Here is a 144179-nt window from a genome sequence, read left to right as displayed (position 1 = left end):
CCCGATAGGCAGGTTGAGAATCCTCCAAGTAGGCTATCAGCTCAGCGGAAGATGTTGGTGCGCTCCATTTGCTCCGGAGTTGCTTATGTGGTCAGTATGATTAGGACATGTATTGATTAGTATGGCGGGGCCCTGTCCTGACCTTTATGATATTTATGTACTCTTAGAGGCTTGTAGACATATGTCGTGTACGTGAAAGATTGTACGGCCTTATCGGCCTATGTTTAGTGTAATTTTGGTCTTATAGGACAATATATCATATGTGTAAGTTTGCACTCCCTCATGCTTTACTTCGGTTCATGTACCTATGATAGAATGATATGAAAGATACGTTACATTGGTACTCGGTTGAGTAAGGTACCGAGTGCTCATCGCGACCCATCGGTTTTGGTCGTGACAATGGACATGGTTCATACATGTGTTCCTTTTTCAATCATCAAAACAAAAATCACTTAGGCCAAAAGAAGATCAAGAAGAGTTGTAAAGATTCGAAGAATGAGCTGCATTCTAAGGATTCGAAGACAAAGACAAAGTTCCATGATCAAACTTCAAGCCCTTGGATCAAAATACATAAAATTCAAGAGCAAGCTTAAAGAACCTTGAATTTATTTTATTTTTTGTTGAAAAGAAGAATCAGAGGATTCATAGAGATTGTAAAACTCAGATATTTTTAAATAAAATACTAAGATTGTTATAATATTTTCTAGTCCCTATTATTGTTTTAATACAAATTTATTGTCTACAAATTTTGGCACGTCCGGTGGGATAATCTCTACCTCTCATCTCATCTTTTCGATCATCAAAGTTCAATAACATCGAAATGGATTCAAAGAAGATAAACTCCAAATCGTCGTCCTCTAAGGCTGCTATTCCAAGTTCTATGCTGATGTGGACAACATCCTTGAAGTTACCTTTGGAAGCTTTGAACAAGTTAGAAGGAGGAAAGCAAGCTTTCTAGGATAACAAGCACTCCAACTGTCGTTAGCATCAACTCCTATTTTCATATCTTCATACTCAAAAGGAATAAGAAATTTTACCAATGCATCTGAAGGTGGAAGTATTTATGCTAAAAATATTAAGGATACTCTAGCTTTTCTTAGCCTATCTGGATCCAAAACCTCTACTATGAAGGAAGATGATATACTTCAAGGGACAAATCCTCCCAGTTACACCGCATGACGTGATCCAACCAAGGATCAATATATGTGATAATATATGCTATTCTCTATTTTCCACAATAATCAATGCAAAGAAATAATGGGGACTCTATGGAGGAGCATCTATCAACTTGATAGAGGCAATTGTTGGCTTGACCAAGTGTATGCAAAATAAAGATGCTCAAATTGATAAGTTAAAGGATTGTAATGACTCAACCAGTCATTTTGAGCCTTGGAGCGTTGTTCGGTGGTATGAGTCTTGAGTAGTTTCACTTTATGTATTATGACTTGCATTCATGGTTGGTTACTATTTTCGAGAAGTTCGGAGCTGATTTAAAAGAATAATTCTCAATTCAAAAGTTTTAAGTTGAAAGAGTTGACCAAGGTTTGACTTTTGAGTAAACGACATTGGAATTAGGATTTGAAGGTCCAATAGGTTAGTATGATGATTTTGGACGTGGGCGTATGTTCAGGTTGAGTATCAGATAGTCCGGGAGCGTTTCAACGCTTAATGTGAAAAGTTTGCATTTTGAAAAGTTTAGAATTTCCCAAGTTTGATATGAAGTGGACTTTGTGTTATTGATGTACGCTTGGGATCCCGAGCCTTGGGATAGGTTTGTATTGTGATTTGTGACTTGTACATAAAATTTGGCATCATTCTGGAATGTTTAAGTATGATTCGGACGCGTTCGACGAAGCTTGAATGTTTGAAAGTTAAAAGAAGGATTATAATCATCGATTCATGATTTTGATGTTATTCATGCCATTTCGAGCCTTTGTGTAGGTTTGGATAAGTTATTGGGACTTGTTGGTGTGCTTGGACGAGGTCCCGAGGGCCTCAGGTGTGTTTCGAACAAAGTTTGAATGATTTGTTGTTGCTGGTTGCTTGTCCTGGTTTTGTTCTTCGCGAAAGCCGAGGGAAAATCGCGTTCGTGAAGAAGGATTGGAGCTGGAGGCCTTTTGTTTATCATGTTCGCGATAGGAAATTCACGTTCGTGAAGGTCTGGGCAGTGGTGCTCCATGTTAAGAGAAGATGGGTTTGGGAGTCATGGCCTCCAAGTTCGCGGAGGACGGGTCGCGTTCACGATGGTCAGGCCTGGTAAGGCATCGCATTCGCGAGCTTGTCCTCACGATCGCGTAGAAGGATTTTGATTGGTGCTGATTTTGTGCTTCGTGAATGCAAAAAAGGATTCCTGGGCAGATTATAAGTTTGCAAGGTCGGGATTTTCTCTTTTTCAACTCATTTCTCTCTTGCTTGGGCGATTTTGGGCGATTTGGAGGATCTAATTTCATCACATATCTTGAGGTAAGTAACTTCTACACATTGTGAGCTAAATACATGGATTATTTATGGAAATAAACATGAAATTTTATAGAAATAGAATTTGATCTTTTTGGATTTTGACCACGAAATTGGACATAGAATTAGGAAAAAATCATATATTTGAGTTCGTGGTATTATGGATAATATTTATCTTGAAAATTTCCGAAATTCGGGCACGTGGGCCCGAAGGGTTGACTTTGTTGACTTTTTGAGCGGAGTTGGGTATTATTATAAATTGTTAAATTACGAGTATTGGAGTATATTTTGATTGGTTTGCACGTTTTTTGACTAGTTTCGGATTATTTGGCATCGGTTTGAGGAGTTAGAGAGGCGTTGGAGCCGGTTATCGGGTTACGGAGCGAGGTAAGTCTCCTGTCTATCCTTGTGAGGGGGAATTTACCCCGTAGGCATTATATTTGCTAAGTGCTATGTGTCGTGGGGGCTACTCACGTATGAGGTGACGAGTGTCCATGCGTATGCTAGAATTCATGATTAGGTTCGGGTAGACTTAGACTCACCCCATGCTTTAATTGTAATACTTGAGTTATTCATGCCTATTTAATTTGTTTAATATACATTTTTCCTGAGACCAGACTTGCATAAAGTAACGGACTTACGATATGTGATATATGGTGAGTTACTTGATTAGTAGTAGAGGTTTCACTTTCTTTTATGGATTTCTCCCGTGTTGTACGTATTTGTCCGAAAGTTTCTTGAATTTCACAGCTCACATGTATATTCGTGAGTTGTGCCAGTGACCCGTCAAGTCTTCACTATTCTTATGGGATCGGGCTGATCATCTCAGCAGTATCATTATGGGATCGTGCCATTCTCCTCGGCAATATATTTGAGATGCATCCATGGATCGGTCCGTACGACCTCGGCAGTGTATGTACACGATTATTATGGGATCCAGCCATACGCCATGACAAGAATTCATGCCTTTACTCTTATGAGATCGGGCCGCTAGACTCGGCAGAATCGTGCAAAATACTTGATAAAGAGTCCACGTACTCATGAGTTTTCCTGACTTGAGATTTGACCATTGACTTGGTGTTGACCATTACGTATTCCATTTGAGGAGGTATCCGGTATTTGAGGACTTTGTGTTTACTGTCCAGTTGTAGACCATTTTATTTTCCTATATTTGTTCTTACTGTTTACTTACCATATTTCATACTTGTCTACCTGTCTACCTTATTATATTTGATTCATTGGACCACTAGTAAGTGACAATTTCGACTCCTCATCACTACCTCTTCGGAGTTAGGCTAGATACTTATTGTTTACGCGTTGATTTACGTACTCACGCTACACTTCTGCACTAAATGTGCAGGTACTGAGGCATGTACATTAGGTGGTCGTCTTGGCTCATTGGCGCATCTACTAAGGGGAGCTTATGGTGATCTGCATTCCATGCTACGATCCGCAGCACACTAAGTCTCCATCATGTTCATTTATTTTATTCTATCTATTTTATATTTCAGATAAATGTTGTAGTAGTGTTGTATTGTTCTAGTAAATGCTCATGCACTTGTGACATCGGGTCTCGTGGGTTCCTAGCGGATGTTCATTATTGTATTTCATGTTATTATTATCACTTCACTTCATAATTTATTTATATTCGAAAATTTGGTAAAGAGAAGCACAAGTTTCTATGATTGCTAGATCTTATTCTATTTATTTAATGAAATTCTTAATTTAAGAAAAAATAATTAAAATGGATAATTTAGTGGAGGTGCACGCGTTGGCTTGCCTAGCTACATAGTTGGGCGCCATCACGACCTATTATGGAATTTGGATCGTGACAACTTGGTATCAGAGCGCTAGGTTCACTTAGGTCTCACGAGTCATAAGCAAGTCTAGTAGAGTCTTGCGGATCGGTACGGAAACGTCTGTACTTATCTTCGAGAGGCTACAGTGTTGTTAGGAGAACTTCCCTTTCTTGATTTCTTGTCGTGCGATTTGATTTCGTTGAAGCTTATGTCTTCATTTCTTTCATACTCATTCTTATACGATGTTGAGCGCTTGTTATCAATTGGGCATTGAGGAGTTATATCGATGCTGCAGATGTGGTGCAAGATGTTTTTCCCTACGTATTCGAGCGGACTATTATCGTCGCTTTATGGAAGGGGGTTCTGTCATTTTAGCCTAGTGTTAGTGTTGCCTGCGGTTTTGGAGCGAGGTAAGTTTTTCTTCTAACCTTGTGAGGGGAAATTTACCTCGTAGGAGTTATATTTGCTATGTGCTACGTGTTGTGGGGGCTACGCACGTATGAGGTGACGAGTGTCCGTGCTTATGCTAGAATTCATGATTAGGTTCAGGTAGACTTAGACTCACGCCATGCTGTAATTATAATATTTGAGTTATTTATTCTTGTTTAATTGCTTTAATATACATTTTGCTTGAGATTAGGCTTGCATAAAGTAACAAACTTACAATTTGTGATATATGGTGACCTACTTGATTAGTACTCTAGGATTTATTTTGACATCGAATGGGATAGGGTACCGTCCTACCCATAAACATGTAGCAAAACTCTGACACAATGACTTATAGACTCGGCTGCACTTCGAATAAAGTGGAGTCTTACCGATCCTCCGCTGAATGCTAACCTCGTCTACTATGAGGGCTCGTCAAACTGGTTACCTAAACCTACATGCATGAATGCATCGTCCACAACAAAAGGACGTCAGTACGATTAACGTACCGAGTATGTAAGGTAGAACTCAAACATAACATTAAGTCAACATTAATGAGAGAGATATATGAATCAACCTGACCCTCTGAAGTGCCACCGTATATGCATACTAATTATACTTATATATATAATTCCTCTTTTTGGGACTATTATCCATGTCATAATATGACTGCCCAACTGATCAACGGTAACTGCCTGACCGGCCATAGCTCGGTGGTAAATATATAACTGCCCAACTAGTGGTAAATGCATGACTGCCTGACCGGCCGTAGCTCGATGGTAAATGCATGACAGCCCGACCGGCTGTAGCACGGTGGTAAATGAAGATGCATATATCATTGCATTATGAACATTAACTTTGTTATCTTATGCCTCAATAGTGACTTAGAAACATACTTAGACATGCTTTGAGTATCATTTTGTAGGAATGAATAACGTATATATTTTTAACTTCTAAGAGTAGAACCATTTAAGAAATAACATTATGTTTATGTATCGTTGCTTGGATCATGCCAAAAGAAGGAAGGATTAGCTTTAACATACCTTACTTTACTACGAAGTGATATCTGACTTACTAAGATCCTAAGAAAATGTCCCTGAGAAAATCGACGTTATAGTTGCGAATTTGTCAGAAACAATCATGATTGATCCCAGAGACAACCTCACCTTGAATATTTTTGTAGTAACTTTTAGTGTCATAAAATTTGTTCAAAGATAAGAGCATTGTGAGAAGCTATTGATTCTTGTTATTTCTCCATTACAAAATGATAGAAAAGGTCATATAATAACCAAGAGTTATTCTCTTATATCGGACCCATTTAAAGATAAGAGTTCATATTATGAGAAGACCAAAAACACGTGGAAGTAAGGCATACATAGTGGTAATTACTACGTATCATGCTGCAATATTTATTTACAATTCCTAAACACATGACCCATAGCTCCCACCTCTAATTATATTACACTACTATTATAACCAAGTGTTGTATAAAAATTTTACATTAAGAAACATTTGAACCAAACATATAGCCTTTTACCCACTACTCTTAATAAATCATGGGTATTTCATAAAATTAGGACATATACTAATACTTCAAAAATTATATTTTATCAAATTCTAATTTTTCACACTTAATATATAGGGTGCATATTTTTGAACTATTGATTCTCAAAGCGGTAAAAAGATAACTTTCTTATAAAATGATAATTTCTATTCTTATAATAAAGAAAATCCCATTTATAAACTTTCTCATATTATATCTATAATTTAAAGTATATCCAGATGTAGTAATATTAATAACTATTTAAAATCATATTTTTCAAACTTTTTACGAAAATGTTCCAGTCAAAAGAAATACCATATCAAAATGTATCTAACGGTATCAAGGTTGTCAAACTTACGGGGTCTTACAATAATATTGTCACAAATCTTCTATAACCTCATGAATGACCTTAATCCCTTTAAGCTTATATGGATTACTACGACTCATCCTAATACTAATGTACGTGATGTTATACTACTAACATTAGAGACTCCCTTTTCATTTTGCATGTGTAATCCTCTAGGTCCACACCTAATGACTCATCACCAAAATTTACATCTCATGTATATAAGTGTCACTTTCTGCTCATATATATATGGTCCATATGGAATAATAGTCATCCAACAATTCTGAAAAATTTACATGCATCCACTATAATTTCACACTTAATTAAATACACACATAATTAATTTATGGATTTCATTTCACTTAAATACTGATCGCTTTTAACATTCTTCGTATACCTTACTATCACAGTCATGTGGCAGCACTAGTACATTAATATAGGGTATTATAGCTTGGACCATATTTTATCGCAAAATATCAAACTTCGACCAAACTCCATTTCATTGATTTGTTTATCCTCTAACCATCATAACACTTACTTATCACTTGTTATAAATAGCATAAATACTTATAACCTCAAAAATAATCTTGTTATTGAACTTATGTCCATTATCTTACGACAAATCCAACGTACAAAAGTACGGGATATAATATCCTTCCCCCCTTTAGAAACATTCGTCCTCGAATGTTAACTCTTAAAGACTTACGAAAATCTAAAGAGGCTCTTCTGTAAACTAAACTAAAACCCAACCTTTATCTGAAGTCTGGAATATTCACAACCTTCTGCAATTGAGTATCTCGTATCTTCTTCATCTTTACCTTACTTACCTTTCAATCTCGCATCGCATCTTCTATCGCTTTCATAACCTACCTTCCACACAGGTGAAAATTACATCCACGCCTTAAAGCTCTACTGTGATACCTGCACCTCTGGTGCATACAAAATTCGGTGGAAGCTTTATGCTGATTTTTTACGACTCAGCTCTATGGCACGATCTGGAAATAAAAGAAGGGTAACATTTCGTAAATGCCCTATAGCCTCTCAATTATAAATGTGGCGCGCAACACACCTATAGGAGAGACTCTACTAGGAATGACATTGTAGACATCCTAGGACACGACCTGCTCTGATACAATTTTGTCACGTCCTGGCACCCGGTGCCGTACTGGCCCAAGAGAACCACTCTATAACTCATGATCGTTCGACAAAAACTAGAACATACATAGGCCGACTTGGATAAACTCATTCTTTCTATAACTATCATGGGCTAACAGGGCCACAACTCGTAATGTATAATTGTAAGTGGGCTAACGCTGTATCAGCGATCAATCATATTTAAAACATGAATGCACACAGGTCGTTAAGGCCTCTAACATACAATACAAAATGAACTTGTGTCTACAAAGCCTCTAAGAGTATATGACATCAAATAGGACAGGGCCCCGGCCTACCCATAAGTCTGTAGCAAAACTCTGACATAATGACTTATAGACTCGGCCGCACTCCGAATAAAGTGGAGTCTTACCGATCCTCCACTGAATGCTAACCTCGTCTACTATGAGGGTTCGTCAAATTGGTTATCTAAACCTGCATACATGAATGCAGCGCCCACAACAAAATGACGTCAGTACGATTAATGTACCGAGTATGTAAGGTAGAACTCAAACATAACATTAAATCAACATTAATGAGAGAGATATATGAATCAACCTGACCCTCTGAAGTGCCACCGTATATGCATACTAATTATACTTATATATATAATTCCTCTTTTTGGGACTATTATCCATGTCATAATATGACTGCCCAACTGATCAACGGTAACTGCCTGACCGGCCGTAGCTCGATGGTAAATGTATAACTACCCAACTGGTGATAAATGCATGACTGCCCGACCGGCCATAGCTCGGTGGTAAATGCATGAATGCCCGACCGACCGTAGCACGGTGGTAAATGCGTAATAGTCCAACCGGCATTAGCTCGGTGGTAAATGCATGACTGCCCGACCGGCCGTAGCTCGGTGGTAAATGCATGACTGCCCGACCAGTCGTAGCACGGTGATAAATGAAGATGCATATATTATTACATTATGAACATTAACTTCATTATCGTATGTCTCAATAGGGACTTAGAAACATACTTAGAGATTCTTTGAGTATTATTTTATAGGAATGAATAACGTAGACATCCTTAACTTCTAAGAGTAGAACCATTTATGGAATAACATTATGTTTACGTATCGTTACTTAGATCATGTCAAAAGAAGGAAGGATTAGCCTTAACATACCTTAGTTTACTACGAAGCGATATCCGACTTGCTAAGATCCTAAGAAAATGTCCCTGAGAAAATTGATGTTATAGTCGCGAATTTGTCGGAAACAATCATGATTGATCCCTGAGTCAACCTCACCTTGAATATTCTCGTAGTAACTTTTGGTGTCATAATATTTGTTCAAAGCTAAGAGCGTTGTGAGAAGCTACTGATTCTTGTAAGTTCTCCATGAAAAAGTGATAGAAAAGGTCATATAATAACCAAGAGTTATTCTCTTATATTGGACCCACTTAAAGATAAGTGTTCATATTATGATAAGACCAAAAACACGTGGAAGTAAGGCATACATAGTGGTAATTACTATGTATCGTGCTGCAAAATTTGTTTATGATTCCGAAATACATGACACATATCCCCCACCTCTAATTACATTACACTATATTATAACCAAGTGTTGTACAAAAATTTTACATTTAGAAACATTTGAACCAAACGTATAGCCTTTTACCCACTACTATTAATAAATCATGGGTATTTTATAAAATTAGGACATATACTAATACTTCAAAAATTATATTTTATCGAATTCTAATTTTTCCAAATTAATATATAAGGTGCATATTTTTGAACTATTGATTCTCAAAGCGGTAAAAAGATGACTTTCTTATGAAATGATAATTTCTATTCTTATAATAAAGAAAATTTCATTTATAAACTTTCTCATATCATGTGTATAATTTAAAGTATATCCGGAAGTAGTAATATTAATAGCTATATAAAATCATATTTTTCAAACCTTTTACGAAAATATTCCAGTCAAAAGAAATACCATATCAAAATTTATCTAACGGTATCAAGGTTGTCAAACTTACGAGGTCTTACAATAATATTATTACAAATCCTCTATAACCTCATGAATGACCTTAATCCCTTCAAGCTTATATGGATTACTACGACTCATCCTAATACTAATGTACGGGATGTTATACTATTAACATTAGAGACCCCCTTTTCATTCTAGACGTGTAATCCTCTAGGTCCATGCCTAATGACTCATCACCAAAATTTACATCTCATGTATATAAGTGTCACTTTCTGCTCATATATATATGGTCCATGTGGAATAATAGTTATCCAACAATTTTGAAAAATTTACGTGCATCCGCTATACTTTCCCATTTAATTAATTACACACATAATTAATTTATAGATCTCATTTCACTTAAATACTAAACACTTTTAACATACTTCATATACCTTACTATCACAGTCATGTGGTATAGCACTAGTCTATAAATACATGGTATTATGGCTTGGACCGTATTTTATCCCAAAATATCAAACTTCGACCAAACACCATTTCTTTGATTTGTTTATGTGACGACCCGGCCGGTCGTCTTGAGAGTTATAGCCCCGATCCCCTATTTAACTACTTTTCCCATATCTTTTTCTGCTATTGTGACTTGCCGGGAGGTTTCATTTTAGTTTTTGGAAGTGTTTGGGACACTTAATCCCTAAATGGAGGTTTAAGACTTAGGATTGGCACCGTAGTTGGAACTGTGTGAAGACAACTCCGGAATGGAGTTCTGTCGGTTCCTTTAGCTCCGTTAGGTGATTTTGGACTTAGGGACGTGCCCAGATTGTATTTTGGAGGTCCGTAGCTTACTTAGGCTTGAATTGGCGAAAGTCGAATTTTTGGAGTTTTGGACCGGTAGTGAAAATTTTGATATCGGGGTCGGAATCCGACTCCTGAAGTTGGAGTAGGTCCATAATGTTAAATATGACTTGTGTGCAAAATTTGGGGTCAATCGGACGTGGTTTGGTTGGTTTTGGCGTCGGTTGTCGAATTTTGAAGTTTCAAGTTCTTTAAGTTTGAATTGGAGGGTGATTCTTGATTTTTTCATTGTTTGATGTGGTTTGATGGCTTGACTAAGTTCGTATGGTGTTTTAGGATTGTTTGATATGTTTGGTTTAGGTCCCGGGGGCCTCGGGTGAGTTTCGGACGCCCAACAGATTGATTTTTGGACTTAGGAGGTTGCTGATATTTTCTGGTGTTTGAGTTCTGGTTTACTTATACGCGATCGCGTGGGGTGATCCGCGATCGCGTGGGGTGATCCGCGATCGCGTAGGCTTAGCTGGGCAGAGGATGGAATTGTTCTTCACATTCGCGAACATAGGCATGCGAACGCGTAGTGAAGTGAGGTGGTTCTTCGTGAACGCAAGAGACAAGGTCTCGTTCGCGTAGGGTTAAGTGGAACAAAGCTGGGCCTCTCACTTTGCTCATCGCGAACACGTGAGGACGTTCGCGATCGAGTGAGTATGGGAGCCAGAGCATCGTGTTCACGTGGTGGTTTACGCGATCGCGTAGAGTTAATTTCTGGGGCAGCAAAGTTGTTCTTCGCGATCACGATTAAGGAATCACTGGGCAATTTTTGAGTTCATATCACAAAATTGAATTGGGAGCTCGGTAAAAGACGAAATTTCGAGAGATTTTCAGAGGATGTCATTGGGTAATGATTCCTAACTCCTTTATGGTTATATTCCACTAATCTATCATAAATTTTATCATTTAATTTTAGATTTGAGGTGAAAATTTGGGAAAGATTGAGAAAAGTTCTTAGGCCAAATTTTGGGGTTTTGATCAAGATTTTGGTATCATATTTGAGTAATTTTGGTACGAGTGAACGCGTGAGTGAATAGGTGATTGTATTTTGTGACTTTTACCCGATTCCGAGACGTGCGCCCGGGGAGGCTTCTTGAGCGATTTTTCAATTTCTTGCGTTAGCCTTGATTTCATTAGCTAGATTAGTTTCTTGTAGTTATATTTATGCTATGTAATTGATTTTGGCTAGATTTGGGCTACTTGGAGCCGGATATTCATGGGAAAGGCATTGTGACCGATTGATTGAGCTTGTTCGAGGTAAGTGGCTTGCCTAACATTGTGTGGGGGAAACTCCCCTTAGGATTTGGTACTGTTTGTATGTGAGCGCCGTGTACGTGAGGTGACGAGTACGTACACGGGCTATTTGTTGTAAAACTCAGTTTTTTCACTAAGTCATAACTTGTTTTCTCCTTATTTGAAACACACTAGCATATGTAGCTATCCCGTTTAGACTAGAATAGCATGCCTACTTGTTTAACTGCCTATTTGAACTCTATCCAGCATGTTTAGTGGAATTTACCTTCTTTCCTTGACTTGAACTTAGTCTAAACTGTAGGATTTCTTGCGGTAATTGTTACTTCGGTTGGTTGCGCTGCATGTTTACTTTGGGACTACGGAACAGTATTCTGGGAGATCCCCCTGTACTGCATATTTACTTTGGGACTATAGAACGGTATTTCGGGAGATCCCCCTGTTTTGCATATTTATTTTGGGATTACGAAACAGTATTCCGGGAGATCCCCCTACACATTTACGTTTGGGACTACGAGATGGTACCTCGGGAGATCCCTTGTTGTTATCACTGTGTTCTGAGCTGTTGTCTTTCATTGTTTCTATTCCTGTTAGATTTTCGTATTTATTTTACTGCGATATTTCATTCTGTCTTATTTCATTATATTTATACCAGTAGGTCCCTGATCTGATCTCGTCACTATTCGACCGAGGTTAGGCTTGGCACTTACTGGGTACCGTTGTGGTGTACTCACGCCCTTTCCTGCACATGTTATTCATGTGTAGATCCAGGTCCATCTTACCATCCTCATCACTAGTTGCAGTCACTGCTGCTTATTGGAGACTTCAAGGTACATCTGCTCGGGCCCGCAGATCCTCGAAGTCCCCCTCTATCCCCTATGTTCATTTTTCCTTCTTTCTGTAGAAATGATGTATAAAACGGTTAAGACTTCTTAGTAGCTTGTGACTTAGTATTTTGGGTTTTGGGAAATTGTTTTGTACATTTTCAGAGGTCTTAATTGTATATGCCGAGTGACATTCAGTTGCTTATTAGATATTTGTTTCTGTTAGTAGTTAATGTTCATGCTTTAGTTTCACTTCCGCAAAAGTGTTAGGCTTACCTAGTCGTAGAGCCTAGGTACCGTCATGACGGTTCACGGAGGGAGAAAATGGGTCGTGATAAGTTGGTATCAGAGCTCTAGGTTCATGGGAGTTGTGAGTCACAAGCCGGTTTATTAGAGTCTCGCGGATCGGTACGGAGACGTCTATACTTATCTTCGGGGGGCTATGGAACTGTTAGGAACGAACATACTTCTTTGATTCCTTATCGTGCGAGTTATTGGCATCAAATTCTAAATATTCTCTATTCTATTCTTTTTCGCAGATGGTGAGGACCCGTACCGGAGGATCTGACGACCATGCACCCATGCCCCTTGTTAGAGCTGCTAGAGGCCGGGGCCGGGGTAGAGTACGGCCACGCGGTGCAGCCAGAGCACCCGCGCGAGCTAAGACAAAGGAGCCCCTAACAGTTCCAGCTGGAGGCTAGGCACCTTGCAAGCTGAGCCCAAGGTTTATTGTCCCCTCTGAGGTGTTGCAGCGAGTTGGGGAGGTTGCTTATGAGCTTGCCTTACCTCCCGGCCTAGCAGGAGTTCATCCGATATTTCATGTTTCGATGCTCCGAAGGTATCACGGCGATCCGTCTCATGTGTTGGATTTTAGTTCAGTTCAGTTGGACAAGGATCTATCCTACATTGAGGAGCCCGTGGCTATTTTGGACAGGCAGGTTCGGAAGCTGATATCAAAGAACATTGCATCAGTAAAGATTCAGTGGCGGGGCCAGCCGGTCGAGGAGGAAACTTAGGAGGCCGAGTAGGATATGCGCAACCGTTATCCTCATCTTTTCACAGCTTCAGGTATGTCTCTATACTCGTTCGAGGATGAATGATTGTTTTAAGAGAGGGAGGATGTGACGACCCGACCGGTCGTCTTGAGAGTTATAGCCCCGATCCCCTATTTAACTGATTCCCCCATATATTTTTCGGCTATTGTGATTTGCCGGGTTGTTTCATTTTGGTTTTTGGAAGTGTTTGGGACACTTAGTCCCTAAATGGAGGTTTAAGCCTTAGGATTGGGACCGTAGTCGGAACTATGTGAAGATGACTCCGGAATGGAGTTTCGTTGGTTCCATTAGCTACATTAGGTGATTTTGTACTTAGGAGCGTGTCCGGATTGTGTTTTTGAGGTCCGTATCTTATTAGGCTTGAATTGGCGAAAGTCGAATTTTTGGAGTTATGGACCGGTAGTGAAAATTTTGATATCGGGGTCGGAATTCGATTTCAAAAGTTGGAGTAGGTCCGTAATGTTGAATATGACTTGTGTGCAAAATTTGGGGTCAATCGGACGTGATTTGGTTGGTTTTGGCGTTAGTTGTTGAATTTTGAAGTTTCAAGTTCTTTAAGTTTAAATTGGAGGGTGATTCTTGATTTTTGCATTTTTTGATGTGGTTTGAGGGCTCGACTAAGTTTGTATGGTGTTTTAGGATTGGTTGGTATATTTGGTTGAGGTCCCGGGGGCCTCGGGTGAGTTTCAAACCCCCAACGGATCGATATTTGGACTTAGGAGGTTGCTGAAGTTTTCTGGTGTCTGAGTTCTGGTTTCCTTATATGCGATCGCATGGGGTGATCCGCGATCGCGTAGGCTTAGCTGGGTAGAGTATGGAATTGTTCTTCGCATTTGCGTACATGGTCATGCGAACGCGTAGTGATGTGAGGTGGTGCTTCGCGAAAGCAAAGACAAGGTCGCTTTCGCGTAGGGTTAAGTGGAGCAAAGCTGGGCCACACGCTTTGTTCATCGCAAACGCGTGAGGACATTCGTGATCGCGTGAGTATGGGAGCCAGAGCATCGCGTTCGCGTGGTGGTTTACGCAATCGCGTAGAGTTAATTTCTGGGGCAGCAAAGTTGTTCTTCGCGGAAACGAGGCTATTTCTGCGATCGCGATTAAGGAATCATTGGGCAGTAGTATAGTTCAAAAACGAGGGTTTTGAGTTCATATCACAAAATTGATTTGGGAGCTCGGTAGAAGACAAAATTTCGAGAGATTTTTAGAGAAACTCATTGGGTAATGATTACTAACTCCTTTATGATTATATAGCGCTAATCTATCATTAATTTTATCATTTAATTTCAGATTTGCGGTGAAATTTTGGGAAACATTGAGAAAAGTTCTTAGGCCGAATTTTGGGGTTTTGATCGAGATTTTGGTATCGGATTTGAGTAATTTTGGTACGAGTGAACTCGTGAGTGAATGGGTGATTGTATTTTATGACTTTTACCCAATTCCAACACGTGGGCCATGGGAGGCGTTTTGAGTGATTTTTCAATTTCTCGCATTAGCTTTGATTTCATTAGCTAGATTAGTTTCTTGTAGTTATATTTATGGTATGTAATTTATTTTGGCTAGATTTGGGCCACTCGTAGTCGGATATTCATGGGAAAGGCATTGTGACTGATTGATTGAGCTTGGTTCGAGGTAAGTGGCTTGCCTAACCTTATGTGGGGAAAACTCCCCTCAGGATTTGGTACTATTGATATGTGAGCGTCGTGTACGTGAGGTGACGAGTACGTACACGAGCTATTTGTTGTAAAACTACATTTTTCACTAAGTCATAACTTATTTTCTCCTTATTTGAACCACACTAGCATATGTAACTATCCTGTTTAGACTAGAATAGCATGCCTACTTGTTTAACTGCCTATTTGAACTCTGTGCAGCATGTTTAGTGAAATTTACCTACTTTCCTTGACTTGAACTTAATCTAAACTGTAGGATTTCTTGCTGTAATTGTTATTTCGGTTGGTTGCGCTTCATATTTACTTTGGGACTACGGAACGGTATTCCGGGAGATCCCCCTGTATTGCATATTTACTTTGAGACTACAGAACGGTATTTCGGAAGATTCCCCTATTTTGCATATTTATTTTGGGACTACGGAACGGTATTTCGGGAGATCCCCCTGGACATTTACGTTTGGGACTACGAGACGGTACCTCGGGAGATCCCCTGTTGTTATCACTGTGTTCTGAGCTGTTGTCTTTCAATGATTCTATTTCTGTTAGATTTCCGTATTTATTTTACTGTGATATTTTATTCTGTCTTATTTCATTATATTTATACCAGTAGGGCCCTGATTTGATCTCGTCACTATTCGACCGAGGTTAGGCTTGGCACTTACTGGGTACCGTTGTAGTGTACTCACCTCCTTTCCTGCACATGTTTTTCGCGTGTAGATCCAGGTTCATCTTACCAGCCTCATCACTAGTTGCAGTCGCTGCTGCTTATTGGATACTTCAAGGTACATTTGCTCGTGCCCGCAGATCCTCGGAGTCCCCCTCTATCGCCTTATGTTCATTTTTCCTTCTTTATGTAGAAATGATGTATAGAATGGTTAAGACTTCTTAGTAGCTTGTGACTTACGGTATTCCGGGTTTTGGGAAATTATTTTGTACATTTTCAAAGGTGTTAATTGTATATGCCGAGTTGCATTCAATTGCTTATTAGATATTTGTTACTATTAGTAGTTAATGTTCATGCTTTAGTTTCACTTCTGCAAAAGTGCTAGGCTTACCTAGTCGTAAAGACTAGGTGCCGTCACGACGGTTCACAAAGGGAGAAATTGGGTTGTGACAGTTTACCCTCTGACCATCACAACACTTACTTATCACTTGTTATAAATAGCATAAATACTTATTACCTCAAAAATAATCTTGTAACATCCAACGTACAACAGTACAAGATGTAACATCTGTCCCTCCTTTAGAAATATTCGTCCTCGAATGTTAACTCTTAGAGACTTACGAAAATTTTAAAGAGGCTCTTCTGTAAACTAAACTAAAACCCAATATTTATTTGAAGTATGGACTATTCACAACCTTCTGCACTTGAGTATCTCGTATCTTCTTCATATTTACCTTACTTACCTTTCAATCTCGCATCGTATCTTCTATCGCTTTCATAACCTCCCTTCCACACAGGTGGAAATTACATCCACGCCTTAAATCTCTATTGTGATACCTGCAACTCAGGTGCATACAAACTCCGGTGGAAGCTTCATACTGATTTCTTACGACTCAGCTCTATGGTATGATCTTGAAACAAAAGAAGGGTAACATTTCCTAAATGCCCTATAGCCTCTCAATTATAAATGTGGCGTACAACACACCCATAAGTGAGATTCTACTAGGCATGACTTTGTAGACTCCCTAGGGCACAACCTGCTCTGATAAAGCCGTACTGGCCCAAGCGAACCACTCTATAACTCATGATCGTTTGACAAAAACTAGAACATACATAAGCCGACTTGGCTAAACTCATTCTTTCTATAACTATCATGGGCCAACATGGACACAACTCGTAATGTATAATTATAAGTGGGTAAACGCTGTATCAGCGATCCATAGTATTTAAAACTTGAATACACATGGGCCATCAAGGCCTCTAACATACTATACAAAGTGAACTTGTGTCTACAAAGCCTCTAAGAGTATTCGACATCAAATGGGACAGGGCCCCGACCTACCCATAAGTCTATAGCAAAACTCTGACACGATGACTTATAGACTCGGCCGCACTCCGAATAAAGTGGAGTCTTACCAATCCTCCACTGAATGCTAACCTTGTCTACTATGAGGGCTTGTCAAACTGGTTACCTAAACCTGCATGCATGAATGCAACATCCACAACAAAAGAACGTCAGTACGATTAATGTACCGAGTATGTAAGGTAGAATTGAAACATAACATTAAGTCAACATTAGTGAGAGAGATATATGAATCACCCTGACCCTCTGAAGTGCCACCGTATATGTATACTAATTATACTTATATATATAATTTCCCTTTTTGGGACTATTATCCATATCATAACATGACAGCCTAACTGATCAGTGGTAACTGCCCGACTGGTCGTAGCTCGGTGGTTAATACATAACTGCCCGACTGACCGTAGCTCGGTGGTAAATGCATGAATGCCCGACCAGCCGTAGCATGGTGGTAAATGCGTAACAGCCCAACCGGCAGTAGCTCGGTAATAAATGCATGACTACCCGACCGGCCATAGCTCGGTGGTAAATGCATGACTGCCCGACCAGTCGTAGCACGGTGATAAATGAAGATGCATATATCATTACATTATGAACATTAACTTCGTTATCGTATGCCTCAATAGGGACTTAGAAACATACTTAGACATGCTTTGAGTATCATTTTATAGGAATGGATAACGTAGACATCCTTAACTTCTAAGAGTAGAACCATTTATGGAATAACATTATGTTTACGTATCGTTACTTGGATCATGCCAAAAGAAGGAAGGATTAGCCTTAACATACCTTACTTTACTGCGAAGTGATATCCGACTTGCTAAGATCTTGAGAAAATATCCGTGAGGAAATCATCGTTATAGTCGCGAATTTGTCGGAAACAATCATGATTGATCCCTGAGTCAACCTCACCTTGAATATTCTCGTAGTAACTTTTGGTGTCATAAAATTTGTTCAAAGCTAAGAGCACTGTGAGAAGCTACTGATTCTTGTTATTTCTCCATTACAAAATGATAGAAAAGGTCATATAATAACCAAGAGTTATTCTCTTATATTGGACCCATTTAAAGATAAAAGTTCATATTATGATAAGACTAAAAATACATGGAAGTAAGGTATACATAGTGGTAATTACTACGTATCATGCTGCAACATTTGTTTACAATTCCTAAACACATGACACGTAGCCCCCACCTCTTATTACATTACACTACTATTATAACCAAGTGTTGTACAAAAATTTAACATGTAGAAATATTTGAACCAAACATATAGCCTTTACCCACTACTATTAATAAATCATGGGTATTTTATAAAATTAAGACATATACTAATGCTTCAAAAATTATATTTTATCAAATTCTAATTTTTCCAACTTAATATATAGGGTGCATATTTTTGAACTATTGATTGTCAAAGCGGTAAAAAGATAACTTTCTTATGAAATGATAATTTCTATTCTTATGATAAAGAAAATTTTATTTATAAACTTTCTTATATTATGTGTATAATTTAAAGTATATCCGGAAGTAGTAATACTAATAACTATATAAAATCATATTTTTCAAACTTTTTACGAAAATGTTCCAGTAAAAAAAAATACCATATCAAAATGTATCTAACGGTATCAAGGTTGTCAAACTTACGGGGTCTTACAATAATATTATTACAAATCCTCTATAACCTCATGAATGACCTTAATCCCTTCAAGCTTATATGGATTACTACGACTCATCCTAATACTAATGTACGGGATGTTATACTATTAACATTAGAGACCCCCTTTTCATTCTACACGTGTAATCCTCTAGGTCCACACCTAATGACTCATCACCAAAATTTATACCTCATGTATATAAGTGTCACTTTCTGCTCATATATATATGGTCCATGTGGATATATATGGTCCATGTGGAATAATAGTTATCCAACAATTCTGAATAATTTACGTGCGTCCACTATACTTTCCCACTTAATTAATTACACACATAATTAATTTATGGATCTCATTTCACTTAAATACTAATTACTTTTAACATACTTCATATAACTTACTATTACGGTCATGTGGTATAGCACTAGTCCATAACTATAGGGTATTATAGCTTGGACCGTATTTCATCCCAAAATACCAAACTTCGCCCAAACTCCATTTCTTTGATTTGTTTACCCTCTGACCATCACAACACTTACTTATCACTTATTATAAATAGCATAAATACTTATAACCTCAAAAATAATCTTGTTATTGAACTTATGTCAATTATCTTACGACAAATCCAACGTACAAAAGTACGAGATGTAATATACTGGGTACTCGTTGATTTACGTACTCACGCTACACTTCTGCACTGAATATGCATGTCACGACTCAAAATCCATTAAAGATCATGATGGCGCCGGACCCCGCTCTTAGGCAAGTCAAAAATAATTACTTAATTTGGTTCTCATTTTAATAATTTTGAAATCATATTTTCTTCAATTAAATAGTAAAAGGTGGAATTTATAGTGTAAATAATAATATTTTACAATAATTTCAACACAGGACAACCCAAATCACTCCAAGACCCGGTCACAAGTGCATGAGCCTAAACTAGGAATGTAAAATAAAATACAACATCTATCCGGAATACAAATTCGGTTAGGAGAAAGATAAATACTCTGAAGGAGACTCTGCTGGTTGCAGACTCGTAACGTGGAATGTAGCTCACCTAAATCCCCGCAATAACCGTGCCTCTGCCCCCACAAGGCCACTAGACATATATGCACCTGCACAAAAATATGCAGCAAGTGTAGTATGAGAACGTAAATCAACGCGTACCTAATAAGTATCCCGCCTAACCTCGAAGAAGTAGTGACGAGGGGTCAACTTCGACACTTACTATGGGCTATAAATAAAATATCAATGATATAACTAAGTATGGATTACGTAGAATGGCTGTAAGCTCAATATCATGAAAGAAATAAATAATTCTTTGTTAATAAGAAATTTCCAAATTTATTTTTCATCGTTTATCAATTTGTATCTCAGGCCAATGAAGCAATATCGATTATCATAAATTTCAAAGTAACCAATTCAATCATGTGCAAATCATGCCGAGGTCGTACGGTCCCGTCCAACATAATATTTAAACTGTGCACTGTCGAGGGTCGAACGACACGAACCATAGATGCATCTATTTAACATGCCGAGGCGTTCGGCCCGCTCCACAAAAGAGAAAATACGTTAAACAACCAATTCAACATTTATTAAGGGGAAATTATTCCAAAATTTCAAATTCTCATTTAACGGTCAAGTAAATGAAGTTTAACCTTTTTAAAGTTCCTTTACCAAGTTTCGATATGATTTAAGCAATTTAAATTAACAAGTAGGATGCAAGCATCACAATTATAACATGATCTAGGTCCTAGACTACCCGGACATAAACATATTAGTAGCTACGCACGGACTCTCGTCACCTCATGCATACGTATCCCTCACAAACAGAAGCACATATTGATTTATTTCACCTATGGGGTTAATTCCCTCTTACAAGGTTAGAAAGGAGACTCACTTCGCTCCGAAATTTCATAACCGGCTCCCAAGCCCTTCCAACAACTCAAACCGATGCCCAACACTCCAAAACTAGTCAATAAATGTGTAAATCCATAAATATATACTCTAATACTCATTATAATTCAATTTACAACAATTCCTAACTTCGCTTGAAAAGTCGATAAAAAACACCCTCGGGCCCGAATTCTGAAAATTTTCGAAGATAAATTTTACCCATGACACCATGAACTCAAATATATAATTTATTCCAAATTCAATGTCTAATTTCGTGGTCAAAATCTAAAAATATCCATTTATAGGTTTTCTACCAAAATCCCAAATTTTTACAAATTTTCAAGTTGAAATCCATATATAATCCAAGTATTTAACATGCAATAGGGCGATTTTCGTCATCTATGTCAAGGCAAGTAATTCCCACCTATTGCAAGTTAAATACTTGGATTATATATGGATTTAGACTTGAAAATTTGTAGAAATTTAGGATTTTGGTAGAAAACCTAGAAGTGGATATTTTTAGATTTTGATCACGAAATTGGACATGAAATTTAGAATAAATTATATATTTGAGTTCATGGTGTCATGGGTAAAGTTTATCTTCAAACAATTTCAGAATCCAGGCTCGAGGGTGTTTTTTATCGACTTTTCAAGCGGAGTTAGGAATTATTGTAAATTAAATTATAATGAGTATTAGAGTATATATTTATGGGTTTACACATTTATTGACTAGTTTTGGAGCTCTCATATGATGCCATCATGTGCCAACAATCCACAAACTCGCATGTGATACATAAGGAAAAATGAATTCTGAAAAGAACTACTCAACCCACGTAACTAATTAAACAACCGAAAGGATGTTATGAACCTTCCTCAGGAAATGAGAAGCAAAACACGCAATAATAGATATGGGAAACTATACTCAATCACACACTGTTGCGGCGTGCAACCCGATCCACACATGATACCATTGCGGCGTGCAACCCAATTCAACCATGATACCTGTGGCGGCGTGCCACCCGATCCAAACAACGTACCCGTGGCGGCATGCCACCCGATCCACACATAATAATCCAAAGAAAACACACCTCAAGCCATAACGCTCATACTCACAAAATGCCCGAATATCAACCCTAAGCAGGCCAAGTGCATAGCACAAATCCTGGAGAGACGAGTAGCGTCATACGCTATAAAACTCAAGCACAACTAAGGTGCAATACATGATCTGCATCTCGAGAGCCATCCTGCTCACATAACACCACCGCTACGCGGGACCTTAACAGATTGAACAAATAATCAAGCCGTCTCACTATCCACACGACACAATAGAGTATTACATGAAGTAGCTGATGAGGAAAATAACATCCAACACCCGAATACTTCTCCATAAGGAATGCTATGCTGAATGAACACACCCAGGCTGGTGTAAAGTACACATCCACATCTGGACCTATCAACGAACCCCAAACCGATTCTGATCATAAAATGCTTGGGCAAATACCCTCTCAAGGATCCACAATGACCTTTTTCCCATGACACACAAGAACAGCCGTCGAATCCAGAACAAACTTCCACAATTTACAACCAACTGAATAAAGCGCCTTTCAGACCTAAACTCTCACATTAGCAATAGTACCAAATATCCATACTTGGTTTCAATCTTTAATCAATCAAGTGACTACATGTCACACCTATACAATCTTCCCGTGGGATACGCTCCCACGACCTTTCGCACCAGGTAACAAGTCTGCACATCCATACCACCGGCCACACTAATGCTGTAAAGCAAATCAAGAAACCGCAAATCAGTACACAAAGCCTCTTACACATGACACCGATCTCAGGTGACGCTAACGACAATACCAGCTGATTCCAACCACCTGAATTCTTTCCTGATCATCCGAGCTCGTGACATTCTTGTCAACACCGACCCGCAACCTTGATCCTCAGCTTCAAATTCCCCATGCCGCTCACTGCACCTAACATGCCAATACGTGAGAGTACCAGAATTTCCATAATAACCCCTGATCCACTAATAGGATAAACACTTCATCATATAGAAATCTTTTACTTAGCTCATTTAAGAAGAACCAATGCAACACGCAACTAAATTCCCAAACCGCAGAAAATACAACCTCATGTCGTAATCTAAACTGCCATAACTCTTCCGGAAATCCCTTTACATAACAAAGCCATACGAATCGAATACCTCCCAAATCAACCAAGTTGTGGTGGCGCTCAAGCCCAAGTGTACAACCACAAACTACATGTATAACTTCACGCTGGAGAAACTAGTCACTGCCATAGCCGTGCTGATTCAACCATTACCAACCAAGCCACTTCTTCTAATTTACTTCGGACTTGCCTTCAAAATAATAATAGCTCCATTCAAAACATCATGAACCCAAATCCGCACTCATCCCGAGTGACTTTATTTCACGAGACCACGTTGTCTCCAAAACCCACGAACCATCTCATACCCTCCTTATATGCATATTCACATCTTCAACCGGTATACCCATTCTGAAAATCCCTCTATGAATCCAAAGTTATTTTCTCCCATTCCTTCAATGACACACCGCAGACCGAAGATAACATAGAACACTCCAAGCCACTTATCATAATCCACTGCAAAAGCTCAATACTTAACCATACTATTGTCTCGAAATCCTTAGGCACCGCACTTTGAACCCACTAGAACCATTGTTGAGAGTCACCCACTCTGACTTGTTACCAATTATGATCAAAGTCCAAGGCCCTGCTGGCACATGAACACCCTCTCAAAGAAGCACCCGACTGAATCACGTTCCTTATAACTCACCTATACACGAAGCATAAATCTTGAGTCTTCCCAAATCCTGAACATGAATCGATACGGCCAATTATAGTGTACATTCCTCAAATCCTTTGCTCAAATTGCCACTGATATTTTCTTTCCTTAGTCTTAATAACCTATCAATATGCTGCTAACCAGAACCCTCACAAGTAGATAACCATGAAATCAAATTGTAGGCGGTGGGGCTCTCCCAATTAAGCTTGAAGCTACCATTACATGATCCTAGAACCTACCAAGATTCCTTCTTCCTTACTGACATGACCTTGCACAATCGACCCGCCAAATTCCTCGAAATCCTTATGTTAACCATTTCATGAACGCTCTGAATCACTAGCCACATTTACATATTCTACCTCTTACTGGATTGATAGTAAAATCCTTCGTAGAGGCTTCATCAACACCATACGACCGTTAACCTGCTCACAGGAGATAACCCACATGTGAAAATTACATGCCGACTTCTTCCAACAGCGAGTACAATTGCTACGAAATCAATAAACCACCCTGAGCCCGTGCTCATTCACTAGCTGTACAAGTCCGTTCACTCCCTATGGATATCAACTAAAGGTGCGACAATAAATTCCAATCCAAAGTCATGTTGTATCCTTCTTCATATCATGCAACTCCTTTCCGTTGTATCCAACCCTTCTCCGTATAGCAGCCAATATTTCAAATTAAGTTCGTAGACTTAGTCACTGTCCACCATGAGTTCCAAATCACTCAAAACTTTCCTCAACACATGTAGTTATCCTACCACATAACCCATCTGCTACTCTGCCACTCTCTCACTTTGGTCAAACCCTCTCCTTTAGGCAACTACCCGACTTCTGTATCTCACACTTGGCCTTCTAGAAATTTAACCACCGCAAGACACCTCCCACATGTTCTTCCTCATCCTTCGCTGCCTAGTTGTTGCCTTAAATCAAAATCTACCTCTATAGCACTTGAACCAATCGATCGCTACCAACTTTAAACCTTTTCGAAGATCATCTTCCTTGAGCCCTCAATACCCGGACCACCGATTAACTCCTGAACCACCGCACACTGCTCTATCTGACAGCCGCTTCCCCGACACTATTTCACACTACCCTGCCCTGAAGGTAATTGATGAAGACCATAACATCGGCGAAATTAACACATTCAATCCAGGGCAACGACACCACATCACAGATGAAAATTCCACTATGCTCGAAATACCAAGTCTCGTTACTCCGTCAACCCAAACCTGAACATTCATAGTCCGATTGCCTTTCCTTCACCGGAAATAAAATACTGGATCTCTGAATCATGTACTGAGTAAACCTCCTTCCAAGTCATTCACTTCTTCTATGCATAGACAAGCATCCTACCATTACACAAACACGGTGGGATAGCAATGCACGAACAGTCATAACAATCAATGCCAAGCCTCAAAACCTTAAGTAATACTGATACTGAGCTGCAACGACAGAACGACCTTCCGCAAGGCAACGACAATAGCCCAATCAAATATGCAGGGAGAAACACCCTGCACCACATCTGTAGTACCATTAAAATTCCTCGATTTCCAATTTATAACAAGCGCTTCACGTCGCATAAGACTGAATAGGAAGGGAATGAAGGCATAAGCCTCAAAGGAATCGAATCGCATGATGAGGAATCAAGAAGGGAAGTGCTCCTAACAGTCCTGTAGCCTCTCGAAGATAAGTACAGACGTCTCCGTACCGATCCGCAAGATTCTACTAGACTCGCTCATGACTCGTGAGACCCAAGTGAGCCTAGTGCTCTGATACTATGTTATCACGACCCAAAATCTATTAAAGATGGTGATGGCGCTGGACCCCGCTGTTAGGCGAGCTAAAAATAATTACTTAATTTGGTTCTCATTTTAATAATTTTGAAATCATATTTCCTTCAATTAAATAGTAAAAGGTGGAATTTACAGTGTAAATAATAATATTTTACAATAATTTCAATACAGGACAACCCAAATCACCCCAAGACCCGGTGTCACAAGTGCATGAGCATAAACTAGGAATGTAAAATAAAATACAACATTTGTCCGGAATACAAATTCGGTCAGGAGAAAGATAAATACTCTGAAGGAGACTGCTAGTTGCAGACTCGTAACGTGGAATGTAGCTCACCTAAATCCCCGTAATAACCGTGACTCTGCGCCCACAAGGCCACTAGACATATATGCACCTGCACAAAAATGTGCAGCAAGTGTAGTATGAGTACGTAAATTAACGTATACCCAGTAAGTATCCCGCCTAACCTCGAAGAAGTAGGAGTCGACTTCGACACTTATTATGGGCTATAAATAAAATATCAATGATATAACTAAGTATGGATTACGTAGAATGGCTGTAAGCTCAATATCATGAAAGAAGTGAATAATTCTTTGTTAATAAGAAATTTCCAAATTTATTTTTCATCGTTTATCAATTTGTATCTCAGGCCAATGAAGCAATATCAATTATCATAAATTTCAAAGCAACCAATTCAATCATGCGCAAATCATGCTGAGGTCGTACGACCCCATCCAACATAATATTTAAGCTGTGCACTGTCGAGGGTCGAATGACACGAACCATAGATGCATCTATTTAACATGCCGAGGTGTTCGGCCAGCTCCACAAAAGAGAAAACACGTTAAACAACAATTTCAACATTTATTAAGGGGAAATTATTCCAAAATTTCAAATTCTTATTTATTGGTCAAGTAAATGAAGTTTAACCTTTTTAAAGTTCCTTTACCAAGTTTTGATATGATTTAAGCAATTTAAATTAACAAGTAGGATGCAAGCATCACAATTATAACATGATCTAGGTCCTAGACTACCCAGACATAAACATATTAGTAGCTACGCACGGACTCTCGTCACCTCGTGCGTATGTATCCCCCACAAATAGAAGCACATATTGAATTATTTCCCCTATGGGGTTAATTCCCTCTTACAAGGTTAGAAAGGAGACTTACTTCGCTTCGAAGTTTCATAACCGGCTCCCAAGCCCTTCCAACAACTCAAACCGATGCCCAACACTCCAAAACTAGTCAATAAATGTGTAAATCCATAAATATATACTCTAATACTCATTATAATTCAATTTACAACAATTCCTAACTTCTCTTGAAAAGTCGATAAAAATCACCCTCGGGCCCCGATTCTAAAAATTTTCGAAGATAAATTTTACCCATGACACCATGAACTCAAATATATAATTTATTCTAAATTCCATGTCCAATTTCGTGGTCAAAATCTAAAAATATCCATTTCTAGGTTTTCTACCAAAATCCCAAATTTCTATAAATTTTCAAGTCTAAATCCATATATAATCCAAGTATTTAACTTGCAATAGGTGGGAATCACTTACCTTGACATAGATGACGAAAATCGCCCAACCAAATGAAAAGTGGAGAAAAATGGCCAAATCCCGTCTTTTAAAAACGTCACTGCCCAGGCGATTTTTGCATCTGCGGTACCTTTGCCGCATCTACGGTCCCGCACCTGCGACAAAACCCTCGCAGGTGCGCATTTCCCTTACCTGGTCAACCTCCACATCTGCAGACAAAAAGGTGTCGCTTCTGCGAGCCCATCCGCTTCTGCGACTACTGCTCTCGCACCTGCGGTCACGTAGGTGTGCCAAAACTTCCGCACCTGTGGTGGCTGGCCTGCCCTCACTCTATCGCTTCTACGGCTCATAGCTCGCACCTGCAGCTGGCCAAGTGCTGGTGTGATTATGACAACAACTGGGAGCTTCAACTGCTGCTCTCAATTTCCAACTTGGTCCGAGCCTCGTCCGATTACCACTCGGGGCCCCCCGGGGCCCGCCCGAATATACCAACAAGTTTAGAATCATAAAACGGACTCGCTCGAACCCTCAAACCACGCCAAACAACATCAAAATCACGAATCGCACCCCAATTCATGCTTAATGAATTTTGAAACTTCAAACTTCTACAATCGATGCCTAAACTTATCAAATCACGTCCGATTGACCTCAAAATTTGCACACAAGTCACATTCGACATTACAGACCTATTACAACTTCCGGAATCGAAATTCGACCCCGATATCAAAGGTCCACTCCCGGTCAACCTACGAACCTCCAAATCCACTTCCATACGTGCTCCTAAGATCGGAATCATCATACAGAGCTATTACCATACTCGGAATCCCAAACGGACGTCGATATCATTGAAATGCACTTCAACTCAAATTTATGAAATTCTTCCAAAATGCCAACTTCCACAATAGGCGCTGAAATGCTCCCGGGTCATCCAAAACCCGATCCGGACATACGCCCAAGTCCAAAATCACCATATGAACCCGTAGGAACCTTCAAATCTCGATTCCAAAATTAGAATTTTCTTTCCAAATCAACTCTGAACTTCCTGAAATTCAATTCCGATCATACGTCCAAGTCATAATACCTGAAGTGAGGTTGCTCAGGGTCTCAAACCGCTGAATGACACGCTAGAGCTCAAAATAACCGATTGGGTCATTACAGTGCAAGTACTGAGGCATGTACATTAGGTGGTCTTCTTAGCGCATTGGCGCAACTGCTGAGGGTATCTTATGGTGAGCTACATTCCATGCTACGATCTGCAACACACAAAGTCTCAATCATATTCATTGATTTTATCCTGTCTATTTTATATTCCAAACAGATGTTGTAGTAGTGTTGTATTATTCTAGTATATGCTTATGTACTTGTGACACCGGACTTTGGGGGTTCCTAATGGATCTTCATTTCACGTTATTATTATCACTTCACTTCGTGATTTATTTATATTCGAAAATTTGGTAAAGGAAAGCATAGGTTTCTATGAGTTCTAGATCTTATTCTATTTAGTTAGTGAAATTCTTGATTTAAAAAATATTAAAATGGATAATTTAGTGGAGGTGCATGTGTTGGCTTGCCTAGCAACACAGTTGGGCTCCATCATGACCTGTTATGGAATTTGGATCATGACACAGATAGAATAGAAATACTAATGGAAAGAGAATCCAGTAATACACCTGAAAAGCATCCAGAAGTTCAAGAGGTTGATCCTCCCCCAAGAGTCAAGACTAGTACTAGGAAATCTTAGTCTCCTCTAAAGGGATGATTCCAGTCAATCGACTAAAGGAGTTTATTGTAGGGAATATCAAAAACAAGTATGAAGTTTCTGCCAAGTCCTCATTTACATACGTAAAGCCATACACTCTAAGGATCGATAGCTTGAAGATGTCTGTAGGCTATTAACCTCCTAAATTTTAGCAGTTCGATGGAAAAGAAAATTCAAAGCAACATGTGGCACACTTTGTTGAGACATGCTGTCACGACCCAAATCCCACCAAAGGGATCGTGATGGCTCCTAACCTTCAAGACTAGGTAAGTCAATCAGATCAACAATATTAAATCGTCAAAACATGATATAGTAAGACTGAATTTAACATAACGGTGGAAATAGTGATAACATAAGCCAGAAAATGGAAACACACAACACCACCCCCAAAACTAAGTAGCACAAAGTCATGTGCTCTAAACCGAATACATAAAGAAATCATAATAAGTACAATACTATTTGAAAATAAAACAACAATATGGAAAGTAAGGAATGGGACTCTAAGGGTCTGCGACGTCCAAGCAGTACTACCTTGAATCCTCTCGAACAGTCACAAGATCATTCACGAGGTCCGCTACCTGGAGCACCTCAATCTTCACAAAAATATTAGAAGTGTAGTATGTGTACACCACAATCGGTACCTAGTAAGTATCAAGACTAACCTCAGTAAAGTAGTGACGAGGTTCAAGTCGTGTGATACTCATTAGTGAAAGAACATGTGCAATATAACAATAACTGGCAACAAGAATATATAACAGAGTACAATACCGACAATCTCGTTAATGCATATGATAACAACTAAATGTAAGAAAATCTATTTTTGACAAATAAATCATCAAATAGAAACAGAGGCATATGATAGCATGTAAAATATGACTTAAAAACATGCTGTAATACCCGATGAGGTATCAAGAATATACGTGCATGATAATAAATTCCACCCTTATTTTCCACATTTATTCACAATAACAATATCCACCCTTATTCTCCATACCCCGATACAATAACAATATCCATCTTTATGCTCCATACCCGACACAATAAAAATATCCACCCTTATGATCCATGCCCTGACATAATAACAATATCACTCACAATTGCATGGCAAAAACCTCGTGCCAACACCTAAGCAATCCGCACAAAATGTCCACATGTGCCGTAATAATAACAATGTGATATGCCAAATTATCATCATAAAGACATACGCTCATAAATTGGTCAACAAAGAGCACAAGGACATGATAATAATAATATGCGGATGGGGGTTCAACATATAAAATATGACAACGGCTAAATCAATTTAGCAATGATTCCACAAATGCCCAACTTGTCCAACTAGAAAATTATAATCCTAAAACATGATCTCTAGCATGAAAAGGTAAGCTCACGTAGTCATACAGGAATTACACATGTATCATAGAGAGCACACAATCAAATTAAGGCATAGTAGAATCCTAAAGTCTAATCCAGTCATTTTTCGTACATAGCACCTGGATATACGCTCTTCACTTCACATATACGTCACATCACATACATTACAATTAGAAAAATAAGGTCCAAGCCTAAGGGTTAATCCCCACATAAGATTACATAATATACTTACCTCAATAAGCCCAAATCAATCCTCTAAAATAGCCTTTTCTCTAAAAATCACCTATGTTAGGCTCAAATCTACCCAAAAATAATTCAATAATATCAAATAATGCTATAGAAATCAATTCCAAATAATAAAGAATCTTTATCCAATTTTTAAAAAGTCAACAAAAGTTAACCCGGGCCTACATTGTAAAAACTCGAGTCAAGGGGTAGATCCGGACTACCCATAACCTCGCGAGTCCAAATATGTGATTAGATTCCAAAACAGAGTCTAAATTGACTCTCAAATTCTAAATTTTTATTTTTAAAACATAGTCAAAACCCCCCAAAACATCTCTTCCAAATTCCATGATTTAGGTGTAAACATCCACGGAAATCAAGATATAATATCAAAATCAAGTGAAAATCACTTACCTACTTGCCTTGTGTGAAAATCCTTTTTAAAAGTTGCCCCTTTCCAAGTCTAGGGTTCAAACTATGAGAAAATGAGTCTAAGTCCCTAAATGGTTCTAATAATATCATCTGCAGATGTCGCATTTATGACGGGATACGCAAATGCGACCCTTGCAAATGCGAAGAAGGGCTCGCAAAAGTGAACATGTCCCCTGAGCTGCAATATTTGCAAATGCGATGTCCCCTTCGCAATTGCGGATGTCATTATTGCGACACCACCTTCGCAATTACAAAGCTGGCCTTCTAAGCCAATCATCACAAATGTGATTAGGAGTCCACAAATGCGAGTAGACAAATGCAAATGCAAGGTATCCAGCACTAGAAAAACTGAAGCTCTGCAAAAATCGTTACAAACATGTTCGAAACTCACCCGAGCCCCTTGGGCCTCACACCAAACATTCACATAAGTATATAAACTCCATACGAACTTGCTCACATGATCACATTATCAAAATAACATCCATAACTACAAATTGTACACCAAAACACATGATACAAACCTTAAAATTCAAGAACTTCAATATTCACAACCAAGCATCCGATTCCTACCAAACCAACTAGGAGTGAGACCAAACTTTGCACACAAGTTTTAAATGACATAACAGACCAATTCCAAGCCTTGGAGCAACAATCCGAACCCGATAGCCTCAATGTCAATCCATGGTCAAACTTATGAAATTTCTAAATCTTCAGATTGCCAACATTTGAAAAAAGATCCAAATCATCCCAGGAACCTCAAAATCCAAATACGGGTATACGTCTAAGTCAAAAATAACCATACTAATCCGAGATCGTTAACACAAAATTCAAACCTTGATCATTCTTATAACTTAAACTTCCAACAATAGAACTAAGTGTTCCAATTCACTTCAAAAGCTTCCCGGAACCGGCCCAACCACCCCCCTAAGTCAAAAAATAATAACTAAGCACACGGGAAGCATAAAATAGGGGAAAGGGCTCAAATACACAAAACAACCGTCCGTGTCGTTACATTCTTCCCCTCTTAAACAAATATTCATCCTCAAATGGGTTTAGAGTCATACCTGAAGTGCCAAAGATGAGGATATATGCTCTGCATATCATGATCGATTTCCCAAGTCGCCTCCTTTCTGGTTGACCTCTCCACTGCACCTTCACCGATGCAATATCTTTAGACATGAGCTTCCGAACCTGCTGACCCAAAATGTCCATCGGCTCCTCCTCAAAAGCCAGATCCCATCCAACTGCACTATGTTGAAGTCCAAAACATGGGACTTATCCTCATGATAATTCCAAAGCAGAGAAACATAGAATACCAGATGAACTCCTGAAAGACTAAAAGGTAAAACAAGTCTATAAGAGACCTCGCCAACTCTCTCCAACACCTCAAAAGGACCAATAAACCTCGAGCTCAACTTGACCCTCTTTCCAAACCATATCACACCCTTCATGGGTGAAACTCTAAGAAGAACCTTCTAGCCCTCCATGAAAGCCACGTCACGTACCTTCCTATCTGCATAACTCTTCTTCCTGGACTGAACTATGCTATGCCTCTCCTAAATCAACTTCACCTTCTCCAAAGCATCATGGACCAAGTATGTGCCTAATAACCTAGCCTTGCTGGACTCGAACCAACCAACCAGAGAACGACACCATCTCCCATATAAGGCCTTATACAGAGCTAGCTGGATACGAGATTGATAGCTGCTATTGTAGGAAAACTCTGCTAGAGGTAGAAACTGGTCCCACTGGCCTCAAAATCAATAGTGCATGCCCTCAACATATCCTCCAATATCTCAATGGTTCGCTCGGGTTTCCCGTCCGTTTGAGGGTGAAATGCAGTACTCAACTCAACCTGCGTGCTCAGTTCATGCTGTACCAACCTCCAAAAATGCGAAGTAATCTGAGTGCCGTTGTCTGAAATGATAGAAACAGGTACACTATGCAGGCAAACAATCTCTTTGATATAGATACTATCCAACTGCTCCGAAATATAGGGAGTCATGACCATAATGAAATGGGCCGATTTGGGCAACCGATCCACAATGACCCAGATAGCATAAAACTTTCTTAAGGTCTGTGGCAACCCTACCATATAGTCCATAGTAATGTGCTCCCACTTCCACTCCGGTATATCAATCTTCTGAAGCAAACCACTTGGTTTCTGATGCTCATACTTGACCTGTTAGCAATTCAGTCACCTAGAAACATGTCCAACAATGTCCTTCTTCATCTTCCTCTACCAATAATGCTGCTTTAATTCACGATACATCTTTGTGGTATCTGGATGAATAGAATTCCGTGAACTCTGAGCCTCCTCAAGAATCAACTCTCTCAAGCTATCAACATTAGGAACCCATACTCGACCCTAAAACCATATGAGGTGTACTGAAGGATGACTTCTCGGTGCGAGTGCTTTGAAATCCATGTCTAGCTGGAGCACTACATGAAACCTGAAGTGCAGACTGAACTGGTCGACTGATAAAGCCTCTACCATGATGGGCCTTGGCCGTAGAGTAGAAGCCACTAAATCCTTTATAACCATAAGGTTTCTTAGCTTTCCTATCCTCCTTCTCCTGCCCGCGGATATGCTCTAACCTCCTAGCAATCTCCACTACCTGATGAAATGCAGTCTCAGTCTCCATTTCCCGTGCCATCCTAAATATGAGGCTGTAGGTGAGTCCCTCAACAAATCAACAGGCCCCCTCTCTCTTAGTATAAACCAATGGATCTGCATGGCAGGATAACTATGTAAATCTCATAGTATACTCAGACACAATTATACCCCCATGGCACAAATGTTCAAACTCACTGTGCAACTCATCCCTGCGGGCCTGTGGAATAACCTTCCCTAAGAAAAGATCGAAGAACTGGACCACATAAGTGGTGCTGCGCTAGCTCGCCTACTCGCCTCATAAGTCTGCCACCACCTGTATGCTGGCCCTGTTAACTGAAAGGTGGTAAAGTCGACCCTGTTCGACTCCACCAAGCCCAAAGTACCCAAAATCCGATGACACTGATCCAAGAAACCCTGCCTCAGAATCCCCTTCATTGAATTGGGGAGGAAGATGTCTCTAAAACCTCTCTTACCTCAGGCTATACAAAAACTACTACACCAGCATAACATTCGGTGCTTGATAAACATAAGCTAGCTATTCTGGTGTACGGGAATCGAGAGTCTGGGCTCCTCCCTCAGTCTGTAAAGTAGCTGGTGCAATCGAAATCAATCCTTCCTAGGCCAAGCTCTCAAAACATACTCATAAAATAAGCCAAGGTCTCCTAAAGTCCACGGGTAGCAATAAGCCCGAGTGGGTCCCATATGCTTAACCTGATCAGGCTCCTGCTTCTCAACTGGAGTTACTGGTGGCTCCACCACTACTGCTCTACCAGGGTCTCTATCTGCGACGCACGCCCTACCTCAGCCTCTACTTCAGCCCCGACCTTTTGCGACTCTAACAGGGGGACTAGTTCATGCTCAGCTGATCCCGAAGAACATGTCCTTACTATTTATGAGAGAATAGAAGAGTGAAGATTCAAACTTTGGAATAACAAATCCACACGATAAATAATGAAAGATAGTGAAGCACAGACGTCACCGTATCGATCCACAAAACTCTACTAAACTTGTTCATGACTTGTAGAACCTATGAACCTAAGGCTCTGATACCAACCTGTCATGACCCAAATCCCACCAAAGGGGTCGTGATGGCACCAACTTTCAAGACTAGGTTAGCCTGTGACGACCTGGCTGGTTGTCTTGAGAGTTATAACCCTAATTCCCTATTAACTGCTTCTCCCAAATCTATTTCTGCTATTGTGACTTTCCGGGATGTTTTGTTTTGGATTTTTGGAGTGTTTTGGGACACTTAGTCCCTAAATAGAGGTTTAAGCCTTAGGATTGGTACCGTAGTCAGAACTTTGTGAAGACGACTCCGGAATATAATTACATCGATTCCGTTAGCTTCGTTGTATGATTTTGGATTTAGGGGCATGTCCGAATTATGTTTTAGAGACCCGTAGCTCATTTAGACTTGAAATGGCGAAAGTCGAATTTTTGAAATTTTGGGCTGGTAGTGGAATTTTGATATCGGGGTCGGATTCCAATTCAGGAAGTTTGAGTAGGTCCGTAGTGTTGAATATGAATTGTGTGCAAACTTTGAGGTCAATCGGACGTGGTTTGGTTGGTTTCGGCATCAGTTGTCGAATTTAAAAGTTTCAAGTTCTTTAAGTTTGAATTAGAGGGTGATTCGTGATTTTAGCATTGTTTGATGTGATTTGAGGGCTCAACTAAGTTCGTATGGTGTTTTAGGATTGGTTGGTATGTTTGGTTAAGGTCCCGGGGTTTTCGGCTGTGTTTCGGATGCTTAACAGATGAATTTTGGACTTAGGGAAGTTGCTGAGGTTTTGCTGGTTCAGGTGTTTCGCACCTGCGGCGGCGGCGGGGGGAGGGGACCGCAGGTGCGGGCTCACACATGTGGAGGAACAGGCGTATATGCTAAATTCGAAGGCTTGACCAGGGGTCGTAGGTGCGAGGAATTTCGGCATTTGTGATGCCCGCAGATGCGCCCAAGGATTCGAAGGCGCAGAGGATGACCATAGAGGCGGACAGTGTTCCGCAGCCGTGCATGCGCAGGTGCGGCCCCTACTGCCGTAGATGCGGACCCAGCCATCTTAAGTGATTTTTGCACCTGCGAGGGATTTTTTGCAGATGCAACGTCGCAGGTGCGACCCATGGCCCGCAAGTGCGAAGATCGCTGGGTAGAAAATGGGCAGAATCGAGGGTTTAGGTTCATATTCACAAATTTGATTTTGAGCTCGGGAGAAGGCAATTTCTTGAGGGATTTTTAGAGAAAGCTTTGGGATAACGATTCTTAACTTGTTTTTGGTTGTATTTCATTAATCTATGGTCGTTTTCTCCATTTAATTAAGGAATTTGAGTCAGAAAGTTTGGCGAATGGGGGAAAAATTCCCCAACCAAATTTCTGAGTGTTGAGTGGGATTTAGACGAAGCTGCTCAAACTGCTTGCGCAGCTCCTCTCTACGGGACTGAGGTACGAACTTCTCCAGGAATAGTCCAGAGAACTGCTGCCAAGTAATGGGTGCTGCACCGACCGGCCTACACCTCTCGTAAGACTCCCACAATCTGAAGGCAGCCCCAGAAAACTGAAAAGTAGTGAATGAGACCCCAGTGGCCTCCAGAATACCCACTGTCTGAAGCATCTGCTGACACTTATCCAGAAAACCCTGGGCATCCTCTAACTCAGCACTGCTAAATGATGGAGGTCGAAGCCTCTCAAATCTCTCAAGTCTCATCTGCTCATCATCTGCCATAACAGGAACTACCGGGGCTTGAGCAGCTGTAACCGGCTGGGCTAGTAATGCCCCTAGTATCTGAAGTCCCTGTACTACCTGGTCTGGAGTACGGGCAATGGGGGTATGAGTACCTCCCCCGGCCTGAGAAGCGGCAGGTGCGGCTTGAGCTGAAACCACCTGAGCCAGACCAGTGCAAGCTGCCAATATCTGGGCCAAAGTCTCCTGAAGGCCTGGAATCTTAATGGGCACCACTGGTGCCTGAGCTGATCCTGTCGGCTCAGCTATATCTGGAATCTGCTCCTAAGCTGGAGCAACTGGTGGTACTACGGGTGCTGGTCAAACTATGGTACGAGCTACACCTCGACCTCTACCTCGATCCCGGCCTCTCACGGCCCTAACTGGTGGCACTGGTGGTTGACCGTCCGATCCGGTAGTACGTGTCCTCACCATCTGTGAGAGAATAAAATAACAAAAATTTAGTTTCCGGAATCAACAAATTCGCATGACGGAATACAAGAAAGTGAAGTTTTCCTACGGTTTCTGTAGCCTCTCGAAGATACGTACCGACATCTCTGTACTGATCCGCAAGACTCTACTAAACCTGCTCATGACTAGTGAGACCTATGTAACCTAGGCTTTGATGCCAACTTGTCATGACCCAAAACTCCTAACCTGTCGTGATGGTGCCTATCTCAGTACTAGGCAAGCTGACAACATCAATAACCCACAATTTCCTTTAAATTTAAAAACATAACGTTTAATACAATACCAAAAATCTAGCAATTTCCGATACAACACTCCCAAAACCTGGTGTCACTGAGTACATGAGCATCTAATATGAGTATAAGTCTGGAAAATACGGTCTATAATAGTCTGAGACAAAATACAGTAAACAAGGAGATAGAGAAGGAGAGACAAGGTCTGCGGAACACGGCAGCTACCTCAAAATCTCCTGAAAGTCAACTGCGCGAAATGATCAACACCCGCTATGTTCAGGAACACCTGGATCTGCACACGAAGTGCAGGGTGTAGTATGAGTACAACCAACTCAGCAAGTAACAATAATAACTAAGGAACTGAAGATAATGATGAGCTACACAGTCATAGTTCACTTTCAGTAGTTCCAGCAAAGAATAGACATGCTTTCAAATCCGATAGTTTAAGTCAAATCAATTTATACAGTTCAATTTCAAGTAATCCGGATACAAATTCTTTCAGTCGGACTCCATTCCTTGCGCCCGAACTAATGCACACATCCATGTGGACAACTTCTTCTCGGCCTTTTTTGGGTACACCCCACACTTATCTTTCTTGCTCACCGCAACCTTCTCTTTCGATCCCTTTAACTTCCACTCAACACTCATAGCTGGTTTGTCTTTTTGTGCCCCTTTGCAACATCCATCTTAAAAGTCATAGTTTCCTCACTAACTCTAAGCATGAGTTTTCTTTCGTGTATATCTAATATAGCTCTACCCTTTGCTAAGAATGGTCTTCCTAGGATGAGAGGGACTTCCTTATTTTCCTTCGTATTCACCACTATAAAATACACAGAAAATATAAACTTATCCACCCGAACTAACACATATCCCCTCGGGTGTTATAGTCGTTTGGTCTACCAGCTGCAAAGATATGGGTGCAGACCTTATCTCTCCAATCTCCTTCTACAGTTTCCTATAGATAGATAGAGGCATTAAATTAATTGAAGCACCTGAATCACATAAGGATTTATCAAAATTAATAGTTCCTAAAGAGCAAGGTATAGTAAAACTTCCTGGATCTCCGACCCGACTAGTTGATCAGAGAAGTTTCTTTTACCTTATATTTTTTTATAAGGTGCCATGGGGACATGCCACAACTTAAAGTGTGGGGTGGGGGATATTTTTATGTATGCATATATGTATGTATGTATATATATATGTATGTGTGTATATTAGTTTTCCTTTTTGTTAGTTGTAAGAGTTAGAGATAGAAAAGTTGAATTGTTTTTTTAAGTTTTTGATTTTTCATCGACGGGTTTCTTGAGGGATTAAAGTCGAAGGAAAAAGAACAAAAAGATTTTCTTTTGGTTTGTTTTATTTTTTTCCGTAGGTAGTGTAATAATTCCCCCTTGGTTTATCTTTATGCCGCGTTTCTTTTTCAAGGGTTTTGCTTGAACTGGGTGTAGTTATTCTTTCTTTTATTAGGAGTAGTGTAGTCTTGTGCTATGTGTTGAATGTAGATGACTTTCCTTGACTTTGTTGTGTCTTGAGAAAAGAGTGCCTTATTTGTGACGCCGAGGCTCAGTTCTTGACTCCTAAATAAGCACCTTAAATTGTGTGATTGTAACTTTGCTTAACTGTTTTGACTAGAGAGTCGGGATAGATCCAATCCTAAGTGAGTTATGTGCCAATGTATGAGTGAGGTTTTTGTTGAAATTTTGCGCATTTCAGTGATGTCTAGAAGTTGCCCCGTATGTTTGCAAAGCGAAATAGTAGTCTTGTTCAGTCTAGGAAGTGATATAGACATTTCTTTGTTGAGACAATTATATGTCTGTGACCCACCTAATTGTTGTGTATCCTAGTTAACCCCGTTGAGCTCGTGATCCTATTTCTTTGGCAACCACACTGCAAGCCTGATCCACTTTGTTTGAATTAACTATATGTTTGAACTTTTTATCTCTCTTGGGCACTTAATATATTTATGAGCTTGTTAAAATCTAAGTGGATGTATGGTTGGGGTTTTGAGTAGAACTACAGAGAAGGAAAAAGGTGCACTATTTGAAAAAAAATGTTGTGAGAGCCACTTGTAGGGAATTGAAAAAATAAGAAGACAAAATCAGAATCTAGAAAAAGAAAAAGAAAATGTTGGTGTGTATATATTATAAAGAAAATTATTCCTTGCTAGTGATAAATCTTGCTTTGTCTGTGCTTAAAGAAATTGGGAGCTTGGTGCTATTATGAATGAAGGTTCGGGTTTGTTTCAACATAGGTGTGGGGTTTGAATTGTTAATTTATATGTATTTAGGGAGGTGTAGGCATTATATCTAAATGTATCCTACCCATCCCGCAGCCTACATTACAACCAAATAAAGTCCTACTTGATCCTTGACTGAATGAGCTCAATTAGTAGAGTATTACACTACGGGCAAGCCTATGGTACGTCTCTTGTGGCATATGTGTCACACCCCCTTTTACCCCGAAAAGATATGTGTTTTATGGATTACAGGTTAAAGAGTTTTTCCAATTAAAGTGACAAACTTGAGTATGGATTATTTTATTTAAAGAGTCGCCACTTGAAATTGATTTTTTTCTGGTGTTCCAAGTCACCTTTTATTTGAATTCCTAATCAAAGGAAGGTTTGACTCTATTATATCGGTCTACGAAACCAACATTCGGGTAAGTAATTTTGTTGACTGGGGAGAAGGTGTAAGGCATTCCCCGAGCCCTGTGGGTAACATTTACCCTATTCCAAGACGTGGGCCCGGGGAGGCGTTTTGAGCGATTTTTCAATTTCTTGTGTTAGCTTTGATTTCATTAGCTAGATTAGTTTCTTGTAGTTATATTTATGCTATGTAATTGACTTTGGATAGATTTGGGCCACTCGGAGCTAGATATTCGTGGAAAAGGCATTGTGACTGATTGATTGAGCTTGGTTCGAAGTAAGTGGCTTGCCTAACTTTGTGTGGGGGAACTCCCCTTAGGATTTGGTACTGTTTGATATGTGAGCACCGTGTACGTAAGGTGACGAGTACGTACACCGGCTATTTGTTGTAAAACTCCGTTTTTCACTAAGTCATAACTTGTTTTCTCCTTATTTGAAACACACTAGCATATGTAACTATCCTGCTTAGACTAGAATAGCATGCCTACTTGTTTAACTACCTATTTGAACTCTGTGCAGCATGTTTAATGAAATTTCCTGCTTTCTTTGACTTGAACTTAGTCTAAACTGTAGGATTTCTTGCTGTAATTGTTATTTCGGTTGGTTGCGCTACATATTTACTTTGGGACTATAGAACGGCATTCAGGGAGATCCCCCTACGCTGCATATTTACTTTGGGACTACGGAACGGTATTCTGGGAGATCCTCGTGTTTTGCATATTTATTTTGGGACTACGAAACGGTATTCTGGGAGATCCCCCTGCACATTTATGTTCGGGACTACGAGACGGTATCTCAGGAGATCCCCTGTTGTTATCACTGTGTTCTGAGCTGTTGTCTTTCATTGATTCTATTCCTGTTAGATTTCCGTAGTTATTTTACTGCGATATATCATTTTGTCTTATTTTATTATATTTATACCAGTAGGGCCCTGATCTGATCTCGTCACTACTCGACCGAGGTTAGGGTTGGCACTTACTGGGTACCGTTGTGGTGTACTCATGCCCTTTCCTGCACATGTGTTTTGCGTGCAGATCCAGGTTTATCTTACCAGCCTCATCACTAGTTGCAGTCGTTGCTACTTATTGGAGACTTCAAGGTACATCTACTTACACTCGCAGATCCTCGGAGTCCCCCTCTATACCCCTATGTTCATTTTTCCCTCTTTCTATAGAAATGATGTATAGAACGGTTAAGACTTCTTTGTAGCTTGTGACTTACGGTATTCCGGGTTTTGGGAAATTGTTTTGTACATTTTCAGAGGTGTTAATTGTATATGCCGAGTGGCATTCAGTTGCTTATTAGATATTTGTTACTGTTAGTAGTTAATGTTCATGCTTTAGTTTCACTTCCGCAAAAGTGTTAGGCTTACCTAGTCGTAGAGACTAGGTGCTGTCACGACGGTTCACGGAGGAAGAAATTGGGTTGTGACAAGTAGGTATCAGAGCTCTAGGTTCATAGGAGTCGTGAGTCACAAGCCAATTTATTAGAGTCTCGCAGATCGGTACGAAGACGTCTGTACTTATCTTTGGGGGGCTATAGAACTGTTAGGAACAAACATACTTCTTTGATTCCTTGTCGTGCGAGTTGTTGGCATCAAATTCTAAAAATTCTCTATTATATTCTTTCTCACAGATGGTGAGGACTTGTACCGGAGGATATGACGGCCAGGCACCCGTGCCCCCTGCTAGAGCCGCCAGAGGCCGGGGCCAGGATAGAGTACGACCACACGGTGCAGCCAGAGCACCTGCGCGAGCTGCGACAGAGGAGCCCCCAGTAGTTCCAGCTGGAGGGCAGGTACCAGAGGTTCCTATTGCTGCACCTGCCCTCCAGGAGACTCTAGCCCAGTTCATGAGCATGTTCAGCACCTTAGCTCAGGGTGGATTGATTCTGTTAGCTCCCGCCACATCTCAGGCCGGGGAGGGGCACAGACTCCCGCAGCCCACACTCCTGAGCAGAGGGTCCAGGTTGATCACAGTACAGAGTTCATTACTATGTCGCCGGTAGTCCCGGTTCAGCATGAGACTAGGACAACCGCTTCTGAGGCAGAGCAGCTCAGACTTGAGAGGTACCAGAAGTGCCACCCACCTACCTTTAGCGGATTGGCTGCAGATGATGCTCAGAGTTTTCTAGAGGGGTGTCATCGTATTCTTCGTACTATGGGCATAGCAGATACGAGTGGGGTTTATTTTACCACTTTCCAGCTTAGAGGTGCTGCCTATCAGTGGTGGCGTGCTTATGATTTGAGTATTCCAGATGAGGTAGCTTCACTTATATGGACTCAGTTCTCGGATATGTTTTTGAGAAAGTATGTCCCTCAGAGCCTCAGGGACTCATGGCGCGTGAAGTTTGAGCAGCTGCGCCAGGGTGCTATGACTATGTCAGAGTATGCAGTCCGCTTCAGTGATTTAGCCCGACATTCACCGGCCTTAGTTTCCACAGTTCGAGAGAGGGTTCGACGATTTATTGAGGGACTCCACCCTAGTATCAGGATTAGTATGGTCAGGGAGCCGGAGATGGATATTCCTTACCAGCAGGTTGTGAGTATTGCTAGGAGATTGGAGGGCATGCTTGCTCGGGACTGAGAGGAGAGAGAGGCCAAGGGGTCTCGAGAGACTGGTTCTTATTCTAGAGCTCGTGCCCCAGCAGCCCGCCATGGTAGGGGTTCTGTGGGTCGCCCCGTTTATTCAACTCTTCCAGCTGCCAGTGGTGTTCCAGCCCCTTCTAGGCCCCAGGAGCCTTATTATGCACCGCCAGTATCTAGTGTGCCTCATGCTCAGGGTGCTTTTAGCAGCCAGTCCAGCAGACCTGGCCCGAGTCAGTCGCAGCAGCCATGCCCTCCAAGGGGCTATTTTGAGTGTGGAGACACCCGCCATATGGTGAGGGATTGCCATAGACTTAGGAGGGTTGCACCTCCACAGACTTCTCAGCCACCACGTGCTCCACCGGGTCCTCAGGCCATGATTCCAGCACCAGCTACCGCCCCACCTGCTCAGCCAGCTCGAGGTGGAGGTTGGGGAGGTCGAGATCGCCCTGGAGAGGGAGGCCAGGCCAGGTATTATGCTCTACCGGCTCGTATAGAGGCTGTTGCTTCCGATTTTGTCATTACAGGTATTGTTCCAGTCTATCGTAGAGATGCGTCGGTATTATTTAACCCAGGCTCTACGTATTCATATGTGTCCTCTTATTTTGCCCCATATTTGGGCGTATCTCGGGATTCTTTGAGTTCCCCTGTTTATATGTCTACTCCTGTGGGAGATTCTCTTATTGTGGACCACATGTATCAGTCGTGTTTGATTGCTCTTAGTGGTTTTGAGACCAAAGCCAATTTTTTATTGCTCAGCATGGTAGATTTTGATGTTATCTTGGGTATGGACTGGTTGTCGCCCCTTTATGCTAATCTTGATTGTCACGCTAAGACTGTGGCGCTGGCTATGTCAGGATTACTGCGATTAGAGTGGAGAGGTACCTTAGAGTATACTCCCAACCGAGTTATTTCATTTCTTAAAGCTCAATGAATGGTTGAGAATGGGCGTGACGCGTATCTAGCTTATGTGAGAGATGTTAGTATTGATACCCCTACAGTTGAGTCAGTTCCAGTAGTGAGGGACTATCCAGATGTGTTCCCAGCTGATCTTCCGGGCATGCCGCCCGACAGATATATTGATTTCGGCATTGATTTGTTGCCGAGCACTCAGACCATCTCTATTCCTCCATACTGTATGGCTCCTCCTGAGTTGAAGGAGTAGTTTCAGGAGTTGCTTGATAAGGGCTTCATTCGGTCCAGTGTGTCACCTTGGGGTGCTCCTGTCTTGTTTGTGAAGAAAAAGGATGGTTCTATGCGTATATGTATTGATTATCGCCAGTTGAACAAAGTCACAGTGAAGAACAAGTATCCTTTGCCTCGTATTGATGACCTATTTGATCAGTTACAGGGTGCCAAAGTATTTTCCAAGATTGACTTGCGTTCAGGCTATCATCAGTTGAAGATTCGGGAGCCAGATATCCCGAAAACTGCTTTCAGGACTAGATATGGTCACTATGAGTTTTTTGTTATGTCTTTTGGGCTGACCAATGCCCCAACAGCTTTTATGCACTTGATGCACAATGTTTTCCGGCCCTATATTGATTCTTTCATCATCGTATTCATTAATGACATTCTAGTGTATTCCCGGACTCGGGAGGATCATGAGCAGCACCTGAGGACAGTGCTTCAGATTTTGAGAGAAAAGAAGTTGTATGCAAAGTTCTCAAAATGTGTGTTCTGGTTAGACTCCATGGCATTTTTGGGTCATATTGTGTCGAGTGAGGGAATCAAGGTAGATGCGAAGAAGGTGGAAGCAGTACAGAGTTGGCCCAGACCATCCTCAACTACAGAGATCCGGAGTTTTCTTGGGTTGGCTGGGTATTACCATCGGTTTGTTGAGGGATTTTATTCTATTGCAGCATCTATGACCAGGCTGACTTAGAAGGGTGCTCCGTTCAAGTGGACAGAGGAGTGTGAGGAGAGATTTTAGAAGCTCAAGACAGCTTTGACCACAGCTCCAGTATTGGTATTGCCTTCAGGTTCGGGGTCTTATATAGTTTATTGTGATGCGTCGTGAGTTGGCCTCCGCGCGGTGTTGATGCAGGACCGTAGGGTTATTGCCTACGCGTCCAGACAGTTGAAGGTGCATGAAAAAACCTATCCTGTCCACGACCTTGAGCTAGCAGCTATTGTTCATGCCTTGAAGATTTGGAGGCACTATTTGTACGGCACTCCTTGTGAGATTTACACTGATCACCGGAGTTTGCAGCATCTGTTCAAGCAGAAGGATCTTAATTTGCGTCAGAGAAGGTGGTTAGAGCTGCTTAAGGATTATGACATCACCATTTTGTACCACCCGGGGAAGGCCAATGTGGTGGCCAATGCTTTGAGTCGCCGAGTAGAGAGTTTGTGGAGTTTAGCTAATCTACCAGCAGCAGAGAGGCCCATGGCGTTGGATGTTCAGGCCTTAGCCAGCCAGTTTGTGAGATTGGATATTTCTGAGCCGAGTCGAGTTTTGTCTTGTCTGGTCTATCGATCTTCCCTTTATAATCGTATCAGGGAGCGTCAGTATGATGACCCCTATCTGCTTGTCCTTAAGGACACGGTCCAGCACGGTGATGCTAAGGAGGTCACTATTGGGGAGGATGGTGCATTGAGGATGCAGGGCAGGTTATGTGTGCCCAATGTGGACAGTTTGCGTGAGTTGATTCTCTAGGAGGCTCACAGCTCGCGGTACTCCATTCATCCGGGTGCCACGAAGATGTATCAGGACCTGAGGCAGAATTATTGGTGGAGGAGGATAAAGAAGGACATAGTAGAGTATATGGCTAGATGTCTAAATTGCCAGCAGGTGAAGTATGAGCATCATCGATCAGGTGGGTTGCTTCAGAAGATAGAGATTCCGGAGTAGAAATGGGAGCGGATCAGTATGGACTTTGTTGTTGAACTCCCACGGGCTCAGCGAAAGTTTGATGCAGTTTGGGTGATTGTGGACAGGCTGACCAAGTCAGCTCATTTCATTCATGTGATGACTATCTATTCTTCTGAGCAGCTGGCTCGAGTTTATATCCGAGAGATTGTCAGACTTCATAGAGTGCCGGTATATATCATCTCTGACCGGGGCACGCAGTTTGCATCGCGGTTCTGGAGAGTCGTACAGCAGGAGTTGGGTAGTCGGGTGGAGTTGAGCATAACTTTTCACCCTCAGACGGACGGGCAGCCCGAGCGCACTATTCAGATTCTTAAGGATATGCTTTGTGCGTGTGTGATGGAGTTTGGAGGTTCTTGGGATCAGTTCTTGCCACTTGCGGAGTTTTCCTACAATAATAGTTATCAGTCCAGCATTCAGATGGTACCATATGAGGCTCTGTATGGTAGGCGGTGTCGGTCCCTAGTGGGTTGGTTCGAGCCGGGCGAGGCCAGATTATTGGGTACGGACGTGGTTCAGGATGCCTTGGAGAAGGTGAAGGTGATTCAGAACAGATTTCACATAGCCCAGTCCAGACAGAAGAGCTATGCAGACCGAAAGGTAGGCGATGTTGCATTCATGATTGGAGAGCGGGTCCTGCTTCGGGTGTCGCCTATGAAGGGCATTATGAGGTTCGAAAAGAGGGGCAAGCTGAGCCCAAGGTTTATTGGCCCCTTTGAGGTGTTGCGGCGAGTTGGGGAGGTTGCTTATGAGCTTGCCTTACCTCCCAACCTAGAAGGAGTTCATCCGGTATTTCATGTTTCGATGCTCCGGAGGTATCACGGCGATCCATCTCATGTGTTGGATTTCATCTCAGTACAGTTGGACAAGGATCTATCCTACGTTGAGAAGCCAATGGCTGTTTTGGACAGGCAGGTTCGGAAGATGAGGTCAAAGAACAATGCATCAGTAAAGGTTCAATGGCAGGGCCAGCCGGTCGAGGAGGCGACTTGGGAGATCAAGCAGGATACGCACAGCCGTTATCCTGATCTTTTCACCACTTTAGGTATGTCTCTATACTCGTTCGAGGACGAATGATTATTTTAAGAGAGGGAGGATATGATGAACCGGCCAGTCGTCTTGAGAGTTATAGCCCCGATCCCCTATTAACTACTTTTTCCATATCTATTTCTGCTATTGAGACTTGACGGGAGGTTTTGTTTTTGGGTTTTTGGAGTGTTTTGGGACATTTAGTCCCTAAATAGAGGTTTAAGCTTTAGGATTGGCACTGTAGTTGGAACTGTGTGAAGACGACTACGGAATGGAATTTCGTCGATTCCGTTAGCTTCGTTGTGTGATTTTGGGCTTGGGGGCGTATCCGGATTGTGTTTTGGAGGTCCGTAGCTCATTTAGGCTTGAAATGGCAAAAGTCGAATTTTTGGAGTTTTGGGCCGGTAGTGGAATTTTGATATCGGGGTCGGATTCCGATTCCGGAAGTTGGAGTAGGTCCGTAGTATTGAATATGACTTGTGTGAAAAATTTGAGGTCAATCAGACGTGGTTTGGTTGGTTTCGGCATCGGTTGTTGAATTTGGAAGTTTCAAGTTCTTTAAGTTTGAATTGGAGGGTGATTCATGATTTTAGCATTATTTGATATGATTTGAGGGCTCGACTAAGTTCGTATGGTGGTTTAGGATTGGTTGGTATATTTGGTTAAGGTCCCGGGGATCTCGGGTGTGTTTCGGATGCTTAACGGATGCATTTTGGACTTAGGGAAGTTGTTGAGTTTTTGCTGGTTCTAGTGTTTCGCACCTGCGGGGGGGAGACCGCAGGTGTGGGCTCGCATGTACGAAGGAACAGGCGCAGATGCGAAATTCGTAGGCTTGACCAGGGGTCGCAGGTGTGAGGAATTTCCGCATCTGCGATGCCCACAGATGCGCCCAAGGATTCGCAGGCGTGGAGGAAGACCGCAGAAGCGGATAGTGTTCCGCAGGCACGCACACGTAGATGCAGCCCCCACTGCCGCAGATGCGGACCCAACCATCTTAAGTGATTTCCACACATGCAAGGGATTTTTTGCAGATGCGGCATCGCAGGTGCGACCCATGGCCCGCAAGTGCGAAGATCGTTGGGCTGAATCGAGGGTTGAGGTTAATATTCACAAATTTGATTTTGAGCTCGGGAGAAGGCGATTTCTTGAGGAATTTTCAGAAAAAGCTTTGGGGTAACAATTCCTAACTTGTTTTTGGTTGTATTTCATTAATCTATGGTCATTTTCTCCATTTAATTAAGGAATTTGAGTGAGAAAGTTGGGAGAATGGGGGAAACATTCCCCAACTGAATTTCTGAGTGTTGAGTGGGATTTAGACATCAGATTTGGATAATTTTGGTACGAGTAATCTCGTGAGCAAATGTGTGTTCTTAATTGGTAACTTTTACCCGATTCCGAGACGTGAGCCCGGGGAGGCTTTTTGAGCCATTTTTTTTTGCGTTAGCTTTGATTTCATTAGCTAGATTAGTTTTTTGTAGTTATATTTATGCTATGTAATTTATTTTGGCTAGATTTGGGCCACTCAGAGCCGGATATTTGTGGGAAAGGTATTGTGACTGATTGATTGAGGTTTGTTCGAGGTAAGTGGCTTGCCTAACCTTGTGGGGGGAACTCCTCTTAGGATTTAGTACTATTTGATATGTGAGCACCGTGTACGTGAGGTGACGAGTACGTACACGGGCTATTTGTTGTAAAACTCCGTTTTTCACTAAGTCATAACTTGTTTTCTCCTTATTTGAAACACACTAGCATATATAACTATCCTGCTTAGACTACAATAGCATGCCTACTTGTTTAACTGTCTATTTGAACTATGTGCAGCATGTGTAGTGAAATTTCTTGCGTTCCTTGACTTGAACTTAGTCTAAACTGTAGGATTTCTTGCTATAATTGTTATTTTGGTTGGTTGTGCTGCATATTTACTTTGGGACTATGGAATGGTATTCCGAGAGATCCCCCCGTGCATCATATTTACTTTGGGACTACGGAACGATATTCCAGGAGATCCCCCTGTTTTGCATATTTATTTTGGGACTACGGAATGGTATTCCGGGAGACCCCCCTGCATATTTACGTTTGGGACTACGAGACGGTATCTCGGGAGATCCCATGTTGTTATCACTGTGTTCTGAGTTGTTGTCTTTTATTGATTCTATTCCTGTTAGATTTCCGTATTTATTTTACTGCGATATTTCATTCTATCTTATTTTATTATATTTATACCAGTAGGGACCTGATCTGATCTCGTCATTACTCGACCGAGGTTAGGCTTGACACTTACTGGGTACCGTTGTGGTGTACTCACGCTCTTTCCTGCACATGTTTTTCTTGTGCAGATCCAGGTTCATCTTACCAGCCTCATCACTAGTTGCAGTCGCTGCTGCTTATTGGAGACTTCAAGGTACATCTGCTCGCTCCCGCAGATCCTCGGAGTCCCCCTCTATCCCTCTATGTTAATTTTTCCTTCTTTCTGTAGAAATGATGTATAGAACGGTTAAGACTTCTTAGTAGCTTGTGACTTACGGTATTCCGGATTTTGAGAAATTATTTTGTACATTTTCAGAGGTGTTAATTGTATATGTCTAGTGGCATTCATTTGCTTATTAGATATTTGTTACTGTTAGTAGTTAATGTTCATGCTTTAGTTTCACTTCCGCAAAAGTGTTAGGCTTACCTAGTCATAGAGATTAGGTACCGTCACGATAGTTCACGGAGGGAGAAATTGGGTCGTGACACAGCCAATCACATCAACAACATTAAATCATTAAAACATGATATAGTAAGACTGAATTTAACATAACAACGGAAATCGTGATAACATAAGCCAGAAATGGAAACACTTAATACAACTCCCCAAAACTAGGTAGTATAGAGTCATGAGCTCTAAACTGAATACATAAAGAAGTCACAATAAGTACAATACTATTTGGAAATAAAACAACAGTATAGAAAGTAAGGAAGGGGACTCCAAGGGTCTGCGACGTCCATATAGCATGCCTTGAATCCTCTCGAATAGTCACAACCTCACTCACGAGATCCGTTACCTCTAGCACCCGGATCTACACAAAATATACAGAAGTATAGTATGAGTACACCAAAATTAATTCCCATTAAGTATCAAGACTAACCTCGGTAAAGTAGTGACGAGGTTCAAGTCGTGTAATACTCACTAGTCAAAGAACCCATTCAATATAACAATAACTGGCAACAAGGATATATAACAAAGTTCAATATCGACAATCTTGTTAAAGTATGAGATAACAACTCAACGTAAGAAAATTTATTTTTGACAAACAAATCAACAAATAGAAATAGAGGCATATGATATCATGTAAAATACGGCTTAAAAATATACTGGAATATATAACGAGGTTTCAAAATACATGTGCATGATCATAAATGCCACCCTTATGTTCCACATTTATTGACAATAACAATATCCACCCTTATTCTCCATACCCCGATATAATAACAATATCCATCCTTATACTCCATACTCGACACAATAATAATATCCACCCTTTTGATCCATGCCCCGACATAATAACAATAATACTCACAATCGCACGGCAAAAACCTCGTGCCAACACCCAAGCAATCGGCACAAAATGTCCACATGTGCCGTAATCATAACAATGTGATATGCCAAATTATCATCAGAAAGACAAATGCTCATAAATTTGTCAACAAATAGCACAAGGATATGATAATAATAATATGCAGATGGGGGTTCAACATATAAAGCTTGACTACGACTAAATCAATTTAGCAATGATTCTACCAATGCCAACTTGGCCAATTAGGAAATTATAATCCTAAAACATGATCTTTAGCATGAAAAGTTAAGCTCGCGTAGTCATACAAGAATTACACATGTATCATAGAGAGAGCACAATCAAATCAAAACATAGTAGAAGCCTAGAGTCTAATCTGATTATTTGTCATATATAGCACCCGCATATACGCTCGTCACCTCGCATATACGTCGCATCGTATATATTACAATTAGGCAAATAAGCTTCAAGCCTAAGGATTATTCTCCTACACAAGATTAGACATGATACTTACCTCAATAAGCCTAAATCAATCTTCTAAAATAGCCTTTCCTCTATAAATAACCTCAGACCTGCTTAAATCTAGCAAAAAATAACTCAATAACATCAAACAATGCTATAGGAATCAATTCCAAATAATAACGTCTCAATCCTTACCCAATTCTCAAAAAGTCAACAAAATTCAACTCCGGGCCTACATTGTCAAAAATCGAGTCAAGGGGTTGATCCAGAATACCCATAACCCCACGAGTCCAAATATGTAATTAGATACCAAAAGTGAGTCCAAATTGACTTTCAAATCCCAAATTTTTATTTTTTAAAACGTAGTAAAAGAAATCCCAAAATTCTATTCAACATTTTATGATTTAGGTGTAAACATCCATGAGAAATTAAGATATAATATCAAAATCAAGTGAAAATCATTTACCTACATGTCTTGTGTGAAAATCCTCTTCAAAAATTGCCCTTCTCCAAGTCTAGGGTTCAAAATATGAGAAACTGAGTCTATGTCCCGAAATAGCTATTATAATATCACATGTGGATGTCACATTTGTGACTTGGGGTTCACAAATACGACCCTATTAAATGAAAAGAAGGGCGTACAAATGCAAACATAGCCCCTGAGCTGCAGTCATCGCAAACGCGACCAGGGATCTAGCAAATGCGACCAAGCGTCGCAAATGCAATGCCCCCTTCATAATTGCAGATATCGCAATTGCGACACCAGCTTCACAAATGTGAAGTTGGCCTTCTGAGCCAATCATCGCAAATGCGATCAAGAGTCCGCAAATGTGGACCTTCGCAAATGCGAGGTCTGCAGCACCATAAAAACTGAAGCTCCCCAAGAATCATTCCAAATTCGTCAGAAACTCGCCCGAGCTCCTCGTGCCCCATACCAAATATCCACACGAGTATATAAAAATTATACAAACTCGCTCGCAAGCTCAAATTGTCAAAATAATATTCATAACCACTAATCAAATACCAAAATGCACCATGCAAACCTTAAAATTAAAGAACTTTAATATTCACATCCAAGCGTCCGATTCCTACCAAATCAACTCGGAATGAGACCAAACTTTGCACACAAGTTCTAATTGAAAAAAAAAACCTATTCTAAGTCACAGAGAAACAATTTGAACCCGATAGCCTCAAAGTCAACCCATGGTCAAACTTATGAAATTTCTAAACCTTCAAATTTTCAACATTCGCAAAAATAGCTAAATCTTCCTAGGAACCTCCAAATCAAAATATGGGCATACTCCTAAGTCCAAAATCACTATACGAACTTATTGAAGCCATCAAAATATGAATCTGAGATCGTTAACACAAAAGTCAAACCTTGGTCAACTCCTATAACTTAAGCTTCCAATAAAGAACTAAGTGTTCTAATGTCACGACCCAAACCGATGGGCCATGATGAGTGCCCGAGTCCTACCTATCGAACACCACTAAGCATGTGTCTAAGATATAAACATGAATTAAGTATAGGTCATGAATAACATCTGTCATTAAAATGTTGAATCACGTAAATAACATACGTGAGAAAAACATGTCCAAAAGACATATATACATATACATGCAGAATACGGTAGGGCGAGCCAACAAGGCTGCTATAGACAACTATTCAAAGCAGGCTTAGTGAAGCTTTTGAAATGGAGATGTACATACAAGGATTGCATTGAAGACTTCGTTGCGTCTTGCAAGGTATAACCTAGGACATTTGAAGAACTTGTTACTTATGCCCATGAAATGGAATTGAGTATGACTTCCTCTAGAAATGAAAGGCTGCCTTTCTACGAGCCTCACAAAAAGGAACGCCAAGTAAAAAGTCAAAAAATAAAACAAGTTCTTATCCAAGTCTGAAAGCAAAGAAGCTATGTATGTCAATAACTTTCTTGTGAATTTTACAACTAAGGTAAGCAAGAAGAATGAAAACAATTTCCTTACAAGACAAGCCAAGTGGGAAGTTAACACTAAAAATGATGCAAGAAAAGGAGTATCCGTTTCTAAATTCTGATGTGCCTGCAAATTACTGAAGTTCTCCTCGAGCTAAAACTCATTGAGCTTCTGGAGATGAAGCATCCAAATAAAGCAGGGAAAACTAATAACTCAAATTACTGCAAATATCATCGACTTGTGAGTCACCCTCTTGATAAGTGATTTGTCTTCAAGGACAAAGTTATGGATTATCGTGAAAAGAAAATTGTGTTTGAAGACTTGAAGACAAGTGTGAACCAAATTACTATCACCTTTGTCTCATTCTAACTATGCTAAGATATAAAGTTATATAGAAAGTAAAGAGGAAGAATTGTAGGAGAATAATAAAGCCAAAATTGTTCAACCTGATGATGAAGATTAGACTTTGATGACTCGTCGTAGATGCCACAAAATAAGTTCATAAAACGAATCAATCGAACAACCAACAAGAAAAATGATGATGAAAAGACCAAGGAAATATAACTCAATTAAGCATCTGAAGAAAACAAAAGTGGAGGTGCACCACCACCACCAAAAGCCATGACACCTATTGATTTTAGGGGAATTCTTACCAAGTTTGTTTCGCATGAAGACTTCCCTTGATGGTATTGAGGCCTCTTGTTACAATGCTATTAAAGGAGAAGAAAAGAGCGAAGACCTACCGTTGGCACCATCTTCAAAGTCGGAAAAGCTCACTAAGTGTATTCACCAAGAAGTTAATGCTTGCGAAGAAAAAGTCACTTTCGAGTGATGACCTTATACTAGGTGACACTCCTCATAATTGCCCCTTATACATGGTTGGCTATATATGAGATGAAAAGGTGAATTTACTTTTGATTAATGGAGGATACTCAGTGAACAACTTGCCGATTTGCACAGTGAAAGAACTTGCATTCCCGTGGATGAACTCTCGGAATGCCACTTGATGAATCAAGGATACAATCAAGGGGCAAAGAGCATAAGTGCTATCAAATTGGAGATTGTCAGGAGACATGCAGTCAAGTGCGTGTTACACGTGATCAATGCCAATACTTAATACAACATCTTGTTTGAAAGACCTTAGATACATGAGAACATAATGATTCCGTCTATGTAATATTAATGGTTGAAGTGTTACAAGGATGTGGTAGAAAAGAGGACAGTCATTGATGATAAATCATTCACCGAAGTTGAGTCACACTTCGTTGATGCAAAGTTCTACTTGAAGAACTATATGATGAAGGAAATAAAATCCGACAAAATCATAAAGACCAAAGGTGATGAGCTCGCAACTTAAAGAGCTAAGGTGGCAGCTGGTAAGGTCAAAGTCATCACTAAGAAAGCTGTCCCTAGCTCAATTAAATCTCATAAAGGACACGTTGTGTCCTGTGGCAAGAAGGTAACTCACGTTCTTCGCTATGTCCCTAAAATGAAGAATGGGGAATATCAATCATATGATCTCCAAATTAATGTGCTAAGGAGTTTAACTCTTCCTATCAAACGAATTGAGCCGATAAAGTTATCCTTAAAGCTCCTTGGAGAATTTGTGGCCCAGAATTCACCACTAACTGTGGCACTCCCTATAAAGAGTGCAGATGAAGGTTTTGATCCAAACTCTTACAAATTATTTACATTGCACTATAATCCCTATATTTATAAGCCAGTTTTGGAACCTAATTTTGCCTTCTCAGATGGCTTCTACTAATTGACACGATTATTGGCATTTTCCGGATAGGGTGCATATTTTAAATCGGCATATTATTGGTGTTTTAATTAATCAAATAACTGCCAAGGTGTGTTTATATTAATATATGTTAATTAATAGAATAGCTACCAACGACTGCTTACTACGATCGAACTATTCTAATAGTTATCAATATACTTGAAACGTGGTAGGTGAGCAAAATGTTGCTCTGATTAAACCTATTAGGGGGTTGGTATTAAATCAAAGGTTGAAAATATAATTATAATAACACGTCTACATTTGACAAATGGCAGAGTTTATTACAAACATAATAAAGTAACAACAATAGAAATTAAATAAAGTTCTACAATATCAGCACAAACAATTGACAAGACTAACAACAAATTAATTCTATTAAAACAATCACGCTATATTCCGTAACAACTCTTTGCACGTGCTTTTCTTGTGGCCAACTTACTTGCAAAAGGGACATTTACTTTCTTCCCAGTCCTAGAAGATCTTGAAACACCTTGTAAGAGCTTAGTCTTCTTTCTCCCCTTTTTGGTCTTGATGTCGAGCAGAAGTACTTCTGTCGATTTAACTGATCCAGACACCCGTTCTTCTGAAGGGATTGGATAAGTGACTCCGTCGTTATCATAAGCTCCGTCTATATTTTCTGGACCATACGAGTTTATTTTATTTTCACCAATATCACCCAACCCATGACTAAATCTACTGCAGCCATCCTTCACTATTTGTTCCTCATCTACTTCTAAAATTGGTGGATATGGAGGTAGTGATAGTGGTGTTGGTGTAGCTGCAGCATTTGAAGCTTGATGAGACCTTTTAAATGGAACTTCACTCGCTTCTTCAACCGCTTCTTTAGCCACAAATATCTTTAAGCATGGCCTCATACTATCATTGTAACATCAAGAAGATACAAACGCAGATCATTATCATTCTTTATAAAGGAAGGAGGAATCTTATCCATCGTTTGCACATAACTAAGCATGTACGTAATATTCAGGTGCCTCGACGAATATGTTAATTGGCCACATTTAATTATGACGTCAACAAAATTATTATATGTACCATTGGTATGTATACAAATAGGTATTGTCGCCTTCGTATCCGAATTTCAAGTCCAATAATTATCGGGCTCCTTGACCTGTTCACTAGAATAAAGACCGCATATTATTATATAGACTCCTATCAGTATATTATGAACCAATGGTCTATTGAAAGATGGTATATTGTGCATTAGTGGTTGAGTGACCAACCAAATTGTAGAGTAGTAGGGCTCAAATCTGCAGAACCCAAATTGCACAATGACAAAGAAGATGAGATGTGACCACTTACCAAACGAACAACTTACACAATATATCCTTTAAAATAATGCCCAATCCAATATACCCCTAATTCTGTCTCCCAAATAAGCAAATCGACAAATCCGAACTTCTTACAACAACTATCGAAGTATCAAGATACTAAGCCATACTATGAAAGTCTAGGAGACGGCGATGGAGCTAAGGGTGAGGAAGAATGTGTAGATTTTTGAAAACGAATTTGAATTTATGCCGGGGCGTTTGACTACGGAAGCCATTCACCTTGTTAGGAGATTGATGGAGCAGTACAGGGAGAGGAGAGGAAGATGAACTTACATATGGTGTCCATCGACTTTGAAAAGGCTTACGATAATGTTTCGAGGGAGGTTATGTGGATATGTTTGGAGGCTAGAGGTGTATGTGTTTTATATATTAGGGCGATGAAGGATATGTATGATGGAGCTAATACCTAGTAAGGACAGTGTAAGGGGACTCAGACCACTTCCTAGTCGTGATGGGGTGACACCCGGGATAAGCACTCAGCTCTTTTTTATTTGCCCTGGTGATGGATGTACTGACGCGCCACATTCAAGGGGAAATGGTATATGTTATTTGTATATAATATTGTTTTGATTGACGAGACGCGATACGGTATTAACGTGAGGTTAGAGGTTTGGAGACAGACCCTGCAGTCTAAAGGTTTCAAGTTGAGCATGACCAAGATTGAATATTTGAAGTGCAAGTTCAGTGGTGCGACTCAAGAAGCAGATGGGGATGTGAGACTGGATTCACAACTTACCCCTAGGAGAGGAAGTTTCAAGTACCTTGGATCGATTATACAGGGGGATGGGGAGATTGATGAGGATGAAGGAACCACCAAAACTTAAATGTAAGTTCGATACATCAGTATTCAAACTGATTATGTTGTATGGGGATGAGTGTTCGCCGATCAAGAGCTCCTATGTGTAGAAGATTAAGTCAGTAGAAATTAGGATGTTGATATGGATATGTGAGTATGAGATTATAGATAGAATTAGGAATGAAGTTATTTAGGACAAGGTGGGTGTGGCCCCTATGGAGGACATAATGCGGGAAGCGAGACTTAAATGATTTGAACATGTGCGGAGGAGAAGCACAGATGCCTCAGTAAGGAGGTGTGAGAGATTGGCCTTAGAGGGCCTAAGAAGAGATAGAGGCAGGCCGGAGAAGTATTAGGGAGAAGTGATTAGGCAAGACATGATAATGCTCTAGGTGACCAAGGACATCACCCTTGATAGGAAGATGTGGAGGTCGAGGACTAGGGTAGAAGGTTAGATAACCTAGTAGTTTTCTTATCGTACCAGTATTGTTAGTACGTACTCTCATATTTTGTTGGTATAAGTTCTATGCTACATGATGTTTCTTTCATTTCGTTTATCTTATTATGTTGTTGCTATTAATGTTGTTGTTCCATGGCTTCTTACTATTGTTCTTGTCATTTTTTTTCCATTACTTTTGTGTTTATGTTTTCCTAAGCCGATGGTCTATTAGAAATAACCTCTCTATCTTCACAAGGTAGGATTAAGGTCTGCGTATATATTACCCTCCCCAGACCCTACTATGTGGGATTATACTTGGTATATTGTTATTGTTGTTGACATATTCGAGCTTTCTCTCCAAATCCAATTGTCCATTGTGAATGTGGCTTTGAGATGAACGGGAGAAGAAAGGAGAAGGTACAGCTGAGTTGTATGCATAGAACGGACGCGAATGCGAGTCGGGGCCCGGGGCCGGGGGGGGGGGGTGAAGGGATTTTCGCATTGGAATGGAAAGAAGAAAAGGTTTAGGGTGGCGACAAACCTTGGGTTTTTGGGGTTTTTACTATTTTTGGTAATAAAACAATTTATATAATTGAGCCAATGTGTAATAATTAAAACTTTGGGGCTGCAGTCTAAAGTTCTCATTTCACCTTCTCATTAACCAGTATCTCACATTAGCACTAATTAGACAAAAAGGTCTCCTACATAATAATTAAAACTTAAATGTGAATTGACAACTTAACTTTTGAAAGAGGTCATATGCCCAACTATCCCAATTAGTGATTATATATTTGTACAAAATCGTTAAGATTTCTTCACAGTTGCCGTAGACTTCTCTTAATTAGTAAGTGATTTGTCAAGAGTATTTTGAATGCTTAAAGAACCAAAAGGCTCCTACATTAACTCTACATAAAATTTGCAATAATTTGTGAACAAGGTATCTCAACATGTTAATCTATCTATAATCTATAATCTATAATTTGTCTATAATCTATATCTATCTATCTATCTATCTATATTATATTAAAACCACGAAGGCCTTAGCAAAATGTCGTTCGTCTTTTTTACCCTTTTAAAATAGAGTTCACACTAGACAAAATAGTCATTTAATTATTTTTCTAATATTTTGTATTTTGAAGTCAACTAAAATTCTGCTAATTAAATCTTTCCTTATTGAATGTGTCCTAATATTTAGCAATTTAAAATTAGTTAAGATTTTACTTTATATAAATTAATTTTTTATTTGAATTATGTAACATAATTTAAATTCTTTTCATGTTACTAATTTTCCAAAATCTTTTAAGGCTAATTAGGTTTTACAAAAAGGACATCGTGCCAAGTAACAATCCTCATAAGATGAAAATTTGAAACTTTCCATCAAAACGGTTGCTAAATAATTTATTTATATTTATTAATTTTTTCAAAAGACGAGTGAGATAAATTAAATTCAACTGACTATACATTAATAAATTAGATTGATTAGTAGTACATATTGCAATTTGCAACTTCAGCATACAAAAATCTATTTCAATAAGAAGGACATTGGCGATGAAGAAAGTATTATTAAATTTAGTTATTTATATTTCATAACTTATTGAACTGCAAACATAATAGTATGAAGGTACAAAACAAAGCTGTAACTTTATGCCAAACAGAATGACAAGAAATATTCAGATAATTGAGATGTTTGATGTAAAAGATAAAGAACATAATAATGTTATACTAATTAAAGCTATTAGTTGCAAGCTGCAACAATACCACGTGCATAGAATTAATCTTTCGAAAATTTATATCCTCATTTTATTTAAATTTTAACAATACAATAGATATATAATTCTTTCTATTAACTAATCTACTATTTTATTGGTTCAAAAAAAGAATTAATTTATATTTTACCATAAACTGGTCTTGAGTGTAAGTAAAGAATTTAAGTTTTTTTTCTTTATAATTTGTTTTATAATTAATAGAGGTCATCAGGTTGGAAGATGTTTATGCAGAGGATTTAGACGAAGTTGAAAAAGCTGGCACATTAAATTTAAGATGAAGAGATAGAAGGAACAAACACATCAAGAAGATTAACCAAAAAAATAAGGTGACAATGAAGACCGAATAACTTATAAAAAATCAGAGTTGAAAAGGATCAGTGGAATAGTATTGCCTACATAGGAAGCTTTTATTATTATAAAAGCATGAATAAAATGTTGGATTACAAAAATAAGCTTTTAATATTAAGCATAATAACTCACAGAAAGGACATAATCGGAATTCTAGACATTAGCCTTGTAATCCTATTAGTTTTAGGACATAATACTACACGTTAAAAATTCTACATGATTACCTTTAGTAATCGTATTAGTATAATTACTTTTCGTCTGTTTAATTCATATAAAATTGAACAAGTAAATATCTTTAGTCATGTAATCTTATTACTTTTACGATATACCTCTTAAAAATTTTTATTACTAATTTAATTTGCAAGCGTATTATAATGTCCTATTACTAATTTAATTTGAGAATGTATTATATTGTCCAAACCCATTTAGAAAAAAAGGAAAAACTATATTATTATAAAAGCATAAATACAATATTAATATACCAAAATAGCCTTAAAATATTAAACGGAAGAACTCACAGGGAAAGGGCATAACTGTAATAACTTATTTTTTGGACTACAATACCTTCTATGCTAATTTTTAATATTTAAGATTTTAAAATTAATAAAATTTGTCTATTAAATTCTTATTAAAAATATGTAGGAAGGTTTAATAAAATCAATTTCATTAAAATTCTCCGTTTGGCAATATATTACCACTACATAATGTCCAATACCAAAAATAAAGTAATATTAAATGAACTGTTTGAAATTGAGAAAAAAATACCCCCCACGATAATATATTTGAATTATTTTTCTACTCAAATAATATTTTTTTAATCAATTTTTGGTGTAATATTAAAAAATATCCAATTATTAAACAACAACTAAAAAGATATTTAAGAATATAAATGTGTGAGAAAGAGAAAAAAATGGCAGGTAAGAGTCAATACTACTAATGGTTCTACAAGCATAAAGATCTAAAAGTGAAATGTCATATAAATCTTTTACTCTTTGAAAATAAAATTTATGGTGGATAAAATTATAATTAAGATTAAATATTCAAAATAAGAGATGAACTAATATTAAGATCTAAATTAACATAGAATAAATTATTTTTTATGTTAAAATCAAATAATTAAATCTTTTAATTAATTATTTGGCAAGAGAATCCAATTCAATTATTTTTTTAAATTCATCATATGAGTAAAATTCTTATTCAAGTTAAAAAAATAATTTTAGGTTACATATATTTATTCCATAAAAAGAGCGTTAGAACACAAAGTAAAAAGGTTAATATATTATTAAGAATCATAATGCTATACAAGTGTCTGGAAGCACAATCAAAGCTATATCCTAAACAAGAACAAGCATTCAAAACTATATTATAAAGAGTATAACGGGATTATTCTTTGTAGATACCTCTAGCGGAATCGAAATAATATTTCTATGTCACACATTACTTGCAAATATCATATCAAGAGGCATGAAACTATTAACAATAATAGCAAGTGGTGTACCAACAACGATTTTATTATGAGACAACCCACTTTAGATTTGATATACCTCTTCAAACACTTTAAATAATCATCACAAATATATCAAAGCAGAGTAATTGTGCTAAATTTATAAGAAAAGTAAAATTGATAATATGGGATGAAGCACTTATGGCTAAGTGTCAAACAGAGTTCGAGAGATAGATATATTGGATATTAATGAACCATTTGGTGAAACATTAATGGTTTGAGAGGTAATTTATGTCAAAGTATTACTAGTATTTCCAAAATAGACAAAAGCAGAGACTGTAAATAGCTTGCCAAAGTTATACTTCTGGCCTCAAATGAAAAAGATTCAACTGACAAGAAATATAAAGTAAGAACAGATCCAGCATTCAATGTTTTTTTGCTTCGTGTCGGAAACAAATAAGAGCATCTAATAAAAGATGATTTGGTTCTTCTTGAACACTTGGTTATCAATTCCAATGGTAATAGTAGTGCATTTAATAAAAGACATATTTCTATCATTAGATTAAAACGCAATTTGTGAAAATCGCATGATAGAATTAAAAAAATATCTTAGGTAGCATAAATGAATATGTTGATAAATTAAATAAAAGGTTGATTGCAAAATTTTATAGTAAAAACAAAATATTTTTCTTTTTTTTGTTTAGTAGAAAATGATACCAATAATTATTACGAAGAAGAATATTTAAATACTTTAATACCAAACGGCCTTCTACCATACATGTTTGTTGTCAAGTTTATTATTTCTTACATATGTTAGTGTCACCGTATATATAATAGATTAAGTTGATCTTCCATTGTATATAGGTTGACGTTGAAGTAAAATATGTCCGTCATGCTTACTGTAAAACTTAAATACGCCGAATAGCCTATGTAATAGCACACAAATGGTATATAGAAGTTTTGACAATAACGTCACACATGCAAAAATTATGATACTGGTCAATGTGCTTTTAAATATATTCTTATCCCTGGATTTAACTTTTGTCTTCCGAAACTAAGAAATATCCTTTTAAATTTGTGTGAAAATAATTTTTAATATGCTTATATTTTGCAAATATAATAAATAAAGTACAAGGACAAACATACTACATATTGGACTATATTTAACACAATATGTTTTCTTGCACGAACAACTGTATGTTGTACTTTCAAGAGGGATATCAAGATCGACAACAAGAGTTTTGGTTAAGGCAGAGCTTAGGAGGAAACATACACAAAATAATATTGTCCACAAAGAAGTGTTCTTTAAGATACCATCACATTAAATACTTTTAAATTATAATACATAATTATCTAACTAACATGACAAAATTGATCATTTGTGTAAGTTTTGATGATGTCCTTTTATTTTAAATTCATGTATTATACTAATGTAATAATATTTTTCGGCATTTAGATGATTGTTGTATTATTATACATAAAATTTCTCTTATTAATTAAATTTTATTGTTCTTTCATATAAATAAATGTTTAAATAATTATGTGTCATTATTAACGTGCAACGCACGTTCATAGATACTAATATTAAAAGCACGAAGACTCTTGGCGACATGTCGTTCGTCTTTTTTACCCTTTAAAAATAGATATCACATGGATAAAAGTGTAATTTAACTATTTTCCTAATATATAGGACTTCAAAATGAACTAAAATTTTGGTTATTAAATATTTCCTTATTTGAACTATGTAAAAGTCTTATCAATATTTAGGAATTTAAAATCAATTGTTTTACCTTATAAAAACTTTTCTTATTTGAATAATAAGAAATATACACACCTTTTACCATTTTAAACAGAAAAATAAATTTTAAAAAGGGAAAAGAAACTAAAGTACGTTCATAAATCATAATACACTTCATTTAATATAACTTTATCGTTTTTTTATATTCTTAATTAAAACATTCCTCATCACAAATATATTTTTAGTCCAATCAGAATTCCTTTTGACTAGAATGATTAAAAACCCTCATGATATACGTAGGATTTTTCACACATAAGGTGTGATATTTAAGCTACAACAATGTTGATTATTAATCTCTTTCTCAGTACAAGTATTAAGTTATTATTAATAGTAAAGTTTCTCTTTATGGGGAGTTGTTTTATAATTATATTACTTTTTATATCAATAAGGTGCGAAAGTTAATAATAATAACGAATATGCAAATAGAAAGATCCAAAAATAAAATGTTGATAAAATATTTATCATTTGAAAATAGAATTTTGATTTGATAAAATTATAATTAAAGTTAAATATTTTAAAATTTGAAATAAACTCATATTACGAATTTGAGTCAACAAAAATTAAACTATCCTTTTTAATGTTGAGAACACATGATTAATAACTCTTTAAATTAGATATCTAGCAAAAGAATCATATTCGAAATTTTTTAAATTCATTATACAAGTAAAAGAATTTTCAAGTTGACAAAATTCTTTGAGTACATGAACTTTTTTACATAAGAAGAGCATTGACAGTGAATGAAATTTAAAATATAGCAAAATGGGTCATAAATATAGCATTAAAAGTCAAATTGGTTAAAAAGAAAACTTGAAGAAATGAGGATAAAATAATAAAAGACAAAACATATCATGAGTTGTGATTGTTTATTTTTCTTTTATTTTTCATCATTCCAACAAATGATTTTTGTTGTTTTCTATATATTAAGTTCTTTATTGTAGAATGTTAACTCAATATTAGTCATATTTAGAATTTACATTATCACCTATCAATTTTTTTAGAATCTATAGGATCAACCCTTCATTCACAAAAGTAGTAGAAGACCAAAAGACTCAACTTCTTATTTGTGTCCTTTTAAAATATTTAAAGAATCGTGATAAAAGTTTTTTTTGGTCAGTAAGAAATCAATATTGTTTCCTATTGATATTTATATTTTTTAAAAATTTTAAATTCCTTGATATGGGGTTGCGGGTACTCTAAAACTAGTATATTAAAAGCATGAACCTCTAAATTAAAAAATTAAATTACTTTATTACCCTTCTTTATTTAAAACCTAATTACCGGACTTATTATAAAAGAAGAGAAAAAACTACAAAAGCCACAACCATTCTAACGTGAAAATAGCACGAGCTAACTAGTTTTCGAACTGATAATTGAAAAATAGCCAGCGTTTGCAAAGTTATTGAAAAATAGCCACTATTTGCTGCAACACGGAAAGTTCCAGCATAATATACTGGAGATTGGTGTACCTGTGTATGAACTTCCAGCATATTATGCTGAAACTCTAGCACACGGAAAGTTCCAGCATATATTCCTTTTTATTGGAGCACATGTGTATGAACTTCCAGCATATTATGCTGCACCAGTATATATTGCTGGAACTCCAGTATATTATGCTGAAAGTTCACATGTAAAAAATTCGAACTCCAGTATATTATGCTGGAATATTTTTCGGATTTTGAATAGTGTTTTTGTTCAGATTTATCTTTACATGAAAAGTGGCTAAATTTTAATTACTTTTGAAACTGTGACTATTTTTCAATTACCACTTATAAATCTAGCTATTTTTGAATTTGAACCCCATTCCAACCTTCGTACTCTTTCAGTCACAACCATGCACTCCTTCAAAATTCTTGAGACAATCTTTCCCAAAGTCTCCCACTCAAACCAAGAGTGTGCGCGCACACACAATCTCTCTCTCTCTCTGTCTCTGGCGGTCAAACAGTAAATCCTTTTAAAAAAAGGTATTTAATCCAAAATTTCAAATGTGGAGTCGTCGAAATCTAATAATCTATTATTTGCAGAAGAGGAAGGAGTGGCAAACATGGAGACGTCTATTAATTAGGGCGGTGGAGGAAACCTTGAATTACAAACTCAAGAACAACAAACTTCTCGAAGAAGTCCATACTTAATCTTCCTACACTACTGGTTCTGCTTCTTACCAATGCCTTGAGTTTGTCAGCGACGTTGCTCTTGGCTTAGCCATCTCCAAATATATTGTCTTGGCTTACCCAGAACTAGATCGTTTCAAAGTAAGAATGGCAATGAAACACATCAATACTTTACTAAAAGGAGTAGTTGTTGCTGACCATATGATGTAATAAGTATTTATTGGCATAAATAAATTAAAGATCCTAAATTAACTGATAATAAATAAAACTAATTTAGACCTCAATCGCTGTACGAAGAAGTTTTTAACAAGCATGAAAATTAGGCTTAACACAAATCATTCCTAAACATGCCTTTGCAGATAAGTGATATGCTTATGAATTAGGTTTACCGAAGGTTCAATGATCAAGCAGATAGACAACCAAATAATAGAGATATGTGGCTTTTGATCTGAAGGTTATCCGGCTAGTCAGTTGTTTCTCTTTTGGATGTTTATATTTATTAGTGTATCATACATTTTTTTTTTTTTGACCATGGATTGTTCACCCACCAACAGTGAATGTGAGCTGGGTTTAGACCGTCGTGAGACAGGTTAGTTTTACCCTACTAATGACAATGTCGCAATAGTAATTCAACATACTATGAGAGGAACCATTGATTCGCACAATTGGTCATCGCGCTTGGTTGAAAAGCCAGTGGCGCGAACCTACCGTGCGCTGGATTATGACTGAGCGCCTCTAAGTCAGAATCCGGGTTAAAAGTGACGCAATCGCCCGCCGTTTGCTTGCTGACCCGCATTAGGGGCCTTTGGCCTCCAAGGGCACGTGTCGTTGGCTAAGTCATCGTGGCGTAAGAGCCGCGGGGGCCGCCTTGAAGTACAATTTTTATTGAGCGGCGGGTAGAATATATTAAACTTATGGTAAATATTGTACGTTTGTAAATGATGGTTAGTGTTTTTAGGACTTTTTAATTATAAAAAATGCAACCTATAGAACATTTAATGCAATCTATAGAACATTTTACTATGTAATTGTTATTATTATTTATGAAATATCAATTATTTGGATACTCGTATGTCGAATTCATTAGTTTTTTTTTAATAAAAGAACAATAACTTTCTATTAAAGAAAGAAAAAAATATCTTTTCATTTATTCAAGTTTTGGTCGATAGAATTACTAAGACCTGCACCGAGTATTTTAGTACCATTTTTCTTATTTGATACTTTACATATGTGTATTTGTGATTACGGGACTTGCCGCGGTCGTTGGTTTAGTTTCGGAGAAGTTGCGGATTGAATTGGGGCACTTAGCCCCAAGGTTGGATGCCTAAGTTGTAAGAATTGACCGGAGTTTGACTTTGGTGTAGACGACCCCGGAATGGTATTTTGATGATTCCAATAGCTTTGTATGGTGATTTTGGACCAAAGGCGTATGTCCGGATTTGGATTTGGAGGTCCCTAGGTTTATTTTGGCTTGAATTGGTGAAAGTTGGAAAGTTGAATGTTTGGAAGGTTGATAGGTTTGACCGAGAGTTTACTTTGATGATGTCGGGTTTGAATTTTGGTTCCAGGAGTTGGAATAGGTCAGTTGTTGTCACAATCCAACTCCCACTAGAGCCGTGACGGAACCTAACACTACTTACTAGGCAACCCAACAGTCATACAAACACAATGAATTTGGATAAACATGATTTAATAAGCTCCATGGACTGGTAAAGTTTCTTCAATGTGACAAGGAGGTCACGGGTTCGAGCCGTGAAAACAGCCACTTGCAGAAATGCAGGCTAAGGGTGCGTACAATAGACCCTTGTGATTCGGCCCTTCCTCGAACCTCGCGTATAGCGGGAGCTTAGTGCACCAGGTTGTCTCTTTTTGAAGGGGAGCCTTGGCGTAACTGGTAAAGTTGCTGTCATGTGACCAGGAGGTCACGGGTTCAACCCGTGGTAACAGCCTTTTGCGGAAATGCAGGGGTAAGGCTGCGTACAATAGATCCTTATGGTCCGGCCCTTCCCTGGACTCCGCGCATAGCGAGAGCTTAGTGCACTGGACTGCCCTTTTTTTTTATGGTTTAATAAGCTCAACAATGCAAATATCATGAAATGTCTGATGAAAACAACCAGAATACTGCTACAACCATCCTAAAGATCTGGTGTCAACGAGTACATGAGCACTAGTGAGTATCAAGATACAAGGCAAAATTCTCAATACAACTGTTTGAATAGTAGAATAGTAATAGTAGAAATAATGAATGAGAACTTCAAGGTCTACGGACAATATAGCAGCTATCTTGTAGTCTCCCAAAAGCTGGTAGTAAAAAAACTCTAGAGATCACCTCGTCCGGAAGTACCTGGATCTACACACGAAGTGCAGAGTGTAGTATGAGTATAACCGACTCCATGTACTCAATAACTAACAACACTAGTCTCGGGCTAAAAGCAGTAACGAGCTCAGAAACAACAGTGAGAGACCAATATCAATAACCAGTAACATTTCAGAATATAAAGGAAACAGTAGAAGTAGGTAACTCATTGATATTATGTTCAGCTTGTTCACATTTCAGAAATTTAGGCAATGCTTTCCAAGTATAACAGTTTAAGCCCAACACAGATAAGATACTTCATTTACCAGCTAACATGAGGAAGGTACATCTCTATATCTACATGTCAAATATACATGTCAAATCAATAATATCATAGTGAAACCATTAAGATAACCACACATCAACACTTAGCACTGTACGGGTGCCTAGTATAACTGCCCATCATCAAGCACGTATATAAAACACTGTGCCTACGCCCACTGCTGGTATGTCAGACTCCGGTGGGGCAGATCCTGCCCAATCACTAATCATAATCACATAGCCCAAATAGTGGGGCCTGGTGCATGCGTGGCCTCAAATCAGTAACACTTAGCCCAGTATGAGCCTGGCGTACGCGTCACCTCAAAATCAATATCAAATCGGCTCTATAGCCCAAGCTCAGTTATCAACAGCTCAAGTCTCAGATAATTACATCTCACAATACTCAATTCAATAGTGTTACACATATGAGGCATCAACAACATGTGAGGAATCAAATAAGAAAGTGCTGAGATAGAGATATCATACACGGATATAGCATCATGACTGATAGTATGTGTGTAATTAAGGCAAATAGCTCAGAAACAACAAGAATAGCCCTATTCTGTCTCAAATAAATAGCACATAGCCTAGAAATAATTTCTAATATGAATCAGAGCTCAAATAATCATATAGGTTTAGAAAATACGGATATAACGAGGCATGATAGCAAAACAAATCCCATAATAATCTAAAAAGCCACCTCAAATCATGAATACTACGGTGCACGCACCCACGCCCGTTATCTAGCACGTGCATCACCCAAATACATCTCATATAACATGGTTTCCAGGGATATTTACCCCTAAATCCAAGTTTAGATATATTACTTACCTCAAAACGCGGGACTTAATACTACAAAAAGCCCTTCCCACGTAAATCGGCCTCCGAACTACTCGAATCTAATCACAAACAACTTAATATCATCAAATATTGCCGTAGGAAACAACTTCGAACAATAAAGCTTTAATCTTTATCAAAATCAAAAAGCCAATCACAAAACATCAATCCAAAAAGTCAACTCCGAGTCTGCACCCCAGAACCCGGTCAAACATACAAATTTCAAACACACATTCAATTACGAGTTCAACCATACCAATTTCATCCAATTCCGACCTCAAATCGACCTTCAAATCCTCCTTTTATACTTTAGAAATTATTTTTACTAAAATCCCCAATTTATTCATTTTAAATCACCAATTAAATGCTAAAAACAAAGATGGAATCATGAGATAATAACAAATCCAAGTCAAAAATACTTACCCCAATCCAAATTGTGAAAATCCTCTCCAAAATCTCCCAAAACCTAGCTCTCTAATCCAAAATGTGATATATTAACCAAACCCTCGAAATAGAGTATTTAAAACATTCTGCCCAGGCATACCCTTCGCGATCGCTGCCACATCTTGGCGATCGTGAAGAACAAACTTCAAGTGTCTCAAAAGACCCTACGCGAACGCGAGGCCAAGGATGCGAACGTGAAGCATAACGCAACTTAAAACTACGCGAACGCGAAGGCTTATAGCCAGATGCCCCCAGCCGGCCTACCTTCTACGCGGACGAGACAACCAGAACACTATCGTGAAGGCCACTGCATACCAAAAATTGTGAACGCAATTACCACTTTGCGAACGTGAAGAACAACCCGCATGCCTTCCAAAAATACAATACACGATTACAACAACCCTTCTCGATCGCGAAAAAGAAAACCAGATATCAGAATTAGCTATGCCAAAACATGGAGAAATGGTCTGAAACCCATCCGAGACCCCCGGGACCCCATCCAAACATACCAACAAGTCCTAAAACACAATACAAACTTACTCGAAGCGTCAAATCACATCAAACAATGCCAAAATCACGAATCATACCTCAATTCAACCCTAAATAAACTAATGAAATTTCAACTTCCAAAACTCATACCGAACCATATCAAATTGTCACGACCCCAATTTTCCTCCGTAGGAGGTCGTGATGGCACATCGTCTTTACGACTAGATAAGCTTAATATTTGATAACAACTGGACAGATATAATTAAACAAACACTAAAAACAAGGTTGAATAACCCATATAAACTCCTGAAGTAGAATCTCAACAATACACTCCCCAAGACTGGTGGAACTGAGTCATAAGCTCTACCGAGTAAAACTAAAATATCTACTACATCACTGTCTGGAAGAAATCCCAACTTCCAGCCCTTATGTTCAGTTGCAGTTATCGCAATTACGATATGGGTTCGCAACTGCGAATAATTGCAAAGAACATCTCACAATTGCGGCATTGACATGCCTGGAAAGCTCTTCACAAATGCGAAGATGGGTTCAGGATTGCGAACCTTAGCATCCTCACAAAAGCGACGAAGACCATCGCAAATGTGAACCTAGACCGGCCCAAGATCTCTTCGTAAATGCGACCCAGGCATCGCAATGGCAATACATGTGGTTTCCCTGCTAAGGTCGCAAATGCGACCTTGGTGTTCGCAATTGCGACACCAGAGGCACCAAACACCAGATTTTGCAAATTTCAGTCAAAAACACTCCGAAACATGTCCGAAACTCTTTCGAGCCCTCGGGGCTCCAAACCAAACCTCCACAAAAGTCTAAAAACATCATACAAACTCACTCGCACGATCGAAACACAAAAATAACATCTAAAATTACAAATCAAACACTATAACGCATGAATTTCAAAGTAAAGTTCAAGAATTTCTAAAATAACAACTAAACATCCAAATCCTATCAATTCAACTCCAAACGGCACCAAATTTTGCAGACAAGTTCTAAATAGCATAACGGACATATTCCACATCCCAAAATCAAATTCTGAGCTCGATAGCTAAAAGTCAACCTACAGTCAATCCTTTCAACTTCAAATTGCCAAATTTTGGCAACATAACACAAATCAACCTATGGACTTTTGAAATCAATTCCGGGCATACGCCCAAGTCCGAAATCACGATATGAGGCTATTAGAGATATCAAAACACAGTTTCGAGGTCATTTTCATAAAAGTCAAAGTTTGGTCAATATTTTCTAATTTAAACTTCTAAGTCAAGAATCAAGGGGTCCGAATCAACCCGAAACCTTCCCGGAACGAAACTACCCAACCCCGCAAGTCATAAAATCATAAACACATATGTGTGAAGCACAATATGGAGTAACGAGATGCAAGTATATAAAATGACCGATCGGGTCGTTACATTCTCCACCTCTTAAAACAAACGTTCGTCCTCGAATGTGAATAAGGACATACTTGAAGTGGTGGCTAGATGAGGATAACGACTTGCCTCCTCGACCGGATGACCCCTCCCTTAAACCTTGACTGAAGAAATGTTCTTTGATCTTAACTTCCATAAATGTCGGTCTAAGATAGCCACCAACTTCTCATTATAAGTCAAATCCTCGTCTAATTGGACTGTGCTGAAAGGATCACCATAATATTTCAGGAGCATAGAAATATGGAACACCGGATGAACCGTAGATAAACTAGGTTGCAATGCAATCTTGTAGGCCACCTCACCAATCCTCTCAAGGATCTCAAAAGGTCTGATATACCTAGGGCTCAACTTGCCCTTCTTCCCGAACCTCATTACACACTTCATGGGTCAAACTCAGAGCAAGACTAGCTCTCCAACCATGAATGCAACATCACCAACCTTCCTATCCGCAAAACGCTTTTGTCTAGATTGGGCTGTACGAAGCTGATCCTGGATCATCTTGACCTTCTCCAAGGCATCTCGAACCAAATCTGTCCCTAATAACTTAGCCTCTCCCGGATCAAACCAACAAACTAAAGAGTGACATCGTCTCCCATATAGGGCCTCATAAGGATCTATCTGAATACTCGACTGATAGCTGTTGTTGTAGGAAAACTCTGCAAGTGGCAAGAACTGATCCCAAGTACCCCCGAAATCCATAACACATGCGCGAAGCATATCCTCCAATATTTGAATGGTGTGCTCGGACTATCTGTCCTCTGGGGGTGAAATGCTATACTCAACTCAACCCGTATGCCTAGATCACGCGATACAACTCTCCAAAAATGCGATATGAACTGCGTACCCCGGTCAGAGATGATGGATACAGGTACGCCATTAAGTCAGACAATTTCGCGGATATAAACCTGAGCCAGCTGCTATGAAGAATAGGTAGTCACCACCGGAATGAAATGAGCCGACTTGGTCAACCTGTCCACAATCACCCATACCGCGTCAAATTTCTTCTGATCCAATGGGAGTCCAACAACGAAGTCCATGGTAACACGCTCCCATTTCCACTCGGGAATATCAAGTCTCTAAAGCAAATTTCCGGGCCTCTGATGCTCATACTTCACCTGCTGAAAATTTAGGCACCGAGCTACATGCTCCACTATGTCTTTCTTCATCCTCCTCCACCAATAGTGCTGCCTCAAGTCCTGATACATCTTAGCACCACTCGGATGAATGGAGTACCATGAATTGTGGGCCTCCTGAAGAATCAACTTACGTAAACCATCCACATTACGCTCAGATAAATGGCCTTGCATCCGCAACACACCGTCATCCCCAATAGAAACCTCCTTGGCATTGTCGTGCTGAACCGTATCCTTGAGGACATGCAAATAGGGGTCGTCATACTGACGCTCTATGATATGATCATATAGAGAAGACCAAGAAACTACGTAAGCAAGAACTCGACTGGGCTCCGAAACATCCAATCTAAAAAATTGGTTGGCTAAGGCCTGAACATCCAATGCTAATGGCCTCTCCACTGTCGGTAGATATGCTAAACTACCCAAACTCTCCGCCTTTCGACTCAAGGAATCGACCACCACATTAGACTTCCCGGGATGATATAGAATGTTGACATCATAGTCCTTAAGTAACTCTAACCACCTCCGTTGTGCAAGTTAAGATCTTTCTATTTGAACAAATGTTGTAAACTCTGGTGGTCAGTAAAGACCTCACAAGGGACACTGTACAAATAATGCCGCTAGATCTTCAATGCATGAACAATAGCTGCCAATTCCAAGTCGTGGACTAGATTATTCTTCCCATGCGTCTTCAGTTGTCGAGACGCATAGGCAATCACCCTAACATCTTGCATAAACACCGCACCAAGGGCAACACATGACGCATCACAATACATAGTATAAGACCTCGAGCCCGTAGGCAACACCAACACTAGCGCTGTAGGCAAAGCAATCTTGAGATTTTGAAAGCGCTCCTCACACTCCTCGGACCATCTGAAAGGAGCACCCTTCTGGGTCAATCTGCTCATAGGTACAGCAATAGATGAGAAACCCTCTACGAAATGACGATAATACCCGACAAAACCAAGGACCTGAATGAATCCGTGGAGCCTGAGTGGTCTGTGGAGGTGCACCCCTCCTCAATCTAGGGCAGTCCCTAACCATGCGGCAGGTTGTTACACCACATGTTTTTGTATGTAAGAGTACATCGTAAGACAATTGATGTAAACTCAGAAATGAGATCATTTTTGAAAGTACATAAAGTAAGTCAATCATGTTACCTTGGAGGTTACAAATATTTAAGATCATGAATAACAAGTACCAAGAGGGTTGGAAAGCTTAGAATCTAAACGAAAAATAAGTTTCATCGAAAGTCGATAAGTTTGGAATGTTATAACATGCACTTTGGGGTGAGACTAGGGTTCTTAACATGATATGGAGGTTATGTTATGAGTTAATTTAGTCGTATGATAGTCGTGTGTTACGTTTTGAAGTCAAGTGAGTTGTGGAACAAAAGTTAGCAAAGGTCATCACAAGTTACATTCATAATGTGCTGAATATTAGGTCAAACGTGGCAGAGCTTTTCTCCTAATATACTTGGAATTACAGGATGGTCCACATATAAAATTGAAGTCTATGAGTATAGTTTCTAACTCATTAAATCATTTGTCGATACGATATCGGAGTAGAGAGATATTCGCGTTTTCGCAAGACTGCGCAAGCAGCTCCCAATGGGACCCACTTAGGTGGTGGTCGACCTACTTCACTTTAAAAACGATTTGGACGACCTTAATTTTTTATTTTTTGACCCAACCTCGTCCCTGCACTCCTTCTAACCCTCCTAAACAGATACCATAAGGGTTTGAAGTGATTCCAAAGTGATTACACCATATTTCAACATCAAAAGTTAGTTCTAGTGAAGAACAACACCTCTATGAGGTTGTGTTGTCATTGAGGATAATTGTGGGATGTGTTTTGCTAAAATTTAAAGTTGTTGCTATTGGATAAGATGATTATAACAGACTACTAATTGTGCTTAATCTTGCCTGTATGTTGGTTAAGTTGTTAGGATGATAAACTACACGATAATACGTGGATTAACTTGAGATGTTGTTGTTCTTGATGGATTGATTTGAAAGTTGCTCTTATGGACTTTAAGTGGCTGGAAATTATGGAAAATAAGTTGGCTATGATATTGTCAGTATGATTATGTTGGTTTACATGTCAATCTTGTTGAGGAAATTGGTAACTAGAAAAGAAATGGCTATAAAGCACTTGAAAGTTGTCCACAATGATATTATCTTGTGTTAGGGTATTTTGGGTAACTTTGAAATTGACTAAAATGTTGGAAATCCTTTAAAAGGTATTGGTTATTATACTGGATATATTACTGAGTTCAAGAATGAATGATAGTGGGGTTGAAGGGTGCTAAAGGGATTCAATCCGAGCTTGCCGCTCGTCGTGATATGTTGATGACTTGTTAATGAAATATTTTGTACCCTATTGTTGATGTTGTTCTTATTGTATTGCTCTGGTTATTATTGTTGTTATATGGTATTGGAGGAGGCCCTTGTTACATGGGATATGCTGCCCAAATTTACATAAACGAGCAACTAGTTTAAGTTGCGGACTTAGCCTTTATTGAGCACTGATTTTGAATCTCCTTATGCAATGGTAGATTGAGTTGAGTTGTTTGAAGAATTTCTTGGAAGATATTAAGGACTAAATGGAGTTAAGGTATGTTAAGGCTATCCCTTCTTTTCTTTTGGCATGATCCATATGATACAAACGAAACGAGCAAACGCGGAACTTTCACAAATCACTCTATTCTTAGAAGTACTGGGGTGCCTATGTTCTTGATTCCCCATGTGTCCTATTATTAAATTGTCTGTTCATGGGTCTCATAAAATACATAAGTTGATAAAGTTTATTTCATGTTATTAACCGAAGGCATATTGATCTTATGACATCCCGAGAGATCTTATTGACTTACTTCCTATGCATTGCATTAATACACATGTACATTGACCCATGACCAGATGGTGTTATATACATGTATATTATATGTATATGGGGTATGGGGAAATGTTATGGTGTTATATACGCACCACCACCTGATCAGCTGGTCTACGTTGATGATTTTGCCCACATAGGCCGAGATGATATGATGGGATGCCCTCAGAGGCTTGATGATTTTATGTATGCATATACGTATGCATGATATGACATTTATACGCATATGAATGACATTATAAATGTTTCATGATTCATAGAGCTATTCAGACATACAAGTTGAGTTATTTACTCCATGTTTCTTTCATGTCTTTTATATACTGCTTTCATGCCTTACATACTCGGTACTTTATTTGTACTGAAGTCCCTTTTGCCTAGGGATGCTGAATTTCATGCCCGCAGGTCCCGATAGATAGGTTGATAGTCCTCCTAGTAGGCTATCAACTTAGCGGAAGGTGTTGGGGCACCCCACTTGCTCCGGAGTTGCCTGTTTGGTCAGTATGCTTTGGACATGTATTGATTGGTATAACGGGGCCCAGTACCGGCCTTTATGATGTTTATGTACTATTAGAGTCTTGTAGATATATGTCATGTATATGGATGATTGCATGGCCTTGTCGGCCTATGTTTTGAGTGTACAAATGATCATTTCGATCCTATAGGCCTGTATGTCACATGTATAACTTTGTATATCTTGTTGGGTTGTCCTATGTCGAGTATTCCCTTATGTTTTTTTTTGGTTATCTCATATATGGGGTATTTGTCTCCAACTCTCGAGCCATTCTGAATCTAATACCATAGTTGAGCCCCTCGATGAATCGACAGACTCACTCTCTGACATTAGAAACTAAGGTAGGTGCATGTCTGGATAAGTCACTGAATCAAATAGCATACTCCAACACTGTCATAGTACCCTGGCGCAGCTGCTCAAACTCCGTGCACCATGCATACCTAAGGGTCTGGGGAACAAACTCTCTCAAGAATAACTCTGAAAACTGAGTCCATGTAAGTGAAGTTGCATCGGCTAGGCTACCCTCCTCGTACACTCACCACCACTGATATGCTACTACTCACAGCTGGAATATAGTAAAAGCAACTCCACTCATCTCCACAATACCCATGGTGCGGAGAATACGGTGGCACTCCTCTAGAAACCCATGTGCATCCTCTGAAGCTAAACCACTAAAAGTAGGAGGGTGATACTTCTTGAACCTCTCAAGTCTAAGCTGCTCCTCCTCAGATGCTGCTGCCCTAACCACGGGCTGAACCGGAACAACATGTTGTACTAATATAACCTCTGGGACTTGATCAACCTGGACCCGCTGTTCTGGGGTATGGGCCGCGAGAGTCTGAGCTCCTCCCCCAGCCTGAGATGTGGCTGCTACAAGTGGAATCAACCTCGCCTGAGCTAGAGTACCAAACATGCTCAAGAACTATGCGAGGGTTTCTTGTAGTGCAGGGGTGGCAACAGGTGCCTCGGGTTCCTCTCCCCCAACTGGAGCTACTGGTGGCTCCTCTGTTGCAGCTCACACATGTGCTCTAGCTGCACCATGTGCCCTTCTTCGTCCTCTGCCCTGGCCCCGACCTCTCGCGGCTCTAGTAGGGGAGTGGGTGTCTGATCGTCGGAACCAGTGGTGCGTGTCCTCACCATCTGTGAGAGAATAAAAAGACAAAGATTCAGAATTTCGAAGTCAACAAATTCGCACGATAAGGAATCAAAGAAGTAGAGTTTTCCTAACAGTTCCATAGCCTATTGAGGATAAGTACGGATGTCTCCGTACCGATCCGCGAGACTCTACTAAACCTGCTTATGACTCGTAACACCTATGAACCTAGGGCTCTGATACTAACTTGTCACGACCCCAATTTCCCTTTGTAAGATGTCGTGATGTCACCTTGTCTTTATAATTAGGTAAGCATAATATTTTATAACAACTGGACAAATATAATTAAACAAACACTAATAACAAAACTGAATAATCGATATAAACTCCTGAAGTAGAATCTCAACAATACACTCCCCAAGACCGGTTGAACTTAGTCATAAGCTCTACAGAGTAGAACTAGAATATCTACTACATCACTGTCTGGAAGAAAATACAATAGGAAATAAGAATAAAGTAAGGTGACTTCGAGGCATGTAGACGTGGAGCAGGTATATCTTGAAGTCTCCCAAAAACAGCAACTCAATCAACTCTAGCATCCGGCCCGGGCAAACGTACGTGGATCTGCACAAAAAAGATATGCAGATGTGTAGTATGAGTACACCACAATGGTACCCAGTACGTATCAAGCCTAACCTCGGTAGAGTAATGATGAGGCCAGGTCGAGACACCTACTAAGATATAAATAAACAGAATGAAAACATAAGAATGAATAATAATGGAAAGCAGAGAAATAGGTGATATGAAACAAGATAATAATATGAACTAATGCTGGTAATTAAACATGGAAATAACATAAAAGAAACAACTAAAGAGAACCACAATGATCATATACAGACAACCACTGCTAGCTACATGCACTTTAGCTAACCTTATGACACCGCGTGGCTTCACGTAATTCCTCTACAAGCAAAACGCACATAAGTCCCACCTTATATCACCGCATGTATATTAACCCAAGCCTTATACCGCCACATGCGTGTCAATATCACATTACAATAACAACTCGCACCACAAGTGCCCATATATCACAATTTTCCAACAATCAACAATATCAATGTTTTCGCAACAATAGCCCATGGCTCCACCACAATGTGTACAAGAATATCAACAATAACAATGAATGTTAAATTTTCAACAAGAAAGATATCTCAACAATTATCAACTTTGCTTCAAAATGATACGGCTTCCACAACTTCAACACCAATAACTCAACAATGAGAAAGATAACGTGTAACTATGAACCAAATACAATTAACTCACAATGGAAGGAATAACATGTCTTCAAATGAGAATAATAACAACGAAAGAGATAACTAGTAACAATGAATTCAAATAAAAATAATTAACAATGAAAGAGATAACACATACAATGACTTCAAGTAATGATAATCAACAATGAAAGAGATGACATGTATCAAATAAAGGAGCAACAAGTTCAACTAAAGCATGCGAGCAATTTATCAAGTAGGATGTAGAACAAGTATTAGATAAATCAATTAGGGAATGTGAGGATAGACTATAACAAACACGAATATATTGACTATGAGAATTTAGAATATGATATGACATCTCAATTAAAGTATGGAAATAGTCTAAGTAGCCTAAACTGATCAACTACCACGTACAACCCATGTACCCACTCGTCACTCGCGTACCCAGCTTTCACATAGCACAAATGAATCAATCAATACAAATCCTAAGGGGTGGTTTCCCCCACACAAATTTAAGCAAGATACTTACCTGAACTAGGCCAATTCAATAATCGGAAATAGCTTTTCTCCTAAAGTTCACCTCCACACTGTTGCACCCTATTTTGCACTAGTCAAAACAAGATTCAACTTGTGGTTTCTCTGTTGTTGATGAAAGAGAGTCGCCACCTAATATTTAAAGGTATACTAGGGTACCTATTTAATTACTAAAAGTTACATTTTTATTGGTCTGCTAACCGGTGAGATTATGGGTAAGGGTTCTTGTTCTTCTAAGGGGAAGGTGTTAGGCACCCCTTAAAATCTACCTGAGGTAGCTCCATATGACTTAGACAAGATTTGGAATTAATTTATTTGTACTATGACTTAACTAGTGTTCTAAGGGTATAGCTTACCATATATTGGGATATAATATTTATAAGGGGAGAGTATGGTTTAAAGAAGATGGATTAAAAAGAAAGCCTTTAGGAAATTAGTGTTAGTATATATAAGCTTAAAAAGAACTTTGAAAGATGGAAACGTTTGTATAAATGTGAAATGGAAGTCGAGTTAAAGCACTTTGTTTCCTAAATCATGGAGGTTCGTTTTATTCTATTGAGGTGAAAGTGTTATGAAAATGGTCCTAAGATGTACCTTGGTTTTGAAGTAAAAAACTATTTGAAAGCCTTTGTTTTAGGGCAGCAACACCTTAGTCTTTCGAAATAGCTGATTCCCTTTTGGGAGATTAAATCGCGACAATCCTATTTTTCTCTTTGTAAAGAGGGCTGCCACCTTTGTTAAACCTTTGGATTTCAAAATCTTTAAGGAGAAGGTTAGCGAGGCATAATAAATTGATAATAAGCTCGTGATTAGTAGTTATAGAATTAATTGCTAACTAAGGCTTCTTTTTAATCCTAAGTTCTTTAAGGCTTTCCTAAGTCATTCTATGAATTAAATGTTATAGATAAACATTCAATCTAATATATTCTTGTCGTATACATAATGAGATATAACAACAGGAAAAAAACAATAAGCAATGCCATAGTGTAACTGTAGAATGACGAAATAGTAAGTAAAGAGGTGAAGGGAAAGAAGTGACTTTGGGAGGTTTGGGCCTCAAAAGATAGGCCCAACAGTAACAATGACGAGCGACGACAGACTCTTGGATCATAGTAGAGCTGGACTTGGTCCTAAGTTCTTAAAGAACTCAACATGCCCAAATCATTGTACATGCCCAAAAAATAGAAAAGAAGATCATAAGAATAACAGTATTGTATATATGTCCATATATAAAATTCTCAAACAAAGATTAAAAGAAATCACTGACAATGTTTAAATTCTAAGGGAATCATACTAAGCAAAGATTAAAAGAAGAAGTTGCTAACAGAACCTAAGTGCTAAGGGAATCATGCTAATGTGGAGGTCGTGTATAGTGAATGACCCACATTGAATACCTTTCGTTTCCATTAAACACCAAACCTAAAGAGAATAATGGGTGTCAATAAATTAAAGGCTAAGGGTAGAGTTCCACTCAAGATCAAAGTCCCCTTTTGAATCCCCCGATACTTCAAAGTTCCCAAGGGTCTCGAGGCCCAGGGCAATGCTTGTGCCGGGGAGAGTAGCCCAACCAAGAGTTAAACTCTACTCCCAAATACCCTAACCACTAACGACTCATTCTTCCCTATATGTTTAAGTGCTAATGATGTAATGACCCGACCGGTTGTTTTGAGATTTAGTGAGTCGTTCAGTGGTTTGAGCTTTGAGTAGCTTCACTTCATGTTTTATAACTTGTACGTGTGGTAAAAATTGAATTTCGGTAAGTTCGGAGTTGAATCAGATGGAAAATTCTCATTTCAAAAGCTTATAGTTGGAAGAGATGACTAAGATTTGACTTTTGAGTAAATGACCTCGGAATCGGGATTCAAAGGTTCCTATAGGTTCGTATGATAATTTTGGAATTGAGCGTATGTTCGGGTTGAGTATCGGACCACCCGGGAGTATTTCAGCGCTAGTTGTGGAAGGTTGGCATTTGAATGTGTTAGAATTTTATAAGTTTGGTTCGAAGTGGATTATGATGTTATCGATGTCCGTTTGGGGTTCTGAGCCTTGGAATAGGTTCGTGTCGTGATTTATAACTTGTGCGTAATCATTTTGGGATGTTTAAGTATGATTGGGACGCGTTCGGCGAAGTTTGAATGTTTGAAAGATTACATAAAGGTTTAATCATCGATTCGTAGTTTTGATGTTGTTTGGCGGGTTTGAGGCTTCGACTAAGTTCGTATCATGTTTTGGGATTGGTATGTTTGGATGGGGTCCCGGGGGCCTCGAGTTTGAAACGGATTGAAATCAGATTGAAATTTGGATTTGAGAGAATACTGAAGACTGCTTAAGTCTGGTGTCATCGCACCTGTGGTGGGTTTGGTCGCAGGTGCAGACACGCATGTGCGAGGGAGGTCTTCGTAGGAGCAAAGAAGGCCAGCCAGAGGAAGGGCCGTAGATGCGGAGCTTGGGCTCACATATGCGCATCCGCAAAAGTGGAAAAGGCACCACATATGCGAAATCTGGGCCTTGGGTACTGGACCGTAGGAGCGGTCTGTGCTCTGTAGAAGTGTGACCGCGGGAGTGGATTTTTGTCCGCAGAAGAAGACTTGCCTGGGCTCAGTATTATCGCACCTGCGATGGGAATTTTCTCAAGTGCGGAGCCGCAGGTGCCACTATTGGTCCGCTGGTGCGAAAGTCGCTGGCAGTGGTGATTTTAAATTGAGACTTAGTTCTCATTTCTCTCATTTTTCTCTTGGGTGGAATTTGGGGAGCTATTTTGAAGAGGTTTCCATTATGCAACACAAGGTAAGTAATTTTCCACTTGTTGGAAATGAAATTAGGAATAAATTATATTTGAGTTGGTAATGTTATGGGTAATGGTCATCTTCGAAAAGTTTCGGAATCCGGGCACGTAGGCGTGAGGGTTGACTTTATTGACTTTTCGACCAGAATTGGGAATTGTTATAAATTAATTAAGTATGATGTTGGAGTATATTTTTATTGTTTTTTCAGGATTGTTTGACTAGTTCGGATTGATGGGATTTTGGTTTGAGGTGTTAGAGAGACATTGGAGCCGGTTATGGAACTTCGGAGCGAGGTAAGTTTCCTATCTAACCTTGTGAGGGGGAAACTACCCCCTAGGTGATGAAATTATTATGTGATACTAGTTGTGGGTGCTACGTATGCACGAGGTGACGAGAGTCCGTACGTAGCTAAAGCATGTTTATGTCCGAGTAGACTTAGGACCTTATCATGTAATATTTGAATTATTTGAACTCATTCTGCTGGCTTAATTAATTGAATTTATAATTGAAATTGATTTAGAAATAAATATATGTATACTACGCTGAGTCTTATCACCTTGAGTTGTTGGCCAGTTATTTGAGAAATGGTAAAGATTATATTAGGCCGATCCTTATCACCTTAAGTTGTTGGCGAGTTATGAGAAATGGTAAAGGTTATATTCACTTTGTACTTATGTACTGTATTGTAAGCACATGTCTTGTAATTCGATGATTTCCTTCCTTTCTTGTGGAGCGGGCCGAATGCCTCGGCAGTATAATAGATGCATCTATGGTTCGTGCCGCTCGACCCTCGGCAGTGTACACATTATTCTGGATCGGGCCGAACGACCTCGACATAATCGTGCGTTATATCGCTGGTAGTCCGAATATTCACGTGATTATCCTTCCACTGATGCATGGACTTTTATATGGTATTCCTTATCCGTTTGATACTGGCACTTGATATATCTGAGTTGTTGAGGTAGAATACAAGACTGAGAAATTCATATCCTTTAAAAGAAATTTTTGGAAGATTATGTAACTTACAGATTTACCCAATTATTGCTGTGTGCTTCATATCTGCTTATGATTTATTATATTGCTTTATTGGACCTCTAGTAAGTGTCGATGTCGACCCCTCATCACTACTTCTTTGGGGTTAGGCTAGATACTTATTGGGTATGCGTTGATTTACGTACTCATGCTACACTTCTGCACTAAATGTGTAGGATCTGACAGGTTCAATTGGTGGTTATCTTGGTGCGTAGGCGCAACTATTGCAGAGACTTTATGGTGAGCTACATTCCATGCTACGTATCGCAGCCCATAGAGTCTCCATCGTACCATTTACTCTATGTTGTCTTATTTACATTCCAGACAAATGTTGTATTATTATTGTACTTCTTAGTAAATGCTCATGCACTTGTGACACTGTGTTTTGTGATGTTCTAGATGTTGTTGTGATTTTACATAGCATTTAAACACTTCTATTATCTATTCTATTTTAAGTGTAAGTTTCCATGATTTTAATGCGTTGATTTCTTTGTCTAATAAAATTCACGACTTCGAAAATAATAAAATGCATAATCAAGTTGGTATTTCACCGTTGGCTTGCCTAACGACGACGTTGGGCACCATCACGGCCTATAGTGAGTTTTGGGTCGTGACAACTTGGTATCAAAGCTCTAGGTTCACTTGGGTCTCACGGGTCTTGAGTAAGTCTAGTAGAGTCTTGCGGATCGGTACAAAGACGTCTGTACTTATCTTCGAGAGGCTACAAGGCTGTTAGGAGCACTTCCCTTCTTGATTCCTCATCGTGTGATTTGATGATATTAGATTATCGTTATGGCATACGACATGACTTCTAGTTTGGAATGTATTGTCAGACTTTCAGTTGATGTCAATGGGGAATGAACAGACTTGTACAGTCGGTGGACGAGCATGGGCTCAGGAGGGTTGTTGAGCTCTAGTGCGTCGTTCGGCGGTTTGAGGCCGTGAGTAGCTTCACTTCATGTTTTATGACTTGTACGTGTGGTCGAAATTGAATTTCGGTAAGTTCAGAGTTGATTCGGATGGAAAATTCTCATTTCGGAAGCTTAAAGTTGGAAGAATTAACTAAGGTTTGACTTTTGAGTAAACGGCCTCGGAATCGGTATTTGAAGGTTCCAATATGTTAGTATGATGATTTTGGACTTGGGCGTATGTTCGGGCTGAGTATCGGACCATCCAGGAGCATTTCGGTGCTTGTTGTGGAAAGTTGGCATTTGAAGGTTTTAGAATTTCATAAGTTTGGTTTGAAGTGGATTATGATGTTATCGATGTCTGTTTGGGGTTCCGAGCCTTGGAACAGGTTCATATCGTAATTTATAACTTCTGCGTAAAGTTTGGCGTTATTCAGGGATGTTTAAGTATGATTCAGACGCATTCGGTGAAGTTTGAATGTTTGAAAGATTAAAGAAAGGTTCGATCGTCGATTCGTAGTTTTGATGTTGTTTAGCGGGGTTTGAGGCTTCGACTAAGTCCGTATCGTGTTTTGGGATGTGTTGGTATGTTTTGATGGGGTCCCCGCGGCCTCGGGTTTGAAACAGATTGAAATCGAATTGAAATTTGGATTTGAGGCTATACTGAAGACTGCTGAAGTCTGGTGTCATCGCACCTGCGGTGGGTTTGGTCGTAGGTGGGTACACACAGGTGCGAGAGAGGTCATCGCAGGAGCGAAGAAGGCCAGCCAGGGGAAGGGCCGTAGGTGAGGAACTTGGGGTGCGCAGATGCGCATCCGCAGAAGCAGAGAAGGCACTGTAGATACGGAGCCTGGGCCTTTGGTGCTGGACCACAAGAGCGGTCCATGCTCCGCAAAAGCATGACAAGGAGTGGATGTTTATCCGCAGAAGAGGACTTGCTTGGGCTCAGTGAGGACCGCACCTGCGATAGGAATTTCCGCAGGTGCGGAGCCGCAGATACGGCTATTGGTCCGCTGGTGCGAAGGTCGCTGGGCAGTGGTGCTTTTAAATTGAGGCTTAGTTCTCATTTCTCTCATTTTTCTCTTGGGTGGCCGAATTTGGAGAGCTATTTTGTAGAGGTTTCCATTATACAACACAAGGTAAGTAATTTCCCACTTGTTGTAAGCTAAACACATGGTTTATATGTAGATTTAAGGATGAAAATTTATGAAATTTGTGGGATTTGGTAGGAAACCTAGAAATTGGTATTTTGGATCTTGACCACGATTTTGGAAATAAAATTAGGAATAAATTATATATTTGAGTTTGTAATGTTATGGGTAATGGTTATCTTAAAAAAAAATCAGAATCCGGGCACGTGGGCCTAGGGTTGACTTTATTGACTTTTCGAGCAGAGTTGAGAATTGTTATAAATTAATTAAGTATGAAGTTGGAGTATATTTTTATTGGGTTTTCATGATTGTTTGACTAGTTCGGATCGATGGTCTTTTGGTTTGAAGTGTTAGAGAGGCGTTTCAAAATACACATTAATAACCCCTAATTAAGAGACACAAATTAATAACTTCAAATAGAACATTCAAGAAGTGTTGACAGGGGTTCAAAGCAGCTACCGTGATTAGAATTGACTAAGTCTGAACTTCAGAGGTACCGTCAGAGGTACCCAAACTATAGTCAGAGGTACCCAAACTACAGTCAGAGGTACCCAAACTACAGTCTGAACTTCTAAAGGATGATAACAAGCTCAAAGTTTGCAATTATGACTTTTAAAAGATGTTAGCAAAGTCACAGATTCACAACTTCATTTAGGACTTTCTAACAGTATTAACTTCATACTAATCTCATCGAGGATAAAGCATGCTATTATGTTCAAGCAGTAGCAACAAGAGACTCTATTTAGAGCTCCCAAACTAAGTTTAATCCATTTAAGAGAGCTTAGTGAAGTATCAAAATAGTGTGGGCATGTGTGGGATCATGAAGGATAAACAGAGATACTGAAGAACAAAAATGAGTTCAGAATCCCAAGAACACACACAAAGGACAACTAGCAGAGATCATATTATGCAAATGTAACTAACAATATCACTATATGAGCTTCAGGAATAAGATAAGAGTATGATCACATTTGAAAACATTTTAAGCATATTTGGAATAGGGTTTCAGGTAGAATGGAACTCAGCAACAATATTTTAGCTAAATAAATATGTCATCATAACCTGAATACATCTCATCCTTACTTCATGACTTAAACTAGGTGTAAAATAATTTCAGAACATACAAAAAAGTGATACTAGGATCCAAATAACTTAGGGCAGGTTTACATAGACAATCATGAGTTTAATCAACCAATCACAGAAGCATATTATGGAGATAAAACAAGCTAGAAGATCATGAGTTAGTATTTCTGAACTAAGGCAGCAAGTTGGTTTTCAGCACTAAGTGATTGATACTTTGCTTAAATGTTACACCCCATGTTTTCGTACGTGAAAGTATGCCATAAGTAAATCGATGAAAGTTCAAAAATGAGATGTTACATCCCGCATTTTTGTACGTTAAAGTTTCGTCGTAAGTTAATCGACGTAAGCTCGGAAATGAGATTATTTGGAGGTTATAAGTATTATGCTATTTCAAACAAGTGATAAGTAAATTCGTGAAGGTGAGAGAGTAAGCAAATTGAAGAAAATGAGTTTCCTTGAAGTTTGTCATTTTGAGATAAAATACGGTCCGAGCTATAATACCCGCTATTTATGGACTAGTACCATACATGTACCACATGGCCATGATAGTAAGGTGTATAAAGTGTGTTAAAAGTGAGTAGTATTTTAAGTAATTTAGGATAATTCTTAATTGTGGGTAATTAGTTAATTATTGGGTAATAGGATATTACCTAATTAATTAAGGAATTATAAGGTAAAGATTAAACCCCCCAACGTGGTAGCACCCCTATCTCATTTAAGTGACTCTTAAGTCTTGCATAGATGGCACATTTTGAGGAATAAGGTGGCTTAGTCATCTATTAAGTGGGCCACACCCACTAAAGGCTCTTCTACAACTAGTAAGGTGTTTATTCCTTAATAACAAAAGATCAAACCAAGAATTGAATCTCTTATATAAAGAGAGTGAGCTGGTCGTGAGTCCTTCAGAAAGCAAACCAATTCCATACCAAATATAGATAATGTTGGTTGTTGATTCTGTAAAGCGTGAATTGCAAATTCTAAGGGAGCCCGTTATAATCTTTCTCAAGAACATCATACGGATTTTTACCTACTTTGATCCGCCGTTTCATGTTTTATCACAAAAGATGTGTGTTAGAGGGATTGTCAAGAGAATTGGCTCAGGTATGTTAAAGGCTATCCCTTCTTTCTTTTGGCATGATCAATACGATGCAAACGAAATGAGCAAATGCACAACTTCCATAAATGACTCTATTCATAGAAATACTAGGGGTGTCTATATTCTTGATTTCCCATGTGTCTTATTATTCTATCATCTGTTGATGAGTCTCAGAAAATACGTAAATTGATAAAGTTTATTTCTTGAAATTAATCTAATGCATAATGGTCCTATGACGTTCCGAGAGATTTTATTTACATATTTCATATGCATTTCATTCATTTATACATGTACATTGACCCATGACTAGATGACATTATATACGCGTATATTATATGCATCTGGGATATGGGAAAAGGTTACGACATTATATATGCACCACCACCTGATCAACTGGTATACGTTGATGATTTGGTCACAGTGGCTGAGATGATATGATGGGATGCCCTCAGAGGCTTGATGATGTTATGAATGCATATACCTAAGCATGGTGTGACATTTATATGCATATACATGGCATTGTAAATGCTAATGATTCACAGAGCTATTCAGACATACATGTTGAGTCTTTTACTCCATGTTTCTCTCATGTTTATTATTTACTGATTTTCATTCCTTACATACTGGGTACATTATTTGTACTGACGTCCTTTTACCCGGGGACATTGCTTTTCATGCCTGCAGGTCCCGATAGACAGGTTGAGAGCCCTCCAAGTAAGCTATCAGCTCAGCGAAAGGTATTGGTGCGCTCTATTTGCTCCGGAGTTGCTATTTGGTCAGTATGATTAGGACATGTATTGATTGGTATGGCGGGGCTCTTTCCCGACCTTTATGACAATTATGTATTCTTAGAGGCTTGTAGACAGATGGCATGTATGTGAAAGATTGTATGGCCTTATCGACCTATGTTTAGTGTACGTGTGATCATTGTGGCCTTATAGGCCCGTATGTCAAATGTATAAGTTTTTATTTCAGATTGGGTCGTCCTATATTGAGTATTCCCTTATGTTTATTCTGGTTAGCCCATGACGGCCTGTTTAACCTATTTTCCAATGACAGTATAATAAGAAGGATATGTAACATTGGTACTCGATTGAGTAAGGCACCGGGTGCCCGTCGCGGCCCATCGGTTTGGGTTGTTACATTAAATCAGCACTATTAAAGGAACTACAAAAGTAACATTCACAGTAGGTGAACATAACAGTCAGAGTAGTGCTAATAGAATCATTAAAGATGTCAGAAACTAGGTCCCTTTACCCAGGGACGCTGCTTTTCATGCCCGCAGGTCCCGATAGATAGGTTGAGAGCCCTCCAAGTAAGCTATCAGCTCAGCGGAAGGTATTGGTGCGCTCCATTTGCTCCAGAGTTGCTATTTGGTCAGTATGATTAGGACATGTATTGATTGGTATGGCGGGGCTCTTTCCCGACCTTTATGACAATTATGTATTCTTAGAGGCTTGTAGACAGATGGCATGTATATGAAAGATTGTATGGCCTTATCGACCTATGTTTAGTGTACGAGTGATCATTGTGGCCTTATAGGCCCGTATGTCAAATGTATAAGTTTTTATTTCAGATTGGGTCATCTTATATTGAGTATTCCCTTATGTTTATTCTGGTTAGCCCATGATGGCCTGTTTAACCTATTTTCCAACGACAGTATAATAAGAAGGATATGTAATATTGGTACTCGGTTGAGTAAGGCACCGGGTGCCCGTCGCGGCCCATCAGTTTGGGTCGTTACATTAAATCAGCACTATTAAAGGAACTACAAAAGTAACATTCACAGTAGGTGAACATAACAGTCAGAGTAGTGCTAATAGAATCATTAAAGATGTCAGAAACTAGGTCCCTTTACCCAGGGACGCTGCTTTTCATGCCCGCAGGTCCCGATAGATAGGTTGAGAGCCCTCCAAGTAAGCTATCAGCTCAGCGGAAGGTATTGGTGCGCTCCATTTGCTCCAGAGTTGCTATTTGGTCAGTATGATTAGGACATGTATTCATTGGTATGGCGGGGCTCTTTCCCGACCTTTATGACAATTATGTATTCTTAGAGGCTTGTAGACTGATGGCATGTATATGAAAGATTGTATAGCCTTATCGACCTATGTTCAGTGTACGAGTGATCATTGTGGCCTTATAGGCCCGTATGTCAAATGTATAAGTTTTTATTTTATATTGGGTCGTCTTATATTGAGTATTCCCTTATGTTTATTCTGGTTAGCCCATGACGACCTGTTTAGCCTATTTTCCAACGACAGTATAATAAGAAGGATATTTAACATTGGTACTCGGTTGAGTAAAGAACCGGGTGCCCGTCGCAGCCCATCGGTTTGGGTCGTGACAAAAGTGGTATTAGAGCAGTTCTGTCCTAGGGAGTCTACAAGCCATGTCTAGTAGAGTCTTGTTTATGGGTGTGTTCTGCACCACACTTATAAGCAGGAGGCTACAAGGCATTTATGACTGTCTCTCTTTCTTCTTACTCTAAATCGTGTGGTAAAGCTCAGTTGTAAGAACTCAATTTCCTAAACTCTATCTTATTCATAATATGACGATGCCTACATCTAGAAAGACAGTTGGTAAGGGATTGAATGTGGCTATGGAACAGTTAAGTCAGAGGAACTCAATTTTGCATGATGCTCATGATGAGTAAATGTGAGGTCTTCAACAGATCATGTGTGTACTAAGACGTGTAAGCGTCCTGATAAGGAGCCTTAAGGCAAGAATATCTATCCACCCCTATGGTGAAAGACAATGAGAGATTCAAAAGCTAGATACTAGTTTCGACAAGTAAAAGAAGCAAGGTGAAGAAGAGTACGAGACACTCAGTTAATGAAGATTATCAGTATGTACAATTCAAGCAGAGAAATATAAGCATTTTGAGTTACTTCCAACAGTGATATATGTAAGTACAATTGGCCACACACATCTCAGTTATGCCCTATGGGAGCTAAAAAATATGGTTTGAGAGAAGGACGGGATATCAAGATCCGGCTGGGGTTAAAGTAACCCAAAATGGTGAATGGATTGTTTGTGTTAGTTGACATTTCCGAATGATATTGCAAATGTGGTAATAGATCTCCTTGTGAGACACCCAGATGGTGAACTCTAAAATAGTACAACTATATGATTACTACAAAGATAGGTACTGGAAGCCTTGAAGGGACAAATATTATCTTAGTGTGGCCCCCGTCTCTAGTAGAGAAAGAATGTTAGGCAACCCGAAGAGCCAGTAGATGGAGCAATGGGAGCTAAAAGCAAAAGAATATCTTGTTCGAGTCTTCAGAATAAAGTGATAGACATAAATGTTAGCGGGAAATAAGAAGAGAGTTAATGAAGCATTATGAGTAAGATGTGATACATGGATAGCAACAGTATATCAAAAAGATAACAATATTATCGAGTCTATAGTCAAGTGAAGGAAAAGACGAGAGGTGACAGGCCTTGAGACAACAAAAGAGTATAGGCCATAAAGTCATATCCTCATTTAGAGAAACAAGTTCGTGACTCCAACGTGACTACCAGAAGGAAAAGTTAGATCCCAGAATAATAGAAATCAGTATGGACTGATGAACACGATAAACTAAACATGAATTAGGGACTGAGTGATTTGATAATGGTCGACATCATGAGAATTTCAGATTTCGTTGCGGCGATAATAGAATGGAAAACAGAAGAAGATTCATGAGAAATTCAAAGAATGGTCATTCAGGAAGACGCTTCCCTAAAGCAAGCAATGTTTAAGCTTAAGGGACTGTATGTTCCAGTTATACTAAGTGTTACCCTCGCGAGTAAGGAAATTTGTTATCCTTGGTATACAAGGATTACCGCAAGGTGAGTAAGGATCATCGATGTGAAAAGACGCCAAGGATGAGGAGGTAAAACATCTATAGGTAGATCGTCGTAGCGCTAAATCTTAGTACTCCCCTAAAGGGGGGAATATGGAGTGATGTGGCATTAAGACAAAATTAAGTGGTTCTAGTAACTATGGAATAGTAAAGAAAGAATGCGATAAAAGAAAAGAAAGGAATGATATTGCACTTATCCGAATCCTACAGATATGCTACGATTCCAGAACATTATGCATGCATGATGTCAAAGAAAGGAAGTAAGGGTTCCTGCCTAGGATGTTGTGGATAAATAAGGAACCAGTGCGAGAGGCAAGTTAAGACAAAGGAAATAACCCAACAAAGATTATGCAGAATATTGATATGAGAATGGGCCAACGAGTAGTTGATCCAAGAAGAGCCTAGTTATGGCTAAACAAGAGGATATGGACAAATCAACAGATCGTGCAAGATGAACATAGTGAACCCCAACATGGGGAATTCAGTCTCGCAGATATGACATCGTAATCCTTGAGAAATATTTAGATAGGAGTTGAGGTAGTTAAAGGTATCCTACAAGCACAAGGGAATGGAGGTAAGTAATTACGGATAATTATGGGCAAGGAAGGACATCAAATATTCCGCCGAGTATACGATGTAATAAGCTCGCAGCTTTACAAGAGTCAGAGGATCTTACCTAAGTAATACAATGAAAGATTAGCTGAGGAAATAAGGAAAATGGCTTCAACCTAAGCATAGTAACTTGAAGAAGAGATGGACATGTAAAAACAATCTGATTACAACATTGTATGCACTCTATGAGAAAGTGGCAACTACCGTGGCTAGTGAACGGGAAGAAAAATCAAAAGTAATATTCGAGATCATATGAGTTGCACGAAAACTCTGGCATGCGTGAGAACTAAGATAAGCCAAGTATTCATGCCACAAGTGGCGGAACGACCAGAAAAAGCAATTGCTTGCAATTAAAGAAAGTTGAGAAGGAACGAAAGGAATTATTCGATCAATGATCCAGAGATAATTACATTATGAATGCACCTAAGATTTCAGAGTATTATCCATGCAGCATATATGTTAACAATCATACAACCATAAAAGACTCCGGTATAAGTTAACAGAAAGAATTGAGTCCAGGTCATAGACGAAGGATTGAATTGTTAAAAGATTGTATCATAGATATTTCATAGCATCCATGAAGGGCTAAAGTAATAGCTAATACGAGAAGCCACAGATCGGGAGATAGCTTAAGCCTACATAAAGGCCGATCAGAAGGAAATGGAAACTAAAGAGTTACATCAACTAATAAATTAGGAGTCTGATTATTGGACCCAGAAAGTTATAGACATCATGATTGAGAACATTGCAGAATCACTCTTAATATCAGAGGTACAAAAGAGATAGTATAGTAGCCATATTCTATAATGGCTCTACGAGAAATCCAGTTAGAAGAGTACCAGCCTCATAAGAAGTCAGTATGAAGCTCCCATCGGATTGTGTATGCGCCAGGGGTGCAAGTATTATAATAGAGCTTCAAGTTGTGGATGTGAATCATACCTATATGGAAGAGAGGTCATAAAGAAATAGAAGATGCGATGCGAGATTTTAAGGTAAGTAAGGTAAAGGTGAACAACGTACGAGATACTCAGGTGCAGAAGGTTGTGAATAATCTATAACTTCATATGAATGGCTAGAAGCATTGGGATTCAGTATCCAGGAATGATAGCGGCGTCGTCAGTGGCATATCTTCCAGCCTATGGTTTCTAGGTATCGAGAAGCCTAATTAAGAGAGTAAAGAAGAGTTAGAGATGATGTGATGTCTCACTTGATGTTCCAGGATTGCATAAGGAAATCTATGATGCAAGCAAGTTGAAGGAAGGTTGCGAGTAGTATAAATAGATATGTGTAGGTCGCAAGCTAAAGTATGGTAAAGAGACAAGGTTTTAGGAAGACAGGAGTAAGAATAAGAAAAGGCGAGTGTGAAGGTGATGAGAATGAATAAATCCTTAGGATTAAGCCCATGAAAATAAGAGAGCTAATGGTTTCTCTAAGTTATCGAAAGCTCAGTAGTATAGCCTGAATGAACTCAAGGGAGTCTAAGACTAATTGCATTTAAAAGAGATGGAATATTGCCCTAGTAATAGAATGAGGGTGTAATTGTGATAAATGAAGGATGACGTTTGGGCCTTCGATTGAGTAATAAATTGTATGAAATATGGTTATACCCACGTAACCAAGGGGGATTTCATGAATTGTACAGGATTAAAATACCCACACAAGGTGAATCACATTGGGATGCTATGAAATATGGTTATGGAAGCATGGTATCGCCCCCAGGTGGATCAGTTTAATCATTTCAGATGTTCCCTGATGAGACGTGAGCCCTAGCAGCAGTGTTACATAAGAGGTCAAGTTATCAGTGGTGGATTATAGATCAACATAAAGGTGAATCAACAATGGATGGACAAAAGTCACAAAGTATGATATGAGATTAGGCCGTCATTCTTAAAGGGAACAATAATGAAGACGCATTAAAGGGCTTAGATTTATGCATATAGGATAAGCAATAAGAACCTGGAGTTTGGTAGCAGACCTCAGTAACGATAAATCGAGGTAAGAGTTATGGTATAGCATGACCTACTTAGATGCAGTAAAGTCATGCGGATAGATAACCAGGCCTATAAAATAAGATATAGCAATATTCGTAAGTTCAACAAAGTACCGAGCAAAGAACTTCAATATACCTATAGATGCTTAGAGGGACATCTTATCAAGCTCTGTATACGTGTACAAAGTGAGGCCTAGAGATTGGCTAAAAACTAGAGGAAAAAGGAGAGAAGAATCGCATACGCACCCTTACAAGCTCTGAGTCGTACAGGCTGCATGATAAAAGGTAGCATCAGTTAAAAGATTGAAAGGATTCCGACCACAAGTCGTGGGGTGAGAAAGAGGCCTAAAGGGGGGAATTCCCTGTCCTTTGGACTTATTTACAAAAGTTGCCTAGATGGCAAGGAGAGTATTAAAGTATTCGCAAGAGCTATGGGTTATGAGAATGACAAGTCCACCAGTCAACATTCGAGGACGAATGTTCCAAAGGGGGAATGATATTACACCCCATGTTTTCGTACGTGAAAGTATGCCATAAGTAAATCGATGAAAGCTCGAAAATGAGATGTTACATCCCGCATTTTCGTACGTTAAAGTTTCGTCGTAAGTTAATCGACGTAAGCTTGGGAATGATATTATTTGGAAGTTATAAGTATTATCCTATTTCAAATAAGTGATAAGTAAATCCATGAAGGTGAGAGAGTAAGCAAATTGAAGGAAATGAGTTTCGTCGAAGTTTGTCATTTTGAGATAAAATATGGTCCGAGCTATAATACCCGGTATTTATGGACTAGTACCATACAAGTACCACATGTCCATGATAGTAAGGTGTATAAAGTGTGTTAAAAGTGAGTATTATTTTAAGTAATTTGAGATAATTCTTAATTGTGGGTAATTGGTTAATTATTGGGTAATAGGATATTACCTAATTAATTAAGGAATTATAAGGTAAAGATTAAACCCCCCCAACGTGGCAGCACCCCTATTCCATTTAAGTGAATCTTAAGTCTTGCATAGATGGCACATTTTGAGGAATAAGGTGGCTTAGTCATCTATTAAGTGGGCCACACCCACTAAAGGCTCTTCTACAACTAGTAAGGTGTTTATTCCTTAATAACAAAAGATCAAACCAAGAATTGAATCTCTTATGTAAAGAGAGTGAGCTGGTCGTGAGTCCTTCAGAAAGCAAACCAATTCCATACCAAATATAGATAATGTTGGTTGTTGATTCTGTAAAGCGTGAATTGCAAATTCTAAGGGAGCTCGGTATAATCTTTCTCAAGAACATCATACGGATTTTTCCCTACTTCGATCTGCCGTTACATGTTTTATCACAAAAGATGTGTGTTAGAGGGATTGTCAAGAGAATTGGCTCAGGTATGTTAAGGCTATCCCTTCTTTCTTTTGGCATGATCAATACGATGCAAACGAAATGAGCAAATGCACAACTTACATAAATGACTCTATTCATAGAAATACTAGGGGTGTCTATATTCTTGATTCCCCATGTGTCTTATTATTCTATCATCTGTTGATGAGTCTCAGAAAATACGTAAATTGATAAAGTTTCTTTCATGAAATTAATCAAATGCATAATGGTCCTATGACGTTTCGAGAGATTTTATTAACATATTTCATATGCATTTCATTCATTTATACATGTACATTGACCCATGACCAGATGGCGTTATATGCGCGTATATTATATGCATATGGGATATGGGAAAAGGTTACGACGTTATATACACACCACAACCTGATCAACTGGTATACGTTGGTGATTTGGCCACAGTGGCTGAGATGATATGATGGGATGCCCTCAGAGGCTTGATGATGTTATGAACGCATATACCTAAGCATGGTGTGACATTTATACGCATATGCATGGAATTGTAAATGCTAATGATTCACAGAGCTATTCAGACATACATGTTGAGTCTTTTACTCCATGTGTTCTCTCATGTCTATTATTTACTGATTTTCATTCCTTACATACTGGGTACATTATTTGTACTGACGTCCCTTTACCCGGGGATGCTGCTTTTCATACCCGCAGGTCCCGATAGACAGGTTGAGAGCCCTCCAATTAAGCTATCAGCTCAGCAGAAAGTATTGGTGCGCTCCATTTGCTCCGGAGTTGCTATTTGGTTCGTATGATTAGGACATGTATTGATTGGTATGGCGGGGCTCTTTCCCAACCTTTATGATAATTATGTATTCTTGGAGGCTTGTAGACAGATGGCATGTATATGAAAGATTGTATGGCCTTATCGACCTATGTTTAATGTACGAGTGATCATTGTGGTCTTATAGGCCCGTATGTCAAATGTATAAGTTTTTATTTTAGATTGGGTCGTCTTATATTGAGTATTCCCTTATCTTTATTCTGGTTAGCCCATGAAGGCCTGTTTAGCCTATTTTCCAACGACAGTATAATAAGAAGGATATGTAACATTGGTACTCGGTTGAGTAAGGCACCGGGTGCCCGTCGTGGTCCATCGGTTTGGGTCGTTACATTAAATTAGCACTATTAAAGGAACTACAAAAGTAACATTCACAGTAGGTTAACATAACAGTCAGAGTAGTGCTAATAGCATCATTAAAGATGTCAGAAACTAGGTATTGAGAATGTTAAGAAATTTCTAGTCACTTTCAAAGTTAAAATGAAACATGAATCATTAGATACATATCAATACCAGCATGTAATTCTAATTTCAATGAATTAAGGAAAGTTCATGGTCGCAGGAGACTATTTAACAGTCATTAATACGCATATTAAGCATTTAAAGAAACATAAACACACAATTAATAATATCATTTAGCAAAAATAGTAAAGCAGTTCATATTAAGGAATTTAGACCAGCAGAAGAAGAACAAGGTTGAGGTTTTACTGATCTCCTTTCGTGCAGCAAATCAAACCAGTGTTCAAGTTAGTCATTTAGGAAAACCAAAAGCTCAACTTTTAACTAATGACAAACTCAGAGCCAAGAGAAAGAGAGAAGCAGAGGTTGAGTGAAAACTCGAAACTTCAAACGAAAAGGCTTAAGCAAATACTCTATTGTATCTTAAATTTTTCAAAAATGTTAGGTGTAGCTGGTATATCTTTTCTATGGCTTTTGTGAGAGAATTTAAGACTGCTATTTATAGTGGTCGTTGAGCCTTAGGGTTCACGGATTCAAACTGTGGTAGTGGAGGATGACGGAGGATGAATGATGATAGCAAAGGAGGTAAAATCAAAAACAGCAGAGGGAGAACCGTTAAAGATATTTACCTGAGTGACGACTGGCCATTTGAAGGCGAAGGATCATCGGGTAAAGACCCAATGTCCAGAGGTCACTACGCCTGACCTTTGGACCAAGAATAATGATGATAACACTGAAGATATAGCCATGCATTCCATAGATTTAACAGCTCGTTGAGAGAAATCCGAGATTGGACATTACATAGTTGTATATAGGGTTTGGATTTGGGTATTTTGAATTTAATGACGAAAATGGAAAATAAATCGTAGGCTTCATATCTTAGGGACAAAACGAATGATTTTTTAAGTTTGGATTTGAAAGAACAAAGGAGAAGCAATGTCTCGATGCTAAGGTCGGGATTCTGGTGGTTCAGATTTGAAGAACACAAAAGGGAAAAGGTCAGCGAGATTTTCGGATAGTGAAGCAGGGGAGGATGATTTGGTGAGAGGTTTCAATGACCTTGCATGAATTTGTGCAAGGTCGGTTGATTGACATTCATGAGAGATTGAGAGAAAAGAGAAGGAAAGAGGAAAAAGAGGCTGCTGAGAAGGTGGTAAATGAATTAGGGTTAAGGTGTTTGGAGGCCTAATCACGTCCAAAGCACACCTCAAAAGAGATATGAAACGGTCGTATGCAATAATAGAAACCCAACTAAGAGTCGGGGTCAAATCCACATGGAGCTAAGATGGGAGTTAGGGGTATATATTTCAATGTGAGCAATTGCATTATCTAGATTGCACTTCCACAACAAGGATTTGTTTTCTATTTCTAATGTTACTCTAATGATTGCAAAATAAAGAAAGAAGACTAGAGATAATTGTTTTTAAGGTTTTTTTCCAAATGGATAAAAAGCCTACGGCTGTGACCATGACATAGGTGTTTGCCTAATGGGCTAAAGACTTTAATGCTTGTTTTGTCGATTGGGGTGTATTATAGCTCTCAACTCTAAATTACCCACTCAATACCTCTCGGTCAGAGAGTGATTTTGCCCAATTTGGCTTTTTCAAGAACAAATGGGTATCATCCAAAATAGTTGATAAGAGCTCAAATCGGGTTATTACTATCTCTAGGTTGAACCCTTTAATTGGGTTAATTAATCTCTTAGTTGACCCAATTCCTTGTTAGCCTAGTTATCCTAGGCTAGGCCCCTCTTTCTCAAGTAAAGATTAAGTCAAATAGGCATGAATTAATGTTTGTAACCATTAATTCTACAATTAAAGCATGAACTAAGTTAAATAATCAACACCGAATCATAAACAAGCATATTAGATACCCATAAGGTTTACACACTAGGGTTGGGTCACAACCCTAGTAAAAGTCTAGCTACTCATAATGGGGTTTAAAGAAAATAAGGAAGAAAAACTAATTAAACTTATAATGGAAGCTTAAAATGATTAAATCTATTGTAAATATACCAAAGCAATGTAAAACTTCCTAAAGTAGTAAAGAAAAATGGCTACAACAACTTTAGAGATTTAAACCTGACCTAATTTTGTCAAACTCGTCGATTAATACAAGGCTAAAAATCTCGGACAAAAATGCCCTTCGGGAGGTTCTGCGGCCGCACAATTCCATGTGCGGTCCGCAGATTTCTTCATATGGCGAGAACTGGAGTTCTGCGGCCGCGAGGCATTCTTCTGTGGCCGCACATTTTTGGACTGCGGCCGCAAGGCAAGGCTTCTGCGGTCCGCACAATTAGGACTGCGACCGCACAATTCTTGTGCGGTTCGCAATTCACAGAGGCTCCTGGACTTGGTCCTTTTGCATACTCTCTGATCTTCGACTCTTAGCCCAGCTTTGCAGCCGCACAATTCATGTGCGGTCCGCACTTTGCGTAAATGTCTGCTAAATTGTTCCTCCTGGTTTGCGGCCGCAGATGGAATTCTGCGGTCCGCAATTTCTTCTGCGGACAACACATTTGTGCTTCTGCGCCCTTTATTGCCTTGTGCTTCAGATTACTCCTTTTTGAGTCGGATTTCATCTCGGGAGACCAACTTCCAGCATTCCTGCAATTTTGTATAATTTCATTAGTTTTGGGAACACAATTCAATGCTTTTAGACTAAAACAAAAGCTAAAAGACGCTAATAAGCCGTCAAAAACCCCACTTATCAACTCCTTCAAACTTAAGTCTTTACTTGTCCTCAAGCAAATAAATTAGTTCCCACCTCCAAAAGTTATGGATCATTCCAACGACTCAAAGGTAAGCCATCCATACATCAATTGGGACCAACAATTATCCACACTACTCATGTATTATCAACAAGGCGACAAGTTAAACATTCATGCACATATAGTTCTAATGTGACATTTGAGCTTTAAGAATTGACTTTACTCATCAAGGACTCTTGCTCTATCATGTAGGTCATGGTGGACTCCAAACCCTTCCTCCTATACTTTCCATTTGCCTGGCTCACTTAAGAAATTTAGCACTCAATCTAAAGATTTATGAAAAGGTTCACTCATCTCTCTTAAGAAAATGTCGCAAGTACGGCTTTAAGTACCATAGGCTTGACCCCATGTAGATCACCACTAATGTGAGCTCACTCGGCTTGAAATCAAGTAGTACTTCCTTAGGGATGTAATGAAGGCTTTTGGATTAGGGTTGGATACAATATGGGTGAGTGGTTACACCTTTCCTTAAGCACTCCATTCTTCATTTCTCAGCTCACACTTTGCCAATTCATTGAGGCACTTTCTTTTCCTTGGGGGAGTAGAGAGACTTAACATCACTCTTTCTTGATCATTACATTCATTTTCCCCCTCTTTGATTTCTCCATGTTTGAGATCATTACCTCCCTTTGAATCCCTTCAACTCTTCCACTTATTCACTTTTTTTGCATTTTTCTTTTTGTTCTTTTCTTTTCTTACCTTTCCTTCTCATCATTTCTTTTCTCTTTTTGTGACTTGATACCTTTTTCAAATTCCTCGTCTCTCCTCCAAACTTACATTTTTAGCCATTTGTTTCTAAAGAGTGTTAAGGAAAGCTCGGGTGCCAAGAGAGGGTCATGACAAAACGTGTAAAGGCTTGTAACATAGTCATCAAATGAGAAAGGCTCGAGGCTTAAAGGGGTTGACTAGGGATAATTACATTGGTTGGAAATAGAAAACTCAAACAGGCCAAGGAGGGCCTACAATCATTTTTCAAACTAAGCAAAACTTAGGATTTCGCCTTGAAACACATTCGGGGCAAATTCTAGACCCTTCGCATGGATACGTGGACTAGCAACAATTCATCTCACCCTCACGCAACCAGATTGTTAAAGAGGACAGAGTCGAGGGCCCACAACGACCACTTTCAAGTTTAAAAATCACTATGGTTCAATTAAACCACTCGATGGTTGACAAAGTCAACACAAGAGTCACAAAGTCACTAACTAGATCTATTTCTTTCAAAAACCTTATTTTTAACCATAAGCACATAGTTAAGTGTGTTGGTACCAATTGAAGCATGTTAACTCTTCGAGCATGACTTAATTAGGTCTTTCTATTCATTACTACTACTATTATTACATAAATACAAAAAAATGGACTTATTCCCTTAAGAAGGTTGTCATGCCATCCATTGTTGGGACGAGTCACCCGGTTTAGACAACAACTACCTTTAGAAAGAACCGTGGCATTAAGAAAACCAAAGGCTTATTATCTACTAAAACATAAAAAGAAGCTACTAAAGCAAACAAAGAAGCTACTAACTCAAACTAAGAACTATAAAAGGAACAAAAATAAAGAAGCTAATAAACAAAAACTACTGAATACACATAATGAGAGAAAAAGAGAGAATATATACAAAATAAAGAGAAAAAGAAAATAATATCAAGTTATTACAGGAAAAATGTCTCAGAATGTACCAAATATGATCAATAAACTCCACTCCCCGAATAAAGATAAGCATTGTCCCCAATGCTTAACAAAATAAGAGTAAAAGAGGGGAAAGAATGAAGAAAACTCCCTATGACTCCTTGGACATCTCTGTGTCCCCAGCAATGTCACCGCCCTCAGTCTCATCTAATTGAATCTCACAATCCTCAACTCTGGGTGTGAATGGGTTGGTGAACATTTGACGCACTGCCTCGGCAGTGTCGGCAACAAAGTCTGGCTCCTCAGACTGGCCAACTGGTGCCACCGGTGCTGCGGGATCTGGGCTTGAAGGGTGTGGGTCGATCAACATGTCAAAGGGGATATCTCCGGCTGCAGCAAGCTTGGTCACCTGTCTCCAGAGCTTGTCCACTAACTTCTTGCTGGACTGGGACTTTCTCATCTTCTTTACTTCTTTTCCCAGCTTTTCGATCACTGACCCGTGCTGTACCAAGGTAGCCATGATGGTGTTCTGGTTATCTAGGATCTTATTCAATATCTCCTCAACTGTCGGGGGAAACTGAGGTGCCTGAATAGTAGATTGTGCTGCAACAGTACTGGATAAGTCAGACAACTTTGCAGTTGTTGTCTGCATCCAGTTGTTGGCATCATCGACTTGCTTTTTAATCCTGTACGGGAGGTGGGTGGGGATCAAGAGAAGCAAGGGCACACAGTAGTTTAGAGTAGAAGGAGTGAAAGCTACAGCTCCTTCTACCTATACCGTAGTTGAAGCACCTAAAGTTGAGGCTCGCCAATGTCTAGGAGACTCACAGCGCAGAAAGTGGAGCAGTAGGCATAGGCACCAGCTTCAAAGCCGAAGTGGAAGCTGTGGCAGGAGCTGCAGAAGGGGCTATGGATGAAGGCGGAGGTATGGCTGCGACACTGGATGAAGGATCGGCCGAAGTGGATGGAATAACAACTGCCTCGACACATACCATAGCTGGCTCGTCAGACTGGCCCGCAGTGGTAGGAGGCTGAACTTTCTTCTTTGGATTCTTTGCATCCATTAGTCAATACCAAGTGAAAGGCTTGGCCTCACCTTTGTGTCATAATCTCTCGGATCTACCTGTGCATCTGTGAGGTATTTTGTGATTGTGTTGGGATATGAATAGGATGAGTCATCTTGCCGAGCAATCACTGAGATGTTGGCCAACATCACGACCCCTACATTGATAGGGTACCCGACCATAATATAAGCAACCAAGATTGCCCGATGAATTGGAAGGTAAGTCTCATTTTGGCACAAGTCTAGTCTGCTGCAGACAAAGGTTTGCCACCCCTTTGCCTCAAAACACAGCGTGCTCCTGTGGATGGTAACCCCAGTGGCAATCCATGGTGGAGGTGGCTCTGGTGCTGCTAGAATCTCTGCTAACCAAGGTCGGGCTACATGTCCCATCTCCAACTTCTCCAAATACTCCTTTGGCTAAATGTCTTCAAAACCCAAGTATGTGTTGAATGTGTGCCGATCAAATCTCAGTTAGAGGTTACACACTTTGGTGACCTTTGTCCCTTTTTTGATATGCGCTACATTGGCATAGAATTCACGGACAAGGTACTCCTTGGCATCCACCACACTCTGGGTGAACAACATCCACCCCTTTCGTTCCTTGAACTGTCTGAACACTGTTGGGTTGTACTTCTCCAGATCTTTCAACTGAAATTGTCCCTCAAGAGTAAGCGACCTCACTGGCCACCATGTACGAAAGCTAGTGAAGGCAGCCAAGCTGACAAACCGGTCCTCCCAGACCTCTTTCTTCTTCGACCTTTCAAGGACGGAAACTATGGCATCTCCCCCTCTGCCATCATCGGGGATGTCCTGAACTGATGTATCTGGTGCCTCAAGGACAGGTGCAGTGGATGACTCAGAAGCCTGACTAGCACTTTTTGAACCCTCGAAAGTGCTATGAGATAAGGACGGCTCATACCTGTGTTGATATCTCCCTGGCAGCCTTGACTGTACAGTCGGATGCTCTTGTACAGAGGCTGAGTTGCCCTCTGATGCTTCCCTAGACGGGACATAGGAGCTCATCTCGGAGAGTTCTGCACCTCTCCCTCTGCCAGTTGCAGATTTCTTTGTTATTATCCTTTGTTGGCCAAGGGGTAAGGCACTTTTACCTCGACCACTAGAAGGCTCACCCCTCCCTTTAGAAGTGTCACCTCTACCTCTAGATCAAACCATTCTCTGTATCAAGCAAAGGCAATTGTTAGTTGCAATTCAAAGTTCAGACATACAATGAGATATGCAAGTATACACCAGAAAACATAGTGAGGTTCACAGTTGAAACATGCTTGCAGGATAAGGGTCTGCGGGCCGCACAATTTTCTTATGGCCGCAGATGAGGCCTTGCGGACCGCACAATTCTTCCTTGCGGCCACAAAAATAGGTGTGCGGTCCGCAAAATTTTACTTGCGGCCGCAACTGAGAAACTCAAAATATGCCAACTCTCTGATGATGGAGAATTGGCTGTTGTGCGGACGCAACATGATTTCTGCGGTCCGCACATTTTACCTTGCGACAACAAATTTGAGTCACAATTTTGTAGACTCTGATGACAGTAAAAGGGCTGTTCTACGGCCGCAATGGGAATTCTGTGGTCCGTACATTTTACCTTGCGGCCGCAAAACCATTCTTTACTAAAGCTTCCCTAGAACCAACTTCTGCGGACCGCACAATTTCAGGTGCGGCAACAGAATTCAAAACACTACGAACAATCCAGTATTTCAATCTAGGTTTTGCAATTTTTGTGTAATTTTTGATATGGTAACAACATAAAGGCATAAAAATACGTTGACCCTATCCCCAATGAGCATGTATTAGTTATCCCACTACAGATTTACCCCCACATGAATGCATAATTGAGTTCTATTAACAAATGGCCTAAAAAAAATTAAAACGCTATAAATTAAACTAAAAATGTAAAATTCAAACAAGGAATTTAAGCATACTAGATGTGAATAAGTGCAAGGAATGAGGGATCACAATTGTTGGGCGGGCGGGCAAATGCTTCACCAAGAAATTTCAATATAGTGCAAGTTTTATGCTCAGAGAGGGAAAACTGTAGCCCTTGCCCCTTCCTTTGTGTTTATACTAAGGATTCATAAAAGAGGGGAAAGGTCGAGTGCGGCCGCACATTTTCATGTGCGGTCCGCACTCTGTTACCTGGGGCTGCATATTTGATTCTTTAGCTACGGTCCGCAAAATTTTGTGTGCGACCGCAAATTTCTTGTTGCGGCCGCAAAATTCCTCTTGTGGTCGCACATTGACCATTTCTCTGACGGACTAACTTCAGAGAGCTTGCAATTTCAACCCTTCATTTGTGCGATCCGCAAGATAATTATGCGGCAGCAGTGCACTTTCGCTATAGCAAGTATAAATGTGCGGTCCGCACAATTCAACTGTGGTCCGCAATTTTTGCAACACTTAGCCATATTTCTGTCCATAATCCCTGTAAGTCACACTCATCCATGTAGCACACTTCAAATCGAGTTAGCACAAAAATAACACCTAACTACAAAAGAAAAAGGAAAAGAAATATGGGTTGCCTCCTAAGAAGTGCCTGATTTAACGTCGCGGCACGACGTAGAATACCATCAATTGAAATGAATGACCGCCATGACGTCGTTATCTCCAACTTTTCCCAAATAGTGCTTCCCTCGGTGACCATTCACTCGGAATACTTAATTGTTTTTGTTCTTCAAGTCTAATGCACCAAAAGGTGTCACACCCACAATTTCAAAAGGACCACTCCATTTAGACTTTAACTTCCTGGGAAACATCCTCAACCTTGAGTTAAACAACAGCACAAGATCGCCCACCTAGAACTCTTTGTTCCAAATATATTTGTCATGAAGATATTTCATCTTTTCTTTGTATAAGTATGAACTTGCATAAGCATGGTACCATAACTTAACAACCTCATTCAAATGTGCAACCCTCAAGTTAGCGGCTACATCCCAATCAAGATTCAACTTCTTTAGAGCCCACATGGCTTTGTGCTCAAGTTTCACCAGAAGATGGCAAGCTTTTCCAAACGCCAACCGGCATGGTGACATTCCAATAGGTGTTTTGTAAGTTGTACGATAAGTCCATAATGCATCGTCAAGCTTCTTGGACCAATCTGTCCGATTAGCATTCACTATTTTGGACAGAATACTCTTTATCTCCCGGTTGGAGACTTCCACTTGACCGCTGGCTTGGGGATGATAGGGAGTCGTGACTTTATGAGTAACACCATATTTGCTAAGTAAAGTGTTGAAAGCCTTGTTGAAAAATATGACCCCTCATCGCTTATAATAGCCCGCGGAGTACCAAACCTTGTGAAAATATTCTAATTCAAGAACGCCACCACACTTCTCGCCTCATTGTTTGGTAGAGCTACGACCTCAACCCATTTGCACAGATAATCAACCACAACCAAGATGTATGTGTTTCCACAAGAACTCACAAAAGGACCCATGAAGTCAATCCCCCACACGTCAAGAATGTTAATCTCCAAAATGGTGGTGAGAGGCATTTTTTTTTTTTTTGAGATTCCACCAGTCCGTTGACATTCATCACATTTTTTTCACTAGCTCACTAGCATCCTTGTAAAGAGTGGGCCAATAGAAACCGCAACTTAGCACTTTGGCCGCCGTTATTGCTCTACCTTGGTGACCACCATATGGTGAAGAATGACAAGCTCCAAGAATTTCACCTTGCTCTTCTTCCGGTACACATCTTCTAATCACCTCATCCGTACAAATCCGGAAAAGGAATGGTTCATCCCAATAATAATCTTGACAATCCTGTTTGAGCTTCTTCTTTGGTTTGAAGAAAACTCATCCGGGATGATTCCACACACAAAGAAATTTGCTAGATCCGCAAACCATGGCATCTCTTTCATTGAAATAGCCAAGAGTTGTTCATCGGGGAAGGAGTCATTGGTTTCAAGGCCATCATGCGGCCTCCCCTCCTCCTCCAAACGAGATAAGCGGTCCGCTACTTGGTTTTAACTCTCTTTTCTATCTTGGATGTCAATATCAAACTCTTATAACAAAAGCACCCATATCATCAACCGAGATTTGGAATCTTTCTTGCTCATAAGATAACTAAGTGCCACATGATCCGTGTGGATAATGACCTTTGCACCCATCAAGTACGGGAGGAACTTCTCAATTTCAAACACAATGGCAAGGAGCTCTTTTCCGTAATGGTGTAGTTTACTTGGGAACTATTCATGGTCTTACTATCATAGTAGACCGAGTGAAATATCTTATTGATGCGTTGCCCCAAAACAGCCCCAACCGCTACGTCACTTGCATCACATATGAGTTCAAATGGGACACTCCAATTTGGAGCGGTGATGATGGGAGTAGTTGTCAACTTGAACTTTAACAATTCAAAAGCTCTCATGCAATCATCATCGAAGTTGAACTTAACATCCTTATCAAGAAGTTTGCACAATGGGTTCACCACCTTAGAGAAATCTTTGATGAAATGCCGGTAAAATCTCGTGTGGCCTAAGAAACTCCGCACACCCTTCATCGAAGCTGGAGGTGGAAGTTTAGAAATCACCTCTATCTTTGCCTTGTCAACTTCAATTCCATTATTCGAGATTGTTTTGGCCAAGGACAATGCCTTCCCCGACCATAAAATGACACTTCTCCCAATTAAGCACCAAATTTGTTTCTTCGCATCTTGCCAACACTTTATCTGAATTTGCAAGACAATCATCAAAAGAATCTCCAACCACCGAGAATTCATCCATGAAAACTTCAAGGTATTCCTTCACCATGTCCATGAATATAGCCATCATACACCGTTGAAAAATCGCCGGTGCATTGCACAAACCAAATGGCATCCGCTTGAAGGCGAAAGTACCATAGGGACATGTAAAGGTTGTTTTCTCTTGCTCCTCCAGAGCAATAAGGATTTGGTTGTAGCCCGAATACCCATCAAGAAAGCAATAGAAAGCACAACCGACCAATCTATCAAGAATTCAATCTAAGAAAGGAAGTGGGAAATGATCCTTCCTTGTGACTTTGTTGAGCTTGCGATAGTCCATACACACTCTCCAACCGGTCATCGTTCTTGTAGGAATCAACTCATTCTTATCATTGGTGACCACCGTCATGCCCCCCTTCTTCGGGGCACATTGAACCCAAGAAGTCCACGAACTATCGGAGATAGGGTAGACAACCCCGGCATCCAACCACTTGATAATCTCATTTTTGACCACTTCTTACATAGCCTCATTGAGTCTCATTTGATGTTCAATAGATGGTTTGGCGCCTTTCTCCAAGTTGATCTTATGCATGCAAATTGCGGGGCTTATTTCCCGAATATCCGCCAATATCCACCCAATAGCCTTCTTCCTCTTTTGTAGCACCGCCAATGAAAAGTCTACCTGCACGTTAGTTAAACAAGAGAAAAGAATAACCGGTAAAGTAGAATAAGGGCCAAGAAATTCATACTGAAGATATGGAGGCAATGGCTTCAACTCCAAGATAGGAGGTTCTTCAATAAAAGGCTTTGTAGGAGGAGTTGTCCTATTTTTAAGATCCAAAGATAGTTTCCGGGATGCATAATTGTACGACCCCATCCCTTGCAAAGAGTTCACACATTCCATGAATCCATCCACATTGTCATCATCAAAGTTGAGCAAGACGGCCTCTAACATATCACCAACATTGATTGTGGTACTTGTATCATCAACAATAACATTGGTCACCAAGTACACAAAGAGCCTTCCCGGTAGCAAGGATCCAAGAATAATCGACACCTCATAATCAACTTCACAATCTAGAATGAAAAAATCCGCCGGAAGAATGAATTTATCAACATGAACCAAGACATCCTCAATCACTCCCAAAGGTCTCTTCATAGTACGATCGGCCATTTGCAATCTCATAGAGGTCGGTCTTGGTTGCCCAATTCCCAAGGTCTTGAAAATGAATAGGGAATCAAATTGATACTTTCCCCAAGATCACAAAGAGTTTTAGCAAACTCGACACTTCCAATTGTATAAGGAATCGTGAAAGTACCGGGATCCTCCAACTTAGGAGCCATTGAGTACATAATTGCACTCACTTGATAAGTGACTTTGATAGTTTCAAAATTCATTGACCACTTCTTCATCACGAGATCCTTCATAAACTTTGCATAATAGGGCATTTGTTCCAAAGCTTCAACTAATGGCACATTGATTGAGAGACTCTTCATCATTTGAATGAACTTTTTGAATTGATTCTCATCATGTTGTTTAGCAAGTCTTTTAGGGTATGAAGGTGGGGGATTAGGTAGTGAGATCTTAGCCTTTTTCACTACCGGCTCTGGTGTATCAATAATGTGATCCCTAGACGGGTTCACCTCCTCTTGAGTCTCTTCCACACTATCATCAATATCAGTCCGAACTTCATCATTTGATTGCACCACATTATCCGGGACCTCTTCTTCTTATACCACTTGCTCATCATCCACAAGTTGCTTTTGACTTGAGGTGGGTGCATTCCCACTTCTTCCACTTCTTGTAGTAACGTCCATGGCATGCCCCGTATTTTTTCCACCCTTTGGGTTTACCACCGTGTAACTTGGCAGTGCCCCCTTAGGACGATAATTTAGAGCTTGAGATATTTGCCCTATTTGTACTTCTAAGTTGTGGATCGATGTGTTGTGTGAGGCAAGTTGGAAATCTTAATCGGTATTCTTTTCCATCATTTGCTTGAACATGTTCTCAATATGCCCCATCTCATTGTTTGAAGAACTAGGACTATGGGAAGGATAAAGAGGCGGGTTTCTCGGTTGTGATACATCGGGGGCCTTTGAAAACCCGACCCCCGATTGCCTTGATTATTGTTCCATCCTCCTTGATTGTTACCCCCCCCCCCCCCAAATTTCTTTGATTATTGCTACTCCAATTTACTTGATTGTTGTTGTTATGCCAATTCCCTTGATTGTTGCCTCCACTCTAATTTCCTTTGTTGTTAGAATTCCAATTGCCTTGATTGTTTTTAGGTAGCCATTGTTATTGGTTTGGGCCTTGTAAGTTGTTTCGTTGCCCTTGAAAGTTGTTCACATATTGCACCTCCTCTTCTTGTTCATTGTAAGAATCATCTTGATCAAAACCACTTTCCTCTTGCGCATAATTCTCCACTCCATTTTGCACTTGTGGACCTTTAATCCTTCTTTTGTTTACTATCATGTTCACCCCTTCCATGGCATTGACTTGCTTAGGAATTTGCACTTTATTGAAGATGAGCCTTTGCCAATTGATTAATTGTGGTAGTCAATTCGGCAATGGCTTGCCCATGATCATGCAACTCTTTATGAAGTTGGATCACCTTGGGATCACCTTGTGGAATATTAACCCGGGATTGCTATGCCGATGATGTTTCTGCCATTTCATCTAAAATCTCACACGCCTCCACATAAGCTGTAGTCATGAAATTTCCACCAACAAGTTGATTCACTACATATTGGTTGGTTGTGTTGATCCTATGATGGAAAGTTTGTTGAATCATATTCTCTGCCATATTGTTGTTGGGACATTCCTTAACCATTGTTCTATAGCGTTCCCATATCTCACGTAGTGATTCATTTGGCTCTTACTTGAATGCCAAAATATCATCCCGAAGTGTATCCATATGTCCTAGAGAGAAGAACTTAGAAATAAACTTTTCCGCCAACTCATCCCAAGTGTGAATGGAATGGTTCGGCAAATGTTCCAATCAATCTAAAGCTTTCCCCCATAGAGAGAATGGAAAAGGCCTTAGCCTCAATGCATCCTTAAAGACATTTGTTTGTTTGCTCCCCCAACAAGTGTCCACAAACCCCTTCAAATGTTTGTATGCATTTTGACTTGGAGCACCGGTGAAAAAACCTCCTTGCTCTACTAAAGTGAGCATCACATTGGTGATTTGAAAGTTGTCCGTCCTAATACGGGGAGGGACTATTGCACTGACATATCCTTCATTAGGTAACACCTGCTGTGGAGCCGCTCGTGGTGGAGGTGGGGGTGGAACGGGGACATTGTCATGAGGCACTCGGCCTCTTATATTGGCTTGAGGTTCACGAGGAACCTCAACAACATGCTTATCCTCGACGTCCACATCCCACAAAGCAATATTTCTGAGCTCATTATTTGCCATGGTTGTACCTACGATTTCTCAAACATGTTAGTAACACGGAAGGAAAGAAGATATTTCAGAAATACACCCAAATATATAGCTAACACCACTTTTAACCCGGCAACGGCGCCAAAAATTGATCATGTCCAAAGCACACCTCAAAAGATATATGAAACGGTCATATGCAATAATAGAAACCCAACTAAGAGTCGGGGTCAAATCCACAGGGAGCTAAGATGGGAGTTAGGGGTATATATTTCAATTTGAGCAATTGGATTATCTAGATTGCATTTCCACAAGAAGGATTTATTTTCTATTTGTAATGTTACTCTAATGATTGCAAAATAAAGAAAGAAGACTAGAGATAATTGTTTTTAAGGTTTTTTTCCAAATGGATAAAAAGCCTACGGCTGTGACCATGACATAGGTGTTTGCCTAATGGGCTAAAGACTTTAATGCTTGTTTTGTCGATTGGGGTGTATTATAGCTCTCAACTCTAAATTACCCACTCAATACCTCTCGGTCAGAGAGTGATTTTGCCCAATTTGGCTTTTTCAAGAACAAATGGGTATCATCCATAATAGTTGATAAGAGCTCAAATCGGGTTATTACTATCTCTAGGTTGAACCCTTTAATTAGGTTAATTAATCTCTTAGTTGACCCAATTCCTTGTTAGCCTAGTTATCCTAGGCTAGGCCCCTCTTTCTCAAGTAAAGATTAAGTCAAATAGGCATGAATTAATGTTTGTAACCATTAATTCTACAATTAAAGCATGAACTAAGCTAAATAATCAACACCTAATCATAAACAAGCATTAAATTAATCACCTCATAAGGTTTACACACTAGGGTTGGGTCACAACCCTAGTAAACGTCTAGCTACTCATAATGGAGTTTAAAGAAAATAAGGAAGAAAAACTAATTAAACTCATATTGAAAGCTTAAAATAATTAAATCTATTATAAATACAACAAAGCAATGTAAAACTTCCTAAAGTAGTAGAGAAAAATGGCTACAACAACTTCAGAGGTTCAAACTTGACCTAATTTTATGAAACTCGTCTATTTATACAAGGCTAAAAATCTCTGATAAAAATGCCCCTCGGGAGGTTCAACGGCCGCACAATTCCATGTGCGGTCCGCAAATTACTTCATCTGGCAGGAACTGGAGTTCTGCAACCGCACTTATTTGAACTACGGCGGCGAGACATTCCTTTGCAGCCGCGCATTTCTAGACTACGGCCGCAAGGAAACTCTTCTGTTGTCTGTATAATTAGGACTGTGGCCGCACAATTCTTGTGCGGTCCGCAATTCACAGAGGCTCCTTGACTTGGTCTTTTTGCATACTCTCTGATCTTCGACTCTTAGCCCAGCTTTGCGGCCGCACAATTCATGTGCGGTCCACACTTTGGACAAATGTCTGCTAAATTCTTCATCCTGGTTTGCGGCTGCAGATGGAATTCTGCGGTCCGCAATTTCTTCTACGGCCGCAAAATTCCTTCTGCGGACCGCACATTTGTGCTTCTGCGCCCTTTATTTCCTTGTGCTTCGGATTTCTCCTTTTTGAGTCGATTTCATCTCGGGAGACTAACTTCCAGCATTCCTGCAATTTTGCACAATTTCATTAGTTTCGGGAATACAATTCAATGCTTTTAGACTAAAACAAAAGCTAAAAGGCGCTAATAAGCCGTCAAAAATCTCACTTATCAAGGTCGCCTCTGAGGTTAAGCTTAGGAGATAGGATCTGGGCCGTTGGATCTGGTGATCAACGGCCCTGAAATTTCGGACGTTTAGGTTTTTTTAGAAGGAACTTTGGTGGCCATTGAATCATGGGATTTGAATGGTGGAGATGAAATCTCTGAGTGTTTTGAAAATTAGAGGGGTAAGTAGAGTAAAATTACGGGCCATCGATTTAGGAAATAGACGGCTCAGATTAAATGTGTTTGTTCTATGAGTGTGGGAGACCGGTAACGTGGCATGCTCTTATTGGATTAAATGAAGTGGCCAGGATTGCCAATTTGGATTAGAGTATCTTTGGGCTGGGTGCTTTTTTCAGATTGGGCTTGGTATTGGGCCAAAATTAGTTTAAAAGATGGACATCTTGTGTTTAATTGGGGATTTGCAATTGTTGCCTTTTGGTCTTCTAACCTTTTTAAAATTTATTTAAATAAACATAATTATTTTCAATAAAAGGTAGTAAAGTTATAATTATCAAATATACTACTAATTATTGTAATTAATTATTTATGGAATACTCTGTATTCTAAATTATAACACTAATTTTGAACATAATAATCTAATTAATTAGAATTTGAGAAATAATTCATTAAATTAATTATAAAGCCTAGATGGTCTATTTTGGAAATTACTTTAATGATATTAAAAGTAGTATGGATATTTATAATTACATAATGTTACTACTAGATTATTAATTTCAAAACTAATACTTAATAAACTTTATAAAATAGGTATTTATTGATAGAAAATACTTTTAAAACATTCATTTTAAATATTTAAGTATAAATAAATTAATTGTAAATAGCTGCCCCTCTTTGACCGGAGATGATGTAAGAGTTTTCGGGAAAAATATATTGAACCAAAGCCAATTTTGTCCCGACTTTAGGCATGCATTGCAGCAGGGGCAAGATGATTATGAATTGCAAGATTTAGAGAATTCCTAGGAGGAAATTTAGGGAATCGAGCCGAATTCTGGCTTTGAATTGTTTACATACCTCGAGCTTGATGAGGATCAGGCCTCATGTAATTCTGGAGTGAGGATTTTGAGGAAGAGATACTCATAGGAATTTCCCTAGTATCGTATTATGACGATACGGCGAGACAGAGGATTGGGCACTCATGATAGCCTGAATTTTGCGACTCGATTTGAAGGATTTGAACATTTGGAGTTCCACTGGTCATTTATGTCTGAACTTGAATCCTTGGCCTGCTAATGAGTTTGTTGTCCCTCATAGTGTTGTAGTTTAGTTTGTTGCTTAGAAAGAGTTTCACATTGCGATATTTGTTCCTGCAAAAATAAAATACACACATACCCATATATTGCAATGCAGAATATATTAAGATGTGATGTAAATGATGCAGAAATGATGATGTATGGCTGCCGGCGAGCCGTTATTTGGGATCGGGATGATGGGATACTTGATATTGACTCGATTTGTTAGCCGGGCTATGTACCGTTTTGCAGCTGTCGGAGCATTGAAAAGTGTCTCTGCTTGTTGGAAGAGCTTGACTTGTAGAGTGCGTCTCCGCTTGTTGGGAGAGCTTTGCACTGAGGAGATGTCTCCTCTTGTTGGGAGAGCTTGATTTGTGAAGTGCATCTTAGCTTGTTGGGAGAGCTTGATTTGTGAAGTGCATCTTCGCTTGTTGGGAGAGCTTTGCACTAAAAATATAAAATAATCTCCGCTTGGGAGTGATTGGCTTAAACCGTAATCATGCCTGAAGCTACATGAGCAGAACGTCAAAACATTTAAAGTAATAGCAAATGAAAGAAAAGCATGCCCAAGAGATACTCCTGACTGCTAAGCTAAGTTGCAACCATTGATTGGCAGAATGTCGGTGACGGAGTTTGCGACTGTCTATTCTGGCTTCCGTTGCGATGGAGCGGCGGTGCAGATTGTTTCGTTGGCGAAATGAACAGTTTGCTATATATAAGGCTCCGATTTGGCGAAGTCGATGTTTGATTTGTACAGGGCGCTCCGATCGATTGAGCTGACGGTTTGTTATATACAGGACTTCAATTAGTGAAACCGACGACTTGTTTTTACAAGGTGCTCCGATTTGTTGAACAGGCGGTTCGCTATATACAGGGCTTCAATTGGTGAAGCCAACAGTTCATTTTGTACAAGGTGCTACGATTGGTTAAGCAGACGGTTTGATATATACAGGGTCTCAATTGGTGAAGCCAACAGTTCGTTTTGTACAAGGTGCTCTGATTGGTTGAGCAGACAGTTTTCTATATACAGGGCCCTTTCCATATCAGCGGTCGGACTCTAAGGTACCTATAAAGGATTCAAAGATTAGATTTAGTTTTACCAGAAAAATTCAAGTAAGGGAGTAAAGGGAGATAATCCTGGGAAGGTGGCAGATTCGTCATTTGCCACAGTATGGTCTCAATGCTTCCTTGCTTCTTGTTGACCCTGCACTCAAAGAAATATTCTTAGTGGGAGTGGGGAAGTTGGTTTGTGTCAACCACAATGTTGGCTTGCCCCGGTCTTTAATATTGTTACGCCACAAAGTTCGGTAGGTGGAACAAATTACTGTATTTTTAGAAAAACAATTTTGAAAAGCTTTGTTTTAAGACAAATGTCGTCATTCCGGATTATGACATGTTACGAAAAGTTCTCCACACGCGAATGTCTTTTCTTAAAAAATCTGTCCCATTGATGTCGATCCTTCGTGATGCTTGATGGCATGCCCTAATTCGACTAATGCATTATAAAGGTTTTCCTTAAGGTTATGACCGAACCCTTTCAGGTTGCCTACGTATCCAAAATGGAATCAGGTCTAAACGTAATTCGTATGATAACAAAATATGGTGAAGATGACCGGGCCTGACTCAGGCAGCCTACGTATCCAAATGGAATCAGGTCAAGATGTAGTTCGATTACAATAGATGAAAAAATGATGTGATTAAGCATGAAATGGTTGAGTCTGACTTAGACTACTTACGTATCCAAATGGAATCAGGTCAAAGCATAGTTCAATTACAAAAGATGACTGAATCCGGGGAGGATTGCCTATGTATTCCTTCCTGCAGAAATCAAGTCGCTGTAGTTCCAGAGAAACATACAAAATGGTTTTTCTATTACAAAATAAGAGAGGGAGATAAATCGAACCCTACGTGGGTTGCCTACGTATCCCTCAGTGGGAAGTCAGGTTAAACGTAGTTCTGTTACAGCAAAAACCTAATTCTATTTGTCTTCAAACACAATATCTCTTGATTGCGTCTGAGTTGATGGGCTTCATGTTGATTCTTCTTGGATGTTCTCATGGTGGCCTGATAACCCAGTAAGGCGAAAGATAGTTTTTCGTGCCATTGCCTGTGATTGTCCACTATCTTTCATAGTATCCTCTTGATATTCTTGTTGGCTGCCTCGACCGCCCCATTCATTTATGGTCTGTAGGCTGTGAAGTTGCGGTGGACGATCCTAAACTTTTCACAGATTTCTCTCATGAGGTCGCTATTGAGGTTAGCGGCATTGTCAGTGATGATTGACTCAGGTATCCAAAATCTACAGATGATGTTGTTTCAGACGAAATCTGCCACTACCTTCTTTGTGACGGCCTTGTAGGTATATGCTTTGACCCATTTAGTGAAGTAGTCGATAGCTACCAAGATGAAGCGATGCCCATTTGATGCAGCAGGCTCTATGGGTCCAATCACGTCCATGCCCCAAGCGGCAAACGACTAGGGTGAACCCATCACATTTAACTCATTCGGCGGAACTCGGATGAAATCCCTGTGAATCTGACACTGGTGACACTTCTGTACGTAGCTGATACTATGGCTTTCCATTGTCATCCAAAAGTATCCAGCTCTCAATATCTTCTTAGCTAATGTGGACCCATTCATGTGGGGTCCACACGTTCCTGGATCTATTTCTTCTAATAACCTGGTTGCCTTGACAAAATCTATGCATCTCAACAAACCTAAGTCTGAGGTCCTCCTGTACAGGACTTCCCTGTTGAGGAAAAAATGGTTTGCCAACCTCCTGAGGGCTCGCTTTTGACTACTAGTAGCATTCTCCAAGTATTCTCTGGTTTCAAGGAATTTCCTGATATTGTGATACCATTGCTTACCATCCGGCTCTTTGTTTACATGGAAGAAATAGGCATGTTGATCCCTGATCTCTACCTCGATAGGGTTGATGTAGTTCTTGTCTGGATGCTGAATCATGAATGATAGAGTTGCAAGGGCGTCGACGAACTCGTTCTGAATCCTGGGAACGTGCTTGAACTCAATCTTTGGGAACTTCTTGCATAGCTCTTTCACGCAGTGCAGGTACGGAAGGATCTTGACATTTTTGGTGGACCATTCCCTTTGGACCCGTATATCAATAGATCGGAATCTCCTATGACCAAAAGTTCTTTGACGTTTATATCGACTGCCATTCTGATGCCAAGGATGCACGCTTCGTATTCAACCATATTATTGGTACAAGGGAATCTTATCTTTGCTGATGCTGGATAGTGCTCTCCAAATTCCGAAATTAGGACTGCCCCAATTTCGACTCCTTTAAAGTTTGCTGCTCCATCAAAAAACATTCTCCATCCAGGGTATGATTCTTCAATATCTTCTCCAGCAAATAATACTTCTTCATCGGGAAAATATGTAGTGAGTGGCTTGTAATCCCCATCCACCGGATTCTCTGTGAAGTGATCGGCTAAAGCTTGCCCCTTGATAGCCTTCTGAGATACGTACATAATGTCAAATTCGCTGAGGAGAATTTGCCATTCAGCGAGCTTTTCGGTCGGCATCGGCTTCTGGAAGATGTACTCGAGTGGGTCAAGCCGAGATTTCAGATGCATCGTGTATCTGACATGTAATGCCTTAGTTTCTGGGTGATCCAAGTCAGAGAACAACAAGTGCATTCTATCAAAGTATATTTGGCTTCGCATGGCGTGAACTTCTTACTTAAGTAGTAGATGGCCTGATCCTTTCTCCCAGTTTCATCGTGCTGTCCCAACACACATCCAAAGGCATTATCCAAGACTGACAAGTACAACAACAATGATTTCCCAGGCTCGGGGGATCTAGCACTGGTGGATTTGACAAATACTCCTTGATTCTGTCGAAGACTTTCTGGCACTCTTCTGTCCATTTTGGCACAGCATCCTTTTTCAGCAACTTAAAATGGGTTCACAGATTATCGTGGACTGGGCTATGAAGCGACTGATGTAATTTAGTCTACCCAGGAAACTCATCACATCTTTCTTACTCTTTGGTAGTGGAAATTCCTGAATATCCTTGATTTTGATGGGTCCAGTTCTATCCCCTTTCCTGCTTACAACGAAGCCCAACAGTTTTCCAGAAGGGACTCCAAATACGCACTTTGCCAGATTCAATTTCAAACTATACCTCTGCAGGCGTTCGAAAAATTTCCTCAAATCGTCCAAGTGCTCTGAACTCTTTCGAGACTTGATGATGACGTCATACACATATACTTCAATCTCCTTCTGAATCATGTCATGAAGAAGGGCCGTCATGGCCCTCATGTAGGTGACACCGTAGTTCTTGAGACCGAACGACATGACTTTATAGCAATAAACTCCCCAGGGTGTGGTGAAGGATGTCTTTTCCGTGTCTTTCTCATGCATCAAGATTTTGGTATCCAGTAAAACAATCCACAAACAACTGCAGTTCATGCTTCGCGCAGTTGTCGATGAGGATGTGGATATTTGGTAAAGGGAAGTCATCCTTTGGACTAGATTTGTTGAGATCTCGGTAATCCATGCATATCCTGATCTTTTCGTCTTTCTTAGGTACTGGGACAATATTTTCCAACCATTTGGGATAATTGGTGACCCTTGCCACATTCGTTTCTATCTGCTTGGTCACTTCCTCCTTTATCCTCATACTCAAAGCTTAAATTTTCTAGGTTTCTGCTTGACTGGCGGTCTGGTAGGATATGTGGGAAGTCGATGCGAGACAATGTTAGTACTTAATCCTATCATGTCATCATATGACCATGCAACACATCAATGTATTGTCGGAGGAGCTCAACTAGTTTTTCTTTCTACTCCTCTTACGTTAGTACTTAATCCTATAACTACCCTAATATTGCTCCTGAGACCTGGGAAATCTCATCCTCTTACGTTGCCCTTGCTCATCCCTTTCTGTACCCTGCTGCCGACGCCTACCCCTTTCTATATTCTAGGCGAATGCCTGAATCCGGGAGATATCCATACTATCCTGCAATGCAGCGGTGGCACATGCCTCGGTTAACTCTGGGGCTAACCCTGCTATAAACCTGTGAATCCTGTCCCGCATAGTAGCAACTATGGATGGTGCATATCTGGCCAATGAGTCAAAATGGAGACTATACTCTCGAACACTCATATTACCCTGCTTGAGGGCTAGAAACTGATCGACTCGAGCCTGTCGGATCTCCCGTGGTAAGTACTGGTCAAGGAAGGCATCTGAAAAATTCCCCCAAATAGCTGGAGGTGCATCACGTCCCCTGGACCTCTCCCATCCCTCATACCAAAGGATGGCTATATCTCGGAGTCGAAAAGCTGCTAGCTCAACTGCCTCTTTCTCCGTGGCATGCATAACACGAAAGATCCTGTGAAGCTGATCTATGAAATCTTGTGGGTCCTCCCTCTGATCTGTCCCCGTGAACTCTGGGGGACTCAAAGCAATAAACTCTCGGACCCTTGAACTCCCAGACCCCTCAGAAGTTCCTGCACTAGCTGATGCCCTAGCCTGTTGCTGGGTAGCTACCAACTGTGTCAACAAATGCACCGCACTCCTTAAGTCCCGATCTGATGGAAGTGGAGGGGGAACTGGATGTGCGGTTTCCCTAGGAATCTCCGTAGTTGGTGGAGGAGCCGGTAATGGCTGAGTAGGGGTCTCACCTTGAGCCTCAGACTGGGCCCCATCTACTGGGGGTACCCTGCTGGTCCCCTCACCTACTGCTGTATCTCTCCTCTGGCTAGCCGTAGTCTTCCTAGTCACCGTCATCTGTGCATGCAAACACCAACACATAAGTTTAATTCAAATTTCCTATAACTCAGTTCTATAGCACGATTTAGATTTCAAAGAAGGGTAACCAACTCCTAAATGCCCTGTAGTTCCTTGCTTATATAATGTGGTGCACAACACATCTATAAACAAGACCCTACTAGACACGGCTTGTAGACTTCCTAGGACAGAACTGCTCTGATACCAAGTTTGTCACGCCCCGAACCTAGGAGCGAGACAAGCACCCGGTGCCTCACCTAACCTGGCGTACCAAATTGCGACGAAGGGACTCTGAACACATAATGTCATACTTTGGCCATGGGGCCACCTTGTAAGACAATTTGCGAAGCAAAATATAAAACTGAATGGAAACTAGCGCTAACTAAACATCAATATAAAGCTAGGCTGAAAAGGCCGTCATAGCTACTACAGCTGACAAACCACCAAATTATACATACCAGGCCTACAAACCCAACATACTGCACTAACCAACAGGATATGTCTACAAGCCTCTACTGATAGATGTACTATGATCGGAATAGGGCCCCGACCTACCCATAACATATATACAGATATACATAAGATGTACACAACACTCTAGACCTGGCAACTCTGAAAGGCGTGGAGCTTACCGATCAGGCTGAACTCGGGAAACACCTACTGAGGAGATCTACTCGTCTGTCTATCTGAACCTGCATGCATGAAATGCAGCGTCCCCGGAAAAGGGACGTCAGTACGAAATAATGTACCGAGTATGTAAGGCAATAACATAACTGAAAATCAAAACTGAACTGATAATATAATAACTGGAAGTAACTGGGAGTCAAAGATGATCTGGAGATATACTTACCTGCTGATACTGACTCAACTCCTTCAATATAGTAAGTAAAATAATTGTACGGCCTTATAAGGCTCGGTATATATAACTGCTCTGCCATAGTAGGCTCGCTCATAGGCGCTCGGCCATACTAGGCTATGTATCTCGACCATGCTGGGCTCGCTCATAGGCGCTCGGCCACAGTAGGCTCGGTATATAACTTTCCATCTGATCAGAGGTTGCCCAATAGGGGCCTGCCCATCGATTATAGCTCGATGGTAATGAAAATACTGTAATACTGTATATATAGGCTTGCTGCTCTCTTGACTGGAAGAAGACAATACTAAAATTGAATATAGAGTCTCGATAAGGAATAATATTGTAACTTATGAGACTAGAATAGTGTGAATAAATTCATGAATATGAACTTCTCTTTTTGTCTCATTACTAACACATGTAGCTACGAGATCATGCCAAAATGAAGGAAGGCTTAGCCTTAACATACCTTATCACAATCTTTCCAATCACCAAGTTGAACTCACCTCTTTGCACCTTAATCTACAAGAACGATAATAATACTATCGTTAAGTTACGAAAGGTACAACTATCGCACAACGAACGACAAACTTATTTTGTATTAAAACGGGCAGCATCTCCCCTATAATCCTTACTTCCTCCAAATTCAAGATAACACCAACAATACAAGAACAGAACAATAACAACATATATATATCATTTTCCAGCCAACAGAACAATAACAACATATATACATCATTTTCCAGCCCTATATACACCATCAAATACTACCAAACAGCCCAACACACCCCAATCTCTTCGTACACAAAACGACCACCGTAGTAGTGTCAAACGACCCGAAAATGTTATGACGAACGACCAGCCAACCACCCTACATTTATATGGTGTTTATAAACCCCATTCCTCCTCCAAAACTCCACAAAATAGTAGTAAAACACGCAGCCCAACAGCAACACAAAACAGTCCACAAAACAGTCCGCTACAAGTGAATAACTCGAACTCACGGCTTCCGATCACCGTCCCGTGAGTTCTTACAAGTATAGAACGACTTACCATGAATTTACAGAAGAAAAATTGGATGAAAGAGAGCAGTAAACTCACCTTATTTGTTGGATAACTCAGCTCCTATCTTGGTTCTTCAAACTCTAGGTTTTACCTCCTATTAGAACTTGAAAGGGAGAGAAAATCAATTAGGGTTTGTGGGAAATATTTGGGAGGATTCTTTGCAGAGCTTATATCTGGTTATTATGCTATATTTTAAGTCTAATATATGAAGAAAATAGGCCCTTAAAAGGCCTCTTTGGACGACCCGAAATGGCCCATTTTTGGGCTTTCATATAAGCAAGTAGGTGACACACCTACTTGTCACCTAGCAGCTTGCGCAGTATCACACAAATGCCCATATCTTTCTACTCCAATGTCGTATTGACAAACGGTTTAATGCGTTGGAAAATAGACTCATAGATCTTTAATTTTATTGGTGGAACACCCCATAACTCTTAGTATATTGGGAGAAAATCGCAGTTACATTTGACCTAAAATTTCAGTAAAACTTATGAGTGTAACTTGTGATGACTTTCATCGACTTTTGTTCCACAACTCGCTTGACATTAAAACATAACACACGGATGTCATACGACTAATATAAATCATAACATAATCTCCTTATCATGTTAATCACCCTAGTCTCACCCCAAAGGTACATGTTATAACATTCCCAACTTGTCGACTTTCGACGAAACATTGTTTTATTTAATTGCTTTAGCTTCTGAACTGTCCAACCCTCTTTGTACTTGTTGTTCATGGTCTTCAATATTTGTAACCTCAGAGGTAACATGATTAACTTACTTTATATACTTTTAAATATTATCTCATTTTTGGTCCTACATTAGTTTGCTTACGATGCATTTTTACGTATGAAAATATAGGGTGTAACATCACTCCCCCCTTGGGAACATTCGTCCTCGAATGTTTACTCTTAGAGACTTTGGAAAATTTTGCCAAGGTATCCTTCGTACACTAGGTTAAAACCAACCTGCACGTAGCCAGAAACATACTATGCATGCCACATATGGCCAATCTTTATAAATAGTAGCAATTTGCCTCACCGACCGTAAATCATAAATATTGAAAGTGAAAAATAAAAGCTTACCTGATGACCTGCTAGCCTACATAGAGCTATGTTGTAGCGTCCCATCTCGAACCATATCTTCAGTTTGAAATAGGTGGGGGTATTTAGACTTCATTTCTTCCTTCGATTCCCACGTCATCTCTTCTACATTCTTGCTCCTCCATAAAACCTTTACGGAAGCTACCTCCTTATTTCGTAGATTGCGGATTTGTCGGTCTAGGATGGCAACTGGAATTTCCTCGTATGACAAGTCCTCTGTAATCTGTACATCATCCGTGGGCACCACTCGGGTAGGATTGCCAATGCACTTCCGTAGCATAGATACGTGAAAAACCGGATGGACAGACTCCAATTCTGAGGGCAACTCTAACTCATAAGCTACTTGGCCCACTCTCCGAATGATCCTATAAGGCCCAATATACCGTGGGCTAAGCTTGCCTTTCTTGCCAAACCTCATCACGCCCTTCATAGGTGATACCTTCAAGAATACCCAGTCATTAATCCTGAACTCTAAGTCTCGTCGCCGCACGTCAGAATATGACTTCTGACGACTCTGAGCTGTCAACAGTCGCTCCCGGATAAGCTTTACTTTCTCTATGGCCTGTTGAACCAGGTCTGGCCCATATAACCCATATTCCCCAACATCAAACCACCCTATAGGAGATCTGCACTTACGCCCATACAAAGCCTCGTACGGAGCCATCTGAATACTGGAGTGGTAACTGTTATTATATGCAAACTCGACAAGAGGTAGATGTTCATCCCAACTTCTTTTAAAATCCAACACACATACTCGTAACATATCCTCGAGCGTCTGAATTGTGTGCTCGGCTTGTCCATCAGTCTGTGGATGAAAAGCTGTGCTGAGATTCACCTGAGTCCCTAGACCTCTCTGAAATGACCTCCAAAAATGTGCTGTAAACTGAGCCCCACGGTCAGATATAATAGAAACTGGTACTCCGTGTAGCCGCACTATCTCCTTAATATATAACTTTGCATAATCTTCTGCTGTATATGTAGATCTGACCGGTAGGAAGTGAGCTGATTTCGTGAGCCTATCGACTATTACCCATATGGAATCGAACTTATGATTAGAACGAGGTAAACCCGTGATAAAGTCCATGTTTATCGCCTCCCATTTCCATGTCGGGATCTCTATAGTCTACATTAGCCCTCCAGGCTTCTGGTGCTCTATCTTCACTTGCTGGCAACTAGTACATTGGGCGACAAACTCAGCAATGTTCTTCTTCATATCATTCCACCAGTACACATCCTTAATGTCATGATACATCTTCGTCGACCCAGGATGGATGGAATACCATGAATAATGTGCCTCTGACATAATCCTGTCTCGTAGCCCTGCTACATCTGGAACACACAAACGACCCCTATATCTGAGAACCCCATCTCCCTTTAGCTCTAACAGTGGTTTCTTCTGCTGCGGAACTCGCTCTCTCAGCTCGACCAACTCTGGGTCCTCGTACTGCCTTTCCTTGACTTCCGCTATGAGGGATGATTTTGTAGTGTTTTGGAGTACAACTCCACCATCCTCAGAATCTACTAACCAAACCCCCAACGAAGACAATTGATGAATCTCTCTAGCTAATTGTCTTTTCTCGGGATCTACATGTGCTAAGCTACCCATAGATCGGCGACTAAATGCATCTGCTACAACATTAGCTTTCCCTGGATGGTAGAGAATGTTAACATCGTAATCTTTCAATAACTCAAGCCATCGCCTCTGTCGCAAATTCAACTCTTTCTGCTTGAAGATATATTGCAGGCTTTTATGATCAGTAAATACATCAACATGAACACCATATAAATAATGCCGCCATATCTTAAGTGCATGGACAACCGCAGCTAACTCGAGGTCGTGGGTCGGATAATTCCTCTCGTGCTTCCTCAACTGCCTTGAAGCATACGTAATTACCTTCCCATGTTGCATCAGGACACATCCTAACCCGACACCTGATGCATCACAATACACGGCATAACCCTCTAGACCCTCTGGAAGTGTTAGAACTGGAGCTGAGGTCAACTTGTTCTTAAGCTCTTGGAAACTCTGCTCACAAGCCTCTGTCCATTGAAACTTAGTTTCTTTCTGTGTCAACTTCATCAATGGTGCCGAAAGGGAAGAAAAACCCTCTACGAACCTCCGATAGTATCCTGCTAAGCCTAGAAAGCTACGAACCTCTGTCGGAGTGGTAGGTCTAGGCCAATATTTCACGGCCTCAATCTTCTGAGTGTCCACCTTTATCCCTTCATCTGATACAATATGCCCCAAGAATGCTACAGACTTCAACCAGAACTCACATTTAGAAAACTTAGCATACAACTTACGATCACGGAGGGTTTGGAGTACCGCTCGTAGGTGGTCCGCATGCTCATCCTCTGAACGGGAATAAACCAAAATATCATCAATAAATACTATCACGAACAGATCTAAAAATGGCCGGAATAGGCTATTCATCAAGTCCATAAATACAGCGGGTGCATTAGTCAACCCGAAGGACATGACAAGGAACTCGAAGTGGCCATATCGGGTCCTGAAGGCTGTCTTCAGAATATCTTTTTCCCGAACTCTGACCTGGTGGTACCCCGACCTCAAATCTATCTTTGAAAAGCATCTAGCCCCTGCAACTGATCAAACAAGTCATCGATCCTTGGAAGTGGATACTTATTCTTAATAGTTACCTTGTTCAGCTGCCTATAATTGATACACATCCTCAGCGAGCCGTCTTTCTTCCGCACAAATAGTACTGGTGCACCCTAAGGTGAGGTACTGGGCCTGATGTAACCTTTCTCCAGCAAATCTTTTAACTGCACCTTCAACTCCTTCAATTCGCCAGGTGCCATTCTATACGGAGGGACGAATATTGGTTGAGTTCCTGGAAGCAAATCGATGCTAAAATCAATCTCTCGCTCTGGAGGAATACCTGGATGCTCATCTGGAAACACATCTGCATACTCTTTAACTGCGGGAATAGACTGAAGTGTAGGTATCTCAGCATCTGCATCTCTAACTCGCACAATATGATAAATGCACCCTTTTGCAATCATTTTCCTCGCCTTCAGATAGGAAATAAACCTACCTCTGGGTGTTGGTGTATTACCTACCCATTCAAGGACTGGCTCACCCGAAAAATGAAATCTGGTTGCCTTTGCTCGGCAATCAACTGTGGCATAGCAAGCTGCCAACCAGTCCATGCCCATGATAGCATCAAAATGCATCATCTCTGGCTCAACTAGGTCAGCTGAGGTCTGACGACTACAAATTGTCACTGTACAACCTCGGTAAACCCGTCTAGCAATAATCGATTCTTCGACCGGTGTAGATACCGCAAAAGGATCACTTAGTATTTCAGGCACTATACCAAACTTCCTCGCGACAAATGGGATAATATACGATAAAGTAGATCCTGGGTCTATCAAAGCATAAGCATCGTGAGAGCAAATGGTTAATATACCTGTCACAACGTCTGGTGAAGACTCCTAGTCCTGTCGACCCGCTAAAGCATAGATACGGTTCTGATTACCACTTGAACTGGAACCTCTACCTCTACCCCGACCTCTACCAGCAGAAGACTGAGACTCGCGCCCTGAAGGATGCACGTACATAGATGATCCTGTTGCTGAACTCGCTGGTTGTGCCATTCCCCCGAATCTCTATTTGGGCAATCTCGCATCATATGCCCTGGACACCCACATGTATAACAAGCATCAGAACCTGCTCAGCATTGGCCCAAGTGTCCTCTACCACAGATGTCACACCGTGGAGGAAATGACCATGTCTGCGCAGATCCTCGCTGTCGCTGCAAACCCGACGCCCGTGAGCTCTCACCTGGTCCTGACTGATTATAGCGGTCATACCTGTAACCCTGTAACTGAGGTGGCGGAGGCCTAGGTGGCCGTCCGAAGTACTGGGTCCTATAACTACCCTAATATAGCTCCTGAGGCCTGGGAAATCTCATCCTCTTACGTTGCCCTTGCTCAGCCCTTTCTGTACCCTGCTGCTGACGCCTACCCCTTTCTATATTCTGGGCGAATGCCTGAATCCGAGAGATATCCATACTATCCTGCAATGCAGCGGTGGCACATGCCTCGGTTAACTCTAGGGCTAACCCTGCTATAAACCTGTGAATCCTGTCCCGCATAGTAGCAACTATGGATGGTGCATATCTGGCCAATGAGTCAAAACAGAGACTATACTCTCGAACACTCATATTACCCTGCTTGAGGGCTAGAAACTGATCGACTCGAGCCTGTCGGATCTCCCGTGGTAAGTACTGGTCAAGGAAGGCATCTGAAAAATTCCCCCAAATAGCTGGAGGTGCATCACGTCCCCTGGACCTCTCCCATCCCTCATACCAAAGGATGGCTATATCTCGGAGTCGAAAAGCTGCTAGCTCAACTGCCTCTTTCTCCGTGGCATGCATAACACAAAAGATCCTGTGAAGCTGATCTATGAAATTCTGTGGGTCCTCCCTCTGATATGTCCCCGTGAACTCTGGGGGACTCAAAGCAATAAACTCTTGGACCCTTGAACTCCCAGACCCCTCAGAAGTTCCTGCACTAGCTGATGCCCTAGCCTGTTGCTGGGTAGCTACCAACTGTGTCAACAAATGCACCGCACTCCTTAAGTCCCGATCTGATGGAAGTGGAGGGGGAACTGGATGTGCGGTTTCCCTAGGAATCTCCGTAGTTGGTGGAGGAGCCGGTAATGGCTGAGTAGGGGTCTCACCTTGAGCCTCAGACTGGGCCCCATCTACTGGGGGTACCCTGCTGGTCCCCTCACCTACTGCTGTATCTCTCCTCTGGCTAGCCGTAGTCTTCCTAGTCACCGTCATCTGTGCATGCAAACACCAACACATAAGTTTAATTCAAATTTCCTATAACTCAGTTCTATAGCACGATTTAGATTTCAAAGAAGGGTAACCAACTCCTAAATGCCCTGTAGTTCCCTGCTTATATAATGTGGTGCACAACACATCTATAAACAAGACCCTACTAGACACGGCTTGTAGACTTCCTAGGACAGAACTGCTCTGATACCAAGTTTGTCACACCCCGAACCTAGGAGCGAGACAAGCACCCGGTGCCTCACCTAACCTGGCGTACCAAAATTGCGACGAAGGGACTCTGAACACATAATGTCATACTTTGGCCATGGGGCCACCTTGTAAGACAATTTGCGAAGCAAAATATAAAACTGAATGGAAACTAGCGCTAACTAAACATCAATATAAAGCTAGGCTGAAAAGGCCGTCATAGCTACTACAGCTGACAAACCACCAAATTATACATACCAGGCCTACAAACCCAACATACTGCACTAACCAACAGGATATGTCTACAAGCCTCTACTGATAGATGTACTATGATCGGAATAGGGCCCCGACCTACCCATAACATATATACAGATATACATAAGATGTACATAACACTCTAGACCTGGCAACTCCGAAAGGCGTGGAGCTTACCGATCAGGCTGAACTCGGGAAACACCTACTGAGGAGATCTACTCATCTGTCTATCTGAACCTGCATGCATGAAATGCAGCATCCCCGGAAAAGGGACGTCAGTACGAAATAATGTACCGAGTATGTAAGGCAATAACATAACTGAAAATCGAAACTGAATTGATAATATAATAACTGGAAGTAACTGGGAGTCAAAGATGATCTGGAGATATACTTACCTGCTGATACTGACTCAACTCCTTCAATATAGTAAGTAAAATAATTGTACGGCCTTATAAGGCTCGGTATATATAACTGCTCTGCCATAGTAGGCTCGCTCATAGGCGCTCGGCCATACTAGGCTATGTATCTCGACCATGCTGGGCTCGCTCATAGGCACTCGGCCACAGTAGGCTCGGTATATAACTTTCCATCTGATCAGAGGTTGCCCAATAGGGGCCTGCCCATCGATTATAGCTCGATGGTAATGAAAATACTGTAATACTGTATATATAGGCTTGCTGCTCTCTTGACTGGAAGAAGACAATACTAAAATTGAATATAGAGTCTCGATAAGGAATAATATTGTAACTTATGAGACTAGAATAGTGTGAATAAATTCATGAATATGAACTTCTCTTTTGTCTCATTACTAACACATGTAGCTACGAGATCATGCCAAAATGAAGGAAGGCTTAGCCTTAACATACCTTATCACAATCTTTCCAATCACCAAGTTGAACTCACCTCTTTGCACCTTAATCTACAAGAACGATAATAATACTATCGTTAAGTTACGAAAGGTACAACTATCGCACAACGAACGACAAACTTATTTTGTATTAAAACGGGCAGCATCTCCCCTATAATCCTTACTTCCTCCAAATTCAAGATAACACCAACAATACAAGAACAGAACAATAACAACATATATACATCATTTTCCAGCCCTATATACACCATCAAATACTACCAAACAGCCCAACGCACCCCAATCTCTTCGTACACAAAACGACTACCGTAGTAGTGTCAAACAACCCGAAAATGTTATGACGAACGACCAGCCAACCACCCTAAATTTATATGGTGTTTATAAACCCCATTCCTCCTCCAAAACTCCATAAAATAGTAGTAAAACACGCAGCCCAACAGCAACACAAAACAGTCCACAAAACAGTCCGCTACAAGTGAATAACTCGAACTCACGGCTTCCGATCACCGTCCCGTGAGTTCTTACAAGTATAGAATGACTTACCATGAATTTACAGAAGAAAAATTGGATGAAAGAGAGCAGTAAAGTCACCTTATTTGTTGGATAACTCAGCTCTTATCTTGGTTCTTCAAACTCTAGGTTTTACCTCCAATTAGAACTTGAAAGGGAGAGAAAATCAATTAGGGTTTGTGGGAAATATTTGGGAGGATTCTTTGCAGAGCTTATGTCTGGTTATTATGCTATATTTTAAGTCTAATATATGAAGAAAATAGGCCCTTAAAAGGCCTCTTTGGACGACCCGAAATGGCCCATTTTTGGGCTTTCATATAAGCAAGTAGGTGACACACCTACTTGTCACCTAGCAGCTTGTGCAGTATCGCACAAATGCCCATATCTTTCTACTCCAATATCGTATTGACAAACAGTTTAATGCGTTGGAAAATAGACTCATAGATATTTAATTTGATGGGTGGAACACCCCATAACTCTAAGTATATTGGGAGAAAATCGCAGTTACAGTTGACCCAAAATTTCAGTAAAACTTATGAGTGTAACTTGTGATGACTTTCATCGACTTTTGTTCCACAACTCGCTTGACATTAAAACATAACACATGGATGTCATATGACTAATATAAATCATAACATAATCTCCTTATCATGTTAATCACCCTAGTCTCACCCCAAAGGTACATGTTATAACATTCCCAACTTGTCGACTTTTGACGAAACATTGTTTTATTTAATTGCTTTAGCTTCTGAACTGTCCAACCCTCTTTGTACTTGTTGTTCATGATCTTCAATATTTGTAACCTCAGAGGTAACATAATTAACTTACTTTATATACTTTTAAATATTATCTCATTTTTGGTCCTACATTAGTTTGCTTACGACGCATTTTTACGTATGAAAATATAGGGTGTAACACTTTCACGTCTCCTTCATTTCCAAGGTTGACCACTTCTGTTTCGTCGAGGTTGGGATTTTTTTGACTCTCCAGCTGTTCGATTTCCTATGGGAGATTGTCTGGCATCATACTCTCGTCATACTCCTCGTAGTCTGGGTCGTTGCACTCGACGGTTTCGTTACATGTCAAAATCGTGGAACGGGGGTTTTTAGCATTTTGATTACTGAAAAGAAAGCTAAGTATAAATGAAGCGGTAAATAAAGTTGCAATATTTTGAAAAAATGATTCTTTTTATTTCATCAAATGGGGAACGTCCAAGCGTTCAAAAGACGCAAATGACAAAAAGTCATAGACGCAATGCATGTCTCAATTGACCGTGCGCTTTTCAAAAAGAAAACTTTTACAGTTCCATACTACCAAGACTCCCGGTGAACCAAAGATGGACCGCCGGTCCAATTCCGCAGCTCTTCCCCTAGTTTAGCATCCTTGATAGTCGGTGTCTTGATATTAGTCCCTTCACAGCATTCTTCATTCATATTCACGAACAGTTTTCCCATCCCATCGATGATATCATCTTCTGGTACTAAACTCTGGCCCGGACTTGAAACATGCTCTAGCACAAAAAATCTTTTTTCCTGGAGCTACCAGTATGAGCTTTCCCTACTAAAGGCTAATATACTATGCCGTCCCTTTCTTTCTGCCAATTAGGTTCAATCGGCTCTGTGATCCCGTCCGACCTGGCTCCCAACCCTGTTCTTGGTCTGTATCTATATTTCATCATCTCCCTCATAGCCATCTTGGATCTATATGGTGACTGCATTTCCAAGTTTTGTTTAGTCTCTTCCATTTCGATGGTCTGCATGATTTCCACTACATGGAAAACAACTCTGTCTAGCCCTTCAATGAATGGAACAACATACTCCAAATAAGCAAAGTGACCCCACTCGCCATGGACCATGATCTCCTTACATCCCCACTCAAATTTCATGCATTGGTGTAGAGTGGACGGGATGGCCCCTGCCATCTATATCCAGGGCCTTCCCCATAGCAAGTTGTTCTAAGAAGAAATATCCATTACTTGAAATAATATGGGAAATTCGACCGGCCCGATCTGCAAAGCCAAATAAATTTCTCCGATGACATCCTTCTGCGAACCATCAAAGGCACTTACCCTCACATGGATTTCCTTGACATCCCTCAAATGGATTCCCAACTCTCGTAAAGAGAAAGCGGACAAATGTTGACTCCTGACCCTCTATCGACCAGTACTCGGGACACCACTTTGTCCCCACATTTGACAGTGATATGAAGAGCTTTGTTATGTGTTGCGCCTTCGATGGGAAGTTCGTCTCTTCTGAAAGTGATCATATTTTCTTCGACCATTTTTCCAATTATTACGGCCAGCGCCTCACTAGTGCTGTTGCTTGGTACACTTACCCCGCTTAGTAATTTTAACAGGGCATCCTTATGACTGTTGGAGTTCATCAGCAAGTCCATGATTAATATCTGTGCTGGAGTTCTCTTCAGCTACTCCTCCACGGAGTACTCTTTGGTTGAAATTCTCTTCCAGAATTAGGCGGCTTCTGGGTCTGTTATGTTCCTTCTTTGAATCTTCTTTTTCCCCAAGTTCCTCGACTTGCATCTTCAAGAGTGTAGCATCTCCCAGACCTAGTCATACCATGGGTTGCGGTAGAGTTTGTCATCTTGGCCTTCCCCTTCTGCTGGAATGTCCTTGGAATAATTTTGTATTCCTGACTCTCTTCGTCCCCTGTATTAACGACATGTTGTAGCCGATAAGTCTGAACTGTCACTGTAGGTATCACTTGTACTGTAATCATTGGAGCCCTTTGAGATGGGATCCTCGCAGCTGCTACATTTCTTATTATGACAATCGTTCCCTTAAGATCATATTCCTCATCCAATGTGATCATGTTGACACCGGAGTGCACTGAATGGCTCCACTCTTGATCAGTATTTCAATCTCATTTTTCAGCTTAAAACAGTCTTCAGTATCACGCATAGGGATGTTGGAATGGTACATGCACCTTTTAGTTGCATAAAAATACTTGGAGGGATACTCAGGGACCCTTCCTTCCACTTGATGTATCAAACCCGCTCTTCTCAATCTCTCGAACAATTGGGCCAGAGGCTTAGCAATCGAGGTATAATTTCTGGGATGCCTCTCTTAAAAATTGAGATGAGGGTGTGGTGCATAAGTGGGTCGGTTTTGGTGGGTAGTGGTTTGGACATAAGCATATGGTCATTGTGGTTTCGGGTTGTTGTGGGCTCGAGGAGGGTTGTATTGGGGTTGGAGATGGTAATATGGTTGGGTGTTATAGACTGGAGCGTAAGTGGGTGGTGGTGAATATTTTTTTGGGTAATAGGAAGTATTTCTGTGATGTGTGTTGGGTTGATAGTAAGGGATGACTGCTGAGACCTCCTCTTTCTTCTTCTTTCCGCTACCGATTGACCCTAATTGGATTGCCTTGCTGACCGCTTGCAGTGCTTCCATGGATTGTACTTTACCTGATTTTATACCGTTCTAAGAAATCTCCCATCTTGACCAGCTTGGGGAATTTTTATCCCATCATTCTCATCATTTTTTCAACGTATATCCCTTTCTAGGCTCTAATGAAATACTTGGTTAATTCACTGTCGTCCAGTGGAGGTTGCGCCCTGGCGGCCTCTGATCTCCACCGACATGCATATTCTTGGAATGACTTGGATGGCTTTTTTTGTAGGTTAACCAGTGCCGAACCTATCGAGAGTGATCTCTGTGTTAAATCGAAAGTGATTCATGAAGTCCTCCGCCATATCTTGTCAGGTTCTCTAGTTTCGCGGATCCTGTCGAGTATATCAGGTGAGTGCTTCTCCCATCATGCTCCTTATAAATAACTTCATTCTTTGCTTCTCGTTCCTCCCCACTCTGACTAACTTGTCACAATATGCCCTCAAATACGTGTGGGATCACCCATCCTATTGAAGATATCAAACTTTGGAGGCTTATACCCTGTCGGCATATCTACATCCGGATGGATACACAGATCCTTGTAGTCTAAACTTTCACTTCCCCGGGCAACTTGGAGGTTCTTCATTTGTTTTCTCAAGATTTGCGGTTGCTCAGATACTGACTCTTCTTCCTTACGCCTGGCTTTCATCTCCATCTCGGCGTCTTGGTCAATCTCATAAGGCACCCTGACCGTGACATGCGTTGTAAAGGTAGGTTCAGAAATGGCATATACAAGTGGAACATACCGCTCATGGGCGGTGGTATGTGCTGATTTGGGTGATTGGTAATAGTGACTCCATCACGAGGAGAGGTGTGAGTTGCATTGGTGGTGATAGGCGGGTTTTATGGTGCTTGAATGTATTGTGATGCGTAGGGAGTGTGGATAGGGGGATTTGGTGGGTTTGCGGGGGTTATTGGAAGTATGACTTGATTGGTGGGGACTGAAGTTATGGTATTGTTATTTTAGCATGATGTGGAAGGAAAGTGGTCAGGAATTTAATCCAAAGAAGGAAAGCGAGGTGGTTGAGAAAGTGTTGTCACGGCCAGATGTGCTAGTTCCATGATATGATGTACTTCTTCCCTTAGAGACTCCATCTCCCGGGCCATCTTGGCCACGTGTTCGTCATTCCTGGTATCGTCCTTTTCTCCCAATCGCCCTGGGATGTCGGCTATGACCAAAGCATGTTCAATCAGGTTTTCTATAGCTGACATCTTTCTCTTTGATCTTAGATTGTACGGTGGTTTCGACAGTTTTGGGTCGACACAAACAAACTTTTCTTTTGGGGAGTAATAATAAAGTAAAAGAAAAGACAAGAAGAAAAAAAAAAGAAAAAAGAAGTAGGAGTCAGTTTCTTCATTTATACAAATAGAAAATCATACAAAGAAATTAATTCACACCGTAAGGCTACCGCATTTTCCTAGAATTTATGGGACCTCTCATTGCTGGAGGTCGGCCTAAATCGCAGATGTTTGACAAATAATTAGACTTGACACATTTAGATCCGAAGCAAGTTTGTTTTCATTGATAACTTTTGGACTGAGATAAGTGGGAACAAAGATTACATCACTGTTTCTGATATTCATAGAACTACATGGGCTTAAACAACTAGCCCTTTAGGAAAGTAAAAAGAAAACTGGGATAAGGGTACAAAGTGGGAAAGAAGGGGAAATCAACCAACTTCTAGTAACCATCCCCGGAATCATTTCCCATCTCCTCTTCTTCTTCTGGTTCTTCCTCCGGGTCTTCTTCAAACTCCTCCTCGTCATCGTTGAACTCAGACCCTTCCTCTGGATCTTCTTCCGGCTCCATCCCAGACTCTATTTGGATGCACTCCACTACCCGCTCATCGTCATTAGCAGGTGGCAACATGTGATCGATGGATCCTGAGATCACTTGACGGTGCATTGAGGTAGTCACAAGGTAATGTGGCAGAATCTCATGGTAGATTTGCAAAGCAGCCATTGCGCCCTCCAACCAGGTTGTACCCTCTCTGCTTGGTCGGGCTAGCTCGTCTTCCTCGTTGATCGAGACATAATACTCCGGAGTGAACCACGAGTTTTAACCCATCGGCATTGTGACCAGGTTGTTCCACTCTTCTTGGAGCTTTCTTATCCTAGGGATCGGAATATGTCTATTGTACTCATCCTCGTACAACACTGTCCTTGTCCATAGAGGTACATCCTGGATCATCCCGAACTGTCTGATAACCTGCATGGGTGAGTATGGTTGGATGCCCTCAAGTCTGATCAGCTTAATGAAGTATTTTTGAGGAGTCCTTAAGATTTTCCTTCCACCTAACCATGATAGCTTCCAGTTGACCCATTCTCCACTTACATTGGTCAGCATTTCCCTCCACTCTACTTGCCCATGTGGGGAGACCCAATACCTCATCCACTAGTTGTGGTTGCGGATCATGTTGCTTACGCCCACAAAGTAGTCAATGGTCGCATCTCGCTTGAAGAAATTTTCTGTATCACAGATCTGAAGTAGCAAGTCATAACCCTTAAATAAATCATACCCTCATGCCCATGCGAAAAAAGCCCTCAGAAACAGCTAGCACCATCGACACCAAAGTAGCTTGAATGTGAATCAATCACCATACCAACATCATACCATAGAAGCAATACCCTTCACATGATGGCTAAAACATAATATATTACAAAAATACAAGATAACCTATTCATATTGTTATGACCATTTTTAACAGCTAGATGGACGGTTCGCTATGATTAATATACTAAGAGGTTCAAAAGGAATCAGTTTCAAACACACATAGAGGCAGGAACATAATTCTATTATTATTAAGAATCAAGCGCTTAAGATCATACATTCTAAGGACATAAAGGCCTATAGTCCAAGCATGTACAATTATGAACTCAACATATATGCTTTAACATCATTCAGTTACACTAATCAAGGATTGGTCTCTAGTATACACATAGGTTAACAACTCCAATTGAAACTCTTTAAAAGGAGTTAACATAGATACAGACCAACAACTTCAATTAGCTTATAAAGGAAATCAGGAGATGATAGATTAACAATCATAATTAAGATTCTTGAGGAATGTCAACAACACTATAGGTTAATTACTACAACTGATATTCTTTAAGGAGTACCAATACAAATACAGTTTAGCAGTTTCAAAATACAATTAATAACCCCTAATTAAGAGACACAAATTGATAACTTCAAATAGAAAATTCAAGAAGTGTTGACAAGGGTTCAAAGCTGCAACCATTATTAGAGCTTCTATTGTTACTGTCAGAGGTACCCAAACTACAATCTGAACTTCTAACGGATACTAACAGGCTCAAAGGTTACAATTAGGACTTCTAAAAGATGTTAGCAAAGCCACAGATTCACAACTTCATTTAGGACTTTATAATAGTATTGACTTCACACTAATCTCATCGAGGATAAAACATGTTGTTATGTTCAAGTAGTAGCAACAAATGACTCTATTTAGTGCTCACAAACTAAGTTTAATCCATTTAAGAGAGATTAGTGAAGTATCAAAACGGTGTGGGCATGTGAGGGATCATGAAGGATAAACAGAGATACTGAAGATCAAAAATGAGTGCAGAATCCCAAGAACACACACAAAGGACAGCTAGCAGAGATCATATTATACAAAATGTTACTGACAATATCACTATATGAGCTTCAGTGACAAAGATAAGAGTATCATCACATTTGAAAACATGGTAAGCATATCCGGGATAGGGTTTCAGGTAGAATGGAACTCAGCAATTGTATTTTAGCTAAACAAATATGTTATCTTAACCTGAATACATCTCATCCTTACTTCATGACTTAAACAAGGTGTACAGTAATCTCAGAACATACACAAAAGTGATACTAGGATCAAAATAACTTAGGGCAGGTTTACATAGACAGCCATGAGTTTAATAAACCAATCACAGAAGCATATTATGGAGATAAAATAAGCTAAAAGATCACGATTTAGTACTTTTGAACTAAGGCAGCGGGTTGGTTTTCAGCACTAAGTGATTCATACTTTGCTTAAATCAGGACTATTAAGGGAACTACAAAAGTAACATTCACAGCACGTTAACATAACAGTCAGAGTAGTGCTAATAGAATCCTTAAAGAGATCAGAAACTAGGTATTGGGAATGTTAAAAAAATTTTAGTCACTTTCAAAGTTAAAATGAAATATGAATCATCAGATACATATCAATACCAATATGTAATTCTAATTTCAATGAATTAAGGAAAGTTCATAATCGCATGAGACTAATTAACAGTCATTAATATGCACATAAAGCAGTTAAATAAACATAAACACAAAATTAATAATATCATTTAGCAAAAATAGTAAAGTAGTTCATATTAAGGAATTTAGACTAGCAGAAGAATAATAACATTGAGGTTTTAGTGACCTCCTTTGGTGCAGCAAACTAAACGACTGTTCAAGTTAGCCGTTTAGGAAACCAAAAGCTCAACTTTTAACCAGTGACAAACTTAGAGCCAAGAGAAAGAGAGAAGCATAGGTTGAGTGAAAACTCGAAACTTCAAACAAAAAGGCTTAAGCAAATACTCTACTATATCTTAAATATTTGAGAAATGTTAGGTGTAGTTGGTGTATCTTGTCTGTGTCTTTTGTGAGAGCATTTAAGACTACTATTTATAGTGGCCGTTGAGCCTTTCATAGATTCAAACTGTGGTAGTGGAGGATGACGGATGATGAATGATGATAGCAAAGGAGGTAAAATCAGAAAGAGCAGAGGGGGAATCATTGAAGACTTTTACCTGAGTGGCGACAGGCCGTTTGAAGGCGTAGGACCATCGGGTAAAGGCCCAATGTCCAAAGGTCACTATGGCTGACCTCTGGACCAAGAATAATGATGATAACACTACAGATATAGCCATGCATGCCATAGATTTAACAACTCATTAAGAGAAATCCGAGATTGGACATTTCGTCGTTGTATGTAGGGTTTGGATTTGGGTATTTTGAATTTAATGATGGAAATGGAAAATAAATCGTAGGCTGCATATCCTAGGGACAAAGTAGATAATTTTCTGAGTTTGGATTTGAAAGAACGAAGGAGAAGCAGTGTCTCGATGCTAAGGTCGAGATTCTGGTGGTCAAATTGGAAGAACACAAAAGGGGAAAGGTCAGCGGGATTCTCAGATAGTGAAGCAAAAGAGGACGATTTGGTGAGAGGTTTCATGACCTTGCACAAATTTGTGCAAGGTCTGTTGATTGACATTCATGAGAGACTGAGAGAAAGGAGAAGGAAAGAGGAAAGGGAGGCGGCTGAGAAGGGGGTAAATGAATTAGGGTTAAGGGGTTTGGGGGCCGTCTCTAAGGTTAAGCTTTGGAGATAGGATCTGGGCCGTTTGATCTAGTGATCAACGGCCATGAAATTTCGGGTGTTTAGGTTTTTTAGAAGGAATTTTGATTGCCATTGGTGTAACGACCCGACAGGTCATTTTGAACTCTAGCACATCGTTCAGCAGTTTGTGGCCTTTAGTAGCTTCACTTCATGTATTATGACTTCTACGTGTAATCGAAATTGAATTTTGGGAAGTTCGGAGTTGTTGCGGAAGGAAAATTGTCAATTCGAAAGTTTAAGTTGGAAGAGTAGACCAGTGGTTTGACTTTTGGGTAAACGACCTCGGAATCGAAATTTAAAGGTTCTAATTGATTCGTATGATGATTTCAGACTTGGGCGTAAGTTCGGATTGAGTATCGGGTCGCCCGGGAGCATTTCAACGTTTATTATGGAAGGTTGGCATTTTGAAAGTTTAAAGATTTCTTAAGTTTGATTTGAAGTGAATTTTGATGTTATCCATGTCTGTTTGGGGTTCTAAGCCTTGGAATAGGTTCGTATTATGATTGGTGTCTTGCACACAAAATTTGGCGTTATTTCGAGATGTTTAAGTGTAATTTGGACACGTTCGGTGAAATTTAAAAGTTTAAAGAAAGGTTTCGATCATCGATTCATAGTTTTGATGTTGTTTGGCGTGATTTGAAGCTTTGACTAATTCCGTATCGTGTTTTAGAACTTGTTGGTATGGCTGGATGGGGTCCCGGAGGCCTCGGGTGCGAATCATATTGGAATCGGATCGAGTTTTGGACTTAAGGAATTGCTTAAGCTTAAGGCTTCTGGTGTGATCGCACCTGCGAGGTTATGGCCGCATGTGCGAGACTGCAGAAGCGGTTGGGATTGAGGCTGGTAGGATTCGCAAGTGCGAGAAATTTATCACACCTGCGGGCTCGCAGATGCGGGCGGAGGGGCGCAGAAGCGGAAGTGGTCTGGGGCTGGAAGATCGCAGGTGTGGGTGTTGTAGCACACCTGCGGAGCCGCAAGTGCGGTCACGGGCATGTAGGTGCAGAGTGTTGCTCGAGTTGGGGAGTCCGCATATGCGGGTGATTTCCGTAGAAGCAGATGTGCATCTGCGATTGAATGTCTGCAGAAGCAGAAAGCTGGCACCTTAGGGGAAGTTGCATATGCAAGGTAGCTTCCGCAGAAGCGGAGCCGCGGAGGCGCAAGGAGTTCCGCAGGTGCAGAAAATCGACTGGGCAGAATATATATATGCTAGCCAAAACGGGATTTGCTCATTTTATCTCTTTTTTTCTCTCTCTTGGAGCCGACTTTGGGGCGATTTTGGAGAGCTATTTCATCCACCTCTTGGGGGTAGGTGTTTCAAAATCACTTTTGATTATATTTCATGAACACATATGGAATTTTAACATGGAAATTAGGAGAAATTGGGGAATTTTGAAAGAAACCTAGAATTGATAATTTTGGATTTTAACCATGATTTTGGAAGTGGAATTAGGAATAAATGATATATTTGAGTTCGTAATGTTATGGGTAATGTTTATCTTCAAAAAGTTTCGGAATCCGGGCACGTGGGCCCGAGGGTTGACTTTGTTGACTTTTTGAGCGGAGTTGAGAATCATTATAAATAGTTAAACTGTATGCATTGGGGTATATTTTGATTGATTTGCACATTATTTGACTAGTTTTGAATTGATGGCCGTCGGTTCGAGGTATTAGAGAGACGTTGGAGCCGGTTATGGAACTTCGGAGCAAGATAAGTCTCTTGTCTAACCTTATGTGGTGGAAATTACACCGCAGGTGTTATTCTTGTTATATGCTACATGTTGTGGGACTTGCGCACGTATGAGGTGACGAGCGTCCGTGCGCATACTAGAATTCCTTATTTTTTTCGGGTAGACTAGGATTCACGCCATGCTCTATTGTACTAGTTGAGTTATTCTTGCCTGCTTATAACCTGTTTGGCCAAGCTGGAGGAATCTGCTTATTTTGAGAAGTGCTTTTTTCAAAAGTACTTTTGAAAAAAGTACTTTTCGAGAGAAGCAATTTGTGTTTGGCCAAGCTTTTCAAAAAGTGCTTTTAAGTATCAAATTACGGATAAGGACATGAATAGATTTACTTAATAGTTAATATTATGAGTAAATAAATAATCTCAAAAATTTGTTATTACATGCAATAATTAAATCTTTTCATTTTATTTAAGTACAATATGAAAATAAAATTTAAAAGTACTTAATTATTTTAATATAAGTTAAATATATTAAAAATCATTCAACAAATATAAAAACATTCACCCCTAAAGTCATTATTTATTATAAAGCTATCCTAAAAATAATAAGAAATATTTATACCTTAATATCTTAAGTATTAGTTTTGACAGTTATTTTAGTATATACTATATTTTGTTAAGGGCATTTTTGGTAAGAAGAAAAGTCAAAACTGCTTCTGCTTCTGCTTTTGGAAAGAAGCTACTTTTTTCTACTTCTTCCCAAAGCACTTTTCCCCCCAAAAAACCTTGGCCAAACATCTCAAGTTAGGGAAAAAAAGTGTTGTTGGGAAAAAAAATACTTCTAGCCTCTTGAGAAACTTAGCCAAACAGGCTATTAGTTACTTGATTTCGCGTTACGACCTGAGGCTAGAATTAAGAAGAGTGATAGACTCGCTATTGTAGAGATTTGACAAGCTACTTGATTAGCCGCAAAATAATTTTGCTTCACTTACGAATTTCTCTCGCGTTGTGCATTTTCATCGAAAAGCTTTTTTAAATTTCATAACTCATACGTACATCCAATGAAGATGCAGCGCCCCCGATAAAAGGGATGTTAGTACATATGGAATTGTCACGACCCAACTGGAGGGTCATGACTAGCACCCGGGCCATACTTGCCGAGCACCAACGTACATTTTATCTAACCTTCCTTATTATCTTTAAGGGCCAACAAGATCAATATAAATAGTAGACATGGATCATGAACATCCAACAATGAAAGATAATGTCATGAACATACATAATATGGGACGACAAGACTGTCAAGAAACTATATATAAGGTACGAGCTACCATGATGCCATGAAAGACTATACAACAAAAATCAGCCGACAAGGCATTCTAAACCATACATAAGTCGACACCTGTCTATGAGCCTCTAAAAGAACATAAATGCTACAACATTGCCGGAATAGGGCCCCGACATACCCATAATGTCTATAACAAAAATGCATACCAAGACCACGGCAAGTCCGGAGAAGGGATCTCGCCAATAACTGCTGAACCGGATAGCCTACTGTGATGGGGGAGCTGCGTCTACCCGTCTATCAGGACCTGCAGCACGACATGCAGCGTCCACAAATAAAAAGGACGTCAGTACGAATAAAGTACTGAGTATGTAAGGCAGGAAAGCATAAGTGAGAACAGTAATGTAAACAGGGATAGAGAATATACAACCTGTGACATCTGGGTACCTCTGAGGGCTACTGACATGAAATACATGATACATACATATATATACATAAACTTTTAAAACATACGCCTTTGTGGGCATCACCATCATCATATCGTACCCGGCCATAATAGGCTCGGTAAAACGTACCCGGCTATCATAGGGCTCGGTAGAATCGTACCCGGCCACGTGGAGCTCGGTAAAACCCAACTGATCAGTGGTTGCACAATAGGTGCCATACCCGGCCGACTATAGCGCGGCTCGGTAGAGTAAAATAGATACATATATATGATGCATGCTGGACTCATTGGAATCACATTTTGAACCTTTCGGAGTGACGTAAGGTCGGTATCCTTCGTACATGTTATTAGGATTAACTCTTCATCAAGAATCTTATAAGAATAAGGAACTACCAACAACATTGATAATATAAGAATAAGAGAAGTAACATCAATATCAATCGTTTCATAAGAAGGGCAGCAACGTAAGTACTGCTAGCTTCTAAGAGTAGAGTATCTTTGGGAGCTCATTCATTACATTATGTACAATCGGAGTCGTGCAAAAGAATGAAGGGGATAGCCTCACATACCTTGTATATACTGCCCAACCTCAAGCTATGCAAATTTCATGACTCCTTAGTCTACAATAAGACAAATGACACTATCATTATCGTTTAAGCGTCGTAACTATTATGTATCGACCACAACCTATTTTACGATGAAACGGACAGCACCTCCCCTATTTATATGACTTCCCACAAGTCAATAAAATCACCAAACAGCCCAAACAACATCATTAATAATCATATTGAGCCTCCAAAACAGTCCACCAACCAACAACATTACTACCAAGCCTTTCGATATATATTTCACAAGTTCTAGCTTCAATGACTTAGCTGCAACTTGGATAATCTTAAATATATATAGAGTAAGAGGTTCCTTAACTTTAAACAGAAAGAACAACTCCAATTTGACCTTAATCTTCCACGAAATATCCCTTCAATTCTGCCACAAGAACAAGGAAGCAAAACTAGCAATTAATTCGGATTTTTCGGCATTAGAATTACTTTAGAAGACTTGAAATCACCTAGGGTTGATATTAAAAACTTGAAGGTGTATTTACAGGACATAAAACACTTAAAACAACCTCCCACACGAGCTGGAACAACACAAAAATCAGCAACAACAAGAAGAACAAGAAACTTACTAGCGCCACGGGATTCCTGACATTTGATTTGTGTTGTTTGCCCTTTGTTTGGTTCTTGGATCATGAGAGAACCTTGAGAGACTGATTTTAGGGTTATAAGGTCTGAATATACTGAAAAATAATGACTTAAAACGGGGTTGAGGTATCTTATATATGTCCATATGTCTTAAACCGCCTTTGTGGGCCCCATAGAGAGCAGCTTGGCGCACTCTCGCGAAAACGCGAATATCTCTCTATTCCGAGATCGTATCGATGAACGGTTTAATGCGTTGGAAACTAGACTCATAGATCTTCAATTTTATAGGTATATCACCGCATAATTCCAAGCATATTGGGAGAAAAATGCAGTAACATTTGACCTAAAGTTGAAGTAAAATTATAAACCTAAGTTGCGACAACTTTTATCGACTTTTGTTTCATAACTCGCTTGACTTCAAGACTTATGATGCAGATATTATATGATTCAAATACATTAAAACAAGACCTCTTGGTACAGTTAATCACCTCTAGTGTTACCCGAAAATACGGGTTACAACATCCTTGATTCGTTTAACTTCTAATATTTGTTAACCACTCTTATACACCCTTGTATCGTTTAAGACCAATAGGATTAACTTCTTATCATCTCAAAGATAATCTCTTCTTGGATTTACGTCGACTAACTTACGGCGTGATCTATGGTATGCGAATTTGGGTTGTAACACCCTCTCCCCCTTAGGAACATTCGTCCTCGAATGTAAGGGTTTATGGGGTGTCTAACTCATCGTGGATTCCGACGGAGATTTCTGGCTGAGTTTCCCCCATAAAATGGACACTAGCCAAACTTGCAAGCAGTTAAACCCAACCTATGGCCTTACAAGACTATACAAAGCATTATGGATATGTACATTATCTGTATATCACCATTTTGTATAAAAAAAGAGTATTCACAAGCTATTGCTTACCTCATAGAGCCGTTTCACCTTATAATGCGTCCTTCTTTCCCCCGGCATCCTCGTTATCTTCACTCTGGAATAGGTAAAGGTATTTAGACTTCATCTCCTCTTCTGCTTCCCATGTCATTTCTTCTATATTCTTGTTTCTCCATAATACTTTCACGGAAGCTACATCCTTTGTTCTCAGCTTGCGGACTTGTCGATCTAATATAGCCACTGGCACTTCATCATATGATAGATCCTTTGTAACTTGTACATCTTTGATAGGGATTACCGAGAAGGGTCTCCAATACATTTTCTCAACATAGATACATGGAATATCGGGTGGACAAATTCCAATTCAGATGGCAATTCTAACTCGTAAGCAACCTGTCCAATTCGTCGAAGAATTTTGTACGGCCCAATATACCGTGGACTCAACTTACCCTTCTTCCCAAAACGCATAACACCCTTCATCGGCGAGATCTTCAGGAAAACCCAATCACCAACCTCAAATTCCAGATCACGACGCCGGACATCGGAATAAGACTTTTGCCTGCTTTGTGCCGTCCTCAGTCGCTCTTGTATCACTTTCACCTTCTTAATGGCTTGGTGAATCAAATATGGCCCATATAATTCTATCTCACCGACTTCGAACCATCCAACTGGTGATCTACATCTCCTCCCGTACAGTGCCTCATACGGGGCCATTTTAATACTGGAATGGTAGCTATTATTGTAGGCAAATTCTATAAGTGCCAGATGGTCATCCCAATTCCCCTTGAAATCTAGAACACATGCTCGTAGCATATCTTCAAGCGTCTGGATGGTACGTTCAGCCTATCCGTTAGTCTGCGGATGGAATGCAGTGCTGAGATTTACTTGTGTACCTAAACCCTTCTGAAAAGACCTCCAAAAGTTAGCCGTAAATTGAGCTCCTCGATCTGATATAATAGATACCGGCACACCATGAAGCCTAACAATCTCCTTGATATATAACTTCGCATAATCTTCAGCCGTGTAAGTTGTCTTAACTGGTAGAAAATGGGCAGATTTTATAAGTCGATCAACTATCACCCAGATGGAGTCAAACTTATGATAAGAGCGAGGTAATCAAATAATGAAGTCCATATTAATCACCTCCCATTTCCAGGTCGGAATCTCTATATTCTGAATCAATCCACTAGGTTTCTGATGCTCGATCTTTACTTGTTGACAATTAGGACACTGGGCTACAAATTCTGCAATAGACTTCTTCATGTTATCCCACCAATACTGCTCCTTAACGTCATGATACATCTTTGTCGAGCCAGGATGGATAGAATATCGGGACTGGTGAATCTCAATCATAATCTTCTCTCGCAACCCTGCCACACTAGGTACACATAATCGACCCTGGTATCTCAGTGTCCCATCTCCTCCGATCTTGAAAGCTGTAATCTTACACTGCTGAATTCCCTCTCTCAGTCTTACTAAGGTAGGATCTTCATATTGCCGTGCTTTTACCTCGGCTACCAAAGATGATTCTGATGTATTCTGTACAGTAACACCTCCGTCATCAGAGTCCAACAATCTGATTCTCATATTGGCCAGCTGGTGAAGCTCTTTGGTCAACCCTTGTCTACCTGCCTCAATATGTATTGAGCTTCCCATTGACTTACGGCTGAGAGCGTCTGCCACAACATTGGCTTTACCGGGATGGTACAATATCTCGACGTCATAGTCTTTCAGTAATTCAAGCCACCTACGCTGCCTCAAATTCAACTCCTTCTGCTTGAAGATGTATTGTAAACTCTTGTGATCTGTGTAGATGTCAACATGGACGCCGTATAAGTAGTGCCTCCATATCTTCAAAGCATATATTACTGCAGCCAATTCCAAATCATGAGTCGGGTAATTCTTTTCATGCTTCTTCAATTGTCTTGATGCATAAGCAATCACCTTCCCACGTTGCATCAATACGCACCCTAAACCTATACCTGAGGCATCACAATATACCACATAACCTTCTGTTCCTTCTGGGAGAGTGAGCACTGGCGCGGATGTCAATCGATTCTTTAGCCCCTGAAAACTATGTTCACAAGCATCAGACCACTGGAACTTGGTAGCTTTCTGTGTTAACTTAGTCAATGGTGCTGATATAGAGGAAAACCCTTCTACAAACCGCCTATAATATCCTGCTAGCCCCAGGAAGCTGCAGACTTCTGACGGTGTTGTCGGTCTCGGCCAATTCTTCACTGCATCGATCTTCTGAGTGTCGACACTAATACCCTCATCAGATATCACATGGCCAAGGAATGCTACTGAGTTCAGCCAGAATTCACATTTAGAGAGCTTAGCATATAACTTATGATCCTGAAGGGTCTGTAATACTATCCGCAAGTGGCCCGCATGTTCCGCCTCCGAACGAGAATACACCAGAATGTCATCAATGAATACGATCACGAACACATCAAGATAGGGCCTGAATACACTATTCATGAGATCCATAAAAGCTGCTGGGGCATTTGTTAGCCCGAACGACATCACCAAGAACTCAAAATGCCCATATCTTGTCCGGAAGGCCATCTTTGGAATATCCTTCTCCTTAACCCTCACCTGATGATACCCTGAACGCAAGTCAATCTTGGAGAAATACTTGGCACCCTGGGGTTGGTCAAACAGGTCATCAATTCTTGGAAGTGGATACTTGTTCTTTATTGTAAACTTATTCAACTGTCGATAATCGATACACATCCTTAACGACCCATCTTTCTTCCGCACGAACAAGACTGGCGCACCCCAAGGTGAAGTGCTAGGCCTAATGAAACCCTTATCCAGCAAGTCCTTCAACTGTGCTTTCAACTCTCGCAACTCTGCCGGGGCCATCCTATATGGAGGGATAGAGATCGGTTGAGTGTCAGGCAATGCATCAATGCTAAACTCAATCTCCCTTTCAGGAGGAAGGCCTGGGAGTTCATCTGGGAAAACATCTGGAAATTCATTGACCATGGGGATTAATTGTAGAGTAGGCGGCTTCGCCTCCGCATCCCTAACGCGAACAAGATGATAAATGTAACCTTTTGAGATCATCTTCCTTGCCTTAAGATAGGAAATAAACCTACCTTTCGGCGTAGCAATGTTCCCCTTCCATTCAATGGCGGGTTCACCTGGAAACTGAAACCTAACCATCTTCGTACGACAGTCAACATTTGCATAGCATGAGGCCAACCAGTCCATTCCCATTATCACATCGAAATCAACCATTTCTAACTCAAATAAATTTTCCGAGGTTTGACGACTACAAATCATCACAGTGCAACCTTTATAAACCCTTCTAGCAATCATAGAATCTCCTATCGGAGTGGATACCGCAAGTGGTTTACTTATCAATTTAGGTTCAATGCCAAACTTATTAGCCACAAAGGGTGTAACATATGATAAGGTAGATCCTGGATCAATTAGCACATATACATCATAAGAAAACACAGACAATATACCTGTAACAACATCCGGAGATGACTCGAGATCTTGTCGACCTACTAGAGCATAGGTTCGATTTTGAGCACCACTCGAACTCGGCACTGAAACCTCTACCTCTACCACGACCTGTTGACTGTTGAAAACCTTGTGCTGGAGGTCGAACTGATGAGGAAGAACCAGACACAGATCCAGTCGGTTGAGCCATACCACCACCTCCTCTGTTAGGACAATCCCACATCATATGGCCATGCTGTCCGCAAGAATAGCACGCATCGGAACCTCGACGGCACAGTCCAAAGTGGGCC

This window comes from Nicotiana tabacum, chromosome 2, assembly GCF_000715075.1.
Source record: "Nicotiana tabacum cultivar K326 chromosome 2, ASM71507v2, whole genome shotgun sequence".
NCBI classification, from domain to species: domain Eukaryota; kingdom Viridiplantae; phylum Streptophyta; class Magnoliopsida; order Solanales; family Solanaceae; genus Nicotiana; species Nicotiana tabacum.
This window is presented reverse-complemented; position numbering follows the sequence as displayed.